Source organism: Abrus precatorius, unplaced genomic scaffold (genome assembly GCF_003935025.1).
Source record: "Abrus precatorius isolate BTA unplaced genomic scaffold, Abrus_2018 Scaffold6, whole genome shotgun sequence".
In the NCBI taxonomy this organism is placed as follows: Eukaryota; Viridiplantae; Streptophyta; class Magnoliopsida; order Fabales; family Fabaceae; genus Abrus; species Abrus precatorius.
The window spans coordinates 4,844,182-4,987,916 of NW_020874406.1; the positions used below are offsets into that span (position 1 = coordinate 4,844,182).

The 143,735-nt window shown below is 34.8% G+C and overlaps 8 protein-coding genes, 1 non-coding gene and 1 pseudogene across 9 annotated transcripts; 4 read left to right on the forward strand and 6 right to left on the reverse strand.

Moving 5' to 3' along the window:
• Positions 1 to 19,414: 19,414 nt before the first annotated feature.
• On the reverse strand, positions 19,415 to 27,543 carry LOC113869269. Its single transcript, XM_027505511.1, has 6 exons — positions 26,960 to 27,543; positions 26,702 to 26,800; positions 25,795 to 25,972; positions 21,107 to 21,204; positions 20,157 to 20,218; positions 19,415 to 19,849 (listed from the first exon to the last, which is right to left on the reverse strand). Exons 1-6 carry the CDS (start codon positions 27,413 to 27,415, stop codon positions 19,726 to 19,728), a joined length of 1,017 nt encoding a protein of 338 aa, XP_027361312.1. The 5' UTR covers positions 27,416 to 27,543; the 3' UTR covers positions 19,415 to 19,725.
• A 12,498-nt stretch (positions 27,544 to 40,041) lies between these two features.
• On the forward strand, positions 40,042 to 52,829 carry LOC113868397 (phytochrome-associated serine/threonine-protein phosphatase). Its single transcript, XM_027503914.1, has 10 exons — positions 40,042 to 40,253; positions 40,612 to 40,758; positions 40,854 to 40,921; positions 41,132 to 41,189; positions 44,281 to 44,391; positions 44,517 to 44,567; positions 46,291 to 46,434; positions 46,513 to 46,608; positions 47,150 to 47,221; positions 52,579 to 52,829. The coding sequence occupies exons 1-10, from the start codon at positions 40,173 to 40,175 to the stop codon at positions 52,660 to 52,662; spliced, it is 912 nt and encodes a 303-aa protein (XP_027359715.1). The 5' UTR covers positions 40,042 to 40,172; the 3' UTR covers positions 52,663 to 52,829.
• Positions 52,830 to 56,575: 3,746 nt separating this feature from the next.
• On the reverse strand, positions 56,576 to 61,673 carry LOC113869345 (probable uridine nucleosidase 2). The gene is made up of 9 exons (XM_027505631.1): positions 61,466 to 61,673; positions 61,176 to 61,291; positions 61,012 to 61,071; positions 60,299 to 60,484; positions 60,111 to 60,215; positions 59,912 to 60,008; positions 58,918 to 59,025; positions 58,705 to 58,840; positions 56,576 to 56,941 (listed from the first exon to the last, which is right to left on the reverse strand). Exons 1-9 carry the CDS (start codon positions 61,518 to 61,520, stop codon positions 56,833 to 56,835), a joined length of 972 nt encoding a protein of 323 aa, XP_027361432.1. The 5' UTR covers positions 61,521 to 61,673; the 3' UTR covers positions 56,576 to 56,832.
• A 6,801-nt stretch (positions 61,674 to 68,474) lies between these two features.
• On the forward strand, positions 68,475 to 69,001 carry LOC113870049 (uncharacterized mitochondrial protein AtMg00860-like). Its single transcript, XM_027506646.1, has 2 exons — positions 68,475 to 68,546; positions 68,636 to 69,001. The coding sequence occupies exons 1-2, from the start codon at positions 68,475 to 68,477 to the stop codon at positions 68,999 to 69,001; spliced, it is 438 nt and encodes a 145-aa protein (XP_027362447.1).
• A 6,843-nt stretch (positions 69,002 to 75,844) lies between these two features.
• LOC113870550 lies at positions 75,845 to 75,949 on the reverse strand. The gene has a single exon (XR_003505572.1). It is a non-coding gene; the product is annotated as a small nucleolar RNA R71 (small nucleolar RNA).
• An 18,670-nt stretch (positions 75,950 to 94,619) lies between these two features.
• Positions 94,620 to 96,175, reverse strand: LOC113869999 (annotated as a pseudogene).
• Positions 96,176 to 98,161: 1,986 nt separating this feature from the next.
• LOC113869050 (cellulose synthase-like protein D4) lies at positions 98,162 to 101,787 on the forward strand. Its single transcript, XM_027505166.1, has 4 exons — positions 98,162 to 98,616; positions 98,701 to 99,087; positions 99,158 to 99,962; positions 100,051 to 101,787. The coding sequence occupies exons 1-4, from the start codon at positions 98,162 to 98,164 to the stop codon at positions 101,785 to 101,787; spliced, it is 3,384 nt and encodes a 1,127-aa protein (XP_027360967.1).
• Positions 101,788 to 103,298: 1,511 nt separating this feature from the next.
• LOC113868608 lies at positions 103,299 to 105,334 on the forward strand. Its single transcript, XM_027504350.1, has one exon. The coding sequence runs from the start codon at positions 103,335 to 103,337 to the stop codon at positions 104,781 to 104,783; it is 1,449 nt and encodes a 482-aa protein (XP_027360151.1). The 5' UTR covers positions 103,299 to 103,334; the 3' UTR covers positions 104,784 to 105,334.
• Positions 105,335 to 112,723: 7,389 nt separating this feature from the next.
• LOC113868607 (pentatricopeptide repeat-containing protein At5g16860) lies at positions 112,724 to 116,038 on the reverse strand. The gene has a single exon (XM_027504349.1). It carries the CDS (start codon positions 115,896 to 115,898, stop codon positions 113,328 to 113,330), a length of 2,571 nt encoding a protein of 856 aa, XP_027360150.1. The 5' UTR covers positions 115,899 to 116,038; the 3' UTR covers positions 112,724 to 113,327.
• Positions 116,039 to 132,822: 16,784 nt separating this feature from the next.
• On the reverse strand, positions 132,823 to 136,614 carry LOC113869278 (protein ASPARTIC PROTEASE IN GUARD CELL 2-like). Its single transcript, XM_027505521.1, has one exon. The coding sequence runs from the start codon at positions 136,238 to 136,240 to the stop codon at positions 134,831 to 134,833; it is 1,410 nt and encodes a 469-aa protein (XP_027361322.1). The 5' UTR covers positions 136,241 to 136,614; the 3' UTR covers positions 132,823 to 134,830.
• Positions 136,615 to 143,735: the final 7,121 nt, after the last annotated feature.

Sequence of the window (143,735 nt, forward strand, 5' to 3'; positions counted from 1 at the left end):
TGCCGGGGAGTAATAAAAGGTTTTCAACTAAGTTTCTAAAATATCGTCCCACAAGGATTGTTTATCAATTACTAAGAGTTTTCCTAATTTAATTGTTTGAGCTTCAAGGATACGAAATTTATTTAAAACCAAGAATTTATAAAATCAAATGTAAAAACTAAGAGCAAGAAACACAAAGCACGTTTTGGTTAAACTTATCGGAGAAGAACCTAGGGCATATGGGTGTTCTCATTCAATCCTTTATGATATTCTTCTATTTAGATCTAAATCTGATTTCCTAGTGATTACTAATCATTCATACTAATACTATTAATACTCAATGGTCATGTAGTATTAATATTCTTTTCCCTAAGTTAATATCCCCAATGATCATGCAGGTTATTAATTTAGAAAAAGTATAAGGAGCCTATTAATTTGTTAATTTAATAACAATTAGAAGATGAAGATTGGTTTGGTCTACCTAATCTTTCCTCTCGTTTTATCCTATAGATCTTTAATTACCCGAGGTACGATCGCCTGACGATGTAATTAATTGGGATGAAGAATTAGAAATGATAAGACAAATCCTAATCACAAAATGGAAATCATATTTAGATTCAAATATCACAATCCCATAAAATCATAAACGATAATTCCCATAGCCCTAGCTATGAATTTAGCTACTCATGTAGAAAGAAAGAACTAAAACAATCAATAACATATCCATAATGAAGCAGTAAAACAAACTAGAATAAGAATTGAATCTTCAGTCTTCAAGTATGGTCACTTGAAGCTCTAAGTTCCGCCAAGTGTGTGCCAACGATCCTACGAGAAGGGTGGAAGTGATCCAAAATCGCGAAGAAAAAGTTCTGTGTTAATCTGAACTCTGCAAAAGGTCCTTTTCACGATGCTTCCTCCCCTCTATTTATAGAATTTTAACTCCTTCAAACTTGGGAAGTGTGGCAAACGCAAACAAGCATGGCCGTGCATATTATCGAAGCACCCCCGTGCTCCCCTAAGCGTGCTTGTTGCTGTGAGGCTTTAAAGCCCATTCATTTGGGCCCAAAATGTACCCAAAATCTACTCGTGGTTTCTTTATCTCAAACTGCGCAATTAACAACTAAATTAGTGTAAAATCCAATTCAAATAAATGTCAAATATGAATAAATAGACTATAAAAGAGGGCCTAATTACATACTTATCATCCATGCAGATCAGAAGACGGCCACAGAATGCTATGTTGCAAGTTTGTGCTTAAAATCCATCCCCGCACATAGACGAGATGTTAACATCGTATCTCCTAAGTTAGAAGTAGAGTTAGATGTAGAACTTGACCCAAGAATAGATGAAGGGCTTCAGGTTGAACCCAAAGAAGATAAGAAATCTTTTCAATTAGGGAAAAAATTCAAATAGGTCACGTACCTAGGAACAGGCTTGTCCTCAGACGAACAACTATCACTTCAAAAGGTGCTGATAAGCAATGCCAACTTGTTTGCATGGTCGGCCTCAGATATGCCAGGAATAGACCTCGATTTCCTATGTCATCATCTATCGATCTACAATGGGGCCAAACCGGTCACCCAAGAAAAGAGAAAGATATGAGTTGATTGAGTATGAGAAGTCCGAAAAGAGACTAGCAAGTTATTACAAGCCGACTTTATTCGAGAAGTATGATACTCCACCTGACTGGCTAATGTTGTTATGGTAAGAAAGGCAAATGGGAAGTGGAGGATTGATGTGACATATTTTAGGTTTATATTTATTGTGATAAGGCTGATCCCGTACAGTAAGTGAAAGAAAGAGAAAGATATCTATATTATTCATAACAACTTCTCTGGTCAATGTGACCCAAGGTTAGAACCGTACAATGTATACAACTCACTCCTAAGGACCCTAAATACTTTCCCAACCTAATTCCTAAAAGCCAACCTTCTCTCCGCTTTCTTTCCTCTTCCTTTTATATCCCTTATTCTATTAATGACTCATCCTAACTATATTCGTTAGTTCCATTTGTGTCCCCCAACTTCTTCTTATATTGTCTTGTATATACTTTATTTAATATTGGTATGCTATCATATTGTTTTATTTGGATTAATAAACACTTTTCATATGCTTTATTTTTAGAGTTTTTATTACTTTCTAGTTATTTGAATAAATTGGGCTTATTACAAACAAATGTTTTAATTTTGTATTTTCGGTTATTCTGACCTCTTACTACTCTTTTTGTCATAAATTTTTCTACAGATATCATTTTTGGCTTATTGCAGTTGCAATAAATTCTACATATCTAGGACTTCAAAATGCATATATGGATCGTTGGATTTGGAGTTATTTTTGATTTTTTATGATTTTTTGAAGTTGAGGTAAATTTATTGAATATTGTTGCGGGATTGCATTTGGACCCTTATTATTTAATAATTATATTTGGGCTTTTAAATATTATTGAAACCTTCATTTTGGCCACTTAATTTACCCTAATCAGAACCTATATACATACTAATAAGGTTCTGAATTGGGAAGTGATTAGACACTTTGAGCTTTTGAGACTTAGCCGAAATAAGAATCCTTATTTTTACTCTCTCGAACTCTCTCATTCTTTTCTCATCCTTGTGTGGGTTAAGTGCTTCGATGGAAGACTAAACGTCTCGTTCAATCCGTGAAATCCAAACGTTGTAATTCTGACTTGAGTTCTGCGCTAAATGGCTTCAAGTTTGTTCTCTTTTCTCTTCGCGAATCGACCTAGGCTTGACTCTATACTACAAAACCTTTAGAAAACTTAGTTGTTTTGATAGCGACTCGGCATCGTCTATCAAATTGATAATAAAATTTAAATAAATATTTTTAAAAAAAATTAAAAAACAATAAATTAAAATAATTTCAATTTCTATTTTTTATTGCATTTTCTATTGTAATTTATTTGGTTGATTTTTATTTTTATTTTTTTATTTGCACATTTTTATTATTTGATTTGTATAAGGTTTGTTTGTTCCCTCACACACCACTAATCATGCATAATATGAGTGAGGCCCTATACCCGGTCTGAGTAAACTTTAGGTTTAGAGGAGTTGTGCAGTGACAGCAACTTGGATGAACATCCTGTTTGTCTATCGCGAACTTCAGCTAGAGCTTATCTTATCTATATAAGTCCCTACATCTAGTAGACTACTTACTGATTGAGGATGACTTTATAGAATGAATTTTAGCTCTAGCGACCTTTTATCTTTAGGCTTACAAACTTTCTAAGGTAAGAATGCATGTCATAAATCATTAGGTTAGAATTCTAGGAACCATGATAGAACATTGTGGGAGCATATTCTTTTATTATCTCGCTATATTTTTTTATTATTATTTTGTGAGTTGCGAAAATCATTGATATTATATTATTCATTTTACGCGTGATGCTACTCAAAATTACAAATCCATCGTTTAGAATACTTTTCTAAATTTATTTTTTATTTTTTTCAATATTTTTAAATTTTTATTTTATTTTTGATTTAGGGCAAAAAAAATATTTTTTTTAAAAAATCTTAAAAGTAGAACATAAAGCAATTAGGTTGACTTTGACTTTGTTGATCCTATTGACTTCGACCGATCTGCTTCTTGGTGCATGACTAGAACAAATTCTGGTCAATTACTCGTGTTTGATCCTGAGATTGAACGCACTTTGAGTAGGTTGAATAAACTTAAATTGGAAGATAGTGTGCATAGTCATTGTAATGATACCCTTGATAATGTTGGTATACACTCTAATTGTGATCATTCTGATAGCATATCTGTGCATTCTGATATTATGGCTAATAATCAACACAAAAGGACTCTTAAAGAATTGGCTGCACCAAATGTCACATACCAACCCTTAGGCATCCAATATCCTGATGTAGATGCTCTATTTGAGTTAAAATCTAGTCTAATCCATTTGTCGCCTAAGGTTAATGGTAGTGCAAGTGAGAACCCTCATAAGCATCTTAAGGAGTTTCAAATAGTCTGCTCAACTATGAGACCTTAAGGAGTTCTAGAAGACCACATCAAGCTGAAGGTTTTTCCATTCTTCTTTGATGGTTTAGCGAAAGATTGGCTATATTACCTGCAGCCAAGGTCTATCACTTGCTGGATAGACACGAAGAGGATGTTTCTGGAGAAGTTCTTCCCTGCTTCCAGAGCAGCCACAAAAAGAAAAGAGATCAATGGCATCAAACAGTTCAACCAAGAAAGCCTCTATGAGTACTTGGAGAGATTCAAGAAGCTATGCAAAACCTGTCCACACTATCAGATCAGTGATCAACTGCTTATTCAATACTTCTATGAAGGCCTTGCTCCAATAGAGAAGAGTATGCTTGATGCAGCAAACGGTGGAGCTCTCATGGACAAGACACCATCTGCAGCCAGAGCACTAATTGACAACATGGTAGAAAACTCCCAACAGTTTAATACAAGAGTCATGGCACCAATGAGAGAGGTACATAATATGTAGCAACCAACCCATGGTAGCAAATTCTAGCAGACTTGAGAGCAAAATTGAGGAGCTCATTACTTTTGTGAGAAAGCTAGCTGTTGGCGCAACAAACTGTTCCACAAGGAAGGGTGACCAGAGACTGTCATATTTGTTCCTCCATAGAGCACATCTCGGATTGTTGTCCTTTGCTACGTGATGGTAGCCAACAAGCCTCTATCCACAAAGTTTTGAGTGGAAGACAAGACTAATACAGAGCTTCAAATTTCCAACAACCTCAGAGACAACAACAGCCGTACAGGTTTCAGTACCAATCTCATAATCCTGCCTTCAATGATCATCCAAATATGAGATATGGTACCTATGAGCTGCAGCAGCAGACTAGCCAAGCAAGTAATGACTATAGACCACCCCCTATGAGGCAACAACAAACACAACAAAATTCTGAGCCTTCGTTGGAGGATTTGGTCAAACAAATGGCCAAGAGTAATATGCAATTCCAATAGAATGTCAATACCTTTATTCAAGACCTGTCGACACCGATTGGCCAACTTGCTACCATTGTAAACCAGTTCAAGTCTCAAGGTTCTGGATAACTCCTTTCTCAACCAGAGGTTAATCACAGAAACGTAAGTGCCATAATATTAAGGAGTAGGAAGGAGCTGTCAGGCAACTAGAAAGATGAAGAGGTATAAGATGATGTGCAAGCAAGAGAAGCAGCAAAACACAGAGCAACAAACTTCCTCTAGCAGTTCATAAATTGTGCATAAACCACCCCTTCCCTTTCCGAACAGAGTGGCCAAGCCAAGGCCACCAACAAAGTAGAAGTGAACATTCCACTACTGGATGGGATAAAACAAATTTTAAAATATGCAAAGCTCCTTAAAGAGTTATGCACTAACAAGAAGAGACTGAAAAGGGATGAAAGAGTCAGCATGGGAAGGAACGTGTCAGCCCTTATACAGCCTAATATGCCGCATAAGTGCAAGGATCCTAACACTTTTACTGTCCATTGCACTATTGGAAGTTCCACCTTCAACAATGCATCACTTAATCTTGGTTCTTCCATAAACGTGATGCCTACATCAATCTACAGGTCTTTGAGCCTCAGGCCTCTAAAGCAAACTAATATAGCCATTCAATTGGCAAATAAAAGCACTACATTTTCTGCTGGAGTAGTAGAAGACGTCCTAGTAAGAGTGGATAAGCTAATATTCCCTGCAGATTTCTACATTCTGGACATGGCAGAAGAGTCCAGCATGCCTACACTGATCCTTGGTAGACTTTTCCTAAAAATAGCAAGGACAAAGATTGATGTGCACTCAGGAATTCTATCCATGGAGTTGGGAGATGACGTTGTGCAGTTCAACATATTTGAGGCCATGAAGCATTTATCAGAGCTGCATAGTGCATTTTATATAAATATTATTATATTTTAACTGAGGATTTTTGTACCGATTTTTCTTATATTTCTAGTTCTACATGCACTATAGGAGATTTGTGTAAAGTTTGTTGAAATAGATGCATATTTAACAGCTGATGATGTTTCATGTGATACAGTAGCAGGTTTGGGAAGCCCTAGCTTGATTACAGCAAGTACACATACCCCTGAACCTGTCCAGATACATGTTGCAGAATTAGACTTCTCCACCAGGACACTTCCCTTTATTATTCAGCCACCTACACTTGAACTGAAGCCTTTGCCCAAGCACTTGAAGTATTCATTTTTAGAGGCTGAAAACAAACTGTCAGTGATCATTTCAACATATTTGGATGCTGCACAAGAAGGAAAGTTGTTGCAAACTTTAGCAGCTCACAAGCAAGCAATTGGGTGAAATTTGGCAAACATTCCAAGAATTAGCCCATCCACTTGTATGCACAGAATTCTACTGGATGAAGATGCAAAACCTGTGAGACAGCCCTAAAGAAGGCTGAATCTCACTCTCTTAGAGGTGGTGAAGAAAGAAGTTGGTAAACTGTTAGCTGCTGGCATGATATACCCAATTTTTAATAGCAAGTGAGTGAATTTGATCCATGTTGTATCTAAGAAGACCGGCATAACAGTCACAAAGAACCAGTTTGATGAGCTGATTCTGACCAGAATTCAGAATGGGTGGCGAGTTTGTATTGATTATACAAGGACCACTTTGCCCTGCCTTTTATTGATCAGGTCTTGGAGCAGATAACAGGGAAATCCCATTACTGCTTTCTAGACTGATTTTCTAGTTACTTTCAAATACCCCCAGAGGATCAACACAAGACTACATTCACTTGTCCTTTTGGTACCTTTGTTTACAGATGGATGCCATTTGGACTGTATAATGCACCTGACACTTTTCAGAGGTGTGTGATGAGCATTTTACGGACTTCTTAGAGACCTCACTCGAAGTATTTATGGACAACTTTACTGTTTATGGGTCTTCATTTGATGCATGTTTAGATAGCTTGTCTAGAGTATTAGATAGGTGCATACAGTTCAATTTAGTTTTAAATTATGAGAAATGTCATTTTATGGTCACTAAAGGGATTGTATTAGAGCATGTAGTGTCAAGTAGGGGTATTAAGACTAATAGAGCCAAGATTGATTTAAGTAGTGTCTAGAGCATGATACTGATTTCATCTATGATCAGACCTGCAAGAACGCTTTTGATGAGCTGAAGAAGCGCCTCACTTCTACTCCAATCATTCAGCTTCGAGTTGGGAGATTCCGTTCAAGTTAATATGTGATGCTTCGAACTTTGTAGTTGGTACTATTCTTGGTCAAAAAGTGGAGAAGCAACCCTAAGTCATAGTCTATGCTTCTCGGACATTGGATAAAGCACAAACAAACTACACAACTACAGAAAAAGAACTTTTAGCCATTGTTTTTGCTTTAGATAAATTTCGTTCATATTTACTTGGCTCTAAAATAATTATTTTCTCTGATCATACAGCTCTGAGGTACTTACTTAAGAAGTTAGATTCTAAACTGAGACTAATTCCCTGAATGCTTTTTCTACAAGAGTTTGACATTGAGATCAGAGAAAGAAGTGGTGCAGAAAACTTAGTGGCAGACCATTTAAGCATAATTCAACAACCACTAAAGGATCTCCCTGTTAGAGATACCTTTCCAGATGAGTAGTTTTACCACATTAGAGCACTAATCCTTGATATGCAGACTTGATGAATTATTTGGCTCTCAAGAAGATTCCTACATACTTTTCCAAAGCTCAAGCTGTGAAGCTGAAAAGTGATTCCAAATACTACATTTGGGATGATCCATACTTATAGAAGATGTGCAGTAACGAGATTATCAGACGATGTGTGCCCGAATCTAAGTTCTAGTCTGTGCTTAGATTTTGTCATTCCTTAGCTTGTGATGGACACTTTAGACCTTAACGTACAGCTTGAAAGATTTTAGATTTTGGACTATATTGGCCTACCATGTTCCAAGATGCACACAACTTCTGTAAGACATATGAGCGATGCCAAAGGACTGGGAACTTCTTGCGCCGAAATGAGATGCCCCAACTACCTCTCTTTTCCTGTGAGGTGTTTGATGTATGGGGCATAGATTTTATGGGTCCCCTTCCTCTTTCATTTGGCTATACCTATATTTTGTTAGCAGTGGACTATGTCTCCAAGTAGGTGGAGGCAAAGGCCACTCGTACTAATGATGGTCATGTTGTTGTAGATTTTGTGAAGTCACATATTTTCTACAGGTTTGGATTTTCCAGAGCGTTAATCAGTGACTAGGGATCACACTTTTGCAATTGCACAATGGCTGCCTTACTTCAGAAGTTTGGAGTTATGCATAAAGTTTCCACACCATATCACCCTCAGACTAACAGACAAGCAGAGATCTCCAATCGGGAAATAAAGCCAATCTTGGAGAAGACTATCTAACCCAACAGAAAGGATTGGAGTCTACGCTTAGATGAAGCTCTGTGGGCTAACAGAACTACTTACAAAACACTCATAGGAATGTCTCCTTATTGAGTTGTTTTTGGCAAAGCATATCATCTACCAGTAGAAGTGGAGCATAAGGCATTTTGGGCAATCAAGCAATGTAATTTGGATATAGAGACAACTAGCTCACATAGGAAGCTTCAATTACAAGAGTTGGAGGAGATTCATAAAGAAGCATATGAGAACTCCAACATCTACAAGGAGTGCACCATGGCTTTCCATGATAAGCTAATAGGGCGTAAAAAGTTTCACATTGATAACAGTCCTTTTATATAATTTTAGACTTAAGTTGATGCCCAGTAAATTTAGATCTAGGTGCGATGGTCCCTTTCTTGTTATTAATGTTTTTTCTTATGGTGTTGTTGAACTTCAGGATATGGGATTGCAAAGGAGCTATAAGGTTAATGGGCATCAGCTTAAGGTTTTTCATAAGGGCTTGGGGGAACATGAATAAGAGGAGGCCACTTTTGAATTGGCCACCTAACTTGATTTATTGAGAGTTTTCTTACCTCTCTCTCACTTATTGGATTGTTTGAATTGTCCTTATACTTATTATGTTTTCCATTGAGGGGAATATTAATTTCAAGTGGGGGGAGTACTATGTTTTTTTTGTGTACTTAGTATAATTAAGTGACTATTTCATGGCTTGAATGGATTGATTAAATCATTCTTCGGTTTGATAGGTGGACTTTGATAGATATCTTGTGTGTTTGATTATTTGCAATAGAATATATACCTTGTGAGATTTTGTGCTATATAGATGACAATATCATGTCGTTTTACTTTCCTTCATTGTGTGATTGCAATCATAGTTGTATGACACTAGAACTTGCCTTAAGCTTTTTTTATACTATATTTCTGTATGCTTACATTTACATGATAGAGGCATCATTTTTTTCTTGCAAACTACTAACCAAAAAGCCAACTTTGCATTATTTCCATTGTTTAAGCCCCCTGAGCCTAATTGTCCTATTTCTTGTGATCTTAGCTCATTTCAAGCCAAAGGTGTAAAACAATAAAATGACTCAACCTTAGGGGATACAAGAACTTTAGAATTGTTTTGGGAATGATCATAGAAATAAGTGTGGGGGAGATTGCTTTAGAAAATGCAAGAGAAAAGAAAAATCAGCTTCTCAAAAAAAAAAAAAACAAAGAAAAAAAGAAAAAGAAAAAGAAGCAATAAAAAGGAAAAGGAGTATTGGATGGCTAGCAAAAGTAAAAAAAGGATTATTTTTGGATTGTATTACATTATATTTTTGTTTAGGGAATTTTCTGTCATGCTTACTTTCTTTGGATTCATTCCACATTGTTCTTATATCCTCTTTGGTTTTAGCTTGATTACCTTTGTAATTTTTTCACCTTCACTATGCCCCTTTATAACCTAGAAAAGTCCTCTTGATTTTTATGTGTATGTGTGAATTCTAGTGGAGAAGTAGGCAATGGGCAAGCTTATGAATGATCATGCTTCATGTTGTGCATTTTGAGTGACACACTTTACATTATACACTTGAGTGATTGAGAGTATATCATGTGAGGATTCTATCTCTTATGGTTCATTCACTTGATTTGATAAAGTTTATTTGTCAATTTGAAGTGTGAGGATTGATTTCCATTCTAGCCATGATATTTGAACTTGATGGGCTTTATATATAGCCTAATTTGTTTTAGGTCCCCTATAGTTTGATTTTGTGATTTGTCTCAAAGAGCAAAATCTTAAGTGTGGGAGAATTTGATGTGACATATTTTAGATTTATATTTATTGTTTTATTTTGATTAATAAACACTTTTCATATGCTTTATTTTTAGAGTTTTTGTCATTTTCTAGTTATTTGAATAAATTGGGCTTGTTACAAATAAATGCTTTAATTTTATATTTTTGGTTATTCTGACCTTAGACTACTCTTTTCACAAGAACATTTTTTTACATATATCAGTTTTGGCTTATTCTCGTTGCATTGGATTCTACACATCTAGGGCTTCAAAATGCATATATGGATCGTTGAATTTGGATTTGTTTTTTATTTTTTATGATTTTTTGAAGTTGAGGTAGATTTGTTGAATATTGTTGCGGGATTGCATTTGGACCCTTATTATTTAATAATTGTATTTGGGCTTTTAGATATTATTGAAGCCCTCATTTTGGCAATTTAATTTATCCTAATCAGAACCTATAAATAGACTAATAAGGTTCTAAATTAGGAAGTGATTAGACACTTGAGCTTTTGAGACTTGGCGAAATAAAAATCTTTGTTTTTACTTTCTCTCTAACTCTTTAGTTCTTTTCTCATCCTTGTGTGGGTTAAGTGTTTCGATGAAAGCATAAACCTCTCGTTCAATCTGTGGAATCCAAATATTATAATTCTGACTTAAGTTCTATGCTAAATCGCTCTGAATTTGTTCTCTTTTCTCTCTAATCTCATAATTATACATTACGATCGTGATTGACTTTTTTGTTGTTAGAATTCAAATTAAAACTCGATTGATGCTCTTATTTTATAATTAATAGGATTAGGTTAAATGATTATTTGATTTAATTCGTAACTATATTCAATTAGGATATTCGATTGAATTAATAATTGAATTGGGTGATTGCTCAAACGCAGATTTAAATCTTTAGATACTGTGATAGTCAGAGTTACACGCAATTTGTATTCTGTGGATTGATATTTCTTAATTCATTTTTACTCACTTTAATTTTGTTCGTAATTTAATTAAATTAATTTGCAATTTTTAAAACCCTCAAAAACCTTATTTGCATTCTTTAAAACAAAACCTAAAATTAAATTTGACTGAAAATGTGTCTTTATGAATCGAACTAGGTTTGGTTCTATACTACAAAACCTTTAGAAAACTTAGTTGTTTTGATAGCGACTTGGCATCGTTTATCAAGGATGTGCACCGATTTCACTTATCTAAATAAAGTATGTCTCAAGGATGCTTATCCCCTCCCTAATATCGATACCCTAGTCGATGGGGCTGCCGGCCACAAAGTACTCAATTTCTTAGACGCATACTCTAGATATAACCAGATCAGGATGTACCCCCCAGATGAAGAGAAGACGACCGTTATAACGGACTCGACAAATTTTTGTTATAAAGTTATATCCATGAGCCTTAAAAATGCAGGGGCGACATATCAAAGGTTGATGGATAAGATTTTTGCAAAACAAATAGGGAGGTGTATGGAAGTATACTTGATGATATGGTAGTTAAATCCATCTCTCTCAAAATTCATGTCATCCACTTAACTGAGGTATTCGCTGAAGCAAGATGGCATGGGATGTAGTTTAATCCTGAAAAATGCACATTCGGGGTAGCCGGTGAAAAATTCTTAGGATTTATGCTTTCAGAAAGAGGAATTCAGGCAAATCTAGATAAGTGCCAAGCTATTATTGATATGACTAGCCTTTATAATATGAAAGAAGTACAACAGCTAGCTGGCCAAATAGCTGCACTAGCTAGATTCTTGCCTACAATAGCGGAAAGATCTCGACCTTTCATTGATCTTCTCAAAAAATCACAGAAATTCACCTAGACAGACGAGTGTGAAACAGCCTTTGTCCAGTACAAGAACACGTTGGCAGCTCCTCCCATCCTAACAAAGCCGAAACCAGGGCAGGATATGATTATCTATTTAGCCATGTCAAACAAGGCTATCAGTTCGGTCTTATTACATGAAATACCTGAGCAAGCACCAATATTCTTTATTAGCTTAACGCTTCAAGATGCCAAAATCCAATACCAGTTAATGAAGAAAGTAGTGTTGGCACTGGTTCACATAGCCCAACGGATTAGGCATTACTTTCAAAATCATCGGGTGGTGGTATGTACCGACTACCCGATTGCCAAAAATTTTATGAAAACCGGAGCTAGCAGGTTGGTTAATGACATGGGCAGTCAAGTTATCCCAATTTAATATCTGCTTTGAGACCCGAAGACCCCTTAAGGCTCAGGTACTTCTAGATTTTGTCAACGAATTCACCACCTGGAAACAGACTGATACCAATATGTGGAAGCTGCATGTAGACGGGTCATTAACTCTTCGCGGTTGTGGAGCTGGAGTTATCTTAGAAGGGCCAAACGCGGTGGTACTTGAACAGTCTATATGATTCAGATTTAAGGCATTTAATAATCAGTTCGAGTATGAGGCACTGCTTGCCAGCCTTAGACTTGCAAAGTAAATCGGGGTTAGACAGATTACATGTTGGAGTGATTCCAAAGTTATGGCTGAACAAATTAATGGTATGTATCAATTAAAGGATTCGGTTATGATGCAATACTATCGTGAATTTAAGTAGATAAAAGGTGAGTTTGATGAAGTATGTGTTCGGTATACACCAAGAGCCCTGAATAAACAAGTTGATAGACTCGCTAAGTTGGCCAGTCAAAGGAAAACCAGGCAACTTCAGAGTATGATTCAACAAGAAATTAATATGCCCAGCATTCTCAGGCATGAGTGCATGGAAATTAAAGAAACATCTCAGAACTAGATGATGGAGATTATTCAATATCTCAGTATTTGTAAATTACCTAACAATCTGAAGCAAGCAAGACAACTCAGAAAACGAGTAGCAAAGTTTGCCCTCGTTTGTATAAACGAGGAATATCCACCCCTTGCTGAAATGCCTTAATGAAGAACAAGTCGATTATGTAATGAGAGAAATTCATGAAGGCATTTGTGGAACTCATTTAGAAAGGAGAATCATGGCAGCCAAAATATTAAGAGTAGGATATTACTGGCTGACCCTGACTAAAGATTGTGAGCTTTTCGTTAAGAAGTGTTTCCCATGTCAACAGCATGGACCGCTCATCCATCAAAATGTTGAGAACTTTCATCCCCGTTTACTCCCCTTGGCCCTTTGCCATATAGGGGATGGACTTGCTAGGCCCATTTGCCCTAACCAAAGGGCAATACAAGTACCTTCTCATTGTTGTTGATTATTTCACTAAATAGATAGAAGTTGAGCCTCTCACAACCATCACGGCCAACAAAGTTCAAAAGTTCACTTGAAAAAATATCATCACGCGCTTCACATACCCCATGCCTTAATCACTGACAACGACCTCTAGTTTACAGATCAGCGCTTTAACGATTTTTTAGAAAGGCTCAACATAAAGCACTGATTCACTTTAATAGAACATCCCCAGAGTAATGGCCAAGCTGAGGCTGTCAATAAAGTTATTCTTCATGAGTTTAAAAGGTGATTGGAATCGGCAAAAGGAGAATGGGCTGAAAAGTTATCAAAAATTCTTTAGGCATATCGGTGCACTCCCCAAACCACAACAAAAGAAACTCCCTTTCCATTAACATATGGAATCGAGGCCATGATTCCAGTTGAGATTGGTGAACCCTCATTTCACCAACAATACTTCGAAGAAGAAGCCAATTCTCTCTCCTTGACCACCAACTTGAATCTAGTAGATGAAATCAGGGACCAGACCACCATCATGATAGAAGCAAGTAAAAAGGTAATGGCACGAAAGTTTAACTCAAAGCTAAAACCAAGACAATTTCAAGTCAGGGACTTAGTATGGAGAGCCACAGGAGAAGCACACTGAGACCAACGAGGAGGAAAACTCGCGGCCAACTAGGATGGACTCTTTTGGGTAACAGCTTGCTTGAACAATGGATCTTACAAGCTAGAAACACTTGAGGGGAAGGTTATGTCGAGAACCTGAAATGTGTCACATCTAGAGCATTATTTTAGTTAACATATGTAATATGTAAAGTTTGTGCACTATTTTCCTCGCTTGAGTTTTATCCTCTTAAAAGAACGTCAAAAGAGGTTTTTCTGATAAGGTTTTTAATGAGGCACTTATCAATAAAATTTATTTCAGTTCTTACACGAGTTTCCTATCTTGAAATCATTCAATTCCCTCTCAAATACCCTTACTCGGAAAAGGTTGAAAAACATTCCCTCTTGAGCAACCCTACTCGGCTAAGGATGAAAAATGTTCCTACTCGGCTAAGGTTGAAAAACATCCCCTCCCAAGCATCCCTACTCGGCTAAGGATGAAAAATGTTCCTACTCGGCTAAGGCTGAAAAACATTTCCTCTCGAGCATCCCTACTCAACTAAGGATGAAAAACATTCCTACTCGGCTAAGGTTGAAAAAAAAATAAAAAAATTTCCCTCCCGAGCATCCCTACTCGGCTAAGGTTGAAAAACATTCCCTCCCACGTACCCCTACCCGGCTAAGGTTGAATCAAACTACCGCAAGCATGCTTACTCGAATAAAAGTGAAATTAATTCCCTCCCGAATACGCCTTCTAAAGTTGAAATTATTCAATTCACCTCCGATTACACTTACTCGGTTGAAGTTGGAAAAAATTTAAATTCTCTCGGTTAAAGTCGAATTACTCTCCCGAGCACTCCACTCAGATATTACTTAACTGAGTTAAACACACCAATCATGGTTTATTTCACAACTATCAAAATGAGTAAATGAATATGAAGTGTGTTTTATACGAGTATTAATCATAATAAATTAGTTACTTTAAAAATAGCCGAACACGACTGAAGAAATCGAATTCATATTAATAGACGGCACAAAAAGGCCAAAAAGCATTACAGAAAGTATTAGGTGCTACCAGCCTTTGCTTTACAAAATAAAAATTGTCTATTGATTCCCCCCTCAGCACCATCCTGTGTAGGGGCATCTTTGACAATGATTCCATGAACTTGCCAAGGAGCCTCGGCATCAGGTTCCACCTCTTCATCCACTTCATCATAAGATAAGAACTTCCCACCAAAGAAGTCCTTCATTAGATCAAAGTGGAAGTCAACAGAGACCTAGCAAAATTCGATTCTCTGTTGCATGACATGATGAAATTCGGCTTCATGCTCAGCAACTATCTTGTCATTGTACTCAGCAGCAAATGCTTTCATGTCAGCATCGACTTTATCTTTATTTTGCCTCTCCCTCGCCAAGGCTTCATTCAACTCCAAGGTTTTGACCCTTAGGGCTTCTTCAGTGGCACATAGCTGATCCTTAATAATGTTGAAGTGCCTTTTAATTTGAGCCACTTCAACTTCCAACGCTTTGTTTGTATCGGCCAAGTTCATCCAAACCTCTTCACTTTCTTCCAAAGCTCTTCACTCAAATCCAAGCTACGCGTCATTACCATAGCTCGGGTTTGTAGTTCACAGAACCATTGCCATCAGGACCTGTTATCTTGTTTATTTACAATAGCCCTCCCAGTCTCCTATAACAAGTCTGAGGATACAAGTTTATAAGCCTGAACCCCCTTAGCAAACAAAGAATCTGAAAAGACAACAAGAAGGATGACGGTATATATAGAAGAGCTGCTTGGACCAGTCAACCCTGCAGCTCGAGCATGTTTCCCGCTTTCTCTCCTTATCGGATTCCTTCTCCTTACCGTTATCTTTTTTTTTTCTTTTGATGACCTTCGGCAAGGGGTTGATCCCGGGGAGGAGGATGGGCCTCAGGCAAGTCTGGAACATGGTCCATACGAGGATGTCAGTGTTCTTCAATCATTGTACCTTCATGAGCTTGTTGTTTCAAACCATGACGATAACCCACATCGAGTCCTCTTTATGACATTATACCTACAATAAAAACAAGAAGTCAAATCAATATAATTCGGTGTCCAAATTATGAACTAAAGAGACAAAGCATATCGTCCATATCCAAGCGAGGCTTGGGGGACTTCAACAAAAGGATGAGAGCTTGGGCAGGCAGTTCATGGGGGAGAGATTTTATATACTCTAGTGCCGACAACTCTACTGGCGATAGCATCTCTTCCAGATATACGTTATATCGACGAGGGACTCTAGTCCAATGAAAAGGAAAGAGAGGTCTATCCTCAATATCAAAAAAGTACTTTTTTCCGATAGGGTGGACGGTTACTTTAAAGTAGCTAGTTTTAAAACCCTTAAACGAAGAGGTATAAGATTTAAAAAAGGGCAGTTTAGCCTACCTTATTAGTGATACCAACATTTCCTTGTCTGAAGGACAGGTACAGAAAAAATGAAGAAACAAACCTACGCTAGACTCTATACAATGAAATTTACACAAGATTCTGAAAGTATGCATTGCCGCCTACCTATTCGGGTGAAGTTGTGTCGACGCAACATTAAAAACCCTCAACACACCCATTTGAAAATCATCAAAGGGAAGTTTTATACCTAATTTCCTAAACATACATTCATATACAAAGAAGGTGTCGAGCATCTCAGCACCATCACCTAAAAATACTAGTTCAAGATTCCCTGAGCCATTCCCTCAACAAACATTGATAGTTATCGGATAAGGGTCCAAAGCCTCCCAAGTGATATGTCACAATGATCTACAAAGGCTTGTAGTCGCTTATTTTGTTGAAAGCATGAGTAGTATACAGCTACTTCACCGTCCACCCATTCGTAGCCAAGAATCGTACAAGGCGAAAACTTAGGCCTTTCTGTAAGGGGACTAGCGTTTGATAGCGAATCGCCAGAATCGGGGCCTTCCTCATGGCCGTTAGACGATTAAGCTTCATCTCTAGAATCCCTAATAGTCGTATCCGGATCATTTATAATACCGATTGGTCAAGAAGAAATCCCCTTAAACCTTTCGGTCTTACTCAAATCCCCAACCACATCAGAAACAATATTTGGCCTTGCCTGGTCTGACAATGAGTCCTCCCATTCAATTGAATAGGCCATAAGAGAATAAGAGGAGAAGAAAATAATAAAGCAAGACAAACGTACCTTAAAGTCTAGAAGGGACAAAACTTCCAACAAATTAAGCAGAATATACCCCTCGATGCAGAGTAGAAAGCATACATGATGCCTGGATCACCACTTATTTATAAAACATAATGTTTCGGGGCAGATGAAGGGTCACACCCCGTCTTTTACCGTTAGATCTCTTCCAAATCAATGGATATGAATGAATAACCTTTTGTTTCAAAGTGCGACCTACGAGGAAACCCTAATTTACTAAAACCCTAAAATGCCAACATATTATAAAGCTTGGAAAGGCAAAAATATGCAAGATAATTTGATCTTTCTTCAATTGGAATCCGAATACCCCTTTGCTAACACTAACAGATTTTAAAATGGAGCACTCTATCGGTCACACCGGTCATAACCTTTTATGACTTGCATAAAAGAAAACCATAGTACCAAGTTTTGTAGACTTAAATCAGCCCTTATGTCATACTTTCTCGGGCTTTGGGGACTAGTGTACTGGATAAGATATTTTACTCGGTCACTATGACGAAAGAAGGGATCTAAATACTCCTTCGGCCTAGGAGGACGAACACCCATCCAGTAAAGATTAAGATAACTTAGAAACGATTAAACAAGATTAAAGCAGATAACCATTAATTTAATTAAACAGAAGGTTTAAGACAGGGCTGAGTCATGAAACCCATTAGCCCAAAATATTGTCTATAAAAGGAAAATAAGAAGTACAGGTAAAGGGTTGACTTTTAAAATAATAAATAGTATTTATTGCCTAAACTGATGTCTAACTTTATCATCGAAGTGTCTTTTGTAGATACCATCCCCACGTCATATAGAGAAGGGTATGACATACTTACAAGAACATCACAAAGTAAGACAGAAGAAGAGATTATCGAAGACCGTTGTATCCTGTACAAGAACAATTAATTTTCTTAATTTAATTGAAAATAACAAAATATCAAAGTAAGTTTTTTTAAAATTCATTTCTTTTACCCAAAAACAAAAAAGAAAATATTTCTTGCACACCATTTATTCCTTTGATTCACATTTAAAATTTTAAAAAATGTCTTCTTCCTAAAATTGTGTTTTTTAATTTTAAAAAATAAAAAATAAATTTCTTTAAAAATTATGTCTTCTTTCAAATAAAAAATAAAAATATATTTTTTATAATTAATTAGAATAATGAAAATATGAATTATTATTTTTTGGAGTAAAATAAATATTTCTAAAGTTAGAATAATTTTTTACAATTAATTAAAAAGTAATTACTTTATTTAACATATGTCATAAAGTACTGTTACCTTTTCTTGTAGATTAACAACTCTTAAACTCAAATTTAATTTTGAAGTTTTTTTAATTATAACTTTTTTTTTATAAACTTTAATTATGACTTTGTCATCATTTTTTTTTAACTAATTAAAATTATTTTTTACCTTTCCTTTTTCTCTACGTGACTATGTGGTCTCATCTCACTTTGATCCAATTGCAACACTTTCTTTTTGCTTTTGTTATATTTTGACCTTTTACATCTATTAGAGTTAGATTTATCTTAGATATGTATCAGATGTTTTAGTATTGATATTTTAAGATTCTTGAATTATATCGGATGTGGTTAAATTATAGACTAAGGCTCATACTTAGTATTGACATAATTAAGTAGTAAAATGGAACAAATTATTTCTATAAATTATTAACTTATACTTTTTTATTTTTTTAAAAATTCTCTCACTTACCATCTCCATAACTTAAGGAATATAGGTTGCTTTTAACTAATAAAAGATGCTTTATTTAAATTTTATATTAATTTTTTCTCCGATAAGAACTTATCTAAAATTTTTCCCAAATTAAACTTAATTCTAATAGGTTATTAATTTTTGAGATGATGAAGTTACAAATAAAAAAATTGTGCCAAAATTTTAACAAATGTCAGATTGCTTAATAAAAAAAAAAATTCATATACTTATTTATAAATAGACTTAACAGATTAAGCAATGTTTTCAAGTTTAATTTTGCCTGTGCACCGGTTACGGGCTTAACGTTCCTTTTCTCTGTATGCTCTTCCAAATGCACCCTTTAAGTGAACAAATACAAAATATATAAATAAATAATTTACGCTAACGCTTCAAAATATAGTTCATCAACGTTTATATACTCCTTAATTCAAGAAAGGCTGTGGAGACATTGTTCAACAATACAAAAACAAACAAAAAATGATTAAGGATTAATGTTAGTAAATATTTTAGTTTGAAGCGTATTTCAATAATATATTTTACCTTCGGCGTTCTCATATTATCTCACCACTAGGGGTGTCTGGTATACACTCTGTTGAAGACTTGAAGCGCGGTACCAAATGAACATATTTGATTCTATATCTATACCCGAATGTATCTTATAATAATTTTGTTAGTTCAATTTTTACACTCTAAATATCAATGCCGCTAAAAGTGACCTGAAGATAGTTATGACAAAAATATCAAGCATGCATGAGGGATTTTGAAAGTAAGTAACAAGTTGCACCGAAAAGAGCAAGTAAAAGGTTATGAAAATCACTGCCCTTCCTCGGAAATTTTGTCTTTTGGATGGAAGACGATGATGGTGTTTTCAGCATCATGTCATTCTTTAATCTCCTCCTATGCTAAATACTGAAATATGACTTGCTTTAAGAGGCCTCGGATGAAGCCTCACTTGCATCTTCTGAATCTGAATCATCAACCATCTTCTCAAGTGCATCTAGATTGCCAGCTTCAGAGACGGTGTGGATTCTGAGTTTGTCAGCATCTTCACTGAGAAAGAAAGTCAAGAAATAGTTTATCTTAGCATGTACGACAGTGTTTTTAATCCTGTTTTGTCATTCTGAAAGCAAAGAGTTTTTTTTATATCAAAGAAAAAGATATCAAATGGACTTCTTAGCATGATGCTAAACATTCGTAGCATCTGGCATCTTTAATGTGAGAGCTATATTCAAACTCCTAAGCAACGAAAGAATAGTAAGTAAAAAAAAATGTATGAGCATGGGTTCTCATTTTTTATTCAACCATTTTACCAGTGTGAACCAAAACAACACAGTAAAAGCAAGCAGATTGTGCATACTCTGTAACCCCGAAGATTTCCTTGACAACTAAGGAGCTATCTCTTGAACAGAACTCTGGCAGCTGGAATCAGAATAATAGGAGAAAAATTTAATCAAGTCATACATTAAACTCATAACAGAACAATTACAAGTATGTCATTAAATGCCAATGCACAAGACTCCAAGTTTGAACGACCTCAAAGTCACAAGGCAACAACCTTACCATTGATTGCGCCAAGGCCCACCCTCCCAAGAGCCTTTTTACATTAAAAAATTGAAAAGATAAAGTATTAGGAAACTATGAAGTAGCAAACAATTACATAAATAAAACCCAAGAGTTAAATACCATATTTCTTCCGACGACCATAAATAAAACCATTCCTTCCCAAAATTAACCAGGTGCAACCTTTTGAGTGTTTCCCGGGGTTGTTTGAAAGGGGACTTTTTTAAGGAAAAGGGAGGGGAGGATGATTTTTTTTTATTTTTAAATTAAGAGAATTATATGTAATTTGTGATAATAAATAAATGATAAATACATTAATTTTATACTAATATATCATTTTGTTATTTTTTATTTTGAAAAACTATCAAATTAAAATATGTTTATTTAAAATAGAAATTTTGGCCTCCTCTGCCTTTCCCCACAAAACCCCTTTCTCAAACAACCACAAAAAAAATTTTAAAACTGAAAAAAAAAAAAATACAGAAACAATTTCTCCTGTAATATTGCAACACTTAATTTCAGTATTACAGAACCAAAAAAGGTTATTGTACCAAAGGAACTTAAAAGCAATTAGTTTGTTTGCATAAGCTTTTTTTAATAATTATTTTTAAAAGCTCTCACAACACTGAAAAAAAATAAGCAATTATTTTCTCAAAATAAGCCAAATCAGACATGCACTTAATGTATTTTACATACTGAAAGAGATGAACAGAATTTGTATCAAATTGACTGCTTATGTTCACTTACCTCGGACAGATAGAAGACCTTTCCAAAAAGGGTCTGCACAGCCAGTTTTCTCTTGAAACCCTTTTCAGAATAACCTGCTTTGTCCATCACAACAGGGCCTAAAAATCATTTAAATGTAATACAGTTAGGGAATAGAAATGATACGGTCCTCACTTAAAAAGCATCATTAATTAAATTTGCAAAAAATGTTTTCACACATTGAATGAGAAAAAGAAGTTAGAGGAAAGGGGAGAGACCAGTTCTCTCTCACATCGTTAATACCTGCCCTTCCTGACTTTCAAGTTGCTATTATTTAAAAGCATGTCAGTTTCAAAATAGCTTTAATAGTATCAACAAACAAATTCAGAAGACAGGGTCATATAGCCCCTCAAGGATGCTTCTACTGAGAAAAAGCACTCTCAATATGACAGCATTACAACTTCACATTAAGAAATAATTCAAATTGGAAATTCAAACCATGCTTCTAGGACTAGACAGCAAAGATACACCAAAGATGTAAAACATGATGCTAAAGCAACTAAAAAAAATTACCACAAACATATACATTAAAGCAAGCTAATTGATGAGAAAGAATCATGGCATGTAATCAATTGTGATATTTCTTGTCATACTCAAGATGTGTCATAAAGCAGATGCACAAATGGAGAATAGGGATAAGGGAAATAGACAGCCTGATAGAGAACCAAGTTCAGAACATAGCCCAAAGTATGAAGCGGTGGATCAACTATTGGACCTTGGGCCAAAGATCAAATTCTGGAAAGTATATTCCAGGTGGAAGCCACCAGGGGTAAACCACATCAGTGGTGCTGATGTGGATTAGTTAGTTAGAAGGAGATTATTAAGGGAGAGGTAGGGGAAAGGTTTGAGGTAGGCCAGTACATATGAAGTGTTTGAAGCGTTGTCTTTGTTTTCTGATTTAATAATACTAAAAACTATTGCAGGATTCTATCATGTGGTCTAACCTTCCAGATCCAACATCAGGCTGCCAAAACCAACTAATAAATGGAGGGAATGGAAGCCCATCTTGCTAATATCAAACCCCGTCTAGAGTCCTCAATTGAGGGGTTGCAAAATTCTCTGTGCATCCCTAGACAAGTTAACAGCCCCAAGACTAGCAAGCAATGCAGCAACTTTTCTTATGGGAATTGAGTAAAATTAGTGGCAAACAGGGGGCAATGAAGAACATCAACACCGCTGCTCAATCCCATGAAGAAAAGTATGGATGAATTTTGCTTATTAGTGAAGAAGGTTAATTTACCAAGGTTTTCTTGTATAGATCCAGTGGGATGGATTTCACAAGAAGAAATGTATTTTGAAAATCACAACACTAATGATGCAATGAGGATTAAATTAACTCGATTGTGTATGGAGCATAGTAGTCAATCACGGATAGCGGTGCAGAACAACCCCAAAAACGCTATAGCAGGATAGCAGATAGCGGAATGACTACTATTTTAGATATTTTAAATATACCTAGTATAAATTAAGCTACACACGTATATATGCTGAGAAGGAAATCAAAAAACAAAGAAGGAAAATAGAGCAAATCACCAGAGCAATAGAATCAAATTAGAGAGGAAAAAGAACAGAGAAGGAAAATAGAACAAAGAGAATGTTTAGTCACCGGAAAATGTGTAGGTTCGTTGGTAAGTCCGGAGATGTATAAGATGACTAGAAAATGTCTGGGTGATGTCGGAAGGTTCACTGGACTTGAAAGAAATGACTGAAAACAGTTTGGGTCACGTCAGAGGCTTCACCGGAGATGAAGATGACCAGAAATGCTTTGTCACATCAAAAGTCTCGTCAGAGAGGAAGAAAGACATTAGGAGCAGTGGAATTGCAAAGAATAGAGATAAAAAAACAGAATGAAGGAGAACTGAAAGATGAGAATGAAAAGCTTAGGGCTCGCAAGGGAGGGAGGGATAAGATATCAAAAACTAAGAGAGGGACGAAATCCCAAGATTGCCCCCTTAAAAGTCGCCAACATTAAGAAATAGAGGGACAAATCAGGAATTTCAGTGCAAATGGAATAGCAGCTGCAACGGCTGCGATTTCCCCTGTTTTTTGCCACAATTTGTGGCACAATGACCACTCCTTTGAAACACGACTGAGTCTCCATAGCAAACACCTGCCACTCTACTCCACCGCGATAGAGGCTGCTATTGACTATTATGGTATGGAGGATTATATACACAATCTAGCGGGATGGATTTCACAAGCACAAATGTATTTTGAACAGATTTTATGTGCCTTGAGAACTGTACCTCAACTAACTGTTTGAACTTTGAACTGTTGAAAGTTGAAACACCTTGAGTGCCTCAGATTTTTGTTTAAGCAGATAGATCCACTAATATTGTGTACATGTATTAACAAATGTTATATAATAGGTGTATCCTCTAGCCAATAAAACAGGGGTTGGGCCCCATATGTCACTGAAATTGAGTTACAAAGGTTCATCGTAAGTTGCACTAGAACAAATAGAAGGTAAGCAATGAATCTTGCCCATACAACATGCAGTACAAAAATTCAATGGCTCTTTATTCATAATTGATGTATTACAGAGTTGAAGAATTGACTTAAGTGCTTAGGATGAAATTAAAAGTATCATTATTATTGAGTGATACATCATTTTAGTCCTTGACATTATAGGTATCCATCAATTTAGTCCTTAAAATTATGAAAAAGAATTTTTAATCCTTGAAATTATAAGAAATCAATCATTTTAGTTCCTAAAATTATGTGTGTGTGTGTGTCAATTTAGTCCTTAAAATTATGGAAAAGAATTCATATATGTGTGTGCATGTGAACTAAAATGATTGATTTCATAATTTCAAGGACTAATTGTTTGATACTTATAATTTTAGGGACATTACTCCATTATTATCTCTAGCAAACTGGATCATATTGACTAAATTTTTTATGATAGAGGAAACAAGGAAAAGATTATGAAGAATAACATTGTGTTTGGTTGCAGTGGTGACTTGAACTAAGAATTGCCAAGAGTAACAATAGTAAAACCTTGTCCATTGGCGATTTGGACTTAATCTTTTCCCTGAAATGGAACACTATTTTGAAGATTTGCTGGATTGGAGTGACATGATGTGTGGCACTAGAATAAAAATACCAACCCTGAATTACTGTCTCTATTGGTGCAGCTAGAAAGGCATGGGGACAACAAGATGAACCAGGAGGCAAGGATGCTGGTCCAATAGAAATGTGAGGTAAGTAGAAAGGATGCAACTGGTGTGAAGAGGAATATGTAGACATAGGAGTGCTAGGCCTTGGAAAGTTGATCTATGGATAGGCTCAAAATTGAGGTGTTGTGTAGGTATGCGTATGATCCAATTGATGATAGCATGAGAATGCATCGTGACCAAATTTGTGACAAACTGACTTTGTATCAAGCCTTGAGAAAAGCATCCACACCCTCTACCTGTATGCTGTCCAAACCTCTGCCACTGCAATCATATCTATGAGGAACTTGTCAAGGACAGGATCAAACACACCTTGCTGTGAAGATTGAGAGGGTTCCAAGGGCAAAATATTGCTCTAGGAATTGTGAACTGGATTATATATAGATCCATGATTATCAATAGCAGGCTATAGTGGCACTATAGCAGAGCGGAGCAGCCATATAAAATTTGAATAGCAGAGCGGTTTTGAATAGCGGCTGTAGAGGCCACAATAGTGGCCAAAATAGCAGCCATAGTGCTGCCACTGCATTGCTAGAGTGAAACTTTTCAAAAAAAAAATTATTTTTGCCCTAAAAAATCACTGGTTTGGGGATTTTTTTTACTTTTATTGTTATTTACTTGTATGTTTTGCCTAAGAACTATGACTTCTTATTTTTAATTATGAATATGTCATGGATTTTGATTTTTCTTTTATAAATCTTTTAGCATATATATATATAGTATAAATTATTTAATTCATATATAAAATTTCTAAATAGCAGTCATTCCGCTATGCACTATCCCACTATAACATTTTTGGCATTGGCTGCTACACACCGCTATCCAAGATTGATAACTATGCATAGATCCTAGGTCTGCAGTTTGTGCTATATTGATCAAGAAAGTATCAAAAACCAAAGCTTGGCAATTCTTCTCTAGTTGAGTTTCATTCATGAACTAGCAGAAAAGCTTCAAGCTCATTTGTAGTATGTAGTTCTAATCTACTTGTGACAGTGATTACTGGTTACATATACATCATAATCATTGAGAAGGCCATCAAGTATAGCATCAACTTGGATTCAAGGAAGCACAAGATCACCAATAGCAATTAAGGAATCAATCATGTTTTGATTCCCAGAAGGTACTCAGAGATTGAACAAGTGCCTTTCTTGGTATTACACAGTTCTAACCGTGTCTGTGTCTGTGTTTGTGTTTGTGTTTGTGTCTATGTCAAAGTCCATGCTCCATCTCTACTTGCACAATATAAGAATTTTCTTCAACAACAAATTTATACTTAAATTCATTGCCAAATATGTCAAAGAAAAATCAAATAATCAAATTAATCTTCTGCAGTTATTTCATGGTCAAGTCACCTATATATTAGACTGCTTACAAGTAACATCAATTATAGCAAGCAGCCGGGAAGGAAACGAAAACAATTAAGAATAGCTTTTGTTTTGAATGTATGCAGCAGTGCTCAAATAAATATATTGTCCAATGTTAAAATTACATTACCTTTGTCCCGCACAATTCGTCGTGAAATTTCATTCAGAATCGCAGCAACTTGTGAATCAGTCAACATAGAAGCTTTCCTTAGCTGAATTAAATCAGCTACTAAGTCAGGGTTGAATGGTTTCTCATTCAGGGCATACCGGATATACTTGCGCAAAATTCCTTCCAAATCAAAACCTGTCTGGATATGAATTTGCGGTTGTTACTATGAATCTTATTGCACATATTCCCAAGCACACAAAGGTATAGGAATTAAAACATGATATCAACTGTAATGAAGCATGGATTCCAGGCAGTTGATAAGCATGGCACTGATACAGAAACAAACCAAAATCTAGAACAAATAGTAGCAAAAACAATCATAACAGAGATATTTATACATTAATATGTGAGAGAAAACACAATGGTTCTATTGCAATTCATAAGCAATTCCACATGTGCAAAGCACAAATAAAAGAGAAGGATAATGTCTTGATTATTTAAAAATCCACACAAGTTATCCTCATGCAGAATGGCAGTATCACAAAATTTGGCGTCAATTAATCGTTGATTCTGAAAATGAAATTTACCATAGGCATAATTCCCGTGATAATCTAGTATTTTACTGAATCGTGTTTTTTTCTCTTTCGTGCTTGTGTTCTGTTTTTTATACCACCTTAGATTTATGTTTAAATATGTTTGTTGTACATTACTGGTTACTAACTGTTTATGAGATAAAGACTTAATTTTTGTTTGCTGTGATTACTACTGCAATCAGCTTCTCTTGAAAATTCTTTCACGGTAGAAACCAACATACTCGGGAAACAATCATGATTCTCAACAGTTATCAGAGGAAAATTCGATTCAACAACTATCAATGACCATATGACTTAGTGTTTAATGGAAATGTGTGTAGGATCATGCACCTCACCTTATTCTCAATTTCCTTGAGAGCATCAAACTTAACTTCATCACTTCCTTTTCGAAGTAAATCATCCAACGACTTCAATAGCGTGGCATTTTTACTGACCTGGAAAACGTTATATATATATGTATATATATAATTACCTTAATCCAACTCAACAAAGATTTGCAAAAGACCCTAAGGCCTAATAACGCGAACGAATTACAGTAAAAGATGGAGCAAAGAAAATGTTGGATTTGTGTGAATAACGAACAAGGGACAGACCAGTCTGCGGCGTTTTGCTTTGGGAGAAGTGAATTTTTTGACGGTCTTGACAAAGGCAATGACGAAAGTGAGGCCAGCGTATGCAAGAGGAATGGCGAGAATCCAAGGCAAGGGGGTGGGACCCACTCTAGGTCCGGGAATGGCTTGGGTAACCGAGCCAGTGAACTCGACCAGGTCCAAAGCCTTTTCCTGAATCCATGGCAGCTCCTCTTCCACTTCCACCTCCATTTCCTTATCTTTTGAAGAAACAGGGTTCTTCTTGGAATTGCTAGTGTCGTTTGAGCTCGACGCTGCAGCGAAGCACGTTGTCGTTGAAGAAAATAACAGTGGCTGTTTTTGAATCAGAACAGCAGGAAACGGCGACGTTCTGCAATTAGTTGTTGAATGAAAAGGGATTGCAGAAACCTTTCTGAGTGGCAGAATCTGACAGGCAAGAGAACACGAAGAAACAGCCATTTGATGGATTTGAGGGAATCAAAGGGACAATGCCTCTTCCTCCACCCTCTAATCCCAATCCTCTTCTTGCACCCGCTATTAGGTTCCCCTGTTTGCTTGTGCTTTTTTCTGTTGCCTTTTTTAAAATCATTTCAATTATTAAGTGTAGGAACGTAAATCAACTCAGTTACACCTAAATTTATTTATTTAATTAATGTTTAAATATTATTTGACACAAAATTTATTTTTCTATTTGATTTCTATAAAAAAAAATTATGAATTCTTAAATAAAAATATTTTATAAAATAGTCTTTGTTTGTATAATTTTATTATTCTATATTTAAACCTATTATTTAATTATAATTTTTGTATATAACACATTCTTTGTTCTGCTACTTATATAAAATAATAATAAATTATACAAATAATATATATATATATATATATATATATATAAATGTGTTACATGTAGAGACAATAATAAAAAATGTATTATATATAAAAAATAAAAATAAAATATATTATATATAAAGATAAAAATAAAACTTGCCATCAAGTAAATTAAAAGAAAATATTATGATTTTTACAACATATAATAAAAGATGAGTAGTTTATTAACTTTAAATAATATAATTATAAATTAACATGAAAATTAAAATATTTTGCGTCATACTATTAGGAATTATTAAAAATATTATTTAAAAATAAAATTTATATATAATATATTAAATATTTTTATATTTTTTAATTAAACTTAGAGACTATTGTTTAAAAGATTATATTTAAAATTTTTATAAAATAAATAATTCATCGTAATTATATTTAAAAGTAGAAATGTAAATGAGTTGAATTAAATTAAAATACATAAAGTTAAAAAAATTCAAGTTTTGTGTGATTTAATTAAATTTTTTAAAATATAGACTTAATTCGATAATTATAATTATATATATATATATATATATATATTTTGTAAGTCTTGAATAATTTTTTCATCAATTTGATATTTAATAAATATTTTTATATTAAAATTTAAAATATAATAATAAAATTCAATTTATCAACATTAAGATAAGATAAGTGTTTTAGAAAATAATTATAAAAATAGTATATTTCTTTAAAAATTATATTCATTTATTTAAAATACAACTTTTGAGAAGTAAAATATACACATAATAATAATAATAATAATTATTATTATTATTATTATTATTTTAAATAAATATAATAAATCAAATTATAATAATTAAAGTATGTAAATATGTGTTTGCATGCAAGTTATTAATGTCAAGTTTGCAAAGTTTAAGTTTGATTCATTTAAATATTTGAGTTTAATTTTAAGCTTTAGTTTATTTGTTTAATTAAATAATCAAACTTAACTAAGTATTTGATAATTCAAGTTCAAATAGTTCATGAATAACTCAACTCACTTACATTCTTTCTAAAATGTATGAAAAAATTTAATTATAAATATTAATCTACAAGATTAAAGAACAAAACTAAAAAAAAGTTGATAATGCTCTCTCAAGTTAAAAAAAAAAAATAACATTTAAATATTAGTTCATACTTCATCCTTATAATATGAATAAAATGAATAAAAGTAAAATATTTTTTATTAGAATCTCAAATTGACAGAAAATAAAATAAAAACTTTTCACAAATTTTTAAAGTCAAACTCTTTCAATTTTAAAATAAATAAACAAATCAATTCACATCTTGATAAGAAGCTTCAAAATAGCTTTCCAAAAATCAAATATTTCTTTTTTTATGTTAAAAAAGTTGAAACTTTAATTAAGTAGGACATAAATTCATTTATTTAATCATGAGAACATATCAAACACATATTCAAGCACTCAATGACAATCTTAATCACATACAAACACACATTTCTAAGTCTTAGACATAAATTTGCCATAAACTTAAAAGAGAGTGAAAAGTTCTTATAAATTTTCAATTAAACACAACACATGCAACTTGAAGTTAATATATCATTATCTAGTTTTTTTCAATATTTAACTTTGAGATATGTGAAAGTCTTCCACCTCACCTTAGAGAGTGACTTAGGTGAGGAAGAAGACAACTCTTTGTTCAATCTAATCTAAGTCATACTTCTGATTTTTTTTGACAAAATTTGCAAAAATTTTAACAATTTCAGCAACTCATCTAGTGAATCTTTCACACACATAGAGTGCTATTATCAAATAATTAAAGACAAAAAAGAGATACTTAATGCTTCACTTTTTAAATAATAAACTCTCATTTATAATATAGAAGTTGATTAATACTTAATATATTTAAATAATATTAAAATACTTTTAGTGAAAATATTTTACTTAAACAACAATTATAATGGTTTTCATTCAATTGAATTAGAATAAATAAATTTTAATATCATTTTTTAAATAAAAAATATATTAAGTTAGAAAGATTACTATGTGTAGATATATTAGAAATCAAGAGACAACAGCAGAAAATCTTAATAGAAATTTGAATACTCATGAATAATACGAGTATTGAACACTTTTTCCTTCATATATATTAAAAAATATCTTACTTGAGAAATCAATTAATATCTTGGGTACATATTTTTTAGTATAATAACTTTATAACTATATATATTAGTTCAAAAATAAAATCTCGTTAAGTAATTTACATATAAAATCATATCAATTATTTAAATTAAATAAAGTAGGATAATATAACTATTTTTTAAAATAAAATCTTAAATAGATGTAGATTAAGTTTATGAATATATTAGAACAAATATTTTTAGGAGCATAAATATTTTTCTCTCATAAAAATTAATTATACTCAACTATTATGATAAAAAGAGTTTATTATAATATTTTCATAAATATTAATTAAATAGACACTAATTATATAAATATAATATTTCAATAAGAATTTTTAAGTTAATAAATATCTATTATTTTAATATTGAATATACATATATTTTTTCTATTATTATAAATTAGTTTATTAGATATAATCATTTTAAGAAAATGATATTTATTCTTATTTGGTCCAATTCTAGTAATTACTAAGTGTCTTACCCAAGTAAATACAGAAAGTGGTCCAAATCATGATATTTTAGGAAGTGCTCCAATACTAACAAGAAGAGGGCTAGCAAAATATAATGCTTTATATTTCTTTTCTCAATATATAATAAATTTTCATAAAAATTTAAATAGAAAAGTAAATTTTCTTTCAAAAACACTTTAATGAGAAAGAAATAATAAAATGATATAAGATTTACAGAGTAAAATTTCATTATTTCATAAGTACTTTAGAAAAACAAAATTTCTAAAATTTTCATCAGCAACAAAAAGAAACAGTAGTTTTACAACTGTTTCAAAAAAATGTTATAAAACTGAAAATATTCATTACATAACTCAAAATAACTAAGTTCTATAGCAGTTCACATCCATCCATGCACTGTGAGCCTAGTACTATTCGTCCTAGTTTCCTAAAAATGTTGTGTAAAGGTGAGTCTCTACCCTACCACTCATACATAACACATATTCATCATAAAACACATCTTATCACGATTAAAGAAAACATTATGGTATTACATATCACAATGACTTATAAAGCAAGTTCTCATCTCAATACATAAACATATATTATATTCCACAGATTCACAATTTCTTTTCCTTTTTACCCACGCTTACCGCGCGCTATGGCCACAGTTACCTGATGCCTCTATCCTGAGGTCTTACACATCCATGTAAATAGTCGCTGAATGGCCCAATGCAATATAGATACAACACATGCAATAGACAGCCCCTTAGCAAAGGTAATAGTCAAGAGTCAAGTCGAAAAATGAGTGTGCGGCCATGTGGTGCATTCATACATAATATTCCATGCACAATCCTGAATGTCACTCACCATCCTGCATTTTCGTAAGATATCCTATATTGTCTCCATCTTCCACTCCCCCAGTGTATCTCTGTAACTATTTACATCATATCATTTTTCATCTCATACTTTTCAAGTATATTCACATGTTCACATATGCCATTTCTCATGTTCACATATATTTTTCATTATATTTTCACATACTTTTCATTATATATATCAAATCATGACATATTCACAATACACATATTTTTTACATGTAACACAATATATTCAAACATGAAACATTCATCTCCTTGTATATTTCATATCACAAAATCATAAAATCATATCAACCATCCTCAATATACCTTAACACAATATCACATTTTCACCATGTATTCATCATAAAATCACATAAACAACCAATTATTCTCACTTTTCATCAATTATTTTTCATAAAATAAGGATTATTCCACATATAATCACATACATGACAAGATCTATGAGAATACAAGTAATAAACATAACAAAATGATAAAGTAGAGCCCCTTACCTCAGAACAGAACTTTTACAAAGATTTAACCGAAGATTTAACTTTAGAACTTAGTTTTTCTTGAAATCCTTTAGAACGGACATAAAATACATATCTGAAGAGAAATATAAGTTTAAGAGGGTTTAGTATGAGAGAAAATGGTGAAATATAGCCTTAGAACTTTTGAGAACCTTGGATAGGAGTGAAGAAATGAAAATTTCATGTGAAACCCCTTTTTTATAGAAAATTTTCAAAATTTACTGTTTACCGTCTTACTGTTTATGCTGAAAATACTGTTCGCAATCACTGTTCACAATTTTATTTATTTATTTATTTATTTATTTTATTTTACAAATTCTATCCAAATATATTCCAATTATACTTTAATAAACCTCATTTTATTTAAATCAAAGTGTAGAATGTTACAATTCTCCCTTCTTTTAAGGAATTTCATCCCCGAAATTCGCTAAGTTAAAAAAGATCAGGATATAATTCTCTCATTTATTCTCAGTTTCCTACGTGGCATCTCCCTCAGCACTAGTATTCCATATTACTTTAACTAGTGAAATATCCTTACCCCTTAATTTCTTAATACAACGATCAACAAATTTCACCAGTTGTATATCATATGACAAATTCTCTCTCACTTGAACAAGATGAAGTTCTATCACATGAGTAGAGTCAAGAATATACTTTCTAAGCTGAGATACATAAAATACAGGATGCAAATTTGAGAGATTTAGAGGCAAAGCAATCTCATAGACAACAGGACCAACTTTACTTAACATTTCAAATAGCCCAATAAACTTAGGAGATAACTTCCTGGATTTTAGAGCTCTTCCAATTCCAGTCACAGGTAAAACTTTCAAAAACACATGATCACTCACCTAAAACTCTAAAGGTTTTCTCCTCTTATCATAGTAACTCATTTGCCTATCTTGTGCTATTTTCATATTTTCTCTGATCAATTTGATTTGGTCGTGTTGCTTCTGAACCATATCTGGCGCATATAGGATTGCCTTTCCAGTTTCATACCAACACAAAGGTGTTCTATTTTTCCTTCCATACAGAGCCTCAAATGGAGCCATTCCAATGCTTGCATGATAACTGTTATTATACGTAAAGACATTCCTCCCAAGTTCGTTGTTGTTCCATCACACAAGCTCTCAACAAATCCTCCAATGACTGTATTGTTCTTTCAGTCTAACCATCAGTTTGTGGATGATAAGCTGAATTAAATTTTAACTTAGTACCTAAGGCTTTCTGCAGACTCTCTCAAAATCTTAATGTAAACCTTGGATCTCTGTCTGACACAACACTAGTTGGCGCTTCATGCAATCTAACTATCTCTCTCACATACATATCTGCTAGCTTCTCCAACTTGTACTTCATATTAATGGAAAGAAAATGAGCTGTTTTAGTCAATCTATCTACTATCACCCAAATTGTATCATGATTACTCTTGGTTCTTGGTATACCAGACACAAAATCCATAGAAATACTTTCGATTTTGATAAGTTAAACACTTTGCTACATACTCAGCCACATTCTTCTTCATTCTATTCCATCAAAAAATTTTACGAAGGTCTTGATACATTTTTTTCACACCAGGATGAAAACTCATTCTACTTTTATGAACTTCCTCAAGTATCATCTGCTTAGCTCATTATTGGAAGGAATACACACACAATTTTTGATCTTAATCAATCCATTTGCATCACAATGGAACTCCAAATCCTTTCCTTCACCCCTCTGCCTCATCATTTCCTAAAGAACACATCTTCTTGTTGGGCATCACGAACCATAACCAAGAAATCATTGTTGATTGTCAAAGTTTCAAGATACAGACTCTGAGATCGCACCTCCACTGCCAAGTTCATATCCCAGAACCTCTCAATCAACTATAATTCTTTCACCATCATACTTGCCATATGCAAGGATTTCCTACTTAAAGCATAAGCAACCACATTTGCCTTTCCAGGATGGTAAGACAATGTAAAATCATAATCCTTCAGAAATTTCATCTATCTTCTCTGCCTCATATTTAGCTCTTTCTAATCAAACAAGTACTTCAAACTCTTGTGATCACTAAACATCTCAAATTTCGCCCCGAATAGATAATGTCTCCATATCTTAAGAGTAAAAACCACTACGGCTAATTTTAGGTCATGAGTAGGATAATTAACTTCATGAAGACGAAACTGCCTCGAAGCATAAGCAACTATCCTTCCATCCTGCATCAAGACACAACCAAGCCCTTGGCCAGACGCATCAGAATACACATCAAACTTCTGTTTTGGATTCGGCAAAATTAAGACAAGGGTAGATGTTAACTTTTCTTTCAGCTTTTGGAAACTAGATTCACACTCTTCACTCCACACAAACTCCTTTCCTTTTCTTGTCAACTTCGTCAAAGGAAAAGCTATTTTAGAAATTCCTTCAATGAATTTCCTATAATAGCCAGCTATTCCCAAAAAACTACAAATTTTTGTTGGATTAGTAGGCCTTGGCCATTGAGTCACTGCCTCCACCTTTACTGGATCCACCATAATGCCATCTTTTGATACCACATGTCCTAAAAATTGGATTTGTGGTAGCCAACATTCACACTTAGAAAATTTTGCATACAACTGTCTTTCTCTTAGTATCTGCAAAATAATTCTCAAGTGTTCTGCATGTTCTTCATGAGTTTTGGAGTAAATCAGAATATCATTTATAAATAATACAACAAATTTATCCAAAAACTCATGAAAAATTCTATTCATGTAGTCCATGAATACTGCAAGAGCATTAGTCACACTAAATGGCATAATTAGATACTCATAGTGGCCATAGTGGGTTCTAAACGTTGTCTTGGGAATATCCTCATTCTTGACTTGATCTGATAATAACCAGATCGCAAATCAATCTTCGAAAATATGGAAGCTCCTCATAACTGATCCATCAAGTCATCAATTCGAGAAATAGGATATTTGTTCTTTATTGTTACTTTATTCAACTGCCTATAATTAACACATATTCTCATGCTCCCATCTTTCTTTTTCACCAAAAGAACAGGTACTCCCTAAGGTGACACACTTGGCCTTACAAACCTTTTTTGCAATAATTCTTTTACTTGTTTCTTTACCTCAGCCAACTCCATTGGTGACATCCTATATGGTGCAATATATATAGGATTTGCTCCCAGAATGAGATCAATAGTAAACTCAATCTCTTTTTCCTGTGACAATTCAGTAACATTATCAGGGAAAACTTCTAAAAAATCTCTCACGATTGGGATATACTCAGGCTTCATTTCCTTTTCAGTCTCAATTGAAAATAGAAACATGAAAGCCTTAGCACTCATTACATTTTCCAACGAATCTGAACTTAAGAGTCTAGCACTTTCTGATACTTTAGTGCCAAAAATTAAAACTTTCTCTTTGCAGTCCAATAGAATATGGTTGGATGACAACCAATCCATTCCCAAAATTACATCAAGTTGGGAAAGAGGTAAACAAATCAAATCTATACTAAAACTCCTACCATATACCCTAACAGGACAACATAAACATACAAAAGAAGTTGCTAGGGGCTTACCCGTAGAAGTAGATACAATGACATCACAAGACAATTCAAATACAAGTAATTCTAGACATCTCATACAATTCACAGAAATAAAGAATAAGTAGCATCAGAATCAAACAACACATCTAAAAGTCGGTCTTTTATGATACATTTACCTCTGATAAGCTCCTCTGATTTTGAAGTCTTAGCTCTATTCATAGCAAAAACTTTGCCTTTCACATTTGGCTTTGTTCCAGTGCTTGCTCTAGATTCAAGTCTTTGTACCACACTCATGTTTCTGCTCTTTTGTGGAACAGACCAATAAATACTTGCAAAGTGTCTCATTTTCCCACAAATGTCACATGTTGGTGGAGTTGTTGAGGACAATTCTTTTTAATATGAGGTCCACCACACTTGAAACATTTTAGTGGTCTTCTGAAAGAACCAGAACCACCATTACTATCTTCTTGAGATACAGTCCTCTAGAAAATCTTGAAGGCCTTCGGTCTTGCCTCACAGGACCACCAATTATGGTATCCACCGTCTTACCTTTAGTATTGGCTTTAAATATTCTGCATTTACTCACTAGAGTAAGTAAATCTATCAGCTGAAATGCACTAATGGTAGTTCGAATATTTGGCCTCAGCCCATGCTCAAATTGAGCACATAAATCTTCCTCTCCATCATTATGTTGATAGTGAGGCCATTATTTCATCAATTCATAAAATTTAGCAGCATATTCACCTACAGACATGTTTCCTTATTTCAACTTAAGGAACTCTCTAGCCTTCTGTTTCCTTAAATTTCTAGGAAAATAATTTCTCAGGAAGCTTGCCTTGAATGTCTCCCAAGGAATATAACCATCTTCTTGCAATAGAGTTTGACTAGCAAATCTCCACTAGTCCTCAGCTTCTCCACTCAGCATATAAGTAGCATAAGTTACCTTATGCTCCTCTCTACATTTCATGGCATGGAAAATCTTCTCCATATCTGCTATCCACCTCAGAGCTCCCTTAGGATCAAACTTTCCCTCAAATTTCGGAGGGTTATGCCTAGTAAAAGAAGAAAGTCCTATATACTCGGCTGGTTCAGCCTCCTAGTTATGTGCCAAAGTCTCTAAGACTTGGGTCATGCGCTCCAAGAGTTCATTTGTAGCACCAGCATGTCTACCTCTACCAGCCATAGCTCTAATCTCGCAATAAACTCAAATCACTTATTAAATCTATCATTCATATACACATAGATACATCTAGTTTAGGTAATTCACATCTAACAAGTCATATTAGCAAATAATCATTTCATATTCCAGTATATCTATTACACAACACAGACATGTTAGTCTCATACCCTAATCTGGTCTGGATGAACTGCTTTGATATCAAAATTGTAACGCCTTATATTTCTTTTCTCAATATATCATAAATTTTCATAAAAATTTAAATGGAAAAGTAAATTTTCTTTCAAAAACACTCTAATGAGAAAGAAACAATAAAATGATATAAGATTCATAGAGTAAAATTTCATTATTTCATAAGTACTTTAGAAAAATAAAATTTCTAAAATTTTCATCAGCAACAAAAAGAAACAGTAGTTTTACAACTATTTCAAAAGAATGTTATAAAACTGAAAATATTCATTACATAACTCAAAATAACTAAGTTCTATAGCAGTTCTCATCCATCAATGCACTGTGAGCCTGATACTATTCGTCCTGGTTTCCTAAAAATGTTGTGTAAGGGTGAGTCTCTACCCTACCACTTATACATAACACATATTCATCATAAAACACATCTTATCACGATTAAAGAAAACATTATGGTATTACATATCACAGTGTCTTATAAAAGAAGTTCTTATCTTAATACATAAACACATATTATATTCCACAGATTCATAATTTCTTTTCCTTTTTACCCGCGCTTACCGCGCCCTATGGCCATAATTACCTGATGCCTCTATCCCGAGGTCTTACATATCCATGTAAATAGTCGCTGAATGACCCAATGCAATATAGATACAACGCATGCAATAGACAGCCCCTTAGCAAATGTAATGGTCAAGAGTCAAGTCGGGAAACAAGAGTGCGGTCATGTGGTGCATTCGTACATAATATTCCGTGCACAATCCTGAATGTCACTCACTACCCTGCATTTTTGCAAGATATCCTATATCGTCTCCATCTTCCACTCCCCCAGTGTATCTCTGTAACTATTTACATCATATCTTTTTTCAAGTATATTCACATGTTCACATATGCCATTTCTCATGTTCACACATATTTTTCATTATATTTCCACATACTTTTCATCATATACATCAAACCATGACATATTCACAATACACATCTTTTTTACATGTAACACAATATATTCAAACATGAAACATTCATCTCCTTGTATATTTCATATCACAAAATCATAAAATCATATCAACCATCTTCAATATACCTTATCATGCACTATTTAAACATAATATCACATTTTCACCATGTATTCATCATAAAATCACATAAACAACCATTTATTTTCACTTTTCATCAATTATTTTTCATAAAACAATGATTATTTCACATATAATCACATACATTACAAGATCTATGAGAATACAAGTAATAAACATAACAAAATAATAAAGTAGAGCCCCCTTACCTCAAAACAGAGCTTTTACAAAGATTTAACTGAAGATTTAACTTTAGAACGAAGTTTTTCTTGAAATTCTTTAGAATGGACGTAAAATTATATATCTGAAGAAAAATATAAGTTCAGGAGGGTTTAGTATGAGAGAAAATAGTGAGATATATCCTTAGAATCTTTGAGAATCTTGGATAGGAGTGAAAAAATGAAAATTTCATGTGAAACTCCTTTTTTTATTGAAATTTTTTGAAATTTACTGTTTATACTAGAAACACTGTTCACGGTCATTGTTCACATTTATTTATTTTACAAATTCTATCCAAATCTATTCCAATTATATTTTAATAAATCTCATTTTCTTTAAATCAAAGTGCAAGATGTTACACAAAAGATGTTTGTTATATTAGAAACATACTGATTGATTAACTAAAATTATAAATTTTTTGAGTTTCATTTTTTTTATTTGTTTCTCTTACATATTTTTATAATTTTAATTTATTTTAACTAATAAATAAGAGTATGATAAAAAAATATATTATTATTATTATTTCTCTTTTTAATCAAAGAAGAAAATTGAAAGCAATTTTTTAAGTTAGTAAATAAAGTTCCTTTATAATAATAAAAAAAGCTACACTAAGTTAATTTTTAAAAAAAAAGATAATTTATATATAAAAAAAACCATGTTCACAAAATAATCTTGTTAATCATTAAGAGTTACATCCGATCCTTGTGACTAATATAGGACTTTAACTATGTAAAAGGTTACAAATCCGGTTAGAAAATTACTAGTATTCTTTACACAAACTTCTTCAACTGCTAAAAATTCAAATATTCATTAACAAACTACTTCTAACTTCACCTAAAAGAAATCTAGAAGACATTAACAAACTTTAAATGCTATCACGAAATATACAATAAAGAACTATGATAGCTAACGAATGCTTTCTCAAATGTGAACAAAGTGTTCGACTAAAACTAACACAATAATAGAAAAATAAATGAAAAATAATAAGACAAAATTTGTGCATAGTTTTATATATTTAATAAAATGTTATATAGTTTTATCTATGTATTAAAATTGTGTTAGCGTTAAAATTTTGGGTATAAAAAAAAATATAAAAGTTCTTAGTTTTAGTAATTTTGGCTTCATAATCAAATTCCAAAATGAAAATATAATATTAATATTAAACTTGAAATATTTTGGAGTTGGAATGACATTTTGGTATGTTTTTATATTCTTGTATGCATACTTTGTTTTCTTAACTCTTCATTTACTTTCAATTCTACTTGTTTTGCAGTTTTGGAAAGCATATTAAAGACCATGCAAAAGAAAGTATATTAAATAACAAATTAGAGTACATTACAATCATTATATCAGTATCACCTGATAACAAGTTGACTAATACATACATTAGCTTATTCATATTGATTGCTTACATTAATAACAAATCACCTAACTTGACAACAACTACATATAGTAGATAGAATGATAATTCCAAAACTTAAAAAGTCAAGTTCACATAGATACTACTATTTGATTTGGGCATTGTAAGAACATCTTTGTTGAATTTTCACCTATTTGTGAGATAAATTTCACTAGTTGTTTCTTGCAATCTTTTGTCCAACCTTGCTTTCAAACTTGACAAAGCAAATACTATTAACATTATTGTCCTACCGATAAAATCGTATTACATAAACATGAAAGTTAAGTGTTGGAAGTTTGGAGTTAAGGTTAATGGCACATCATCATCATCTATGTCATCTCTAAGGCATATTTATAAGAACTAACTTGTGTGCCACATAAGTAATAGAGAGGTACGTTAGCAAATTGTTATAGAGATTAAATGAGAATGAAGAAAGTTTTTGGAGAACTTGATTAAAAAGTATAAAAAATATAAACCCAAATGAGAAAATCACAAATAAAAAAAGCATAAATTTTATTTAATTTTTTAAATATATAATTACTTAATGTTGTCTTTTTTCTTAAAAAAGAAATAAGTAATAATTTTTAAAATATAATTCCTAAAGGTTCTTAGTTTTGTTTCTAAGTGAAATTCACTTTAGATAATAATAATAATAGGTAACATTGGTGATGGGTCAGAGTTATTTCATTTCGTTATGGAAATAGAAAGAAAACAATAATAAGATCCTAAAAATTGGTTTATTGTTGACTGGGGGGAACCTAACTAGGAGTAGTGTTTGGCAGCGCGGAGGGCAGAGAAAGTGAGAGATGGATTTGGACCAGTGGATCGCAAAGGTGAAGGATGGCCAACATCTTCTCGAAGACGAGCTTCAACTTCTTTGCGAATATGTACGCTTTCTGTTCGCTTTTCGCTTTCTCCATTTAGGGTTTCAGTTTCAATTTCTATTTCGGCTTACGCTAAGTCTTTCAAGTGTTCAAACGAACCACATCAATCACTTGCTTGTTTTCGTTAGTTGCGCAGCTTTTCGTATCGGAAGAGCCGATGTGCATCAGAAACAAACTTTAGGGCTTTGTTTGTCATTGATGGATATGCTGTGTGCATTTGTTTTTTTGGTCATTGCTGTGTTTTATCTGCAGTACTATTACTGTTCTTTTTGTAATTCTGGCGCTAGGGATAACTTGTGCCATGTTGCAGGTTTTACATTTCAGCTTAAAATTTAAATTGAACCGACGATTAATATTTCAGGTTAAAGAGATCCTTATTGAGGAGTCAAATGTGCAGCCTGTGAATAGTCCAGTGACTGTTTGTGGTGATATTCATGGTCAATTTCATGATCTAATGAAACTTTTCCAGACCGGGGGTCACGTGCCGGAGACAAATTACATTTTTATGGTACATACTACACTTCTCTTTTGGAACTCGAGGGTGTCATCATGCATTTTTACAGCATCTCGTTTCTTGAGTGCTATATCTTCCTAATGTGGCAGGGAGACTTTGTTGATCGGGGTTACAATAGTCTGGAAGTATTCACCATCCTCTTGCTTCTAAAAGCTAGGTGTGTAATGTGTTGTTTCCATGTATGCTTGCATCTGCGTTAACTTGTTCATGTGACTTCGAGTAATGCTATTTTTTTAGCTTCCTTGTGGTTCTGATTTATTGATCGTGTTTGGATCTCAAATGTTAGAAACTAGAATTATAATTATTGTGATTTCATAATTACTTTTTTTTTTATTGATGCATCCTTTATTTTTTATTAATTTCATAGATACCCAGCTAATATTACCCTTTTACGTGGAAACCATGAAAGTAGACAATTAACACAGGTATGCTTTTATTCTATCATGTACATGGCAATTCTACCCGGCATGAATTTTTCTAGACTAATAGGATTTAATTTTTAGTAAACAACTTATGCAAAAGAGGAAACTTCATTGAAGGTTTCTACCTGACATGTCTCATTGATTGTTTGTTTGCTTCATGGATGTCATTTTAACATATGCCAATTCTAATCTTAGATAGTGTTTGTGATGTTGTGATTATATGCATGACTTCATTCATTGCATGTCCTCTTACTATGTTGTTTTCCACGTTGCTTGAGCTGTTGAAATCACTGAGACATAGTTAGTTTCAAATTTCAATAAATGTCAAGATTAAAAGAAGAATTTGAATTAAGCCTTTAGTAATCTTAAATTTGGTCCTTTTGAAATTTATTAACATGAATAGGTAATATAGAAGGTTTAGAGACTGCAATGAAGGTTTAGAGATGGTTGTATAAGTTTTAAAATGACCTTGATAACTAATGTAGTTCAGGCTGCAAACAGAATCTCATGGTTCATAGATTGAGGTTTGGCAATATGTGAAATGGAAACCTGGTTGCTGCAATACATAATGTGAACTATGTTAGTTAGCCTTGGTGGGGTTTTATTCGTGGGTTACCTGACTTGGTTCTTGACCTGTGCATCACTACTGGAAACTTGAAATTTTTAGACTTAGTGGAAGCTTGAAAATTTCCTTTGATATTGCTGGGTAACTTGTTTTGTCTTCTCTTTTGAATAGCAACGGTGCATGTCTGGATTAGGCCATATTCTAAAGCTAACAGCATGTTATGTCATGGGTCCTGGTGTAAAAAGTAGGGGCCTTGATGTAGTGTATGTGATGCAGACCTGTAATCAGAAATTAGAAAAAAACAAGAAATGGCAGGCAAAAAAAACGCTAGAGCAAAGAACAAGTATGTGTGTTATGAGATTGAAAAGGAAAATTATAGAGGAGAAATGTGTTCTTCCACTACCCAGAGCTACAGCTCGTATAGAGAACTCAGTGGCTGTCCATCCTAACAGAAAGATAATACCCAAAAAGATACCCTCTTCATTCTCTGCCCCCACTATGTAACCACCCGCACACTCCTTACCCCAACTAATTCTGTGCCAACTCAGCACCCATCATCTTTTTGTTTCTCTTACGAAAATATACTTTCCATGACTTAGGTCCAGCAACTTCATCTTGGACTAAAGCTTCCCTTGGCCCATCTTCATCTTGGGCCCTATCAGTACGTCTGAATATATGTTGAAATTTCATAAACACACGTCCAATCACCAGAAGCTACGCTGTGGTGTCTTGATGAAGTGTATGTCTGCATATATATTAAAATTTCATAAACACACGTCCAATCACCAGAAGCGACACTCTGGTGTTAAGAAAAATGTATGTTTAATGCATTTAGATGCGTATGTTTCATCTGGATTTCATTATGCTTGGAACAACAGAAAATAGTTCATCTGACTTTTTAGCTTGGCAGAGAAATATACGGTGTTGCAAAATCTAATATAACTATAGTTGATGTGATTTTAATAATGCTGTGAACGGAGCTCAGTTTTTGAGCCAAATCAAATGATAACTCATCATGTTTACATGCATGCAAGTCCATATCTGCGTGTCTCTAGTATGACATGTGATAAGCTTTTACTTTTTATTTGAATATTATCATAGTTTTTTTTTTTAAATATTTTTACATAAGCTTTTACAAGTCAAGCCTACGAGTGAAGTTTATTGTAGCTTCATCAGTGAGTATTGAGTTTGACAACCTTGACTTTTAAATTACCTATAGCTAACCGGAGTTGCATGGGATCTAAAATTGGTTTTACTCTTAAAATTTTTTTGCCTTAATTGCACTTCTAATCCTTGTGCTTTGGCCTATGTGCTTTGATCACCCTTAGTTTTAATTACTACCATTTAGTTGTCATAGTTTACCAATTGTTCAAATTAAATCTCATGCCAAAATTTTATCCAATGACTATTAGAATTTTAGAACTGTAACAGAGGTGTGATATAACATTGATTTGTGTAGATTCACAAAGGAAAAAAAATAAAAAATAAAAGGGCAAATTACACTCATATCCCTTGAGGTTTAATAAAATTTCATCCAATACCTTTTTCCTTCACCCTATATGAACCTCCCTTAATTTATTTAACAACATAACACTGCATACCCTTCTCAATTACACAAGCCATCCCTATGCAGTTATGTGAGTCAGGGGAGGTTGAAGTAATGTAAAAAAAAGGAGTGGTATCGAGTGAAATTTGGTTAAACCTCAGGGGGTGTGAATGTAATTTGTCTTATATAAAACCATTAAATAAAAATAAAAAAAAGGTGCCTTCCACTACATTTTATGCATTTTTTTTTATTTAAATATTTATACATATTTTCTTTTGGTAATTTATATATATGAATGATATGGTAAACCTTTTGGTAAACCTTTGGATGGAATTTTGAGGTGAGGGACTTAACTTGAACAATTGGAAAGTTATGAGAGAACTAAATGTAAGCAATTGAAACTTTGGGGACTAAAATTGCACATAGGCTAAAAAGTATGGGGACCAAACCTACAAATAGGCCTTTTTATTCCTTTATTATAGTCACACATTATGTTAGACTTGAAACAAGGAATCATAATGGTTCATTTGGTACTTCAGATTATCTTACTTTTCAAAGACTTATACACAGATAGGAAACATTAAAAGCAAGTGAAGCACATCTTAAAACAAAAGCACAAGGCAGGAGCATCCTGCACTAGGTTGCCCTTTTTATATATCTATGGATCTACCTTCTGTAATCAGGCTCCATTGTTTGACTGGATTAGCAAATATGATGAAGTTATGATATTTTGTTGTTAAAAGATTAGGATTTCTTTGATTATTTAACTTATTGAGCTGTTTAGGGACTTGTGATCTATCATTTTTGTTTTGCTTGTTTTTTTCTTCTGTTGTAAAATGTCAAAATTTATGAATTTGTATTGCTAGACCATATAGATAAGATGTGAATTGTGAAAATGCTAAGATAAGAAATTGTACTGTGTTTTGTACTATCTTTTTGTTTCTGCAATTTTATGTTGATTTTGTATTTTTATGTTTTGCTAGGTCTATGGGTTTTACGATGAATGCCAGAGAAAGTATGGAAATGCTAATGCTTGGCGATATTGTACAGATGTTTTTGACTATCTTACACTGTCCGCAATTATAGATGGAACTGTAAATCTTTTTTTACTCCCCAGTCCTTCTTCTATTCCTTATGTGCATGTGGGCAGTGCAGTGCATGAGATTTTTTATTGAGTTCTGTTAAAAATTAAGTCTTGTTTTTGCTCTGATTGATCCAGGTGCTTTGTGTTCATGGTGGCCTTTCTCCAGACATTCGAACAATTGATCAGGTTCTCTATTCAGTTGCTGGTTAAACTCAATGTTGTTTAAGACTGCATGGATTTGAATGGCTTGGTTAGAATAAAAAAGACAGAATTTTATCTTAAATATTGTTTTTTGGTTAAAAATAAAGAAAAACCAAATTTGTGCTACATCAACTTGCAAATGTATTTTGGCCTGATGTGGTTTATATCTTTTCAAATAAAGTTTTTGGAATTTTCCACATTAACTTTGTCTTTGTGAATATGTCTAGCCTTGTGCTTTTTCTGTTTTTTGATACTTTATGTGTGGGGCTGATGCATATCATGATGTGCTTATATTTGTTACATCTTAGCTTGTTACATGATGTGAGGTGTTTATTTAAATTAGCTTGCTGGTTCTTTCTTCTGCCCCATACATCCCTGCCTATTAAGAGAATAAAATATCACTATTTGGACAAATTGATAATTTGGCAAAGAGTTGGATTCATTTGTCGTATTTACTTTTCAATTTGAATTAATAATATTTTTGTTACTTGTGAATTAATAATGTTATCTGTTTTTACTTTTTGTTTGACTTTAGAAATTGTTTGCTGTTTCATTTTAATGAATTTGTTGAATTTAGTTTTTATAAGTAACAAAATCTAAGTCTTGAATAAAAATTGTCTATATTCTTCAAGTTGCTTTTTCAACACTGCAACTAAAGCACTTAATAGGTTGTTGGGTTCTTTTACAGTTATTTTTGCAAGGTTGTCAAACTCAAGGGTCTACATAAACTAGTAGAGCCTCTTTAGACTAGACTTCTAAACTCAGAAAGCGTTACCTAATGCCAAAGTAATTTTTAAAACACCTATAATAGTATCCAAGCAGAATTTAATGCAACATGCAGAATAAATAATCAACATTCCAACTTCATAATATAGCAAACCACATGGCAAAGTATTACAGGACAGATTAAAATCATACATAAATGATCATATCATAAGTTCATATGGGCAAGCAATTTACCCAAACACTACAATCAACAAATCAACCACAGTATTACACTGAACCTGAAAATCAATGAAAAAAGCAGTACCATACAATTAATCAATCAACAAAGTGCACTGTACCGCAAAATTAACCAATCCATGAAAGGAAAACAACAGAAACAGCAAGGAGGAGCAACAGAACCAAAATAAGGACAACCTTTGACTAACAGAGCCAGCCAGAACAGAATGAGAGAGGCTGCAACTTTGGTTGAGCAACGCAACCAGACACTTTAATTGTGAAATGCATAATGCATGAGCTACCTGAGCTCTGACACTGGTGGCAATGAATAGGCAACTTGAGCTTTATCAGTGACGGGAATGAATCAATGGATATGTGGATCAGTTTGCATTTTGGTCAAGCTATGATGCTAAATGTTGAAAAAGGTGAGGCATAAATGAACTGTTTTGCGTTATGCAAAACTTTAGCTGACTTAGGAATACAAAAAGCTGCTGCATTTTAGGCAAAAATAACATGACCCAGTGGACTCTCTGACTTGCCCTTGATTAATGAGTTTATGTGGGTATCTACCCAGATCCATCCATGTCTACTCACTGAGGAGTTTTCATGCACCTAGACTCTGTTTTCCTTGGGTTGAAGCTTTTACCTGTTTCAGTCCGAGTTGACTCATGAGTTTGACAACCATTACTTGTATAACTGAAATATTGGTTTTTAAAGGTGAACTGTGAATAATATAGGTATTGGTTTAAATATTGTCATATGCCAGATAAGGGTTATTGAAAGGAACTGTGAAATTCCTCATGAGGGGCCATTTTGTGATCTGATGTGGAGTGATCCTGAAGATATTGAAACATGGGCAGTCAGTCCTCGTGGAGCAGGTTGGCTTTTTGGATCCCGGGTCACTTCTGAGGTAAAGTATTTTAATTGTCTATTGCTTATTGAATTGAAAATTACGTCTGGATTTTACAAGTGCATTGATTTCATGCAGTTCAATCACATAAACAATCTTGATCTTGTTTGTCGGGCTCACCAACTTGTTCAAGAAGGTCTTAAGTACATGTTCCAAGATAAAGGCCTTGTAACTGTATGTATCTGTTTCTTTTGAAAATTTATGATTTTCATGTTTTTTCATTCTTTTAATTAGCATGTTTTTTTGAGGTGGTTTGTCAAGTGAGAAGACTGATTGAAGCTCTAGCAAGAAATAGTCCAATTAAAATGGGTAGAGGAAACCCTGGAGAGGTGGCTCAAGTTGTAAGCAAGCTTGATTTTAACATTTGAGGGGTCTCTACAATGTATAAGGTTCCAACTTGTGGAATAGCACTTATTGGGAAAGGCAGTTCCAAACAATGCCTTGAGCGAGGATTTGTAGGAGATGGGGAAATTTATTAGTAAGACCAAAAAATGTGGATAGGAGACGACCTGAGAAAACTAGGTAGAAATTATTTAAGAAGACTTTGCTCTAAATGGTTTACTAATGACTTGGTTTCTGACAGGGTAAATGCATTTAGGCAATTGTGCCTTCTGGGATAAAGCTTAATTGCTGTTGTGTTTAACTTTTGAAAAATTTAAGTTATCGTCTCATTTGAAAATTGAGGTCAATGCAATAATTCTATTGAATTTTGCAGGTGTGGTCTGCACCTAATTACTGTTACCGTTGTGGAAATGTAGCTTCTATTCTTAGTTTCAATGAAAATATGGTGAGTCACCTGAAGCTTGTTTTATTTTTAAATATGTTTTCAGGATTATATTGGTTGGTTATTGGATCATTCAGTCTCGCAATGTTTGTGTCTTTGTGATGCCTTTCTTTTTTTGCATGTCTTGTATCTGTGTGATATAAATCATGGCCTCTTTCCTTGATGCATCAAACATTATTCATTCTTGAATGACCTTCATATTAGAGAAATTGAGAGATGGAGAAGAATACATGTTTTCCTACCCCTACAGATGTTGGAAGTGGGGACATTTTTTCTCTATATTTGAATATTGCTACAAAATGAGTTATTGAGGGATAGATGGTGAGTCAAATACAGTTTGAATACTGACATGCATACTATGTGGTCAGTCACCTTTTGTGTATCAAAGAAACTAATGTTTATTGACTGTTACGAGGTTTTTATCAAGTACTGGTAGAATCAGAGTTCTGCACTCTGCTGATTATTTCTTCTGGATTCAAAATGATCAGTTTCATGATCGCTAGATTTTTTTAATTTATAATTGGGTTCTGAGAGAGCAATCTTTGAGGAAGAAAAGAAGATGGGGGAGTGTGGTGATTGCATTGTCTCCAAGCTGCTGCTTGCTAAGTCTGAAATGTGAATACATGATGAGGTGGTAGCTAAAAGGTGTTTCTTTAGGCAGGATTATTGCTTCTCCTGATTATGGATTGTGGTTTATTGTTTGTTTTTTTAGTGGCCTTAACATACCTGGATTTTTATATGGATTAAATAACCAGGTTGTACATGGGTTTAAACTTCGAACAAACTAAAATCCTGTAAAATATTTATAAAGAAACATTATAAAAGTATTGATAAAGTTATGTATGAAGTTACATATATGTTCTTGTAGAGTTGAAATTACAAGGCACAGATGAAAAATGGTAAAAGGGAGATGTAGGGAATGTATGAAATATTTCTCTAGACTACTTACTGAGGCTTTGATGAATTGTGATACATTACTATCATATAAAACGATGACTAGTTTATTGATGATGAATTGTGATACATTACTATCATATAAAACGATGACTAGTTTATTGATGCTAAAAACATGACTTATGTAGAAATTACAGAGGGATTGGATGGAATAGCTTGGGTGGAATGACACTCAGATTCATACACATATTGACAACCAAACCCTTTATTTTGGTTGAACTACAAGTAAATGCTTACTTAACTAAAAGCATTCCTATTTCTCAACACACCCACTCAAGCTGAAGTAACTCTGCTTGTTACATATAAACAACTTAACATAGGAATTGTCAAATTTAAACTAGGAAAATTTGTAAATTAGAGAGCTTTACTAATCACCACCTGTATTAGGCTTTGTGAACTATGGCTTGCAAACATTTTTTAGGCTTCTCAAAGCAATGAAAGAAATGGGGGAAGTGAAATGTTTAAGGCAGGAGAGGAAGGAGATAGTGAACAAAATAAACTAGAATGATTCCAACATAAAAAAGAGTGAAATTGTGGGAAGTAAACTCCGTTCCAAATTTTTGAAATTGCTGTGGAAACTCAGCATTAGGTCACAATGCTACTGTTACCATGTTGAAATTTTCCTTTTGGTGAAGAATGGAAGATTATACAGGGACAATGTGAAGACATATTTCATTTGAGACCGAATATTTGTGATAGAAAATACTAATGCCTTTATTTATTTATTTACACTAGAGATTTTGGATAGATAACTATTGCAATGTAAGTACTTACTCAGTTACTTGACTATAACATAACATTGTTACAAATTGGTTTGTAGTTAGAGTGTTGACCTATATAAATTACTTGCAGTTGCTGTATGGGTTTGGTGCTTTGACTTTTATCGTTTGAATTTCTCTATGAATAAAGATTCATATGACAAAAATGGATCCTTTCATGTTAAATTTTCACATGACCCTGTCATGTGAAAACTCTCTCCAGAAATATTCGTAACTATTGATATTATGATCCCGCCAATTTAATGTCTATGAAGAGAGAGATAGAGATAAATTTTTACGCAACAAGGTTACAAGAAAATTTAAAAAGAGAGGATCCATTCCCTTCACATATGTTTTACTTCTTCCAAAAGTTTACATAAATTGCCCCAACATCTTTCTATATTTTTCTTTCTAATCTTTTAGTGACTTTATAACATTAACAACAACCAAATCTTATCCCTTCAATGATATTTTGTCACCTTTTTCATTATAAGTGCTACTCCAATATTCTTGCATATACAAACATTTCTTATTCTATCTTTTCTCATGTGACCATCCATCCACTTTAATATTCTTATTTTAGTCACTTTCACTTTTTTTTTTGTGTTCTTTTAAGGTCTAACATTTACTATCATATACAATAACTAGTCACATTACAATACAATAAGACTTTTTTTTCAGTTTGATAGATAATTTATGATCACAAATAATAGTCGATGATTTTCTCTACTTTAATCACCCAACTTGTACAATAAATAACATCTTTGTTAATTTCATACCCCAACTATCTGAACTTAGAGACTTGTGGTATAATATGATCTTCAATTTTAACTTTCAAAGCATAGTCATTTTTTTTGTGCTAAAATTATAATGTATATACTCTGTCTTACTTCTGCTTGAGTGAAACTTTTATATTCTAAAGTCTCCATCCATAACTTAAGTTGAGTATTAACTTCTTTTGGTTTCTCAACCAGCACTCTTATTTGCAAAGAGTATGCACTTGAAATAATTTTTTGTATGTCACTTGTACGTATATTTAAGATTAGGTTAAATATGTAAAGGTTTAAGGTGGAGCTTTGATGTAAACTTATTCATATAAGAAAGTCTTTAGACATGCCTTCAAGAATTCTCACACATGTAGTTATCCTTTCATACATGTTTTGTATAGCTCGAATATATATATTAGTATATTACATGAACTCATTTTCTTTCTTAAACCTTCTGCAACACTTTTTTCGTACATAATCATATGCTGTTTTTAAGTTAATAAAAACCATACATAAATCTTTTTCCAAAATTGTGCAAAGTATAGAGGAATTAAATTTGAGTCACACTTCAAAGTTGTGGAAAAAGATGATTGAACATAGAATATAAGAGAAACTAAGATTTTAGAAAATTAATTTGGTTTTATACCAAGAAGGTCTACAACAAAAGATATATATCTTTTATTAAAAATGATAAAAGAATATCGCTACAAAGAATATGACTTATATGATTTTTATTGACTTGGAAAAAACATATGATTGAATACCTAGAGAAATGTTATAGAAGACTTTAGAAAAGAAAAAGGTCTGTATAACATATATTTAGGCTATACAAGACATATGTGAAGGTAATTATCTGTGTGATAATTTCTGGAGGTGTATCTAAGAACTTTTCAATAAGAATAGGTTTATATTAAGGCTTTTCTTTGAGTCTTTATTTGTTTAATCTAATCTTAGATGTTCTTATAAGTGACATATAAAAGATTATTCTAAAGTGTATGCTTTTAGCGGATGACAGTGTTGGTTGAGGATTCAAAAGAAGTTAATGCTAAACTTGAGTTATGGAAAAAGACTTTAAAATCTAAGGATATTCGCTTTAGTAGAGTAAGACAAAATATATGCATTGTAAATTTAGAGAAAAACAAGATGGGGATGGTGTGTTAAAAGTTAAAATTGGAGATAATATTATAGTACAAGTTTCTAGGATCAAGTACTTGGGATTGATTATACAATATGATGGAGAAATTAATGAAGGTGTTGCTCTTAGAACACAGGTTGGATGGTTAAAGTGAAGGAAAACATCTAGTTATTTGTGATCGTATAGTAACTATTAAGCTAAAATGAAAGTTTTACTGAACTGCAATACGATAAGCTATCGTATATGGTAGTGAATGTTGGGCTTTAAAGGAGTGGTAGAAATGAGAATGTTAAGGTTGATGGGTTGTTGTATAAGAAAGGATAGAAGAAATGATAGTATACGTGAGAATATTGAAATAACACGCATAATGAAAAAGATGACTCAATCGCATAAGGTGATTTGGTCACTGTGTAGAACAGATCTTTGGAGGCACCAGTTAGGAGAGTGACTTGCATGACTTTTAGTTCAGTAAAAAAGGGTTGAGAGAGACCTAAAAGAAGCTTTAATGAAGTTATTAAAAAGGTCTTTTTTGATTAACCAAATTTCTTAAACTTGGTTTTTGATCGAGTTCAATGGTATTGTATGATTCATATAGTTGACTTCATTGAGTGGGATAAGGCTTAGTTGTTGCAGTTATAGCAATACTTTTTTATCGACTTTTGTAAAATATATATAGCTTTTGTCGTAGATCTTTTTAGCATAAAATCAAATCTTTTAGTGACTTTAATAGTGGAAAATCTTTTCAAATGGTGTTCTGAATTTTTTGTCTTTTCATTTTTGTATATTAATAAGCATACATCATGCTCACCTGTTGTTTAGTATAAATCCTCCCAAGGGGTATCTATCCTTGTCAAGTTGCACTAGGGCTTTTTGAGCTAGGCGACATGTTGGGTCAAGCAGTCTAGCATTACTAAATAAAGCCACTTTGGAAAATTGTACAGAGAAGCAATACGTGTCTTATGGGGACTAAATAACAAAAATATGTACTTTTCTTGTACTCGTTAATATTTGTGAGTTTTGGTTCCTATATGGTAGGGAATGCTGGGCCTTAAAGGAACATGAGAAAAAAGTGGAATTGAGAGTGGCAGAAATGAGAATACTAAGGTGGATGAATGGACACTCAAGAAAAGATAAGATATAAAATAATATTATTCGAGAGAATATTGGAGTAGCACCTATAATTAAAAAAATGACTAAAAATCGTCTAAGGTCGTTTGGTCATGTGCAGAGAAAACCTTTGGAGGTGCCAGTAAGGAGAGTGAATTGTATGATTCTTAGTTCGGTAAAGAGGGTCGAGGGAGACCTAAAAGAACTTTATACAAAGTTATTAAAGAGATCTTTTGATTAATCAGATTTTTGCAAATTTGGTTTTTGATCAAGCGCAATGGCGTTGTGTGATCTATGTAACCGATCTCACCTAGTAAGATAAAGTTTTATTGTTGTTGTTGGTGTTGGTGGTAGTTGAGCGGCTGCTGTTACTTGCCATTAAGGTGATGATGATGTTGGATTTGTCTGGGATAGTAGAATCTGCTATCTTACATCCTGTATCCCAACTATTTATTTGCTAATAAAATTGTTATTGTACAGAATGTGTCAGGCATAATAAAAATTATAAACTTGTAGCGTGGATGATACTTGGATGTTGCAATGGTTGTAAAATTATGATGCTTGGATTTTCATGGCTGTGATCATGCTTTAGAAGTTACTAGCATTTTATGTGTTCACTTACATTTTTTATTGTAATAGGAGAGAGAAGTTAAATTTTTCACTGAAACAGAGGAGAACAACCAGATGAGGGGACCGAGGACAGGCGTTCCATATTTCTTATAACTTGATGATGTTTTGCTTGAATTTATTGTAAAATTATATAGTAAATGACTTACGATTATGGTTGGACGATGATAGTCTTGTATCCTGGAGTTTCAAATGCATTGCCTTTTTAAAGGTGGATTCTATTTTTGCCACAAGCTTTTGCAATCTAAATCGTATTTAGCACCGTATGTGATCTCTGTTTTTCGGTGCTCGTTGGGGGTAGCTAGCATTCGTCAAATTGGAGCTATTCTAGGCTCCCTCACGAGATACGTAAATACTATGGACCTTGAATTACTCTACCTAGGGTGTTCGTAGACCTACCTGTACGACCGTACAATTTGGTGTATATTGCTTTCACGAGTTTTACTGCACCAAAACCCAAATGGCGAGTTTTGAACGACGAGGGAACGATCTAGGTGTTTTAATGTCAACTTTAGTTTAAATTGATATTTCTTCTCCTAAATCGGTAAATACTCATTTTGGCTTCTCAAATTATAATTCATTATTTTAATTCTTGACTTTTATAAAAATTTTATTGTGGTTAATTTTTTGAAAAACACTCATTTCAGTTTTTTCTTTTTTACTTTGTTTTCTATTGTTGTTTTATATAATTTAAGGTGATTGTTACTTTCTATTTGAGGAATTAAAATAGGTATTTCCTCTCTTCTTAAAATACTCCAAGGGTTTTTTTTTTCTTTTCTTTTTTTTATGTTCAAACAGTAAAGTTTTAGTCACCAGTCTCTACTCTTGTTGCCTAGCGGCGTTTCCTTGTGTTGTCATATACTATAGGTATGGCTTGTTAAACCACTACACGTTATCATGACAGCAGTGTTAACAAAGATAAATACCATGTTTTGGTAAAATGAGTTGAAAGTTGGAGTTTCTAGCTTTTATTAAAGTTACTTGAAAGTTGTGAATTTGTAGTTGAAAATTTATAGTTGTATAAGTAACTAATAAAATTAAAATTTATTTGGTAAAATAGTTGTACAATTAACTGATGTGTTAAATGATTTAAAGGAGATCTAATATTAAATTAATATAATATTAAAATTAGAATCACTTATTTTGTTTATTTACCATCCATTAATTAATTAAATAATTATATATAAAAAATAATTTTTCTTTACATATGTTTGAATATGAAATATTCTAAGTCATTTTATTAAATATAAAATACATTTGGATAGAAGAAATAAGAGGATAAATGAAAAAAATGGAGGGAAAAAAAAAGGATCAAAACTATTGGAAGCGTGAAAAGAACAAAATGAAAATAAGATTAACGTATGTATATAAGATTTTAATTGTGAGATAATAAGTTGTCTTTTTTAAAAAAAAAATAAAAAATGTAATATAAAAAATATAATAAAAATATTAGTAGGAGCTTTTGAAAGCTACACACTTCTTCAAATAGCTTTAGAAAAGTTAACTTTTAAAAATTACAATCCTTTCTCATTTTTTATTTATCAAATAACTCTATAAACTTATTGATGAAGTCAATAAATTACTTGTTACTAAATAAGTTACAAGCTACTTCTATTAAATATAGTCAAAATTAGTTCTTTAAGCGTAGGAATAGTGGTATCCATCCAACATGGACCGTGGTTTAACGCCACAAAAAGGAAACTATAGCATAATTATCTTATTCTTACATAATACAAGAGGTTGTGACAACATCTTTAGGGTCTCTCCTTGTGCGGGGCTCTATCCCATCATGTGGGGTTTTTCTTTTTTCGTTTTCTTGTGATGTTTTTCTCTTCTTTTGCGAAGTTTCATACTCGTGTTCTAGATTTTTGTACTGGTTGGATTTGTTTTGAGGAAAGTGAGAGATTTGTTTTTAATTATATTGTGTTTAGTGTTTAAGGATTGTTAAGTTGTATTTGGTATTAAGTATGGATGCCTGATCTTTTACTGCGTATTTATTGTGCATTGTCGTAAAGCTCTTATACTTAGTATCCTTTGATTGTAATTGCTGTTAGGTTTTTTTAATCTATGAATATTTGAAAAAAAAAAAAAAAAGAAGCCTGGGATGACAGCCAATTCAAAACAAGAATAGAAGAAACATAGGAGATAACTGGGTGAGTTTGATTTATATTGATAGTAGCTGCAATATAATAGTGTAGAATCAAGTAGTAATCCAAGGATGAAGCGGTTTTCAGGGAGTGCAGAATAATCGAGTAGTTGCAATACAGTAGAAGATACTCAAGTAGCTGCAAGACAATAGTGTAGAATCAAGTGGTAGCAGAAGGATGAAGCAGTTTTCAAAGAGAGAAAGAAAAGCTAGGAAGAGATAATACATGCATCATTCCGTATCTCAACTCATTCCTAAAGCATATATATTCCATTTTTTTTGCTAATGCGCATATCTCTCAAGTAGGTGGTTGCCTATCTTTTTTGTATGCTTCTTCTAAATCCCCCTCCCTTAAAAATAAAAGTAGAGGCTTAAAGAAGAAGATGGATTCACCTTTGTCATGTCTCGAGACAAAATCATGGGCACGATTGGATAGAGTGTATTGAATATGATCAACAGAGACATGCATTAAACCTATGTTCCTCAAAAACAAAAATAAAACTTGGGATAAAACCAGAAGATCTATTTATCCTCCTTTGTTATGACTAATCCACTAGTCTTCCAATAGACATCTTGTGAAATTCTTAAGTTTTGCATTTCCTTAAGAAAATATTCTATCAGATATTGTTATGTTCATTCCTCGTGACTCAGAAGACCACTAAAAATTGTAGAATTGTGGTAATGGCTTATATTTAAACTTGGTTCCTACAAAAAAAAAAAAAGTACGAAAAAAGTGGTTCTTAAAGTATGTTCTTGTATTGGAATTTGTGAAAATGCCGTTTGTATGATAAAACAAACAGAGCTTAAACAGTAAAACACCATGTTTAGACTTCGGCCTTCATCACATCATTGCTTGCCAAAGCGTAGTTTCAATTATGAGCCACAAACCAAAGCCAATGTGCAACAACTAGATTGATTGCCAAAACTGAATCCAAACTGTATTCAAAATTCAAGTCGCACCATTTCTTTGCCATCTTTGCATAATAACAAGGTGTTCTAATGAACCCATCAACCCACCCTTCACCACAAGGAAAATAAAAACTTCAAGATCAAACTGGAATAACTTCTGCTCTGTATCCTCAACCCTAAACTCTACATAGATAAGCCATTAGCTAACCCTTGACTAACATCCCCTTTCTGAAAAACTTTCCATTAATAATCTTCTCAACACGGATCTCTTCACACCTCAAGATACCTTCATTAACATTGCCTTCCCCTATGACTACTACGATCTCGTCATAAATTGAACTCCCACTCTCTTTAATGCATCTCATCCTCAACCTCGAAACTAAAAAAATCATATAAAGGACTGACAAAAGCTGCATACAGATGAAAGGCTTGACATAGCAAACTCTAACAGAGCCTAGCGTAGAGAAAAGAGGGAGGCCTTTTTACTTCCATCAATTTGAGATTTATATTTGCGGTCTTTATTTCATTTATAGTATTAATACGTACTCATTTGTTACAATGCACTCACCTATCAAGCAATTGAATTATCAAGATGGGTCATTTTGGATAAACTCAGAGATAAATAATCTTAGAAGAAGAAAATAAAGAGTTAAAATAAATTAAACTTTTCTTGTAAGTTAAAATCAACTTTTGCACCTTTCTTGCATAATATATTTTTTAATTGGAAGAAATTTGATTTATATTAAGTCTTTATTTTTTCTCTTATAAGTATTTATTGAAAAGTTTATCTACACTAGACCAACTAAGACTAGTAAATTTAACAACAGTTTCCATTTTCTCTTCTGTTTTCCGTTTCAAACAAAATATTACAAGAGTGTTAATATATGATAGAAGAATGTTAGCAACACACTCTTTAGCATACTTTTTATCTCTTATACTTTTATAGTTTTCAATAAATTCTAGTCAATAATTAAGGGTGTTAAAACAGTGTTAGTTACATTCCTTGTATGATATTTGGAATAAGAATGAAAATTTAATTAGTGAAGGAAAATGAAGCAACATAGTTTTTTCTCTCTCATTGAAGTTGAAATGAAATGCAGCTCAAGAGCATTTTAAAACAGAAATTTAACGAAACAGCTTTTTTAGTGCTATTTCAATGTACATAGACGAGACTAATAATGGTGCCATTTGAACACTTCATAGTAGCTACTTCAAGAGTCCATAAGACGATCCATGACCAATTTGACAACTCTTGGAGCATCAACTGTAACAGCTACCTTTACTGTTGGCTTATTGGACCATTCATTGATTTCACCAAACCTGGCTTATCATAAACAGCAAAGGTATACAAGTGAGAATACATACAGAGAATGTACTGCAGATGCTGACAATGGGTTTGTAACACAAGGTGAAGAAAAGAAATTATCACAAAAGAGGTTTGTGTAACTCCATTTCATTTAATCGTCCCTTACATTGTACCTTTTCACAGTTGAAAACCATTACAGAAAGAGACCCTTTACTTGGTCCTCCAAACATTAGTATCCCACTGCAGTATTTCTTCATAGATTTTGTCATTAAAGTGGTCCTTTAAAATTCTGAAACATCACAGTATTTGTCTTTATGGAGGAGAATAAAGAGTGACAGAGACCAATTTTGTATATTTTTCATCTTTCAGGGATTGATTTGGTGACAAAAATCTTATCCTGACTAATATGGTAACACCATAATCTTTGGAGGATCAAGTAAAGGGTTAATTAATATTTAGAAAATTGGATGATTCATAAGGAAAAGGTAAAGTAGACTGTATTTAATAACAATTTGTTTCTACACCTAATGTTCTACACCTTTTAAGGAAAAAAGGGAGAGCGAAGAGAAAAAGTGAATCCTCAACATATGCAAATTTCCCAAGAATACTGAACAAAAGGAGCTTTTGGAAGAACATAGCTTTCATATGTTATTTTCAGCTTATCTAATAAGCTTTTCATTATAGCTTATCAAAATAAGGACTTTTTATTCCAAGAAGTTTTATGGTCAAATTTATGATACAAGCTTTCATGTAAACAGAGCTTATTGAATAATCGCTTAGTTAAAGCTGTGTTTCTAAATGCACCTAAAGTCTATGTTCTGCATGAAATGAATAGGCAAACTAGAGTTTATAGGAAAAAGGGAACCTAGATTTGATGATACTTTGGATGAGGTTTACACCATCTGGGACCACTAATTTTTACTGGCTTAAGATACTTGCCGCAAGTTCTCTTGACATTATTTCATCATTGTAGCATATTTTTTTTGACATGTAAAGCATAATATCAAGTGCGTAATGCAACAAATCAGAAACAATAATGGAAATGGTAATATTGTAAGTCCAAAACTCAGCGAGTTAAAAGGTTTTATATTATGTTTTGATGATTAACAAATCATATTGAAATGAAAATGTTATTATATTACTGAATTCCACAATGAATGCTTTGATTGTCTTTTGTGTTTGTGTTAAGCTTTGATGTGCAGATCTGTGGATTGAAATGAGAAGGATCAAGACATGGCTAGGTGGGCTCTACAAAGGATAAGAAGTTTAAATATCAATGCAGAATAGTTGATCAAGTGGACTAGCACTTGTCTTGAGGGTAGCAATATAATTATGAAAGGGTTTAAGTTCTTACAAAGACAAGAGTGGAGGATAATATATGAGCAAATTGATTAGTACCAAATAATAAGTATCCAAACAAAAGGTTGGGACAAAGGCTTACAACACAAGAAGACTTATATAGAAAAGTAAGAATAGAAGCTCAAAAGGAAATGTTACAAGTTCTAAAGAATCTTGGTGCTTGATAAGAAGAGAACTCAAACGGATTAGAAGAGCAAGGCTTCAACATAACAAAGAAATTCATTTCTACAGTCTTTCGTTCTTGAGAAAAAGTTTCAGGACAAATGCAATCTGATACCATCTTAACACAATATTTTGTATAATTTGAAAAGAATTAGAACTAGGTACGAAGTGAGCAATGACATGCATACAAATATAGATAAATTATATATTAGCCTTAGTCCTCTTGGGACTTGTATCATCTGCTATTGCTTTCTACCTTTTCTGTTTATTGTAGAGCATTGTGAGTCCCCTTGTAATGCCACTTGTTTGGACTCTAACAATACCCTCCATGCAAGTTACAAGTGAAGGATCAATAGCAACAAGAAGTGTTGCTGGGTCATGAAGGTAAACCCCTGGATACAAAATAACTATAATTAGTAATTCAGATTATTAGGTCCTACCAATTTTTTAAAGCACTACGAAGACAAACCTTTGGTGTTGTATGCCTCATGATGGTAAGAAAAATACACATCTAAGATTTTGGTCAAGTATTGAGCAAATTTTCCATTTGAACTAGCCAACTTTTCTCGATCAGAACCTAGTCATTATTTTAGATGAATAAACCATAGCATGGGTGAGTCTGGTGCCAGAAGAAAATAAATGACATGAACCATAATTAAAACAGTAGTATGGTAATGCTGTTTCACTGGTGTGAAGTTTTCTCATTAATACTGAAAGAGTGTGAATATGAGACAGAAACATTACAGCAAAAAGGGGGGTTTGCAGTTTGTGAACCGTGTCTTTATCAATCCAAAATATGGAGATACTTAGCTGCCATTGGCAAGAACAAAGAGTTGCTAATGGTAATACCATGAAAAAATGAATGCATTCTCTCTAACCCCAATGAATAATTATAAAATCAAGAATCCTGTACAATATGTGCAAATTAATTGATTGTTACACACATTACATTAGAAAATTATTATAGATAGATTCAAGATGAACACACCATGTTTAAATAGAAAAAATTTGCATATGCACTTGTTCCATTTTGCTCTACAAAATATGTTGGGGTGTAGACAATACAACAACCAAGCCATCTCTTACTAGGTGAGGTCGGCTATATGGATTACAGGATACCATTGACTTCAGTCAAAAACCAAATCTTTAGAAGTAGACAGTAAATGAAACTATTTTAGTAATCTATTTCACTATTTATCCAACAATACTTCTATGGGTTCGGTTGAGCTGAAAACTTTATATAATGGAAATTATTAAATAAAAAAAGTAAAAATATTCCTATAAAATGTTGCTAGTAAAAGAAGCATATATCCTGAAAGAAAAATAAAATAAAATTACACCGTTCAAGAAACAGAGGAGTAAAAAGCTGTAAACCACAAAGGAAAATAATCCATTTAAGCAAGACAAAATGAATGCGAATTTTATAGCAGAAAAAGATGCATAGGAATTTGACAAAGTGGTACTTGTCAAAACAACTTGGTGTGTAACATTTATCCCGACTGCAAGTACATCTGCCCCACTTGTGAATACAATGTCTGCAGCATCTGGATCACCAAATATCTGAGAACCAAATCCAACCAGAGTTAGAGAGATTGAGCTGAATTATATAATATTTTTATGGAAGTTATATTAATGTTTTAAATACAGAATGGGAACACTTACGTTGGCTTCAGATGCTGGATTCACATTGCCATTTACTGCAAAAGCACCACCAAGTAGGACAATCTGCTCAATGTTCTTAGTGAATTCCGGATCCATCTGTATAGCCTGCAAAAATACAAACATTGTCATGAACACAGTATGAAGAGTAACATGAAAATGCCATATTTGAAATTGTACATATATCAGACCAAAGCAATATTTGTAAGTGGGCCCAATGCCACGACGGTGACTTTGCCAGGGTTAGCTTTTGCTTGATTAACCAAAAAAGTAGCAGCTGATTCTTCAAGGGGCTTCCCCTTTGGTGGAGGGAAATTTTGGTTGCCAAGTCCATCTGCACCATGGACAAAATCTGCAATACGAAGTTTTGCTCCTTTCTGCTCAGAGACAAGGGTTACAATAATTAGTTACGTCAAATGCAAACATACACTGCAGAAGCAGAACTCCTAATTTCATACCACAAATACTGTGTACCATTTTCAGTGAGATGATCAATTACAATGCAAATGAAAGAAATATGATCTAAATGAACAGTAAATATCGATTAATTTTCTTGAGTGTAAAAAAGGGTTAAATCTTATTTTGTGATCATTCAGGTATAAATGAAGAAAAGAATATCATGTTGACTGCATCAGATTATCATGCATTTGTGCCTCATTGAAAATTTCAAGTGTTCTGACCATCTAATACAAATAGTGTAAAGTATCCAAATTATATGATTATCGCATATTCATTCAATTAAAGAACAAATATACTTATTACTTCTAAATAAACATTCATATCAATTACCAAAATGAAAATGGGGAAGTGGGGGGAAATAAAATGGACATGAAACAGATGGCAGTAGGTTGTTGAAAACGATGCGATCTTAAAATCAAAGAAGTGATAGAGATGACAGACTTACAGTTAATGTCACATGAGATCCTTCAGCCACTGGTATATCAGTTCTCCCTGCAACCTCCAACTGCATATGCAAGTAGGTGACTTTTTTAATTTGAAGTCAAGTGTCAACAACTTGATTAACCATAGAAAACAAACTCTTCTGGGAAACACTTCCAATATCTTTACCAAATGCAAGGCATTCCTCGTTGCCAGAGTGGTGTATACATTGCCATAGATAGTTGTGAGTCCAATAACTTGTATCTCAGGTGAACGTAGAGCAAGGAATATTGCCATAGCATCATCTGCATAAACCAATTGGGATTTTCTCAGAGAAACAAGGAATTGGAAAAATAAATCAGACAAAGTGTGTAATTGAAAACAAATTTCAGTTTTGAGAGAAAAAGCAAAGAAACGGAAACTTGTAATTGATTAAAATGCAATGAAACAACAAATTGAAACCCAGATAAGCATGTTACCGATTCCAGGGTCGGTATCGATTATGATCTTCTTTGGTTCGGTATCGGTTGCCATATTTACAAAAAGAGAAGAGATGAGTTTATGTCTTCACTTCTTTGTGATCTGAAATGAGAGGAGTTGATTTTGTTATGTTAATGGAACATACACTAAGAAGACAGCTAAATTGGCCTTGTTCTTTACTCCCTCTATTCATTCTAATTCGTTTATTTTATTATTTACAATGCGTTCCGCATTCGGTGACTCAGCATTGTTGTGTTGTGCTATGCTCAGCAATCCACACGATATATAAAATTAAGACCAATTAACCCTTTCGTAATATGATAGGCGTCTTTAGACTCGTCGTGAAACTTAAGCGATGTTCATAAAATTTTGGCTTAATCTGTTTGGTCTTTTTAATTTTGATTTCTTTATTTTTAATTAATTAAGTTCTTTTATTTTAAAATTTGTGCATATTTAGTCATATATTAATTTTATTTTTAATTAAAACTCCTATTTTTTTTTTTAATTCAAACAAAATAAGGATTGGAATTTTATCTATGATAGACTGCTATTCTCAACATTCTAGTGTCTCAGGATGCTATTTGATTGGGAATTTTTGCCTGTTCCAACACGGATATTGTTGTTGGTAGGTCATTATTGATTAAAAGTCAAGGATGGCCGGAGCTCTTGATACAGGGTGGTACGAAGTGCGGTTATGGTAACTTATAATGGTCTAGTGATCTTCAAAAGGTGGTGTTTCTATAGGACGCACTATAACGCCCAAAGTGGAAATTTGGCTAGAGAAAAAGTATAGGATTGTGAGATAATATATCTAAGAGTGATCGGGGGTCGGTTTTGGGTGGGTTGGAGTAAAAAATTAACTAATTGTACTTAACTGAAATGTTAAAAAAAATATCCAATGTTATTTAATTTTTTTTCGAATAATTTAGATTCAGATACGTCAGATAGCTTAATAAGTCGATTAATTAATTCGATTAAATCTTATGCTAATGAAGATCACAGGACCTGGGGCTCACTTAATTATGGTCTACCTTCTTGTGTGCCACGTGTTTCGCTTCTTTTATTACAGCTGTTAATCACCACCAATGACGTGCACTTCATGTGGCTAATTGATTTTGTCTTTACCATGTTATGTTGGATTATTGGGTCTTAAGCTCTGTTGGATTCCAGACACACGTACTCTTGTACATCTATATAGGGATGAAATCAATACCTACCTAGTACGAATGAACATCCACCGATAGCAATATATTTATTTACACATTTAAAAAGTAACACTCAACTTTACTATTTATTTACACATTTTACGTATATAATCGGTCGGTTTTGGATACCAATAGTATCATAATTTTATATCTGTCACAGACCTTATTTAACTATTTTAATCCGAAAATATTATTCTATTCATCCAAAATTTATTAATACCCGTTTTTACTCAAGTGGATTGTTCAAATTCATACGAATTGAAATGAATTGATCGGATCTGCTCACCTCTAAATATATTGGACTAAAAAGTTCCTTTATATGCATAGGTGATGTTAGTTGAGGTAGGTTTATCGTTATGCGCACCTAGTACTATAATCGTTTAGGCATAGAAGTACATGTAACATATGTAGAGTATAAATAACATATTCAACAAAATTGACAATGTGCAAAAATTGTCCGAGTTGTTAAGTAGTGGAAAGATGTTTGTGTAATGTGTAACGCTCTGAAATTGTAATAATGATATTTTGATTTATTAAAATAAATATATGTGGATTGTCATATGTTGATGTGTTGATTTACATGATGGTGATGTGGATATGTGTATGTGACTTTGTTGTGCTGTGAATATATGTGTAGAAATACGTATATGTTGGCTTTTGGTTGGAATTGGACTGAGGAATAGAAGGCCTTGGATGTAGGACATGAATCTGTCGCGATCTCATTGTAGCAAGAGTATTATGGGCGAAGGGGGTGCAACTGTAGCATTCTAGCTATAGCGAGAGGCTCCTCGATGTAGTGAGAAGGCAATAGAGAGGGGTGCATTCTGGGTTGTAGCCTCGCTATAGTGAGAGTGACTCGTTATAGCGAGATTCTACAGAAATCAGAGCGCAGTTTTCTCTGAGATTTGAAGTGTCTAGGGTTCGGGAAATGCATTTCCACTCTTCTCTCTTCATTTCCCTTTCAATTCTCTCAACTAAAAACCCATTCTTACATATTAAATTGCCTCCAAAGCCATTCGGAAGCTAGATTGAAGGTTGGAGTCACATTTGGAGCATTTGGAGGTAAGTTTTGATGGTTAAGATTTTGGTTTTTTGTTCCACTTCTTGATCTCTTGGGTTCTCATGGAGTTTTCCATGTGTTTTAGGGATGAAATTTGAGTGGGGACCGTTTTCTACCATTATATTGTGTTAGATCTTAGATTTAGGTAAAAGGGAACTCTACCCTATCTCGTTTTACTTAGAATTCGTTTCTTGTGTTGGGTATTGTAATGTGATTAGAATAAAATGTGGGATGATGTGTATTTGATGAGAATGGTTTGGTTATGACTGAATTTTAATGGAAATTTGATGTATGACATAATGTGATTGATATTGAGAAATGTGTGTGATGAATAGTAAATGTTGTGTATGATTGAATGACTTAATTGTAATAGAGTTGTGATGAACATATGATGTGGTTGAGTGTAATATGACAGAATAGGTGTGGACATGTCATTGTTGATAATGAATGGTATGAAATGGTCGAATGTGTGTGAAAATGGCATGTTGATATTGATTGTGATTGTATTTGAATATGTTGGAAAACTATGAATGGTTCAGCGATACACTGGGGGTGTGGAAGATGAGGACATAGAAATACTTTGGGGAAGAGAGGGTAGTGGTGACACCAACAGTGAGCGTGGGTGCACCACAGGCCATACACTCTCCTCCTATCTCGGCCTCTGACTAACACCTTTACTAAGGGGCTTGTGATCGCACATGTTGTATCTGTGAGGTAGGAGCTATCCGGTGACCATCCATGGTGTGAAACTGAGTAAGTCCTTGAGGTTGAGGGCATAATGAATCTGTGGTCATAATGCCACAGTGAGCGTGGCTAACGTGCAGTGAGCGCACGTGCACATGTGCAATAATTGATGGTACAATGAGTGCACCTATGTGTGTGAATGAGAATTAAATATTGGAATTATTGTTTTATGCCTGTTGATGCATGACTGAGTTGTGGCAATAAATTTGTGGAATGTGCAAGGTGAGTCTTTGTGCTTATGTGTGTTATTGTAGAGTACTCACCCTTACATTTATTTTTTAGGTGACCAAGACGATCAACACTGAGCTTAGTGAAAGGATGGATGAAACTGCTATAGGATTTAGGAATTTATTTTTAAAATTTGATGTATTAATTAAGTTCTGTATCAATTCTTGATTCAAATTATAATTCATCCTTATTTTGAAATACTTTATTAAACTATGCTTGGAAACCATTTGAATGAAAATTTTATTATTCCCAATTTTGCAAAATTTATTTATTTAGAAAATTAAATCAAGGTTACAATTTTGGTATCAGTGCAATTCATTCAAACCGGACTAGGGTAACGAGCTGAGGCGTCTAAGCTGTGTGTTGAAATGTTTTGATTACCTAATTTATGAATGTTGTTGTTGATCTAATGGCTTAAAGTGTGGTTTGTTGAATTTATTTGCTAAGCTAGATTAGAATGGCCGGTAAAGGCAGAGGAACTGGAGTTACTAATGACCTCTTAGAGCGAATGACCCAAATTTTGGAGGCCTTGGTGCACAATCAAGATGCAGAACCGGCTGAGTACCGAAGGTTGTCTGCCTTCACTAGTCACAATCGTCCTAAGTTTAAAGGAGGGTTTGACTCCGAGGGGCCTATAGGTGGTTGGTTGACGTGGAGAAGATCTTCCATGTGATGGGGTGTAGGGAAGAACATAAGGTGAACTACGCCATATATATGCTATGTGGGGAGGTTGAAGACTGGTGAAGGTTTACCAGTTAGATGTTGCCATAAGAGGGTGGCTATGTTCAATGAGAGGCGTTCAAGGTGAGCTTCTTGGGAAACTACTTTCCCTGAGATCTGAAGAAGTAGAAGGCCCGTGAGTTCCTTGAGCTGAAGCAAGGAAGTATGACCGTGGGAGAGTATGCAGCAAAGTTCTAAGAGTTGATGAAGTACTGGCCTCACTGCCAGTATAAGGATGGAGAGGAAGACTTGTGTTCTCAGTTGGAGCATGGGTTGAGCCCAAAGATTAGAGCTACTGTCAGCATGTTTCAGTTGACTGACTTGTCCACTTTGGTAAGCAAGTGTCGGATATTTGAAGTTAATTTGAAGGGCAAGACTGTGGACATTAGGGGGAGTGATCTAATAAGGAAAGATAAAAGACCCTTTAGGTTTTCAAAGTGGCCATACTCAAGCTCCAGTCATTCTCAGTCTAGAAGGAATTCATCTCAAGAAAAGAGTAGTTGGAGTGGCTCAGGTTCAGGTTCCTTCAGGGGACCAATCAAGTGCTTCAGGTGTGGAGGGCCACACATACTAAGAGATTGCCCACAACTATGGATAAATTGCAGTAATTATGGGAAGTTGCGGCACACTGCTAATGTGTACTGGACTGCTGATGAAACGATATTTAGCTACTCGTCATGCAAAAGATTGTCGTTAATCCTCATCAAATATGCAAAGAAATGAATGCAGTACTAGGGTGTTATCCTAGGTCGTCTCCAAGGAATTTTTGGTTGGGAACATACATCGAATAAGTGTAAACATGTATTTTAAAGCAAGTAAATTGGGGGGAGGTTTGTCAATTTCCGGATTTTAATCAAGAACGAAATGTAAATTTAATGAAATTCAATCAATTAAAATGAGTAATCCCTAGTCAAGCAATGAGTTCCATCATTATTCTTTCAAATGATTCAATAATCCCCTTTCTTCCCCTTGAATTAAGTTAATCTAACAAGCGAAGACTAACTTTAACATCCCAATTAAAATTAAGCATCTTAATGGGCTCCAATCTCTATCCCTAAGATTAAGCACCCTCAAGGATTAATCAAAATTAAGCAATTTTGATTTAGAATTTCGTTAGGTAAATTAGGGTTCATTAAGCAATGTTCCCTTCATGCAAATTTCATTTCATTAAGAGATTGGGGTTAATAAATTCAAGGAAAGAAAGATTTATATTGCAATTAATCCCAAGAATTCAAGATTCATGTGCATTGACTAGGAATTACAAGAAAGTTTAGCCCTCCATATGGATGGGCTTCACAAATGAGAGAAAGAAATGCAAGAACGTAAACATCATTAATGTAATTTCAACAAAAATCAAAAGAGAAATTGGAAATTAAAACCTATAGAGGACCCTTGGCTGTCACCCAAGACTCCAATGTCGTAAGAAATTATCCCAATTTGGCAAAGGAAAATTGTGTAAAGTGTCAAAAGTCCCGTACCCTAATTCCTAAAATCTATTTATAGTGGATGACATGTCACCAAAGTGTCCACTTTTGCCTTTGAAAGTGTCCACTTTGGGCCTTGAAAGTGTCCACGCGCAAAATGAAAGGGTTGCCACTTCTCTGGAGTTGCCACTATTTGTGCTGAAAGTGGCTACTTTGGTGCGCGTGGCTACTATGAGAGCCAATAGTGGCCACGCGCAGGATTGCTTCAAAATCAGTGTCCTGGAGCTTCTGGAGTTGCCACTTTTGGGCTTGATAGTAGCTACTTTGGTGCTTTTAATGCCCAGACTTGCTGTAGTTGCCACTTTTGCTCCTAAAAGTGGCTACTTTGGGGGCAACTTTCATCCAAGGACCAAGATTTCTTAGAATTAACTTGGGGATTCTGCAAAATTATCAAGATAATTAAAATTGCAATCTATATCTATGTAATTAAATGCAAATTAACTAAAAATTAATAAACCTATGATTTTTACTCAAAATGTAATTTCTATATTATTTTCACTATCTAAGTCTATTTTTTCTATCAAAGAGCACCAAAAAGGCAAGTAAAAATATAATAAAAGGTGGATTCATTAACTGCTAAGAGGAGTGATAGTATGAGTATAGCCTAGAGGCTTGAATAAAGAGGAAGCACAGGGTCGAAGCCAAGCATTCCTAGGAGAGTATTTGCAATGAGTTGGGCAAAGGTGTCCTTATCTGAGGAGTTGGTTCGAGGTAAATGCATTATTAAGGGCCGATTGCTTAATGTATTGTTTGACTCGAGTGCTAGGCATTCCTTTGTTTCTGTGGAATGTGTGGAGAGTCTGGGTCTGTATGTGACTGAATTGCCATGTAATGTTGTGGTGACTACCCTTACGGGTAAACCGATTGTGACATTGTGGGTGTGCTTGGGATGTTTAATAATGGTGCATGGTAGGGACTTTGGGGTAGACTTGATTTGTTTGCCTCTTTCCAAGCTAGATGTGATTTTGGAGATGGATTGGCTAGCTGCCAACCATGTGCTACTAGATTGCAGAGAAAAGGCTTTGATTTTCAGTGCGTCAATGATAGAGATTCTGAGACTTTTGATTCAAGGTGCTTCGGAGAATATGGTGAATGCTAAGGCCTTTATGGTCATGTTCTTAATAGAAGCTGAAAGTGTGGTGGAGCCGAAGTATATCCCGGTCGTAAGAGACTTCTTGGAAGCTTTTCCTGAAAACATTTATGAATTACCACCTGAGAAGGAGATCGAGTTCGCTATTGACCTCATTTCGGGAGCAAGGTCAATTTCTGTAGCACCATATAAGATGTCACTGGTGGAGTTGGTAGAGGTCAAGAAGCAAGTGGAGGACTTGTTGCAGAAACAATTTGTAAGGCTAAGTGTATCACCATGGAGAGTGCCAGTGCTATTGGTGAAGAAGAAGGATGAGAGTATGAGGATGTGTGTGGATTATCGACAGTTGAACAAGGTGATGATCAAGAATAAGTATCCACTTCCGAGGATTGATGATTTGATGGACCAGTTGAGAGGAGCTGCCGTGTTCTCGAAGATTGACTTGAGATCAGGGTGAAGGATGAGAATGTACCCAATATGGTGTTTAAGACGCGGTATGGTCACTATGAGTATTTGGTGATACTGTTTGGAGTGACCAATGCGCCTGTTGTGATCATGGACTACATAAACCAAATCTTTCATGAGTTTTTGGATAAATTTGTGGTGGTGTTCATTGACCACATTCTGATTATTCAAAGACTCAAGAAGAGCATGCCGAGCACTTGAGGATTGTATTGCAAATTCTTAAGGAGAGACAACTGTATGCTAAATTTTCTAAGTGTGAGTTTTGGCTGTCTCATATTCAGCTTTTGGGACATGTAATGTCGAAGGAAGGAATTATGGTAGACCCTACAAAGGTGGAAGTTGTAGCTGGATTGCTGAGGCCAAAGAGTGTGATGGAGATCTGCAGTTTTCTAGGACTAGCAGACTATTATAGAAAATTCATTGAAAGATTTTTTAAGATAGCTTTACCCTTAACGAAGTTGACCCGCAAGGGAAAGGAGTTTAAATGGACCAAAGGGCGTGAAACTAGTTTCCTGGAGTTTAAAGTAAAGTTGACCTGAGCACCTGTGTTAGTCTGCCCGACCCGAAACAGAAGTTTGATGTGTATTGTGATGTTTTCGGGCATGGACTTGGGTGTGTTCTGATACAAGACGGGCAAGTGGTTGCCTATGTCTCGAGGCAGTTGCGTTCGCATGAAGTCAACTACCCGACTTACGATTTGAAGTTAGCCGCGGTATTTTTGCCCTTAAGGTGTGGAGACACTACCTGTATGGAGCAAGATTTGAGGTGTTTAGTGACCACAAGAGTTTGAAGTACTTGTTTGATCAGAGAGAGTTGAACATGAGGCAGAGAAGATGGATGGAATTTCTCAAGGACTATGAATTCACATTGTCTTACCATCCTTTCAAGTGAAATGTGGTAGTCAATGCGTTAAGCCAGAAACTATTGCACGTAGCAGCAATTATGGTGAAAGAAATGAAGTTGATTGGGTTTCGAGACATGAATCTATCTATGGAGGTAAGGCCAAAGAGTTTATATCTCGGAGCAACGACAATTCATAAGGACTTCTTAGTGTATGTCTGAGATGCGCACACCAAGACATAATTAAGGTCACATTTCAAGTACCATTAAACCCAAATAATAATTTTTTTCTTCTATTAACAAGTTTCCTTTGTTTTATCTATAGGAACCATCAAATCTTGCAATTAATGAAGGGAACATTTATTGGTTCAATCAAGAACACTATAGTTGGATCACAAACATCATAAGTGACTACAACTCATAACCTAATTATGGGTAATCTAACTGGATGATGACCTAATAATGTAATTGAAAATGACCTAATAATGTAATTGAAAATCTCTTTGTTGGTAACCTAACTGTAAGCCAATTTGATACTAATAGCTTAATTTAGTTTTATTAGGTTCCTCTTAATTTTTATGTACTTATGCTATATATACTTGATGTCACATGTAAATTTTATGACTTAGTTATTTGATTTTAAAAAAAAATCATAATTCCTTTTTCAATGTAAAACTAACTTCTTTTTAGATTTAATTATAATACAATATTTATAATTATATAATTAAACTGTCTATTGTGCGTTGTTTATTTGAGTAGTAATAGTTATGTTGTTATTTAAGTTGATATTACACAATATAAGGTCTTTTATTATACATGTTCTTTTTTTATTTTTAAATGATCAAAGTATGGTTTTTTAAGAAAAATGCATGAATATGTTTTTTTTAATAAAATTGCCAATGACTTTTTTAATATAAAAAAAAATTTACAATAAAAAGTCCTTAGCGGTGAATTTAAAATATTAAAATATTTTTTAATTTAAAAGTAGTCATTAATAAGATTTAAAAAATATGATGACATCAAAAATTGTCATCGGAGATTTTTTTTTTTAAAAAAATTAACACTAAATATAGTTGTTGGCATCTTTTCAGTCTTTAAGTATTTTAAAAAAATTGTCTAATCTAGCATAAAATTGCCATTGACATTTTTTTAAAAGAAAAATTGTCATTCGCAGTTTATGATTGCTAATTCTCATTCATAGTAGATTATAAGTGAAGGTTTCATATCATTCTTCAGTTTCATTCCTTTGTGTCATAAGAAAAAATGAGTGCAAATATACTTAGTATACTTTAATGATAATATTTTCATGAACATAGTGAAGATATAACATTTAGATGCGAGAATCCATCGTGTATATATTTTATAAAATATATTATTTGGAGAACCGAAGTATTGCCTTAGTAAATATATTATGTTGAGACTCTAAAAATAGTAGAGTATTACCTATAGATATGCAATCTTGATATTTGGCAATTTCATGCATATCAAGCAATTCTAATAAGCATTGATTTTCAACAAATGTTTTGAACATATCCTCAGTGTCATCCCCCAAATCTTATTTGCCATTGAATTGTATGTTGTTTTCAAAGAAGTTTTAGTTGAAATTTATCAAGAAGATAATGAGGGGGAAGAAGCATATACGAGCATCGTGCCAGATAGAGAGGTAAAATAAGAATAACAATATTGAAAGTGATGACAACAACTTTGAAGTAGAATATGGAAGCAATGAGCCCAGGGAAGAGCTCTATTTATCCAACACATTGGTTAGGCAACATTCTTTTGAAGAGTCACCCTTCATGCGTGCTTTATATCTTGATACTATGCATGCATCTGAGTTTTCAGAGTATGCAAACTTGGGTATCCAAGTTTAGATGTTAATCTTTCTGTTATGGAAAATTGTACATTGGAATACAATTTAATGACAAAGAAGTTGTTATACGAATAATTAAGTATTATAATATATCAAAAGAAGTGGACTACAAGTATTTCAAGAAGAAGTTGTAAGTGCATTAGATATGACAGAGATTGTGGATGACTTGTTCAAGCTAATTTTAGGAAGAACGAGTATTTTTGGGAAATAAAAAAGTGTAATAGCCGCACAATTATACTGGGTAAGGATATGGTAGGATCCAAAAATGTTGGATGCAAGGATGTAATTAAGAGAGTTTGGTGTAAAATGTCACAACCCTTTTTTAGGAAGGATGCGTGACATACCATCCAATTAAAACCTGTATGAATTTTTAGCATTTAAAAAGAACTAAATTTAGGTGTTAGGTTCTTCACTTTCAAAGCTCATCCATCACTCGTGGTTTGTGATACTCTCTAGAATATGATTTCTAATGACTATGAGTCACTTTCAGCATTCTTTGGATAAACTCAACTTACTCTGTAGTTCTTTGAAGCATCTCAGGTCCAACCATCAGATAAACTCCATTTTGGAACCAACAAACAAGGGTCTGACATCTCTTGCCATACAAGGCCTCAAAAGGAGCCATGCCTATACTCGAATGTTATTTGTTATTATAAGTGAATTCTACCAAAGGAAACATATCCTCCTAATTACCTTTCTGATCAATAACACAAGCTTGTAGCAAATCTTCTAAGGTCTGAATGGTTCACTTTGATTGGCCATCCGTTTGAGGGTAGTATGCTAAACTCGGCCTCAATTAGGTACCTATGGCTTCCTGGAAGCTCTGCTAGAGCTGATAAGTGAAATGAAGGTCCCTATCAGAGATTATACTAGTAGGTACTCTGTATAGGCTGACAATCTCTCTGACATATAGTCTAGCAAGCTTTTCTAAGGTATAAGTCATGTTGATTAACAGGAAAAGTGCACACTTTGTTAGTCTATCAACTATGACCTAGATAATGTCATAACTCCTAACAATCTTTGACAGATAGGATACTAAGTCCATGGTTATACTGTCCCATTTTTACTCAAAAATCTCCATGGTTTGCAATTCTCCAGGTGGATTCTGACACTCTAGCTTGCCTTTTGACAAGTCAAACAATTACAACACATATTAAAAGGGATATATCATAGATAAAAGATAGGCTTGACATAAATGAGTTTTTAAGACTAAGTGTGACTTTCATGACAATATCAAACGTTACAAGGTCTGACTTGTTGCCTAAAGTTTTACTTAAAATGATATCATTGACTATACAAAAATATTTTCACTAGTTTCTAAGAAAAATTCTTGTAGAAGTATCATGGCGTTAGGAGCTTATTATGATATTGAGTTACATTAAATAGATGTTAAAGCTGCCTTTCTGAATAGGAATTTAGAAGAGGACGTTTATATGGATCTACTAGTGAGGTTCATTGACAAAGGAAATAAGCACATGGTGTGTGAACTTAAGAAATCAATATATGGACTTAACCAAGCTTCTTGACAATGGTATCTCAAGTTTAATGATATTATTATGTCCTTTAGGTTTAAGGAAAACATTATCGATTGGTGTATAAATCTAAAAGTTAGTGGGACCAAGTTTATATTTCTGATTCTATATATTGATGACATTTTGCTTCCAACTAATAATCTTGGTCTATTAAGTGAGACTAAGAAGTTTTTCTCTAACAACTTTGAAATGAAAGTTATGGGTGAGGTAAGCTGTGTGATAGAAATAGAAATATTTTGTGATATATCGCAAGGACTATTACACTTGTCTCATGAAACATATATCAATAAAGTTTTAGAGAAATTCACAATGGATAAATGTTCATCATTTCTCGTTCTAATACAAAAAGGAGACAAATTTAGTCTCAAGCAATGTCTAAAGAATGATTTAAAACTTAAAAAGATGAAAAATTTTCTTTATGCATCTTTTGTTGGGAGTTTGATGTATACTCAAACATGTATGAGGCTAGATATTAGTTTTGCAGTTGATATGCTTGGTAGATACTAAAGTTATCCAGGACTGGATCATTGGAAAGCTGCAAAAAAAAAGTCTTAAGGGATAAAGAATCACATGCTTACTTATTGGAGATCTGGTCATCTTTAAGTGATTGGATAAACGCATTCAAACTTTGTTGATTGTATATATACAAGAAAGTCTACATTTGGTTATGTGTATCTTTTACTTGGAAGAGCGACATCATGCAAGAGTGCGAATCAGTTACTCATTGTTGCATCTACCATAGAGATTGGATTTATGGCATGCTTTAAGGCTACAATTGAGGTTAATTGGTTGCAAAATGCTTGATTGATTATTGATTGATTTATTAGTTATGTCTTTTATTTATTAAGCAATTGGTATTGCCTTGTGATATAATTTATGGATGATTATACTCATATTTTCTTTGTTTTGTGTCTTCTAACCATGTAATGGATGCAAAACGAATTACAAAGCTATATATATCATCCCTAACAAGAACATGTCATTTAGTATGGGGGTTGGCAAGTGGAGATTCCCTTTCTCTTTTACTGTATAACAATCCTCCTTTAGAACATGTCATTTTGTTGGTATGAGTATTGGAAGAGGTTCAATAGACTTTGTGCAACCTGTCCAAATCACCAAATCAATGAGTAGCTGTTGATTCAGTATTTTTATAAAGGTTTACTTCCTATGCAGATGAGCATGATTGATGCGGCTAGTGGAGGAGCCTTGATGGACAAGACCCCTGTAGCTGCAAGGTATTTGATTTCTAATATGGCAAAGAACTCACAATAGTTCAGTTCTAGGCGTGTCACGAGGCCTGTCCATGAAGCAACAACAAGCACTGTGGCTGCAGTTGACAATTAGAGGCTGAAAAATAAGCTTACGAAGTTAACTTCATTGGTGAGGCAACTAGCAATGAGATAGGCAGTGCCACAAACACCACAAACATATGGTATATGCTTAGGTGATCATACACAGATGCTGGTCCTGAGCTGCAAGAGACATCCAATGCACCTTCTTATGTGGTGGCAGGTATACATCCTCCATACCAGTAGCACAATTAGCAGAAGTATAATCCATTTTTGCCCATATATAACCCAGGGTGGAGGAATCATCCTAATCTGCGATATGGTCTAGGTCCAACACAGCATCAGCAGAGATATAATTAACAGCAGCCTCAGCCTGTGCAACATCTCGCCCACCACCAGCCAGCACAGCAACAATAGCCAAAATACACTCCTCCTCCTCTCAGACAGCAAGCTCCATAGCAGCTACCCTTGCAACAACCCAATTATGGCCCTTCTCTAGAAGAATTGATGAACCAGATGGCTACACAAAGTCTGCAGTTCCAGTAGAATGTTTCAGCCACCACACAAGATTTGTAGACTCAAATTGGGCAACTAAATACCTCAGTGAATAATCTGCAGCAGCAAGGATCTGGAACATTAATCCTAAAGGTAATGTGAGTACTATCACTTTGAGAAGTGGCAAGGAGCTATAATCCTCCGTACCAGTAGCACCATTAGTAGTAGTATAATCCATTTTCGCCCATATATAACCCAGGGTGGAGGAATCATCTTAATCTGCGATATGGTCCAGGCCCAACACAGCATCAGCAGAGATATAATTAACAGCAGCCTTAGCCTGTGCAACATCTCGCCCACCACCAGCCAGCACAGCAACAACAGCCAAAATACACTTCTCCTCCTCTCAGACAGCAAGCTCAACAGCAGCCACCCTTGCAGCAACCCAATTCTGGCCCTTCTCTAAAAGAATTAATGAACCAGATGGCTACACAAAGTCTGCAGTTCCAGTAGAATGTTTCACCCACCATACAAGATTTGCAGACCCAAATTGGGCAATGATGAATCCACATTTTACTAAATTTTTATACATCATTTTATTACTTTTTATAGAAAAGAATAGACTTAGATAGTGTAAATAAGATGAATATTCCAATTAGGTTAAATAATTTAGAATTCTTAGTTTTTGGTTAATTTACATTGATTTACTGCACTTAGATGTTAGTTTTTCTGCATAATTGTCATCTGAATTTTTCTGTATTTTTACTGTTTCATTAGTTTACTTCTTTTCAATTTCCATAGCTAATTCCTAATGAATGACCAGATCAAATCTGGGAGATTTATATCCTCCAGATATTGAAATTGATATGACATTATGTAGGAATCTTAGGAACCTTAATAGACAAAATTCTACACATACTCAAGAATCATCTTCTCCATCTTCCATATATTCTTCTCTGCATTCTTTAAATTTTGAACCTTTAGAAATGGCAGAAATGACCTGACACTTAAGGAGCTTGCCGTGCCAAATGTGACTTACCAGACTTTGTGTATCCAATACCCGGATGTGGATGCCCCTTTTGTTCTTAAAACTAGCCTAATCCATCTTTTGCCTAAATTTCATGGTCTTGCAGGTGAAGATCCACATAAACACCTCAAGGAATTTTATATTGTTTGCTCTACAATGAGACCACAAGGTGTGCCTGAAGAGCATGTGAAATTGAAGACTTTTCTGTTCTCTCTTATAGATTTGGCTAAAGATTGGCTGTATTATCTTCTACCTGGCTCTACTACAAGTTAGGACACCCTCAAGAGATTGTTCCAGGAAAAATTTTTCCCTGCCTCAAAGGCTGCCTCAATAAGAAAGGAAATATGTGGTATTAGGCAGCTGAAGAGGGAAAGTTTGTATGAATATTGAGAGCATTTCAAGAGACTTTGTGCTAGCTGCCCCCATTATCAGATGAGTGACCAGCTCCTATTCCAATACTTCTATGAGGACTTATACCCAATGGATAGGAGCATGATTGACGTAGCTAGCGGAGGAGCTCTAGTTGATAAAACTCCCGTAGCCGCTAGAAACCTCATTGAGAATATGGCAGCTAACTCTCAACAGTTTACTACAAGGAAAAATCCCATCATATCCAGGAGTGTCAATGAAATTCAAACTTCAGATTCACACAAGCTGGAGCATAAGCTAGATGAGTTGGCTTCTATGGTAAAACAATTGGCATCCATCCAAAGGAATTCTACTACATATACACCTCCACCTCAATCCATTCCAGCCATGCTTTGTGGGATCTGTTCATCTACGGATCACTTCACTGATAGTTGCCCCACATTGCAAGAAACTGAATCTTCGGAAGGTAATCCTCAAGCTTATGCTGCTAATATTTTTGCTAATAAATTTCCTTTTCAGCAGCCGCAACAACAACAAAGTTGGGATTTATCTTCTAATAGATATAATCCCGATTGGAGGAACCATCCTAACTTAAGGTGGGGAGGAAATACACAGCATCAAAGCTCTAGCCAACCAGCCAACAACCATTTCCAACCACATCAAGCTGGACAAAACAAGCCATATTCAGCCCAGCAACATCACCATCTATCATCTTCTTCTCAACAACACCATCAAGCATCCTCTTCACTGGCTCCTGCACCTCAAAAGAGTGAGTCATCCTTGGAAGACCTTATGAAGCAACTTACTATGAGTAATCTCAATTTCCAGCAACATAGTCACGCTTTCCAACAACAGACTAAAGCAAATATCAAGACCTTAGAGAATCAAATGGATCAACTTGCTTCATCCCTGAATCAACTTCAATCTCAAGGTTCAGAAAATCTCCCTGCACAAACTGTAACAAACCCAAAGAATATGAGTGCCATTACCTTGAGATCTGGTATGGTGATGCAAGAATCGGAGATACCTAAAGAGAAGAATCCTAGTTGCATTCTAGCTGCAGAAAATGAAGGAGGAGAGATTAAAAGCCAAGAGCAGCCTGCACCTATGGCGACACCATGTCAACCAAAAGTGGTAGACAAAGAAGATAGGTCCATTCCTATTCCTTTCCCTCAAAGAACTGCTTAGCCTAGCAAGAAGCAAGAAGAGGTTGACAAAGAAATTCTGGATACCTTCAGAAAGGTTGAAGTCAATATCCCTTTGTTAGATGCTATCAAGCAAATCCCAAAGTATGCCAAATTTCTTAAGGACTTATGCACTCATAGAAGGCGGCTAAAGGGTAATGAAATAGTGAACATGGGGAGGAATGTATCAGCCCTCTTTGAGAGGCAAAAAACTTCCATGCCTGAGAAATGCAAAGATCCATGGACATTTACTATTCCCTGTATTATAGGCAATAATAAGATAGATAATGCCATGCTTGATTTAGGTGTATCTATTAATGTTATGCCTTTATCTATCTTCACATATTTGTCTCTTAGACCATTGCAGCCCACAGGTGTTATCATCCAGCTAGCAAATAGGAGCACCACTAATCCAGCCGACCTTGTGGAGGATGTTCTAGTGAGAGTGAATGACTTGATCTTTCCTGCTGACTTTTACATCTTGGACATGCAAGAAGAAGAGCCAATAAAAGGAGCTGCACCTATTATCTTGGGAGGGCCATTCTTGAAGACAGCCAGGACCAAAATTGATGTGCATGCTGGAGCTCTCACTATGGAATTTGGAGAGAGTGTGGTTCGCTTCAACATACTGGATGTTATGAAGTACTCACCTGAGGAGCATTCAGTTTTCCACATTGATGCTTTTGATAGATGATATTTTTGTTGAATTTTTAGGAGACTTTTTCTTTGATTTTTCTAATTGTGTAGATACCATAGATACTAAAATTTGTGAATATTGTATTAATTCATCTTTGTGTGATATTTGTATTACTAATTTTCTGAATTTAAATTCTGCAACTTCTGACATTAATGACATTGAAAAGTCAAAAGGGATAGAATGTGGATCATTGAGTACAGCAAGTATAATTGAATCTAACTCTTATGGTTTAAATGTTGCAGAGATCATTTCAAATGAAAGTGCTAAACCACTACCTTTAGTTGAGCAGCCTCCCACCTTGGAGCTTAAACCTCTGCCAGAGCATTTAAAATACGCTAACTTGGAAGCAGGTGAGAAGCTCCTTGTGATCATATCCACTGAGCTTGATGAGGACCAAAAGGAGCAGTTGCTCAATGTGATTTGGAAGCATAAAAAGGCTATTGGATGGACCTTGGCTGACAGCCCTGGAATTAGCCCATCCCTGTGCATGCACCGGATTTTGTTGAAAGAGGGATCCAAGCCAGTGAGACAGCCCCAAAGGAGGGTAAATCTGATCATATTGGAGGTGGTGAAGAAGAAGATCACCAAACTACTCCAGGCAGGTATCATCTACCTGATATCAGATAGCACATGGGTGAATCTAGTGCAAGTGGTCCCCAAAAAGTCAGGGATTACAGTGGTGAAGACTGAGAAGGATGAGCTCTTGTCTACTAGAGTGTAGAACAGCTGGAGAGTCTGCATTGATTATAGGAGGCTCAACTAGGCGACCAGGAAAGACCATTTTCCTCTACCTTTCATTGATCAGATGCTGGAGTGCCTGGCAGGTAAGTCTCACTACTGTTTCCTAGATAGATTCTCTGGTTATTTTCAAATATGCATAGCTCTTGAGGATCAGGAGAAGACCACTTTTACATGCCCGTTCGGTACATTTGCATATAGGAGAATGCCATTCGGGCTTTGCAATGCTCCCGGTACATTTCAAAGATGCATGTTGAGCATATTTTTTGATTTGGTTGAGCATTGTATTGAAGTCTTAATAGATGACTTCACTATTTATGGGTCATCATTTTCTGCATGCTTATGAAACTTGGATAGAGTTTTACAAAGATGTATAGAGACTAACCTTTTTCTGAACTTTGAGAAATGCCATTTTATAGTTAGGCAGGGGGTAGTCTTAGGACATATAATATCTGGGAAGGGAATTGAGGTAGATCCTCCTAAGCTTAATGTCATTTCATAGCTTTCTTACCCCTCTTGTGTGCGAGAGGTGTGTGCATTTCTTGCCCATGCAGGTTTCTACAGGCGCTTTATCAAGGATTTTTCCAAGATAGCCCTTCCTTTTTCCAAATTACTACAAAAAGATATTGATTTTGAGTTTGGAGCCAAGTGCAAGGAGGCGTTTGATCGCCTAAACACAGCCTTGACCACAAATCCCATCATTCAGCCACCAAACTGGACACTTGCATTTGAACTCATGTGTGACGCATCTAATTTTGCTGTGGGTGCTGTCTTAGCACAACGCTTTGGTAAGGATCCACATGTCATTTATTATGCATCTAGGACTTTGGATCTTGCACAGTGTAACTATACCACAATTGAAAAGGAACTATTGGCCATAGTATTTGCTTTAGATAAATTTAGATCATACTTGCTAGGGTCAAAAGTTGTGGTGTTTACTGATCATTCTACTCTTAAGTTCCTTTTGAGAAAGACAAATTTGAAGCCAAGGCTAATAAGGTGGATGCTTCTACTTTAAGAATTTAATGTGGAGATAAAGGATAGAAGTGGAGCACAAAATTTGGTGGCAGATCATTTGAGTAAGATAGAGGTAGTCCCTGAACTCACTCCTCTAAAAGATAATTTCCCTGATGAGCAACTATTAGAGTTGTGTACTTCAAAGTTGCCTTGGTTTGCTGACATTGTAAACTTTTTAGTTGCAGGAGTTTTTCCAGCAGATGCACCAAGGAGTAAAAGGGAAAAGATCAAGAATGATGCCAAGCATTACCTTTGGGATGACCCCTATTTGTGGAAGTTTTGTAGTGATCAAGTGATTAGAAGGTGCATTCCTCAGGAAGAAACTGCATCAATTTTGCATTTCTGCCATGCATCCACTGTAGGAGGCCACCTTGGGTCCCAAATGACTACAAGGAAAGTATTGGATGTAGGTTTTTATTGTCTTACAATCTTTAAGGACTCTTGGCAAGTGTGTTCTACATGTGAGAGATGCCAAAGAACTGGAGGGGTGATCACCTTGAAGCATGAAATGCCTTAACAATCCATTTTATACTGTGATGTATTCGATGTTCGGGATATAGACTTCATGGGTCCTTTCCCTCCTTCCTTTGGTTTCTTATATATTTTGCTTGCTATGGACTATGTCTCTAAATAGGTAGAGGCTAAGTTCACAAGAACTAATGATTCAAGAGTGGTTGCAGATTTTGTGCATACTCATTTGTTTTGTAGGTTTGGAGTAGCTCAAGCTTTGATTAGTGACTAGGGTACCCACTTCTGCAATAGAACCATTGAAACTCTACTGAGAAAGTATGAAGTAGTGCACAAAGTATCCACACCTTATCACCCCAGACTAATGGGCAGGCTGAGCTCTCTAACAGAGAAATTAAGAAGATTTTGGAAAGGATTGTTCAGCTAAATAGGAAAGACTGGAGCAAGCGTCTTGATGATACTTTTTGGGCTCATAGAACAACATACAAAGCTCCTTTGGAAATGTCACCTTACAGAATTGTCTATGGAAAAGCCTGCCACCTCCTAGTAGAAGTAGAACATCGTGCTTATTGGGCAGTGCGAGCCTGCAATATGAACCTAGACAAAGCTGGTGAACAAAGGAAATTGCACTTGCAAGAATTAGAAGAACTTCACCTTGAAGCATATGAAAACTCCAAAATTTATAAGGAGAGAACAAAGACCTTTCATGATAAAAGGATAGCGAGGAAGGGGTTTTTCATAGGTTAAAAGGTTTTGCTGTTCAATTCCTGTTTGAACCTCATGCCTAGAAAACTCAGATCTAAGTGGATCGGACCTTTCATTGTGACTTCCATTTCTCCCTATGGAGCAGTGGAGGTAAAAAGTGAATCCACAAACAAGGTTTTTAAAGTGAATGACCATCGCCTAAAGCCTTTCCATGGGAATCCTACACTTGAGACTAATGTGGAGGAAGTTTTCCTGGAACAACCTCCAGCTGTTCTTGATTCTTTGGTTATTTTGGAGTGAGAGCTCCATAAAACGTCAAGCTAGTGACGTTAAAGAAGTGCTTTGTGAGAGGCAACTCACAGTTTTTATAGCACTTTCTAGTTCTCCTTTGATTTCAATAAGCATTCTTTCATTTGAGCTGTGTTACTAGTCATGTTTCTTAGTTCATGTTGCACAAACACTTTGTTCAACACTTGACTCATTATTTGATTGATGATTTGTTCATAATTTTTGTAGAGGAAAAATTGCTTTATTTGGACTCAATTTATGCATATATTCATGGAAGTCCAAGTACAGAGGGAGGAATAATCATTTCCATGGTACCAAGCATTCACTTTAGAAAGAATTTTGAAGTTTGCCATGAAGGTAATCACTTTCCCAAGCCATAGTGGTCACTTTCCACCAAGGTATGTGACTTTACTATCTGTAGTTCTCACTTTCAATTTTCATAGTGACCACTTTGAAGGCTTTAAATTCATTGGTCTGCGCGTAACTACTATGAAAGTTCATAGTAGCAATGCGCAACACTCTAGGAAAATACACATGAAGGGCGCCTCTGTAGTGGTCACTTTGAACTTTCATAGTAACCACTACAGAAACCATTTTTGAACATTTGACACGCGTAGTTACTATAAAAGTTCATAGTAACCACGCACAACGTCTTTTGAAATAACTGAGAAAGGCGCCTCTAGAGTGATTACTATGAAAGTTCATAGTACCACGCGCACCCCATTTTTGCAAAACCCCTTGCGCGTGTCTACTATGATTCTTGAGAGTAACCACGCCCAATATTTTCATATAAATAGGGCCCCTCTCACGTTCACTCTCACTCTTCATTTCTGAGAAATTTTCACTCTCTTTCAAATTTCCTGAGCACCCACTCCCTCGAATTCAATTCCTTACATTTAAACGTCACTTTCCTGCACTTGATTTGGACTCCAATCCAGGTAATTTCCTCTTTCTCACTCTCTGCGTTAGGATTGGAGATTTTTTATTAGAACCAATGTTAGTTGAAATTACTGGTTAGAATCAGTTTCTGCAGGGATAATTACATGATTTTAAGTTAGTAGGGTGATTAATTGGATTATGGGTGTGCAAATTGACATGATGGAACCCTAGGGTAGCTACTTTCATAATTCGTAGTGATTACTTTGTATGTAATGCTTAAATTTTGCTTCCCCTAGGTTTGTTTTAGCCCTGACTGTGATTTCTAGGCATTGAAATTCCCATTCCCATGATTAGAAATCAATTTGCATTTTTCCTTTTTGAATTTGAAGTGTTTTTGCTCTGGAGTAGTCACTATCAACATTCATAGTAACCACTCTCTGTGAATATATTGTGTTCTGCTCACTTCCTACACTCATTGCTGATCTGATTCAGTTGCACTACCATGTAATCACATTTTCACTCACTCCTTGTTCTGAATTCTAGAAATGTGATTTGAAATTGGACCCATATTGCTGCACATGCTTTTTACCTTAGCTGATCTAGTTGAATTCATCCTATGCATAGCTGTTTTTTGCATATTACATGTCACAGATTGATTCAGAAGTTAGGAATTAGTTTGTTGGATCCAAATGCACTCTGTGTTTAAATTTTACAGACCATCCAATGAACCTCTTTTGCAGACCATGATTCACTATATGACATGTTCTTTTCTGCATTTTAAACCCATGAATTATGGATTTCATTTTGAAACTATTTTTGCTGTCATAGTAGTTACCTGCTAACACATAGTGATCACTTTACTAGACCTAATTTGTTGCTTGAATTTGCAAGTGTTATGTGTCTATATGTTATTTTCATGCTGCTAAGCTTCACTAAAAGTGTCCACTTTCATAGTGGCCACTTTTATCATTTCAATATTGCAAAAAATGGCATAATTCACTTCATAGTGACCACTCTGCATGTGCCTAACTGTCTGTTCTTTCCTATCAAAGTAGTTACTATCAACTAGCTAGTAGTTACTTTTGTATGCAGAACTACTCTGATTTACCTCAATTTTCTCTGATTCATGCACATTTGCTATGAAATTATGCCCACATATTACCTCTACATTCTGTCATGCTTTATTGCCAAAGTAACTACTTTCATTCATCATAGTAGCTACTTTCTTTTGCAACAGCACTGTAAATTGCTTGCATTTTCTCTCTTTCATTTCCAAATGGTGTGAAATTCTTGCTACTTGGTTAATTCTACCCTATCACTCATTTATCCCTTTTTCTATGTGCAGGTTAATGGCAAACACTCCTAGAAAGAACGCACCCAGGGCCAAGAGGGCCAAGACAGTTGCTGCTTCTTCCGCCTCAGCCTGCCCATGATCCTAGATTTAGGTCCTTGGCTCACGAGAATTTCTTCAAAGTAAATATTCTCAGGCGACACATTGTGCAGGACAGGAATTTTGACCTGCAAAAAGGGACCTACCCTCAATTTGATCAGGAAATACAAAAACGGGGGTGAGATTTGTTCACCACATATGCTTGGCATGGGTGGAAGGACATCACCTAGGAGTTTTATGCCAATGCCTTCAGGGTTAAGGGAGATGATTTCCCCTACAGGCACTCCATGGTAAAAGGCAAAGTGATAGACTTCAACCTTGCAAACATCGAGAGGGTCCTCAACATTCATCTTCCTGAAAAGAGGCCTGGATAGCTGGATTACACTACTTTCAGCTATTTGGAGGAGAAGGACTACAAGCTAATCCTTCAAGCAATATACAAGGCTGGAGAGAACTGGGAATTTGACATGAAACTTCAGCCCAAGAATCTGACTACAAAGCACCTCCTTCCACCTGCCAAAGTCTGGAGCATCTTCATCCTGAGCTCCTTCATGCCAGTCATGCATTCATCTACCCTGGCAGTGAAGAAAGAACAACTAGTTTATGCTATCATGACAGGAATGGCTATCCATGTTGGCGATGTTATTAGCAATGCCATCATGGAGATCCTAGCTAGGAAGAAAGATTCTATGGGTTTTCCCTCCATCATCACTATGCTCTGCCAGGATGCTGAAGTTGACTTTGGGGAATATCAACATTAAATCAAAGCAGCTCCCTGCATCACCACAGTTATGGTGAAGGAGCTGTTTAAAGCTAAGAAGAGCTCAGCCCTAGAGATGCCTCCCCAAGCTACAGGAAAGAAAGGCTTCCCCTCCAACATGAAGGACCAGCTAAAGGAAATAGCTCTGCGACAAGATGTTATACATGCTGGTCAGAAGGTTGCTCTGACCCTCACAGAGACTGTGTTGCTCAACATAGGGAAGAAGGTGGGGATGACTGCTGAATAGATCTACTATGCCCCACTTTCTCAGCCCCTTATCTTAGAGCAGCTGTTCAGAATGATCTTTCACCTTTCACATCTACAGCAGAAGAGGAGGAGGAAGAGGAAGATAGCAGCTCAGAGGGGAAGCAAGTACCAGATCCAGTTGCAGCAGCAGAGGAGCAGGATGATGAAGACACAGACACTGACGCAGCTGATGATGACCTCTCCTCCAGCTCTGATGAGGATGCAATTTAGTTTAAAATTTCTATTTATGTTATTTATTTACCCTTCCATTTCATTGTACATATTTTTTCTGCTAATTTCCTAGTAATTAGTATACTTTTCCATTTATTTTCCCTGCCTTTAATTTCCCTTTATTGCTTCTACTCTGAACAACAACTTAACTCTTTTATGCTATATATATATTATCTGAGTTTGAGTTATTTTGCTTCTTCTGGTGCTGAATTTATTGTCTCTTTGTGCAGAGAATGCCCTCAGTTCCATCAAGTGGAGCATCATTTTTTTTGCCCATGAGTTGAGGCACTATTATTCATAAAAGGGGGGTGAAGTTCTTTGCCTCTATTTCATATACTCTTAACCTCATTTTTCTGCACAATTATACATCAAAATACAAAAATAATTCTCTGTTCTTTCTCTTTTTCACTGAATCTAATTTTGTAATTCCAATTTTAGATTCTTACTGCAATTTTCATTCAATTCATGAACATACTCTACTTTTGTAAATAATTCTCTATCCATGCCATGCTGAATATTTTTTCTTGCAAGGTGAATTATCCTCACATGATGTTAAGTAGTTATCACCATTTTTACCATGGTAGAGAATTGAGCCCCTAATTTCCTTTCTGTGTGTGTATATTCCATGTAATTTTGCATCTATCCTCTAGAATTTGCCCTGTTTCTTAGTTGAATTTGCATTATGCAATTTTTATCTAGATTATTGAGGCCTCCTTTACACACACACACTCACCATTCCACCCGTGCACCTTATTGTATTACATCCCCGTCTTTTGCCAAACTTAGTTTGCCAAAACATTCTTTTTTTCTTCTATCCAGAACGTATTTCTTTTTAGTAACATCAATAGTGAATGCAAATACTAAGTTTGGGGTGTTGATTTTGACGGTATTTGCTTAAGGACAAGCAACTCTCAAGTTTGGGGTGGTGGACATCATACATGTTACTAATACATGTCAAAAAAAATTTGCTTAAATTTGAAGAAAAAGAATGATTGTCAAAGTCCAAGAAATCATAAAAGAAAGAATGAAAAAGGAAAGAAAATAAATGAAGCAAGGTCTAAGAGATTGAAGAGATCTTCACATAATGAAAATTGATGAAAAATAAGGTGAAAGAATGCTTGAACCTCTTAGGCTACCTCATTTGATGCATTTCATTCTAATTGTTGTATTCACCCACTCAAAAGGATTCCCGTATATTGAAAACCCACTTGAGCTTTTGACCCTTCTTAATCAAATTGAACCTTACTTATCCCTATTTGTGACCAACCAAGTCCTTTTGATAGGTAAATCATTGTATTAAGGTAATGGAGATTGAGAATATGGGCAAACATATGGTAGGGTAGAGCAATTTGCATGTATTGAGGGAAAATACCTAGCCTGAAACACTAACAAGTGAAGAGTGAAACACCACCTTGTGAGCTAGATAATTTCTTTGCATTGTGTGAAGTATGATGAACCTTATTGAATTTTTGTTTCACTTGTATGGGACATTGCATAAAATTAATTGATATGAGTGTGCTTTCTTTGTTAAATGACTCCATGATTTTGAAATGGAGGAAGTGTATATTAGAGTTGAAAGATTGGAACAGAAAAATTTTAAAATTTTTTTTGGATAAGTCCAACCCTTGTTACTTATGTCCTCGAATTTTGGTTTGCTTGAGGACAAGAAAAAGTTTAAGTTTGGAGTTGTGATGAATCCACATTTTACTAAATTTTTATACATTATTTATTACTTTTTACAAAAAAGAATAGACTTAGATAGTGTAAATAAGATGAATATTCCAATTAGGCTAAATAATATAGAATTCTTAGTTTTTGGTTAATTTACATTGATTTAGATAGTTCATTTTACATGTTTTGATCATTTGAATAATGTGGCAGGAATTCCCAAGCTTATTTTGAAGAATTATTGGATTTTGAGGTGAAAGTAACTACTTTCAAGATTGATAGTGACAACTACAGTAAGCTACTTTCAGCAAAAGGACCAAAGTGATCACTTTCAAAGTTAAAAGTGACAACTATAACAGCCCAGAATCCACTAAGTCTGCGCGTGGTTACTATGAAAGTTCATAGTAATCACTCCAGAGCATGCAGAATTGAAGGTGCTGCACGTAGTTACTATCAAAGTTCATAGTGACAACTCCAGAGAGTCCAAAATGTCCCAATGCTGCGCGTGGTTAGACACTACAGAAAGGCAAAACCCAACTGATGTTGCGCGTGTTTACTATAAAAGAATGAAAGTAATTACTTTGGAGGGCGCCAACTTTAGTATAAATAGATTTTTGCCAAATTAGGGTGGAGACTTCTTACATTTTTCATACCTTTTTTCTTCCTTACTAAATTAGGACGATTTTTCAGAGCTTAGGGCAACCTTGGGTGACAGCCAAGGGTCCAACCTAGGGTTTGGTTTCTCATTTCTCTTGCTTTTACATTAATGCCAATGAATTTTCTGCATTTTCCAATTGTGTTTTTGACCCTTATTTCCATGGGGGGCTAATTTTGTGTAATCCTTAGTGAGTTCATATGGATTCTTGAGTTCCTTGATTTTAATGATAACATAATTCTTTTCTTCTCATAAATTACTTCTTCCTTGTCTCTTGAATTGAATTAGTGGTGAATGAGGGGGTATTGCTTAATTAATCCTAATTCAATTTAAGAAGATTCTAAACTAGGGATTGCTTAATCCTAGGTTTAATTCTAAGGTTACGTAACTTTGGGATGAGGGATTAGAGCCTAGCAAATTGTGTAATTTCGTTAGGACCATAAGGTTGATTCTCGCTTGTTAAATTAACCTAAATCATGGGAGAGAGGATGAATGTTAAATCTTGAGTGGAATGAGGATAGAATCTTTGTAGATGAACTAAGAATTGCTGCTTTCTATTGTTTGAATTAATTAAACTTGTTTGCTTGTTACTCTTTATATTAATTTGAAACCACAAAACCCCCCATTTTAATTACTTGTTCAATTAGTGCCTTCAACATGTTTAGTGAAGATTAATAGGCAATGTTCACGGGAGACAATCTAGGGTAACCATAGTATTGCATTAATTTGTTTAAATTTTGTTGAGGATTTGTGACAAATCTTTTAAACACAACATGAGAAAGTTCGTTCATCAGGCAACTAGCTACCTCAATGAATAATCTGCAGCAGCAAGGATCTGGAACATTAATCCTAAAGGTAATGTGAGTGCTATCACTTTGAGAAGTGGCAAGGAGCTATAATCCTCCATACCAGTAGCACCATTAGCAACGATATAATCCATTTTCGCCCATATATAACCCAGGGTGGAGGAATCATCCTAATCTGTGATATGGTCCAGGCCCAACACAACATCAGCAGAGATATAATTAACAGTAGGCTCAGCCTGTGCAACATCTCGCCTACCACCAGCCAGCACAGCAACAACATCCAAAATACACTCCTCCTCCTCCTCTCAGACAGCAAGCTCCACAACATTCACCCTTGCAGCAACCCAATTCTAGCCCTTCTCTAGAAGAATTGATGAACCAGATGGTTACACAAAGTCTGCAGTTCCAGCAGAATGTTTTAGCTACCATACAAGATTTGTAGACCCAGATTGGGCAACTAGCTACCTCAGTGAATAATCTGCAGCAGCAAGGATCTGGAACATTAATCCTAAAGGTAATGTGAGTGCTATCATTTTGAGAAGTGGCAAGGAGCTAGACAGCAGCCTAGTACAGGCCAAACCGGCCTAGTCTAGAGTAGATGCCACAAAGAAGTCTGTACAGCAGCAGATCCCCTTTCCATTTCCATCTAGAGTTTCTACGTTAAAGATAGTGTAGTCCAATCAAGAGCTGCTGGATACTTTCAAAAAGGTGGAGATAAATATACTGTTGTTAGATGCCATTAAACAGATTCCCATGTATGCAAAATTTCTGAACGAGCTGTGTACATACAAGAGGAATTTAAAGAAGAGGGCAGTCCAAACAGTCTCATCCCCTTCTTAGTCTATCCTTCCACAGAAATGTGATGATCCAGGCACATTGTCCATACTCTACACTATTGGAGAAGCAACATTTACTAATGTCTTGTTGGACTTGGGAGGTTCCATTAATGTCATGCCATCAGCTGTGTATAAAATGCTACAATTAGAAGACTTGAAGCCAACCAGTGTGATCATTCAATTGGCAAACCTCAACACAGCTCAACCTTTATGAGTGCTTGAAGATGTGTAGGTAAAAGTCAACCAATTAATTTTTCTAGCTAACTTCTATATTCTTGATATACAGAATGAGAATTCTACATTGATTCTGGGGAGACCATTTTTAATGACTGCAAAGACTAAGATTGATGTTCATACAGGTATATTGTTTATGGAGTTTGGAGAGGACATAGTTCAATTCAACATTTTTGAAGCCATGAGACACCAAGCTGAAAGCCATTTCATGATTGTTGATCATTCTATTTTTCTTATTGATGTAGCAAAAAATAATAAAAATATTGATATGTGTACAGAGTTAGATGTAAGAGTAGGAGTAGATTTAGACATAGACTTTGAATTGTCATAGTTTTTACAGTTTTCTGATTTAGGCATTGATGCATTTTTTAGCTACACCTGTGACAGTGGCGTGTGTGCCATCTGTGCTAAGATTGATACTATTATATCCTCTATTTCACCTTCCTTTACAGGTGCAGATTCTGGTATTCCCATAGCTGCTGAAGTTTCACAGTTTCCTTCATCATCACACAGCACCAGTCACCACTAGAGCTGAACCCTTTGCCAAACCATCTCAAGTATGCCTATTTGGATACAGAGTAGAGACTTCTAATAATCATTTCTAGCAGCATTCATAAGGACCAGAAGGAGAAGCTGCTGAATGTTCTGAGAGTGCACAAGAAAGCCATTGACTGGACTTTGGCTGTGCAAGTGGTGCCTAAGAAGTCTGAGATAATTGTTGTGTAGAACCAAGAGAACAAGTTAGTTTCCACCAGAGTTGCCAACAAATGAAGAGTATGCATTGATTATAGGTGACTCAATCAGGCTACAAGGAAGCACCACTTCCCTCTCCTATTCATTGATTAGGTCATAGAGAGGTTGGCAGGAAAATCTTACTACTGTTTTTTGGATGGCTTTTCTGGTTATATGCAAATACACATTGCTCCTGAGGACCAACATAAAACCACATTCACCTACCCTTTTGGCACTTTTGTATATAAAAGAATGCCTTTTGGTTTGTGCAATACACCTGCTACTTTTCAACAGTGTATGTTGAGTATGTTTTCTAATTTGATTGAAAATTCCATGGTGGTGTTTATGCATGATTTTACAGTTTATGATTCCTCATTTGATTCGTGCTTGCATAGTTTAACTAGAGTTTTAGACAAGTGTGTTGAGAATAACCTTGTGCTTAATTATGAAAAATGCCATTTTATGGTAACAGAGGGTGTAGTCTTAGGACATCTTGTTTCTGAGAGAGGAATACAGGTTAATAAAGCTAAAATTGATGTTATTACCTTTCTATCTTACCTTGCGTCTGTGCAGAAGATGCATACTTTTCTTGGACATGCAGGTTTTTACAAGAGATTTATCAGAAATTTCAGCAAGATTGCCCTACTAGTGTCCAGTCTTCTGCAGAAGGATGTGTCATTCATATTTTCTAATTCATGTAAGGAGGTATTTGAGGAGTTGAAGAGGAGACTCACCACATCCCCATCATGTAGCTACCAGATTGAGAGTTTCCCTTCGAGTTAATGTGTGATGCCTCAGATTATGCACTTGAAGCTATATTGTCACAGAAAGTAGGTAAATTTCCACATGTCATAGCTTGTGCCTCTAGAACTCTTGATGTAGCTTAGGTAAATTATACCACCATTGAAAAAGAGCTTTTAGCCATTGTGTTCGCTTTAGATAAATTTCGTTCCTATCTACTTGGCTCCAAAATAAATGTCTTTATAAATCATGCTGCTTTGAAATTTTACTAAAGAAGTCAGATGCTAAACCCAGATTACTCAGGTGGAAGCTTCTCCTATAGGAGTTTGATATTGATATAAAAGATAGAAGTGGTATGTTGAATTAGATTGCTGATCACCTTAGTCGTATTAAAAGGATAGTAAATCCCTTACCCATTCGTGATCACTTTCCTGATAATTATCTATTTGCTCTGTACTCTATAGATTATGTACCTTGGTTTGCAGATATTGTGAATTATTTAGTTACTTTTGTTGTACCTCCTCATGCATCTAGATCTTAGGTTGATAAGCTTAAAAGTGATACTAAATATTATGTCTAAGATGATCCATATCTATGGAAATTTTATAGTGACCAGGTTATCCGTAGGTGTGTTCTTGACCATGAGTTTCAAGATATTCTGCACTTCTGTCATAACACATCCATAGAAGGCCATCTTGGGCCACAGAGAACAGCTAGGAGGGTATTAGACAGCGGATTTTATTGGCCCACCATCTTCAAGGACGCAACCAGGTTTTCTAAGAGCTGTGAGATATGTCAGAAAGCAAGAGGGACCATCACCCGGACGAATGAGATGCCTCAACAGCCTATCATCTTCTGTGAGATTTTTTATGTTTGGGGTATGGATTTCATGGGCCTTTTTCCTGTTTCTTCTGGATATTCTTACATTTTACTTGCTGTTGATTATGTTTCCAGATGGGTGGAGGCAAAGGCCACCAGAACTAACGATTCTAGGGTTGTTTCAGATTTTCTCTGGACTAACATATTTTGCAAGTTTGGTGTGCCTAAGGTTGTTATAAGTGATCAGGGAAGCCTGATGAATCCACATTTTACTAAATTTTTATACATCATTTATTACTTTTTATATAAAAGAATAGACTTAGATAGTGTAAATAAGATGAACATTCCAATTAGGCTAAATAATATAGGTTTCTTAGTTTTTGGTTAATTTACATTGATTTAGATAGTTTATTTTACATGTTTTAATCATTTGAATAATGTGGCAGGAATCCCCAAGCCTATTTTGAAGAATTATTAGATTTTGAGGAATTTGAGGTGAAAGTAACTACTTTCAAGATTGATAATGACAACTACAGCAAGCTACTTTCAGCAAAGGGACCAAAGTGATCACTTTCAAAGATAAAAGTAATCACTCCAGAGAGCCTAGAATCCACTAAGCTGCATGTAATCACTTTCAAAGTTGAAAGTGATCACTCTAGAGAGTGCAAAATTTCAGAGCTGCGCGTAAACACTTTCTAAGTTGAAAGTGATCACTCCAGAGGGTGCAAAATGCGTGTGTTCACTATGAATTCATAGTGAACACTCCAGAGAGCCCAAAATTCATTGATGTTGCGCGTGTTTACTCTGAAGATTCATAGTGATAACTTTGGAGGGCGCCTACCTTAGTATAAATAGATTTTTTTTACCAAATTAGGGCAAGACTTCTTACATTTTTTTGTACCTTTTCTCTTCCTTACTTAATTAGGATGATTTTCCAGAGCTTAGGGCAACCTTTCGTACCTAGGGTTTGGTTTCTCATTTCCCTTGCTTTTATATTAATGCCAATGAGTTTTCTGCATTTCCAACTTGCGTTTTTGAACCCCATTTCTATGGAGGGCTAAATTTTGTGTAATCCTTGGTAAGTTCATATGGATTTTTGAGTTCCTTGATTTTAATGATGATATAATTCCTTACTTAATTAGGACGATTTTCCAGAGCTTAGGGCAACCTTTCGTACCTAGGGTTTGGTTTCTCATTTCTCTTGCTTTTATATTAATGCCAATGAGTTTTCTGCATTTCCAACTTGCGTTTTTGAACCCCATTTCTATGGAGGGCTAAATTTTGTGTAATCCTTGGTAAGTTAACATGGATTTTTGAGTTCTTTGATTTTAATGATAATATAATTCCTTTCTTCTCATGAATTACTTCTTCCTTGTCTCCTGAATTGAATTAATGGTGAATAAGGGGGATATTGCTTAATTAAACCTAATTCATTTTAAGGAGATTCTAAACTAGGGATTGCTTAATCCTAGGTTTAATTCTAAGGTTGCGTAACTTTGGGATGAGGGATTAGAGCCTAGCAAATTATGTAATTTCGTTAGGACCATAAGGTTGATTTTCGCTTGTTAAATTAACCTAAATCATGGGAGAGAGGATGAATGTTAAATCTTGAGTGGAATGAGGATAGAATCTTTGTAGATGAACTAAGGATTGCTGCTTTTTATTGTTTGAATTAATTAAACTTGTTTGCTTGCTGCTCTTTATATTGATTTGAAACCACAAAACCTCCCATTTTAATTGCTTGTTCAATTAATGCCTTCAACATGTTTAATGAAGATTAATAGCCAATGTTCACGGGAGACAATCTAGGGTAACCCTAGTACTACATTAATTTGTTTAAATTTTGATGAGGATTTGCGACAAATCTTTTAAACACAACATGAAGAAAAGTTCGTTCATCAAAGCCACTTTTGTAACAAGACCATAGCAACATTGTTCCAGAAGTATGGGGGTGATACACAGAATTGCTACACCATATCATCTCTAAACTAATGGGTAGGCTGAGGTATTTAACAGAGAAGTCAAGTATCTGTTGTAAAAGTTGGTTCACCCTAATAGGAAAGATTGGAGTAAGTTGTTGGATGACGCTCTTTGGGCTCAGAGAATAGCTTACTAGACACTACTAGGCATGTCTCCATTTCCTGTGGTGTTTGGTAAAGCATGCCACATTCCAGTGGAAATTGAGCATAGATCATATTGGGCAATGAAGAGTAATAACATGACACTTAAGCAGGCCAAAAAAGAAAGAAAGCTTCAACTTTAGGAGCTTGATGAGCTATGCTTGCAAGCCTATGAGAACTCTAGGATGTATAAAGAAAACGTCAAAAAATTCTATCATACAAAAATTCTAAGGAAAGAGTTCTCTATGGGATAGAAAGTGTTATTGTTTAATTCTCGTTTAAAACTGATTGCAGGTAAGCTTCGATCTAGATGGGATGGACCTTTTGTGATTACTAATATTTTTTCGCATGGTGCAGTTGAAATTAAGGATGAAGCCACTAACAGAGTTTTTAAAGTTAATGGTCACCAGCTGAAACTATTCCAGGAAAGCTAACCTATGGAGAAGGCTCAAAATATAGATGATGTATCTTTAGTGGAGCCTATTCTGATGGAGGAAGTGTCTACATAGGCACTTAGGGCATTCTTTTCTCATACCCTTATTTTTTTTTCATTATACTTTCCTTTAATTTATGATTCTGCTACGATATGTATACATTGAAACTTTTATGATCAAACTTTTGAAAGAGCAATTAGAATAAGTTTCATAATTATAAATCATTTATGCATTATTTATTTTTCTTTTTTATTACAGTTATCATTCTTTTTTTAATGTGTTTTGAATAAAAAAAATAAGCTTACATCCCCTTCTCCTCTTCTCTCTCTCTCTCTATATATATATATATATATATATTATATTATATTATATTATGTATGCAAATTTGATTTTATTAATTGATATTCCAAAGATCCTAATCAAAAGATTGATAAATAGAAAATATTAAATAAAAACCATACTAAATAGAAGAACATTGAAAATTATAATGAAAATATATTAAAAATACTTTTAATATTTTTTAATTTTTTGACTAGAGTTCAAAGATACTAATTAGTACTTCTCAAAACTATAATCCGTAACTTACTATAATATTCTCTTATATAGTATGTATTTTATTATTTTTAAAAAATAGATTTATCATCTTTAAAAAAATAGACCTTATATATAATTTTAAAAAAATATCTTATAATTTGATTTAGGCCTCCATGTTGCACCAACCTGTTTAATTGTCGCATAATTATTTTAAAATTTCACATGACTGATCAAGATCCATTTTCTTCTTACACTCACGTTAAAAATAACTTTTATTTAAATGAAATTGATTTATTATGTGAATTAAAGTAACAAATATTATTAACATGTTAAGATGGAAATTTTACATAAATTTTTTTAAGTACAGTAGAAACTCTTTAAATTAATAAACTCTCTAAAATAATAAATTTATCCGGTCCCGACTTGGGCTAATATAAAAAATTGAAAAACTTGATAAAATAATAAGATAATAATTTTTCGGGAGATCCCTTTATAATTTTCGGTCCCAAAGAAAATCATAAATTAATAATTCATAGAAACTGAAAAAAAAATATTACACTCTATTTAAATATGATTCAATAGTTGTCTGTTTTCCTTTAAAGTTCAAGTCTATTTGGAGCTCATCTCTAACTTTTCTTATTGCATCCAATAGCTCAGGTGTTGTATTTTTGTATTGTATCATAAAGTTGTGAAGAATGTTCGACGCCATAAGTGCTTCCTTTCGCGTAACAGGCTCCAAAGACACTGTATGTCATCCTCTGCATTGTTCTTAATGATAGTACCCACAATATCTTCTAAACTCTGAACCTCCGAATATGCTTCATTTTCACCTGGGTAGTTCATTAGATTGTCGATATCCATCTTATTACGATAGCCACATTGATTGATCATAGTCTCGAGATCTTAAGTTTCTTCATCAAAAGTGGATTCATCCAAATTTCTTGCAACGTCACTATCTGAACGAATTTTACAGTGTCGGAAGCAATTCGCTATTGTTTCTTTTCGAACATCTATCGTCCAAGCTGGGATTGCCAAATTGATAGCATCAAGGACATTTATCTTCCCTGGATCAGATTGTCTCACCTCATAACCTTCCAATATTTTGCGGTAAAACTTTCTACGGTAATGCATCTTGAAAGCTCTTATTATCCTAGCATCGCAAGGTTGAATCTTTGATGTCATGTTGGGTGGCAAGAAGAACAACTCAATGTTTCTTAGCCCTTCAATATTTCTTGGATGTGCTGGACAATTATCCACCACAAGTAGAACTCTTCTACCATGCATCATTTGGTCAAATGAACGAACATATTCATCAAAAAGCACACTAGTCATCAATGTTTTTTTGTTAGCTCGATACTGACAATTCAAGCTATTCATGTTGACATTCTTGAAGCAATGAGGCCTTGCATATTTCCCAATAATCCATAGAGGGATTTTTTCAGAGCAATCTTCATTTCAACAAATAACTACCGTCAGCCTTTTTTTATCTTGTTTTCTTCCTTCAAGTTGTTTTGTTGCCAGTGAATGATCAGCTTGTAGCCTATAAAACAACTCAGTTTCATCCATATTGAAAACATCTTTCATAGGGAACTGATCAATTTTCTCCCGAATCGATACCAATTTCTGCTCCATGTCTTGTATATCAACAGACCCACTCTCGCCAAAACGACGAAATGACTTTATGCCATGTCGATGCTTGAATTTCCCAAGCCATCCTATAGAGAAGTTAAAATCTGAATCATCATGAGGGTACACGAGTTTCATTGTATCTCTTGCCTTCTGCAAAATTAATTTTCCTGTGATATTCACACGTTCTTGATGCTGGAGAAACCACTCATAAACAACCTTCTCTATGTCAGGATATTTTGTTGGTTTGTGTCTTTTGATCTCTGCTCTTCCCTTTTCTATTTTAACAGAGAAATAGTCATCTGACCGCTTAGGTGTGTTTGATATTATTCTTTGACTAACTTTCAACTGAAATTTTCCCTCAAGCCATCTCTGCAAGTCTTTTTGTGTGCTTGCAGGATTATCTCTCTTATACTCACACAACTCCTTACGTATTTGATTTGACATAGTTAATTTTGCAACACCTTTTAGATGAGAAGCCATCTTGTGAGATATGGTTTGAATACTCTAACACATTCATGTAATTTATATATGCCAAACTTGCTTAAGAATACATTGAACACATTTGTTCCTCTTGTTTACATTTACTGTACTTCAAAAGTCATTATTGATTTCCAATGCATATGTAATATAGTTACTAATTTACTGTACGTTGAGTTCCAAGGTTTGCTGCAACGTAATTCTAAGAGGCATAGATTAATTTGCCTTTTTATTTGGTATGTACAGTATAATTACTTAAAAACTCTTTAAATTAATAATTATTAATTTATCGATAAATTAATAACTCTCTAAATTAATAAATTTCTCCGATCTTGACATTATTAATTTAAAGAGTTTCTACTGTATATGTGTGTGAGTATTTGATTTAAAGTGATTAGTTATATAAAAATTATTATAATTAATTTTATGATTTTATTACTATATTCTTCTAAAATATTATTATCCCATTGATAAATAAAGCTAATAATACTACTAGATATACCATTTTTTTGTTGTTGCTATAATAACATTATTCAATATAAATTTATATTAATTAATTTGTACTTAAATTACTATCATCATCGTCGCTATAAAATAATATGTTCTTATTTAAAGTTTTAAGAACTTCATGCAAGGAACATATATTATCAACTTATGATTCTCAACCTAAGTCGTAATAATATTAATTAATAATAATTCAGATAAAATTGTTTCATGAAGTATTTGAGTACATTTTCCTTTATTAATAAATAATTTGCGTTAAATATGAAATAGTTTGTAAATATTTTTCGTCGTACAACAACTATACATACATGCTTATCAATATCTAAAATATGAAAATATGTATTTATAATGAATTATCATTTAAGCATTTAACAAACCCATGTGAGGCATGGGTCAATAAACATTTGATTTTATGTTAAATTGAATTATTTTATTAAGTGTTTATTTACACTTACCTTCATCAAGAAATAATTTTTAGGTTAAATATGTTTAGCTCTTAAAGTATGGTATATATCTTCTATTAAATGTTACACAGGGAATAAAAACTTACATGAAAGTTTATCAATATTTAATTACGGGGATGAATACTCATATCATGTAAGAATGAAATTTTTGTCTAAAATTATATTAATATATAACTTGTACAATACAATTATACAAAAAAAAGATATTATAAATGAATTAATAATAACTCGTTTTTAATAAATTAAATTTATATGTACTTTCGTTACAAAAAAATATTTAATAAAATTATGTAGATTAAAAAAATTAAAACTTTTTGAAGCATTCATTCAGAAGAATACAAAATTAATATTGTTATGTCAGAAGCGACACAATGTACGGGTGAAAACATGAGTAGTTTATATAATATAAAGAGACACTAAGCCTTCATCATTAAAGACACTGCCATAAAATTGGCAACAAGATCCTAAGAATAGCATATCGTAGAATGGACTTGGTCTGCCACCGTAAACCTATCTTCTTCTCCACCAACTTTTTGTTCCTTGACAAATCTCTCATTTTCATTCAAAACTCTAGCTTTTCTCTAACCCTTTTCTTCTGCTACCATCAATAATTATAAAAATAAAAATCTAACAAAATAAAAGCTTAAATCACAGTGTGTATGTGTGCGCGCGAATGTAAATATATGGAGAGAGAGAGAGAGAGTCAAGACACAACCCATCACAAACACAGTACTATAAAATCGGAAATGAGACCCCTTAAAATAGTATCGTAGGATGGACTTGGTCTCACACCATAAATCTATCTTCTCCGCCAACATTCTATACTTTGAGAAATATCCAATCGTCAACAGAAATTATTTTCTTCTACCATGAATAATATGAACTTTCATTCTCTTGATGCATTCTAGTTCTAGCTTCTAATAGATGTTGCCTAAGGTAAATGAAAATGGTATACAGAAAATGTAGGTATGTTAATTGAAAGAAGAACAATTCACAGGTGTAGGTGTAGGAATTAGAAATAATGGCGTCCTTAACGAACCAACCATCGAAGAAGGCTTTGCGTAATCCCGGAGGATCAGGTAGTTCTCAAGGAGTAAATAGCTCTGGTGGGCCAAGTGTGAAGTTTGCGAGAAGAACTTCAAGTGGGAGATATGTGAGTCTTTCGAGAGATGATATAGACACGTCTTCAGACTTATCTGGGGACTATATGAACTACACTGTTCATATTCCCCCTACCCCAGACAATCAACCCATGGACACGTCCGTTGCAATGAAAGCTGAAGAACAATACGTTTCCAATTCTTTATTTACCGGTGGATTCAACAGCGTTACCAGAGCCCATCTAATGGATAAGGTCATTGATTCTGAAGTCACTCATCCTCAAATGGCCGGTGCCAAAGGCTCTGCATGTTCCATTTGTGATGGCAAGGTCATGAGGGATGAAAGAGGACGTGATGTGACTCCATGTGAGTGTAGGTGAGTATACATGCATGTATTTGTATGTGCGTACATATAGATGCACAAATTCATGGTACTGAGTTATAACATAATTGAATTTAGGTTCAAGATTTGTAGAGATTGCTTTATAGATGCACAGAAGGAAAATGGTCTGTGCCCCGGTTGCAAGGAGCCATACAGGGTAGGGGAATATGAGGATGACACCCAAGATTATCCTAACAACGGGGCATTGCCATTACCAGCACCAAATGGTAAAGGGAATTCAAACATGTCAGTTATGAAGAGAAATCAAAATGGAGAATTTGACCATAACAAGTGGTTGTTCGAGACACAAGGTACCTACGGTGTTGGTAATGCGTATTGGCCCCAAGATGAGATGTTCGGTGATGATGATGATGCCCTACACGGAGCATTGTTAGATTCGGAGAAGCCGTGGAAGCCTTTAAGCCGAGTAACGCCAATTCCATCGGGCATCATGAGTCCTTACAGGTCCATAGTTTAGTTTGTGATTACAACAATTAATTACATTACATGATTAACTCTACACGTCAATTTGCAGGTTGCTTATTTTTGTTCGACTAGTAGTGTTGGCCTTCTTTTTACACTGGAGAGTAACAAATCCCAATGCAGATGCAATATGGTTGTGGCTTATGTCTATTATTTGTGAGATATGGTTTGCATTCTCATGGATTCTTGATCAAATGCCCAAGCTTTGCCCTGTGAATCGTTCAACTGACCTTGCAGTCCTTTATGAAAAATTTGATGGTGCATCCCCATCAAATCCAACAGGGAGATCTGATCTGCCCAGCGTGGACATGTTTGTGTCCACTGCCGATCCTGAGAAGGAACCACCTCTGGTCACTGCTAATACCATTCTTTCCATATTAGCAGCTGATTACCCTGTGGAGAAGCTTTCATGTTACATTTCGGATGATGGAGGTGCTCTCCTAACTTTTGAAGCCATGGCTGAGGCTGCAAGTTTTGCTGATTTATGGGTTCCCTTCTGTCGTAAACACAACATTGAACCCAGAAATCCAGAGTCATACTTCAGCTTAAAAGTTGATCCCACCAAGAACAAAAGTAGAACGGATTTTGTTAAGGATAGAAGGAAGGTGAAGAGGGAGTACGACGAGTTCAAGGTACGCATAAATGGCCTTCCAGATTCCATCAGGAGAAGATCTGATGCATTTAATGCGAGAGAGGAAATGAAGATGATGAAGCATATGAAGGAGAGCGGTGCTGACGCTTCTGAGACTGTCAAAGTTTTGAAGGCCACATGGATGGCTGATGGCACCCACTGGCCTGGTACTTGGGCTTCACCTTCTAGCGAACACTCTCGAGGTGATCATGCTGGAATCCTTCAGGTACCCCATTCATCATATTCATAATTCAATTTCATTTGAGTAACTAGCTAGTTATATCTATAACTCAAATTGAGGTGATACTGAATAGGTGATGCTAAAGCCGCCTAGTCCCGATCCGTTAATGGGAAATGCAGATGAGAAGATAATAGACTTAACAGAGGTGGATACGCGGTTGCCAATGTTTGTATACGTTTCTCGAGAGAAGCGGCCAGGTTATGACCACAACAAGAAAGCCGGTGCCATGAATGCATTAGTTCGAGCATCAGCAATTTTGTCGAATGGCCCATTCATTCTCAACCTTGACTGTGATCACTATATCTACAATTGCAAGGCAATAAAGGAAGGGATGTGCTTCATGATGGACAGAGGTGGCGAGGACATATGCTATATTCAGTTCCCACAAAGATTCGAAGGTATTGATCCATCAGATCGCTACGCCAATCACAACACTGTATTCTTTGATGGAAACATGCGAGCCCTTGATGGTGTTCAAGGTCCAATGTACGTGGGAACTGGATGCATGTTTAGGAGGTTTGCTCTATATGGATTCGACCCACCCTTGGTGGAAAAGGACAAGGACAAGAAAAATCCTGAAAAGAGTAGCGACGGCGAAGAAGGGTCTAAAACCCCAGCCATGAATGCCAGCGAGTTTGATCCAAATCTTGACATAAACTTGATGCCAAAGCGCTTTGGTAATTCAACGATGCTAGCTGAGAGCATACCCATTGCTGAGTTCCAAGGGCGCCCCTTAGCGGATCATCCTGCAGTCAAGTATGGACGTCCAGCTGGTGCTCTTAGGGTCCCTCGTGAGCCACTTGATGCGAGTACCGTTGCTGAAGCAGTATCTGTGATTTCTTGTTGGTACGAAGACAAGACAGAATGGGGAGACAGAGTGGGGTGGATTTACGGCTCTGTGACAGAAGATGTGGTTACAGGGTACCGCATGCACAACCGTGGATGGCGTTCAGTGTATTGCATAACCAAGCGAGATGCATTTCGTGGATCAGCACCAATCAACCTCACCGATCGACTGCACCAGGTGCTGAGATGGGCCACTGGTTCTGTGGAAATATTCTTCTCCAAGAACAACGCATTCCTTGCCAGTAGGCGCCTCAAACATCTTCAACGTCTCTCTTACCTCAATGTTGGCATCTACCCCTTCACCTCAATTTTCCTTGTTGTATACTGCTTCCTCCCTGCACTCTCCTTATTCTCTGGATATTTTATTGTCCAAACTCTAAGCATTGCCTTTTTGATCTACTTGCTCACCATCACCATATGCCTAGTCTTGCTGGCCATTTTGGAGGTTAAATGGTCTGGCGTAGAGTTAGAGCAATGGTGGAGGAACGAACAATTTTGGCTTATTTCTGGAACCAGTGCTCACTTGGCTGCAGTCGTGCAAGGACTCCTTAAGGTGATAGCAGGTATTGAGATTTCTTTTACTTTAACGTCCAAATCAGCAGGGGAAGACGAAGATGACATATATGCCGAATTGTATATAGTCAAGTGGAGCTCGTTGATGATTCCACCCATTGTTATTGCCATGGTGAACGTTATCGCCATTGTAGTGGCATTTGCTAGAACCATTTATAGTGCATCCCCACAGTGGAGTAAGTTCATCGGAGGAGGATTCTTCAGTTTTTGGGTGCTTGCCCATTTGTACCCATTTGCAAAAGGGTTGATGGGGAGGAGAGGGAAGACACCTACAATTGTTTTTGTTTGGTCAGGTCTCATTGCAATTACGCTTTCTTTGCTTTGGGTCGCTGTTAGCCCACCCAAGGGCGCCGAAGGACAAGGGATAGGAGGAGATTTTCAATTTCCATGAAATGCTAATGCATGGGTCGGTGCTTTTATTTTGTCTTATGCTATGTAATAATAATGTATCTTCATATACCCACATGCCTTGGGTACATATTCAGGAAAGCAAAATTAGTTCTAGAGCTCTTTGAAAAAGGTTACACTGATTAAAACAAAAAAAATACTGTGAATTAAGTTTTGCATAACTTATGTTCATACCATGAATAAGAAGTTATTGTGAGGTATATTCACACCATGTTGTCTAGGATAAGGAAAATTTTCTAAGTTAAAAATCATCTTGAGGGAAACTACGTTTCAATAAGTTTTGAGAGTTAAGAAAGAGACAAAAAATAAGCCTGAACATAAGAGAATATTGAAAGATTATCTAAGACTTTTAGTTTTAATTAAAAAGGACACATTTCGAACTATTTTAGGAGATTTTTGTCATATTGTTGATTTTCTCTAAAGCTGCTTGAAAGACAAGAAAATATTTTAAGTCCACCTAAATGAAATTGAGGAGTTTTTGAGAAAGTTTCAAAGTCCCTGACACTCAAAATTGATCGAAAAGCAGGACTAACAAGAAAATATTCTAAGTCCACAAAACTAAAGGCTTTCTCGAAAAGTTTTGAGGAGTTTTCAAGTCACTAAACCCAAAACTGCTCAAAAAATAGGACTGACAAGAAAATATTCTAAGTCTACAAAAAACTGATAGTCTTTTCGCGGAGTTTCCAAGTCCCTGATACTCCAGAAATTGCTCGAAAAGAGAATTCAAGAAGAAACTATTCTAAGGCCATAATACTAAATAAGTCTCTTAGGTTTCTCCCAGAAATACTCAAAAGATAGAAAAACAAGAATCTTGATAGGTCAAGTTATTACAAAATCCAAAAGCGGTTACTAGAAGTTATCAACATTCACCACTACGCAAAAGAGATCGTGAGCGATAGCGGTTACGAAAGAAGCCCTAACCAACAACACGATCACAAGTAATCGTGGATAATGGGCATCAACAGTTGAAGGTAGTTACTAAGAAGTGTCTGCAAAAGGAGAAGAACGGTGGTGATCTTCATATCTATAAAAACTCTAAAGCGCCATTTTACAGAGGATGACTTTTTGCACCCAGACACCGCACATAAAATTCTCTGCACGCTGAAACCCTACACCGCGCCTTACATCAGCTACAAGGAGACTCACGGTGGCCGCGGTCTGCTGTTGTGAGGAATCGTACATTTACATTCACGCACCTTTACATTCCTGCACATTTACTTTTCTGCATTTTAATTCCAGCTGGTTGCTTATTTCGTTTCTGCAATTTGTTTTCTATTTCACACTTTTCTGTAAAGAACTTCTACGTTTGATTCAATTCTTCACGTTTACTATTCCCTATTATTGCTTAATACTCTTTTTACGCTGATAATTTAAGTATCACGTTAACAACACACTTAAAAAAATTCAAAGAAGACCTAATTTAGTTCCCAAATTGTTTTTGGATTATTTGTTTATAAAACTATCATGTTTTTCACACACTGGATGTGTGGTGCATATACCTAGTAAGAAATAGGAAGAAAACAGATAAACATGAAGTATATTGAAAACAATTGCGTGGCACAACATAACAGTATTAGACGAATCATTCGGTGGGCCTTTTATATAAGTGCATCAAATGCACCGATTCTGAACCACAGGAAACTCACTCTAGTATATTTTGTATTATCGGTTGGACGAACCGTGTGTGTGATGAGGCAACGCAACGTTGTCTCTGCTCAGAAGAAAATGGCGTCTTCTTGGATGGAGAGGCTCCTAGAACGTGCTCGTCCCTTCCTTAGGGGTGAGTTTGAGTCGATTGACAAGAATTTACCGTCTCTGGTTGGCGTATTGCAGTCTGTGGGTGCGGGTGAGTGCTGGCACAAACATGGAAGCTTCCTTCATCACCTTATTGACGTTTATCGCATTCTCAACCTCTGGAAAGCCCCTCCCTCTGTCTCCCTCTGTGGCCTCTTCCACTCTGCTTACTCCAACTCTTATGTTAACCTCGCTATCTTCGACCCTTCAACTGGTCGTGAAGTCGTTCGCAAACACGTTGGTGACGAAGCTGAGGCTTTGATTCACTTGTTCTGCATCGTTCCCAGGCAGCCCCTGATTCACGAGGACCTTCTCTTTCACTACTCTGATGAGGAACTTGTCCAACACCTCGCTCAATCTCAGATATCTCTCGCCAACGCAAAGGAGAAGGGACTCTTCAACGGAGAAGAACCCTGGAGAAAGAAACTGCAGGCTCTTCTTCCCGCCGAGGGGATTCAAGTTAAGCACATTCGTACGGGTGAAGAGGTGCACGTTTCTAGAAGGATTGTGGGTATTTTTCTGATGATGACAATGGCGGATTTCTGCGACCAGTTGTTTGGTTTTCAGGATATGCTGTTCGATAACGTGAATGGCCGGCTTGAGTTTTCCGGGAACAGTTTTGGGGCTCTTTGGCCGGGAGATGGTAAGCCAGGACTGTGGTTGAGTTCGATTTCTAGGATGGGAGCATTGTACAGTTTGATTGTGAGAGAGGAAGAGATTTTCATTGAAGAGAAGAAGAGAGCGGGAAATGGTGAGTGTGATTGTGAGAGAAATGAAGATATTGAGTTGGTGTTGCCACCAGTGTTCAATAACTGCACAAAGGTTTTGGACGCAGGGGATCAAATAGTGGCAAGGGATTTGTACTGGGAAGCTGTTTGTGATGCTCCAGGGCTGGGAATGGAAAGGGCTGAAGAGTTACTCATAGGGTGTATCAACAAAAACCCATTTGTTGGAGAGCCATATGTTGTACTGAGTCAGGTTTACTTGACTAATGGGAGATTTGAGGAGGCTGAGAAGGAGGCAGAGAGAGGACTGACCCTTCTTCTGGAATGGGGATGTCCCTGGGACAAGAGGACTTCTTGGGAAGGGTGGATTGCATGGGCCAGGGTGTTGTTAATGAAAGCAAAGGAAAAATCATGGCCTCACACTTCGTGGGGCATCCTCAGTTTGGGTCTTGTACGGTAACTCTGCTTCATGCCTTGTCATCTTTACACTCGTATGGCAGCATCCCCAGATCATATAATCTTCCACCAAATAAGTCATACGCCTAAATCAGATATTATGGTCTTGTACTGTGCTTTTAGGAATATCAGAATCATACCATGTTTGATGCCGTTTCAAGTTTTTATACGTGGTTTGTATTCGTCTCATCATGTTCCATACATCTGTACTCAAAATAATTTTGTTTTTCAAGCTCTCCGACGCAATATTTTAATATACTTCTAACAAACACAATTTTTTCAACCTAATCTGAGTTTTACATGAAATCAATGATAGAAATCTCACATCGGTGGGTACTCATACTTTTGGACCCACTTTGGCTTATAAAAGGCCTAGGGGCTCTCCCTTAACATCATCCTATAATCCCAAATTTTTTCTCCCTCTCACTTTTATATTACAATGAGATTAAGATTTGGTAGTAATAGTTTCTTATATTGAGGAGTAAATTTTAGAGTGAGGAGTAGTGTAATTTTTCTTCTAAAAAATATTTTTATATTATTTTTATTTTTTTTTATAGCTCTTATTTTTATCTCTTATTTTAGTTGTGTTATTATACTAGTACTTTGGTTCTAACAGTGGTATCAGAGCTTCTAGGTTGTTTATATTATTTCGCTGTAGTGTACATTGGTATAGTGCTAGAGGAAATTCTTAGTATGCTCTGTGGTTGCAGTATTGTCTGATCTGTCACATCAGAAAAGAATTATTCTTGTTACTGGCATACAATTTGGTGGCATACAATTTGGTAGTAGTATAAAAGTGCATATTTAGTGTGTACTTATTTATAGTTTATCATTATTGTTTCAGTAGGTAGTACTATTCACAGTGAAAGTTACATAAGTCGATATAATTAAGAGAGAAATTATGGTAACAAAATATGAGATAGAGAAATTTTATTAGAGTAATTTCTCCTTGTGGAAATTAAAGATAAGAGCAATTCTGAAGAAAGACAATTGTCTTGATGCAATTGAAGGCAAACCTGCAGATATTTCAGAAGAAAAATGGAGAGAAATGGATAACAATGTTGTTGCCAATTTGCACTTAGCATTGGCTGATTCAGTGTTTCCAGTGTTGCAAAGAAGAAGACTGCAAAGGAGATTTGGGACACACTAATCAAGTTGTACGAGGTCAAGTCACTTCACACTAGAATATTCTTGAAGAGAAAACTCTACACTCTTCGAATGAGTGAGTACACATCAGTAACAGACCACATCAACAATCTGAATATGCTGTTTGCTCAGCTTACAGCCGAAGATTTCAACATAGTAGAAAATGAACGAGCGGAGCTTCTACTCCAAAGTTTACTAGATTCATACGATTAACTCATCATCAATATAACAAACAACAACATTATCGATCGTCTATCCTTTGATGATGTTGTTAGAGCAGTTCTTGAAGAAGAATTCAGGCGGAAGAATAAGGAAGATAGACTGGAAAATTCTAAACAAGCAGAAGCATTGACGATGATGAGAGGAAGATCAATGGAACGGGGTTCCAGTGGGAGTCAGAATCATGGTAGATCAAAATCTCAAAGAAGGAAGAATATCAAATGCTACAACTGTGACAAGAGAGGGCACGTGAAGAAAGATTGTTGGAACAAGAAGAGTGGAGGAGGGAAGAATACTGAAGCATCAACCTCTCAGGGTTGTGTTGCAAGTACCTCAAATGATGGTGAAATCTTATATAGTGAAGCAGTAATAAATTCTAGAGGTGGAAGACAACTCCATGAATGTTGGATATTGGATTCAGGTGCAACCTGACACATGACTCCATGTCAAGATTGGTTTTACAATTATGAACCTATCTCGGGAGGATCTGTGTTCATGGGAAATAATCATGCCTTAGAAATTGCTGGGATCGGTACTGTCAAATTGAAAATGCATGATGGTATTGTTCGTACAATTCAAGGAGTACGACATGTGAAGGGCTTGAAAAAGAATCTATTGTCTGTTGGACAATTGGATGACCTCAATTGTAAGATCCACATTGAATGTGGAATCTTGAAAGTGGTTAAAGGCAACTTGGTGGTGATGAAAGCAGAAAAAATCGCAACCAATTTATACATGCTTTTGAGAGATACGTTGCAAGAAGCAGATGTATCAGTTGCAATTAGTCAAGAAGAAGAAACAATGATGTGGCACTGTAGACTTGGTCATATGTCAGAACGAGGCTTGAAAATTCTAGCTGAACGTAATCTCTTGCCAGGGCTCAAAACAGTAACCTTACCATTTTGTGAGCACTGCGTGACAAGTAAGCAGCATGATTGAAGTTTGCCAAAGTGACTACAAGAAGTAGACACATACTGGACTTGATTCATTCTGATGTATGGGAATCACCGAAAGTATCTATTGGAGGAGCAAAATATTTTGTATCATTCATTGACGATCACTCAAGGAGATTGTGGGTGTACCCAATCAAGAAGAAGTCAGATGTGTTTCCAGTGTTCAAGGAATTTAAAACACTAATAGAACTTGAAATTGGGAAAAGAATTAAATGCTTAAGGACAGACAATAGAGGAGAATATGTAGATGGTGATTTTTTGGCATTCTACAAGCAAGAGGGTATTTCAAGGCAATTCACAGTGCCTTATACACCTCAGTAGTATTGTGTAGCAGAGCGGATGAACAAAACTCTTCTAGAAAGAACAAGGGCTATGCTAAGAATAACAGGAGTGGCTAAATCTTTTTGGGCAGAAACAGTGAAAACTGTCTGTTATGTGATAAACCGATCACCATCAACAACAATTGGTTTGAAGACACCAATGGAGGTATGGAATGGAAAGCCACCTAATTATTCTTCATTACATGTGTTTGGATGTCCTATGTACGTGATGTATAATTCCTAAGAAAGAACAAAACTGGATCCAAAATCCAGGAAATGTATATTCTTGGGTTATGCTGACAATGTTAAGGGGTATCGCTTGTGGGATCCCACTGCCTGCAAGGTTGTTATTAGCAGAGATGTAGTCTTTACAGAAAATGAACTGCAAAAGGAGCAGAAAAATGACAGTACTACCAAAGACACTACTTCAGTAGTGATAGAAAGGAAGTCTGAAAAAGATGACACCTCTGAAGCAGAACAAGAGCATGGAGAACAAGAACCAAATGATGCCAATAATGGAGAAACTCAACAAACAAGACGTGAGATAAAGAGACAATCTTGGCACTTAGACTATGTTATGACAAGCCATGATGCATATTGTCTTCTAAATGAAGAGGGTGAATCGTCAACCTTTTATGAGACTTTGAGGAGTTCAGATGCTTTATTATGGATGACAGCAATGTAGGAAGAAATTGAGGCCTTACATAAAAACAAGACATGGGAACTTGTTGAACTTCCAAAAGATCGAAAAGCCATTGGTTGCAAATGGGTCTACAAAATCAAACGAGATAGTAATGATCAAGTGGAGCGGGATCATGCAAGATTAGTGGTTAAAGGATATGCTCAGAAAGAAGGCATTGATTTCAACGAGATATTCTCTCCAGTAGTCCAATTAACCACAATTAGAATTGTTCTGGCAATGTGTGCTGCATTTGATTTACATCTTGAGCAACTTGATGTAAAAACTGCTTTTCTCCATGGAGAACTTGAAGAGAAAATATATATGCTCCAACCAGAAGGTTTTAAAGAACAAGGAAAAGAGAACTTAGTTTGCAGGTTGACCAAATCTCTTTACGGTCTAAAACAGACGCCGAGATGTTGGTACAAGAGATTTGATTCTTTCATTATTAGCCTTGGTTACAACAGACTAAAGGCAGACCATTGTACGTATTACAATAGGTTTGATAAAAATGATTTCATCAGTTTGTTGTTGTATGTGGATGACATGTTGGTGGTAGGCCCTAATAAAGATCAGATCCAAGAATTAAAGGCACAATTGGCTAGGGAGTTTGATATGAAAGATTTGGGATCAGCAAACAAGATTTTAGGGATGCAAATTCACCGAGACATAAAAGATAGGAAGATTTGGCTTTCTCAGAATAATTATTTACTGAAAGTCTTGCGGCGCTTTAACATGCAAGATTGTAAGCCAATTTCTACCCCACTTCCTGTCAATTACAAATTTTTCTCAAGTATGAAGCCTAGCAATGAAGCAGAGAGGATGGAAATGTCTCGAGTGCCGTATGCATCAGTAGTGGGAAGTCTTATGTATGCCATGATTTGTACTAGACCAGACATTGCATAAACAGTGGGAGCAGTCAGTAGGTTTATGGCAGATCCTGGTAGAGAGCATTGGAATATTGCAAAGAGGATCCTTAGATACATAAAAGGAACCTCTAATGTTGTATTATGTTTTGAAGGATCAGAATTTATTGTGAAAGGCTATGTTGATTCAGATTTTGTAGGAGATCTGGATAAAAAGAAATCTACTACTAGTTATGTGTTTACATTTGCTGAAGGGGCAGTAAGCTGGTTATCTAAGTTGCAGACTGTTGTGGCTTTGTCTACTACAGAAGTTGAATACATGGCAGCTATTGAGGCATGCAAGGAAGCAATCTGGATTCAAAGGCTATTGGAGAAATTTGGGCATAAACAGCAGATTACTACTGTGTATTGTGACAGTCAAAGTACTTTGCATATTGCAAAGAATCCAGCTTTTAATTCCAGAACAAAGCACATAGGTATATAATACCACTTTGTTCGTGAAGTAGTAGAGGAAGGTAGAGTGGATATGCAAAAGATTCATACCAAAAACAACATAGCAGACATAATGACAAAGCCAGTGAATAATGACAAGTTTACATGGTGTCGATCCTTGTATGGCCTATTAGGAATATAAGCAACATATAATTATAATGTATTAGGAATATGTGAAGATATGATTAACTTAATCATAATCTTCAAGTAGGAGAATGATAGAAGTCCTACATCGGTGGGTACTCATACTTTTGGACCCACTTTGGCTTATAAAAGGCCTAGGGGGCTCTCCCTTAACATCATCCCAAAATCCCAAATCTTCTCTCCCTCTCACTTTTGTATTACACTGAGATTTTGTACTTGGTAGTAATAGTCTCTTATATTGAAGAGTAAATTTTAGAGTGAAGAATGGTGTAATTTTTCTTCTAAAAAATATTTTTTTTATATTATTTTTATTATCTCCTTTTTATAGCTCTTATTTTTCATCTCTTATTTTAGTTGTATGTTATTATTCTGGTACTCTGGTCCTAACAATCAAGTTGATTCAAAACTAATTTTACATTCCCCTAACCAAACACATACTATGTCTTTATATGGTGATCCTAACAATCAAGTTGACTCAAAACCAATTTTACATGTACCTAACCAAACATATACTATGTCTTTATATGGTGGTTGATATTTTTATATAATGTATCCCGTGAAAAATAGTTTCATTGTTGTTGTTTCTTTAGTTATCTTTGTTTTCGGGTATATAGGATGGGCTACAGCCTTGGGGTTATTCAATAAGCACAAGATGATGAATTCAATTTAAAAAAAAAAAAAGTGCAACTTAAAAAGAATTTGGAATTAATGTGATTCAAAGGTAAATTCTCCGAGGATTATGATTCGTTTTATGAAAATGTTTAATTTTTTCTTGTAATTATAATTAAAGGTTAAAATAATATTTTTGTTCTTATATTTAATTTATATTTTTATATTACTTTTTACATGCAAAAAAATTATACATCAGTGTTTATATATGTATATTTATTTTTTATTTAATTTTTCTCATTATATTTAAACTAAATAATGTTAAATAAATTTGATTTAAATTATATTTTTTTCTCTTTACTTAGACTCGTATTTATAAATTGATCTTTACATGTTAAAAATTTATAAATACATATATTTATTTTTTTATTTAGTCTCTATTCTAAAAATACAATAACTAATGTTTCCATTACCAAGAATGCCTCTTATGTCATCATTGAAATCAAGTTAGAAAATTGTCATGAATTGCCTTGCAAAAGCCCAACTCTATTTTTTGAGCAACTCTCATCTTCATTATTTGAGTTACACTCTCCTAAATCTCATGGAACAATTTTTAGCAATTTTGGCATTTGAAACAGCAACTTCCGTGAGTACACATACATCATGTAATGAAATAATAAGCATGACATAAATTGTCATTGTCCAATGATAATTAATCAAAACCTTAGTTCTCTTATAAATTTGTATTTGTTGATTTTTTTCATGCTAAATCTAACTAGGAGCGAGTGGCATAAGACGACTCAAGCATCTACATAAGCAACAACTATGTGCTTAAAGATATAAGTGTAAGGGCGAGTGGCATAAAATGACTCAATGTCTTATAATAATTTCTAAAATATTTAAATAGTATTTTTATTCTTTATATCTAAGAAATTCATAAATTAATTTCTATATGTACATTTATTTTTTATTTAATTATTTTCTTATTTAATGTCGTTTAATTTAAATATAATAGTGGAGACTAAATCAAAAATAAATGTATATATAAGAATTTATTTATAAATTGTTAGTATAGAGACTAACTTACAGTTGTGAGTTTTAAATATAAGAGTAAAAATATCATTTAAATCTAAATTAAATTTAAGGTTTAGTAGTCTTGCATTTAAATTTTTTACAAAATTATGACTAATCTAAGTCATATTTCTCTAATATTTTTACCTTGTTTATTTCATTATTTCTTCTTATTTATTTATATGAAAGAAAATAATACCCCAATGCAGGAGTAGGATTTTCTATACTTTTTTTTTTTCTTAACTATCTTATAATTGTTTGCCTGTTCAGTTAAAAAAAAAATACTTTTAGATGCAAATTTTAAAAGTAGGGGAAGAAAAAATATGATCCTTTAATTTTTAACTTCATAAATCTTTTCAATTTTATTAAGACTTTATTTTAATATTTATTTTATGTAAAGATATATTACGATTTTGAACATGAAACCTAAGCTAGTTGTGTTGCTTCACACTCAGGAAAATTTTTGCAATTCCAATTGATTTACCTCTTAGAAGGTCTCAAAATCATTCTATTCATTTAATACATGGTGCTAGCCCTATTAAAGTGAGACAGATAACTCTATAATCAAAAGCAACAAATTAAGGTTATGATCCAAGATACGTTGAATGAAGGAATCATTGTCCCTAATACTTGTTCATTTTAAAATTAAGACTTGTTTCACAAAGCAAATAAGTTTAAGCAATAATAACATAGAATAATAATTAAAATATATCATTATAATTATTATCTACTTATAACGATAGAGAACCACTAATTACTTGTCAAAATTATTTGAAAATTGCAAAATAGCTAATGATCAACAAATCTGAACATTATCAATATCTAACAAAGTTTTAGGAAATTATTTGAGTTTAAATTTATACTTAGTTAAACTATACATTTCCTACAAAAAATATATGACAAGAAAAAATGGAAAGAATATTTCTGGAATCACAGAGAATGAGCTAAAGTATAAAAAAAAATGGACGACGAAAAAACAAAGAAAACGAAGAAAAAACAAAGAAAAAAAGTAGTGAGACGCAGCCTAAAATGGAAAAGTGATGATGCAAAGCGAGGATGCTTGGGTATGCTAGGGCGTAGGCTAAAGACATAATTGAGCATGTTCTCTGCTGACTTCTTGACAACAGCAGGCTTTTCCACAATATAAGATTCGGAAAACAAACTGAACAATAAAATTAAAAAAGATATATATGGCCATGCAATTGACAAATGACAGATAGTATAAACACGTTTAGATAATAATACCATAAATTAAATATGATACCCCATTCATTTTAATTTTTGCTTGATAGACTGCATCTGTGCATATTGATGAGCGCCACCGTAACCTTTTCTGCTGGTTTGTGACTTTTTCTGCATAATTCTGTAGTTCGAATATGCTATCTTGACTGTTGTATATTTCTGCTGGTTTGTGAATTTTTTTATTTTATTTTTTTCATAATTCGCTTAAACGATTCGGTTTTTACTTGAGGTTACCCTGCTTAAATAATTTGAACATTCGCCTAGGCAAATTGAATTTCACTTAAGCTAAACATAGGATTCTCAACCATTAATCTGTCTCAATTTTACTTAAGATTAATAATACTGTTTGAACTCACTAAGCAATAGCTTATGGCATTTTCGTCTCACATAGGCGAGCTTCAAATTCCGTCATGGGAATTCATGCTTAAATGCACTTAAGCGAATATTGACTGGATTGTTATGTTCATACCAAAACGGAAGAGAATCCGAATTCCTTTTAGATGCGTAACAATAGCTAACTTGGTCTGAGTCTTCTAACAAAAAGCCCACATAAAATAAGGGCGAAAAGAAATGGATTATAAGAGAAAGGAATATAAAGCATGATGTATAACCCAATAATAATTATAAATATGAAGTAGAAGGTATGAAGGAATTAGTCACCTGATTATAATTTTTTAATATCTTAAAACAAGGTTCCAATTATAAGGATAACTTTAAACTTCTAATATAGTAGTAAAATAAGATAGTTACCTTACCTCTCTCATATAAAAAATGTCATAAATTAAATGGAATCTGTTGATTCCATTGTCACCAGTACCCTTGGCATGAGCAGGATCCGTTTTTGAAATGATGGAAGCGACTTGAATCTCTTAGTATGATCTCATGCTCAATAATCTTAGATATGAAGGTAATGGCACTGTGGCAATCACCACAGATGCGTAAATTCTTGGTTATTCGAATAGGTGCTCCTGGAGATAATGTTAGGATGCCATAGGCAAGAGCCAACTTCTCACTATGTTCAGAGAGCATGTCACCTTTTTCTTCATCATCTACATCATGAAGAGCAAAACTTGTCTGAGGAACATACCCAATAGCTTTAATGCGTTGAATCAAGTCCGCAAGTTTGTCATATATTTGCGGAGATAGTGAGTGAGATCTATCTCCCACAAAGAAGGTTACAACGCCTTTCCTTCCTTGGATCCAGCTGCAACCGGGTCTTTTCTTGATTCCAGTATGTTTCATCAAATATCTAATCTTTGCCACATCTTTCCAGCGTTTGGCATTAGCATATATGTTTGAAAGCAATGTATATGACCCATCATTCCCGGACTCCAATTTGGTCAAGCGGTTCGCAGCAAATTCCCCAAGTTCCACATTCGAATGTGTCCGACAAGCACTAAGCAACGCCACCCACACTACTGGGGTCGGTTCCACGGGCATTCCATTAATAAGCTTCATAGCTTCATCTAAACGACCAGCACGACCCAAAAGATCAACCATGCAAGCATAATGCTCTGCTCCAGGATCCACCCCAAAATCCTTGCTCATTCTATAAAAGAAATCAATTCCATGATCCACCATTCCGGCATGACTACAAGCATAAAGCACAACAAGAAAGGTTATGCCATCAGGCACTAGAGGCACTTTCCTCATCTCATCAAAAACCCGGAGAGCATCTTCACCACGGCCATGCATGCCATAGCCTGTCATTAAAGACGTCCAAGAGACAGCATTTCTCTCTGGCATGTTGTCAAAAACAATTTGAGCTGTATCTACATCTCCAGATTTGGAATACATGTCTATGAGACAATTAGCCACAAATCGAACAATAGAATCATAATGATTGCGCAACACATAAGCATGAATTTGCCTACCAAACCTCAATGCTGCCAAACGAGCACAAGCCATAAGGGCACACGATATGGTAAAATCATTAGGCTTTATAGAGTTATCCATTTTGAACATTTCGGAGAAAAGTTGTAGGGCATGGTTGGCATCACCATGCTGGGCATATCCGCCAATCATTACAGTCCAGGTAACCACGTCCCTTTCTTTTGGAGATACTGAATCAAACATCATGCGAGCCACTTCTGTGCTTTGGCACTTAGCATACATGTCAATTAGACCATTAATCACCATCAGATCGTCATCCCCCGGATAGTGTCCATCTAAGTTGAGAATAAATTTGATGGCATGACAATGAGTTTCTTTCCCATGAAGCAAGGCTCCAACAGATGCACATGCTGAAAGTACAGAGATGAGAGTGACTACATTCGGGCGAGAACCACAGTTGCACATCTGCCTAAACACATCCAGAGCTTCACAACCTTGCCCTCTCTGCGCATACCCCGCTATAACAGCAGTCCATGTCACAACATCTAACTTAATGATTCCCTCCTGCATCTTCTCAATCAAAGAAAGAGCAAGTCCCAATCTGCCAGCTTGAGAATAGCCAGCGACCATGGCATTCCAAGAAACAACATCCTTAAACTTCATCCTCTGAAAAACCTTATTTGCTTCCTCCATCTTTCCACACTTAGCATACATATCCACCATAGCATTCCCCACGAAAACATCATCCACTAACCCACTTCTAATGGCAAAACCATGAACCTGCTTGCCATGCAATGAGGCAGAAAGGGAAGCACAAGCTGGAAGAATATTAACGAGGCTGACAACGTCTGGGGATATCCAATGCACGTTAGTCATTTTACGAAACAACGCAAGAGCAGTAGTGGCATCGGAAGCCCACATAGTAGCAGACACAACAGAATTCCAAGAAACCAAGTCCTGAATGCCTCTGCGACACAATTCATCAAACATGTTGTGTGCGTGAGGGAGAGCACCGCACTTCCCATACATGGCAACAACGGCATTACAAACGAATACATTGGAAGCAAACCCAGATCGAGAAATGGCAGCATGGAGGGAAGCACCGAGAGATAAAGAGGGAAGATCAGCACAAGCTTTGAAAACAAAAGGGAAGGTGTAATGGTCAGGGGTCCACCCAAGTGCTTTCATTCGACGGTAGAGAGTAAACACATCATGAGGGATTCCCAGATGAACGGCGCGCCTTATCAGTTGATTCCACCAGAAAACAGACGATTCGGATGGGGGAATCCGCTCTAGAAGCAAAATTGCAGTTGCAGTACAATTGCATGCTATGTATGTGCCTATGAGGTTGGTCATAAACTGGATAAGACCTTGCACGATGCTTTGCTGATGCAACACTTTTGCATGGGCTAAGGAATTGCATTCTTTCAAAATTGTAGGTGTGATTGTGATTGTGTCTGTGGCAGAAGCACTGGTACTAGACAAGAGGCGAGTATTGGTGTGCAGCAACAGCTTCGAGTTTATTGGAAGGTGGCGTAAGAGCATGCTAATTCTAATCTTGATCACACCACCACTGTCACGCAGCAGCTGGAGCCCATATACTTACACAACTTACTCCACCCACACCAGGTCATCTTCCACTTCTATCTTCTCAAGCTTCACTGTTCCATCTGAAAATAATAATAATAATGCAACTAATCAATATCTTTAATTGAATAAATGTATTTGATTTCTTAAAATAGATAAGACCGTTTTAATTTTTTTATAAGAATAGAAGAAAAATTACTAAATATAGTGTTTTAAAAATTTATAAAAATATAAAAAAAATATTTTTGAAAAATTATCAAAATTTTGACTTTTTAAATTTTTTTATATAGCTTTTAAATATTGTTATTAACAAATTTCTAGACTATTTAACTTTTCATTGTTCTATCTTTAAATTTATACTCTTGCATAAAAATTATCATATTTTTGTAATTTAAAAAAACCTAAAATTTACTGGAATTAATACTTTTGAAAAATTATAATATATAAACTAATTAATACTTTTAAAAAGTATCAATTACTCTTTGTGAATATCAACGAAACTACGAAACAATTTTTTGCTAGTAAAACTACGAATCAATTTTAGCTGAACATCGTGTGTGAACTTTTATAACAGACAAAAAAAATGAATTGTTTTTTATATAACATTTTAAAAATATATATGTCGTATTTATATTAAGAGAATAATTTTTTGTCATGATCAAAAAACTAAGTATGTAATTATCGATTAGCACATAAGCTAAATTACTTAAAACTAACGCTTAATCTTATAAGTGTATTTAAAAACTAACACATTAAACAACTTTTTTAAATAGATAATATGATGATTTTGCCAAAATTTTGTTAAAATTTTTTACAGTAATTTTGTCATTTCAAAATATAAAAACATATTTAAATGAATTTATAATTCAACCACAATAAATAGAATTCAATATTTTTATAATATTAATACTAAAATATCAATTACATAAGTAATATAATACCTAATTTTTTTAATGGTAACAAAAAGTTCAAATTATAACAAAAGTAAAAAGAAATAAAGCTATCTAACATTAGAGATCCATTAATGAATATTCTACTGTAATGAATTAAAGTTTCTAGAAATATGTAATTTTGTTATTTGATTATTAAAATAATAAACTAACATAAAGATGAATTGCATAGATTCAATATACTCAATGAAAGCAAAATAATCATAATAAACAAGAAAGTAAATAAATAATACATAAATAGTTTATAATTATAGAACTTAATATTAAAACATCATTTTTTAAAAATTATTCTAAATACTCTTTTAAAACTTTAGTCGATTACAAGTTATTAAATTTACATTAATAAATAAAAATATCATTTTAATCATAAGTACCATAATAAATTGTATATATAAAAATTAAATAAAAATAATTTCTTCAAACATTGTAAAAGTAAATGTCAATATAATATTATAATCATCACTTGGGAGAGAATCAAAGTCCAAGATAACTCTATTTTATGAATAATCTTATTTTTTTAAAGGTAATTTCTTTTTTAAGGATAACTTTATTTATTAAATCGTCGTTTTCTTACGTACATTATATCGAGATTAATCTTAACGGAGCAACTCCACCTTATCAATAACCTTTTTTATGCATTGTTAGCTCCACTTAATGAATAGTTTTCTAATCTTAGAGTATAGTTAAACATATCATAGTTACATAGTTCTAATATAGCTTCTCTCAAAAGTATTTATGTTATAGAAAGTCATTCTCATGCACATACTAAATTTATTTTCAACAATAAAAATCTCGATGTATACATCTTGTAATTAAATATCATTAAATAGAACTAAAATAGTTACTTCACACTTTACAAATTACATATCACAATAATTTTTTATATGATCAAGAAATAATTTTAAGACTTCTTTTCTCAAATAAATAATTTGTAAACAATAATACGTGATAAATAATATAAATTATAATTATAAAAATATATCTATTAGAATATATAAATCATTCTTTATTTAGCACATGTATTTTTTATGAATATATTTTGGTGATTTGATAAACGATCTTTTAGCCTAAATTATAGCGTGATTTCTTTGTATATGTGATACATCATATGGAATGAGAATGTCACAAACCAATTCTTTCATGGTATCAGCAGCTTTAGGTTTGGAACCCTCTTCCTCCTCTCACCCTAGTTGCTACTTTTTCCCATATTTGTTCCATCGTCGTGTCTTTAGACCCACCCAAATCTCCCCCTTCTTCTCTTCCCTATCCCGCTCTTGTGGTATCCAACATCAACAGTTTCATCCCACAAAATCCATCCTAGGGCTTACCAAGTCCTCGACCACATCTTCCTTCATCCCACAAAAAGGAAAAAGTGGTTTCCTCTCTCAAAACAACCGATCTAGAATTATGGTCTCGTGTCGACGCCGTGGTCTTGCAATGGATGGCACAATATATAAAGATTTGCTTCACACCATTCTTGAATGGATTCAACTACCACCTCTGCCTGAAATCGGTTGATCGACATCTTCTCTGACAATAAGAATTCTAGGGCTTTTTAATTAGAGCAAGATTTTTCCAATGTTAATATGGTACATTTTGATTATGTATCCTCCTATTGTCAATATCTCAAATCCCTTGTTGATCAATTATCTAATATCGGCTCGCCCGTTTCCAATGATTGGTTAGTTCTTCAACTTGTTGTCAATTTAACTAAAGCTTATGCTTTAGTTGGTTCTCAAATCCTTCCTCCCTTCTACAAAGCCCGTTCTATGCTTTTTTTTGGAGGAAATGGCAAGGGAAAAAAAGATTGTTAATCCCCCAGAAACTTTTGCCTTCATAGTTACTAACGCAAAAAATACAAGTGGTACCATTCATCATTGCCAAACCTCCGCAAAAAACAATAGTTGTGGTGGCAAGGGTGGTGGTGGCAGTAATCACCGTGGCAAAGGAAAAGGAAAGGGAGGTGGTCATACTGGTAGTGGTAGTTCACATCACTAACAACAGTAGCACATATGGCAAAGAGCACCTCCACCATATTTCCCACAATAGTCGTGGCTTTACTCTCCTCCTTGGGTTGGACCATTGCAACCATGGGCCACTCCCCCATGTCTATACCCCACCACAAGTCATTGGCAAAGGCAGAGTACTTCTACCCGGCCACCTAGCTTCCTTGGGCCTCGACCTCAGCAAGCCCACATGGCTTTGGCACCTTTTGCTGTTCCAAGTAATATTAATCCTACAATGCATACCTTATCTCTTACTCCACCGGATGACCAATGGTATATGGATATCGGGGCCGCATCGCATATGACCACCAACAAAGGTAATCTCGCGTCTTATTTAAATATGAGCACAAATCATAATATTATTGTTGGTAGTGGCCATACTATTCCAATTCTTGGTTGTGGACATGCATTGTTACCCTTCCCCATCCTTCGTTATCTTTAAATAATGTTTTACATGCACCCCAAGCTTATTAAAAATCTTCTCTCTGTGAGAAAATTTACTGTTGACAATGATGTCTTTGTTGAATTTGACCCCTTTGAGTTTTCTGTGAAGGATTTTCAAACTGGGATGCATTTAATAAGATGTAATAGTCTAAGTGACCTATATCCACTTACCACAAGGTCCACCATTGGCACATCCAGTACCCCATCCACTTTTGCAATTTTATCTCCTGAATTATAGTAGAGTTGCTTAAGACATTCGGGAGCTAATGTTTTAAGCTTTCTTCGTCAAAACAATTTTATTGATTGCAATAAGTTTTGGGATGATTTTTTTGTCCATCTTGTCCTCTTGAAAAGCAAGTTAAATTACCTTTTTATGATTTTGTGTCATACACTACTTTGCCATTTGACATTGTGCATAGTGATCTTTGGTCTTCACCTACTCTTAGCTCTGGTGGGCATCACTTTTATGTTTCGTTTCTTGATGATTATACGAATTTTTTATGGACTTTTACTATTGCCACAGAATCTTAAGTCTATTCCATTTTCTTATTGATAAATCCATATTTTACTAGTATTTTAGCTTAGTTTTTAGTAGTTAATAAGTAGTAAAGTGATTAATAAAACTGAAAATCTCATAAAAAAATTTCATTTATGTTTAAAGTCTTTTAAATAGTTTAATGTTTTAGATTTGATCTCAATTTTAATATAAGTCTGCTAAATAGATTGAATTTGTGTAGAAAATCTGAACCGGAAGTTATGAGGTTGAGAATTAAATGAAGAAAGTGGAAGAATTGGACTTAAAAGAGTGAAGAATCAATTAATGTAGTTTGAAAGTTATCACTCTAGGCATATAAAGTGACATCTCTGGAGTGTTTTTAGCAACAATGTAGTGCAAGTGAACACTTCAGAGATGAAAATTCAAGAAGACCTTGCGCATTAACACTTTGAGTGTTCAAAGTGAACACTCCAACAACAAAAATACAAGGAAGTTGCGCGTTAACACTTCAAGTGCTCAGAGTTATCACGCACAAGCTTAATTCTTCATAAAGGTATGTGCATTAACACTTCAAACGCTCAAAGTTAATATGCACACCATAAACAGCTGAACGTTACCACTTTCAGCATTCGAAGTGTTCACTTCAGAGAGTATAACACCTTAATTTAATTTTTCAAATAAATAAATTTTACAAAAGTTGGGAATAATAAAAAAATTTATTCAAACAGTTCCTAATACATGGTTCACTAAAGTGTTACAAAAAAAGAATGGATTACAATTTATATCAAGTCATTACTATAAGACTAGTTCAATTACATCAGAGTTTTCAAAGAAAATAATTTTCTAAGCCCTATAGCAGTTTCATCCATCCTTTCACTAAGTTTGGTGCTGATTGTCTTGGTCACCTGAAAAATAAATGTAAGGATAAGTACTCTACACTATCACACACATAAACAAGTATAAAGTCTCACCTTGCCCATTCCACACACTTTCTCACATATTTTAAATCATGCATCAACAAGTACAAGGCATTAATTCCATCATTTCATTCTCAATCACAAACAGGTGCGCTCACTGCACCATCAAACATTCATCATACGGCACCCACGTGTGCTAACTGCACGCTAGACACGCTCACTGTGGCACTGTAATCACAGATTCTTGATGCCCTTAACCTCAGGGACTTACTCAGTTAACACCATGAATAGTCGCTGGATAACTCCTACCTCACAGATACAACGTGCGCGGTCATGGGCTCCTTAGTAAAGGTGTTAGTCAGAGGTCAAGTCAAGAGGAGAGTGTGTGGTTAGTGGTGCACCCACGCTCACTGTTAGTGTCACCACCACCCTCTCTTCCCCAAGGTATTTCTACCGCCCCCATCTTTCACACCCCAGTGTATTGTTGAACCATTCATAGTTTTCCAACACATTCAAACACAATCATATTCAACATCAACATGTCATTCCCACACACTTTCAACCATTCAATATTATCTATCATTAATTAATGGCACGTCAATAAACACATTCACTCATAATCTTAGTCACATCACAATATTTCACTTTTACACACGGCACGTATGCCCATATTCAATGTTGAAGCTGAGTGCTATGGCGTCGCTAACGTCGTATCTGAGTCTTGTTGGATTCAGAACTTACTCTTGGAGCTCCATTGTCCCTTTGTAAAAGATACTTTGGTTCATTGCAACAATGTCAATGTAATATATCTTTCAGGCAACCCAGTTCAATATCAATGCACAAAACATATTGAAATGGATATACATTTTGTACGTGAAATAGTCTCTTGTGGACAGGTTGTGTTCTTCATATCCCTCACATTATCAGATTGCTAATATATTCACTAAGGGACTTTCGCTGCTACTATTTGATGATTTTTGAGATAGCCTCAACGTTTGTTTGCCACCCGTTTCGACTACAGGGGTGTATTAGAATATGTGAATCATTCTTTATTTAGCAGATGTATTTTTTATGTATATCTTTTGGTGATTTAATCAACGAACTTGTAGCCTAAATTATAGCATGATTTCTTTGTATATACGATACACCATTTAGAATGAGAAGGTCAACGAACCAATTCTTTCAATATCGTTACAATCATTATATATTTATAACAACATAGAACTACTAAATTATCTTCCAAAATTATTTCAAAAATACAAGATAGCTAGTAATCAACAAGCCTACATATCATCAAAATTCAACAAGCTTTAGAAAATTATTTAGACATATATTTTATTAAAAATTCTAAAATAATCTTGAACACTTAAAAATTGATGTGAAACACTGAAACCTCTAAAATGCAAACCATTCTCGAGTATTAAGAGCATGTTTGTTTCCTATTTTTAAAAGAGTTTTCTCTTTTTCAAAAAGTAAAAATATACACATATTTTTAGTTTTTAGAAAAAGAAAACTCTTTTAAAAATAGGAAATAAACATACCCTTAATAATTTTTTTTTCTTGAGTGCATAAATTTCATCAATCGATAACAATAGATTATAGATTATAAGTCCAACTCATTTAAATTATTCTACGTGATTTTAATTAAAAAATAATTAACAAGTTAAAATAAAAGGAAAAACTGACAAAAATAGTTTTTGTTTCTCTCTTCAAATTGAATGTATCCAAATTCAATGTGTCCCAGCCACTTGGCCTTTGTTAGATCTCAGAATTGGGAAAGAGTTTAGAGAAAGAAGAATATAGAGAAGGAATAGGGAAAGTTAGAGAGAAAAAGTATAAGTGGTGATTCTCTTCACATTCCATAGAAAAGCCCAAATACATATATAGTTTGATAACAACAAAAATAACAAATGTGCGGGAATTGAAAATAGCATATCTAATAATATCAGATGCTAAAAAATAGACTCTAGTGTCTTCCACCATTCCTTTTATGTCTCTCTTTAGTGACTGCATAGTCTTTCATCCACTTGGGCTGACCACACATTCTTTTGGGCCTTGCTGGGTGGTGTAAACTATGATAGTGGTCTTCCATCTCAACAGCAGGGGTTCCAAGTCCTCTACCTCTTGCTCTAGGTCTTCATTCCCTTGTTGGATCATATCATTCCCTTTCCGATGGACAAACACCTTGTCCTCAAAGTGCAGTTCAGGAAATTCTTGTAGCAAGTTGTCTAAGAGTTTCCAACTGGAATCTTTAGGGAATAATCCATGCCATTACACTAAAACCCACTCTTGAGGAGGATCACCCCGTGTTTTAATAGCCACAATAGCCATTGGAAGAACTTTAGGCTGATTGTCAATTGCAGTAGAAGGTGGCAAAATCAATTCCTTATGTGCAAAATCTCCATGGAAAGGTTTGAGTTTGAAAACATGAAATACAGGATGAATTTTGGACTCCTTAGGTAAGTCCAACTCAAAAGCAACATCATCGATACCCTTAACTATTGAAAAAGGTCCATAGAACCTTTTGGCAAGCTTTTGATGACGTCTCCCAGCAGCAGAAACTTGTCTATACGGTCATAGGCAAACCAAAACTTGATCTCCAACCTTAAAAGGATGAGAAGTACGGTGCTAGTCAACATAATGCTTCATAGTATCTTGGGCCTTAAGCAAATTGCTCTGGAGCTTAGCCAAGATATTTTCTCGAATAGTCAATTTAGATTCCACAGCTTCTAATTGACTGTTACCTGTAATATATTGAGGAATTAAGGGAGGCAATTTACCATAGACAGCTTGGTACGGGGCTTATTCCAGTAGAAGTCTGAAATGTTGAGTTATAATGCCACTCTGCCCAATGTAAATACTTGCCCCAAGCTGCAGGTTAGTGGTGAACAAAGGACCGTAAATATTGTTGAAGAATTCGGGTCACTAACTTAGTTTTCCTGTCACCTTGAGGGTGATGCGGTTGTCATACGCAACTTGGTTCCACTAAGCTTGAACAACTCACTTTAAAAATGGCTCATGAAAATTGGGTCATGATCCGAGAGTATACTCTTGGGCATGCCATGTAATTTGCACACCATGACAACAAACAATTGAGCTACTTGTGTAGCAGTAAAGGATGAACGCAATATACCAAAATGTGCCGCCTTCAAAAATTGGTCTACGACCACTAAAATCACTGTGTGATTTTGGAATGAAAGAAGTCTTATGATGAAATTCGTGGAGACATCTTCTAAAACTTCAAATGAAATTAGTAGTGGTTGCAAAAACCCATAAGGTGAATGAGTGGGTACTTTGATCTGTTGACAAGTCAAACATTTGAAAATAAAGGTAGTAACATTTGCTTTCATACCGACCCAATAAAAATTTTCAAATGTCCTCCCATAAGTCTTTAAGACCCCCAGCATGTCCTCTAATCAGTGTAGCATGAAATTCCTCAAGTAAAAGCTGCTTGAACTCTAAGCTAGAAGAAAAATTTTACCTCAGTAAAGTAATATACCATGTACCTGTTAGTAATCAGAATAATCCTCAGGCTTACTTTGAACTTGTTGAAGTAATTGAATGAGTTTTGGATCAGTTTTGTATAATTCCTGGATTTTTTTAAAAGATTTCCAAGTGAGGTATTGTCATACCAAAGAACTAAACTCCAGAATCGAATACACGTGATAACGCATTTGCTGCTCTGTTTGCTATTCCTAATTTGTAGATGATCTCGTAACGATACCCCAATAGTTTGGAAAGGTAATACTGCTGCTTCGGAGTTTGAATAACCTGAATCATGAGTTCTCTTAAACTCCTTTGATTCGTATAGATTAAAAACTTGCAGCCAAGAAGGTAGGAACCCCCGGAGTTGCTTGATGGTAGTAGGTATCAGCCATTTTGTCATAGCCTTGATCTTTTTAGGATCCAGCCCAACTCCCTTTCTAGACACGATGTGACCAAGGTACTCTATAGAACTTGCGCAATTGTACACTTGAATTTTTTTAAGTAAAATTGATTAGCCAACAAGTACTAAAATACAGTTTTAAATGTTGCACATAATCATCTAAGGTCCTGCTATAAACGAGGATATCGTAAAAAAAACAAAGACAAACCGACACAAAAAGGGTTGAAACAACATATTCATAGTGGCTTGAAATGTAGCAAGAGCGTTAGTCAAGTTGAAAGGCATTACCAAGAACTCATAATGCCCTTCATGTGTTCTAAATGCCATTTTGTGAACATCCTCGTCCTTCATTCATATCTAGTGATAACCAGAATACAAATCCAGCTTGCTAAACCACTTAGTACCATGCAATTCATTAATTAACTCATCAATGGAATGAATTGGAAATATGTCTCTATTGGTGATGGTGTTCAATGCCCAGCAATCATCAAAAATCTCCAACTCGCGTCTTTTTTATAGACAAGTAAAACGGAAAAAAATGCACTACAACTGCATTGGATAAGACCTGAATCCATCATCTCTTTAATTAAATTCTCTATCTCTTTCTTCTGAAAATGGGGATACCGATAAGGCCGGACATTCACAGCGTTAAATCCTTGGAAGAGATTCAAACTAATCTAGGAGGGCAGCTATGGTTTTATGGTGGGCTTGTTGTTCGGGTTGGATAGCCGATGAGGATAGGAGAACTTGTAAATAAAAAATTTCAGCTATTGCATTAGTTGCGACTAAGCGTTTAAATTGAGCTACAGTGGCTTCAGCGTTTTTGGGCTTAGCTTGGCCTTTTAACTGCACCACCTTTCTATTCTTAATGAATTTCATGGTTAAAGCTTCATAATTAGTCAAAATAGGTCCCAGAGATTTAAGCCAATGAATTCCTAAAACTAAATCGGCACTACTCAGGAGTATGACAAAGAGATCTACCTAGAACAGATGAAAATCAATTTTGAGGCCCACATTTGGACAAAGAGTCTGGCAGTGTAGTTCCTTCCCATTTCCCACCAATACTAAGAAGGGTTAGGTCCACTGTAGTGGCAAGCCCAAAAACTTGGCAACTTTATCTTGAACAAAGTTGTAGGTGCTCCCACTATCAACCAAAATGTTGACCCGTGACTTCTCATTCAACCCTTAGATCCGCAACATTGTAGGGTGGTGTGGCCTGTTAAAGAGTGGATACTGATCTGGGCTTCTGGTGGGTCTGAGTCAAGAGTTGGGTTAGTTTCCGGATCCTTGCTCGTATGTATCCAACAAACAATTGAGTTTGTCATCAGGAGATAGAATTTTTGGAGCTGACAAAAGAAGATGGAATTGTCTTACATCGATGCCCTCGTACATAATGCTTGTCAAAATAGCAACAGAATCCTTTTTCCCTTCTAGCTTGTAGATCCGCTGAGGTAAACTTACGAATCTGGTTTGTATTTAGAAAATTTTGTGGTTTATTAGAGGTTAGCAGAAGAGGTTTGGTGTTTGTCGGTGTGGGTAGAAGGGCCACTGTGGTCACCATCGTCGACGAGGTTAGCAGACTTTGGGGGGCAGCCACAGTGGTAATAGAAGACACACCTGATCTGGTTTTGCCCACTAAGACCTTTTCTTCTTGCAATTTGGTAAGACTGATTGCTACAGCTAGAGAGTCCAGCTTGAATGGAACCACCTCTCTTCTGATTTTTGGCTTAAGCTAGAGAGCAAGCAACTTAAGTAGAATGGCGCTGATAGACCATGAACCCTATTGGCAAAGGTTTTGAGTTGTGCCTAGTAATCACGAACTGTTTCGTCTGAATCAACTTGAACAAAGCACCTTAGGGATCCTCGAAGTCTGGTGGCACAAATTGGAGTTCTAAATCTCATAAAAATTCTGGCCATGTTGTGAGTTGATCATTAATGTGTAGCCACTGATACCAACTCAACGCTTCACCTTCCATGTAGAAGGAGGCTATCCGTAGGCGTTGTTTATATGACGTTCGGTGGAAATCGAAGAATTGATTCACTTTGAACCACCACCCCAACAAGTCGTTTCCATCAAAGCAAGGAATGTCCAGTTTAATGGTTGTGGGTAAGCGCAATGAGTAGTTAGAATCATCGATATGTAGATTGGAATTATGCTTAGGTTCGGAGACCTTGATCTCTAATGCATCAAGCTTGGTGGTGAGAGCTTTAATGGCGGAAACAAGCATCTCCATGGTAGTCGTATCTTCAGAGCGAGATGGTTGATGATTGCTTTTTCCTTGAGGTGTTTAAAAGATTTGTCGCAAATCATCATCAAAATTTAAACAAATTAATGTAGTACTAGGGTTACCCTAGATTGTCTCCCCTGAACATTGGCTATTAATCTTCATTAAACATGTTGAAGGCATTAATTGAACAAGCAATTAAAATGGGGGGTTTTGTGGTTTCAAAACAATATAAGGAGCAGCAAGCAAACAAGTTTAATTAATTCAAACAATAGAAAGCAGCAATCCTTAGTTCACCCACATAGATTCTATCCTCATTCCACTCAATATTTAACACTCATCCTCTTTCCCATGAATTAGGTTAATTTAACAAGCGAAAATCAACCTTATGGTCCCAACAAAATTACGCAACTTGTTAGGCTCTAATCCCTCATCCCAAGATTACGCAACCTTAGAATTAAACCTAGGATTAAGCAATCTCTAGTTTAGAATCTCCTTAAAACAAATTAGGGTTAATTAAGCAATGTCTCCCTTATTCACCATTAATTCAATTCAAGAGGTAAGGAAGAAGTAATTCATGAAAAGAAAGGAGTTATATTATCATTAAAATCAAGAAACTCAAGAATCTATGTGAACTCACTAAGGATTACACAAAAATTTAGCCCTCCATGGAAATAGGGGTAAAAAACACAGTTTGAAAATGCAGAAAACTCATTTGCATTAATGTAAAAGTAAGAGAAATGAGAAACCAAACCCTAGGTTGGACCCTTGGCTGTCACCCAAGGTTGCCCTAAGCTCTGGAAAATGTCCTAAATTTAGTAAAGAAGAGAAAAAGGTACGAAAAGTGTAAGAGCTCTCTACCCTAATTTGTCAAAAATCTATTTATACTAAGGCTAGCGCCCTCCAAAGTAATTACTTTCATTCTTTCATAGTTGACACGCGCAGCATTAGTTGGTTTTTGCCTTTCTGTAGTATCCACTATCAACTTTGATAGTAGACACGCGCAACACTGGTACGTTTTGGGCTCTCTGGAGTGACTACTATGAACTTTGATAGTAGCTACGTGCAGCATCTTCAATTCTGCATGCTCTGGAGTGACTACTATGAACTTTCATAGTAGCCACGCGCAGGCTTAGTGGATTCTGGGCTGCTGTAGTCGTCACTTTTAGCTTTGAAAGTAATCACTTTGGTCCCTTTGCTGGAAGTAGCTTGTTGTAGTGGTTACTATTAATCTTGAAAGTAGTTAACTTTACCTCAAATTCTCAAAATCCAATAATTCTTCAAAATAAGCTTGGGGATTCCTGCCACATTATTCAAATGATCAAAACATGTAAAATAAACTATCTAAATTAATTTAAATTAACCAAAAATTAAGAAACCTATATTGTTTAGCCTAATTGGAATATTCATCTTATTTACACTATCTAAGTCTATTCTTTTCTATAAAAAGTAATAAATGATGTATAAAAATTTAGTAAAATGTGGATTCATCAATGGTCCTCCCATCTCTCAATGAAAGCACCAAATATTAGATCTCAGAATTGGGAAAGAGTTAAGAGAAAGAAGAATTCAGAGAAGGAATAGGGAAAGTTGGAGAGAAAAGGTAGGAGTGGTCATTCTCTTCACATTCCACAAAAAAGTCTAAATACATATATAGTTTGATAACAATAAAAATAACAAACATGCAGGAATTGAAAATAGCATATCTAATAATAGAAGAGGCTAACAAACAGACTCTAGTATCTTCCACCATTCCTTTTACGTCCCTCTTTAGTGACTGCATAGTCTTTTGTTATAGACCATAATTGGATTGAGGAGGAATTAAAGCCAAATATGTTTCAAGAGCCCAACCCAAGTGATTTGGAGGATACAATTGGAAAAGCCAAGCCAAAGCTGAGAAGAAATCCTCCTAGAAATTGTCAAGCCCTTCTGAAATTCAAGGAATACAAGATGAATTGATTCTGTTGGGATTTACTTGATTTTCCTAATTTTTCTCTGCTCAAGTAATCATGTTGTTGTTTTAGGATTTACTCTATTTTTTGTTTCATTCCTCTATGTATTTATATCATCTTCATCATCAATAAAAAATAGAGAATATTTTGTGAGAACCCTTGTGGTTGTGGAGGTTTTCTCCTTCCCTCGAAGTAAGGTGGATTTCACTTTTAAATTCCATAGAAGTCTTAACATTGGTGCTTTCATTGAGAGAAAACTATGTCGTCTTCTTTTGTTTCTTCCAATAATCCTTAGATTTTTAAGCTGATTGAGAACCATTTTACCTTGCAACGCAAGCACTTGCGTTTGGAGGACAAATTTGCACTCTTGGAAAGCAAGCTAGAAAATTTGCCCTCTCCTGGTTCCCCTTCTTCTACGCATAGATCCAAGCACTATATGAAACTGGAGATACCTTGTTTTGATGGCAACAAACCCTTGGGGTGGATCTTCAAGATCACTCAGTATTTTGAGTACCACGAAACACCAACAGCTGAAAGAACACGCATTACTAGCTTTTACATGGAGGGGGAAGCTCTTAGCTGGTATCAATGGATGGTGGCGAATGATCAGATCAAGGATTGGGATGCTCTGCTCAAGGCGATTCAATCTCGCTTTGCCTCGTCATGATTTGAGGATCCTGCTGGTGCGTTGATTAAACTCACCTAAACTTTTTTGATTCGTGAGTACCAGCAACAGTTTGAGGCTCTTGCTAATCGGGTCACTGATCTTCTTGCGAGTTTCTACCTTAGCTACTTCATCTCGAGGCTTCAACCTGAGTTGCAGCGTGAGGTACGCTCTCGTCAACCGACCACACTTATTGATGCTATTGATTTGGCCAAGATTTACGAGGACAAATTCGAAGACACTTAACCGAAAACCAAACCCCTAACACAGTCCAAGCCTTACAAATCCTACACCTCGGCCTCCATCCTTAACACACCACAGAAAACCACCTCAAACCAAAACACAAACCCTTCCTCCCAATCTCACTCAACCAGCTTTGCTACTTCCAACCACTCTTCGATCCTCAAGACCATGACTACCAAAGAACTCCAGGCCAGACGTGAAAAGGGCTTGTGCTATTACTGCGATCATAAGTATGTCTGGGGTCATCACTGCAAACGTCAGTATATGGTACTCCTAGCTCCAGAACCTCCATCAATGGCCAATGATGAGTTTCAAGAGTTATTATCTGACTTGAATCCACCCATACTCGAACCGAAAAACCAACCCGATTCCTCCCCAGCCCAGATTAGCCTCCACGCCCTCATGGGCCATTTGGTTCCCCAAACTCTGCGTGTATTGGGCCAGATTGGCAAAGCCCAAATGTCCATTTTGATAGATAGTGAGAGTACACATAATTTTTTGCAAGAATGATTGGTGAAGTTTTTAAATCTCAACACTACCCCAACCCAAAGTTTCTCTGTTCAAGTTGGTAATAGGGAGGAGTTACAATGCTCTAAGTGGTGTAAAGAGGTGCAAATCCACATTGGGCCTCACTTGTTCAATGAAGACCTCTTTGTCTTGCCCATAATCGATGCGGATTTGGTTTTGGGGGTGTAGTGGCTGAGAAGTCTAGGCCCAGTACTTACTGATTTTGATAAGTTAATTATGAGGTTCAAAAAAGAGGGCCTGGTAGTGCAACTCCAAGGAATTCCAAGACCCAAAGCCCATGAAATTTCACCTCAACAACTTAAACGGCTTCAAGCCACTGATTCAATCAGTGAATACTATCACATTCAGGCCCAACCTTCATCTTTTGAGGATGGCAAAATCGAATCTCCTCTCCTAGAAATTAAGGCCCTCGTTCATCGTTATTTCACTATTTTTGATGTACCAGAGAAGCTTCCTCCCCCACGACCCACCAATTACAAAATTCCTCTGTTGGAAGGAACTAATCCTGTCAATGTGCGACCGTATCACTACCCTCAGTTTCAGAAGTAGGAGATTGAGAAGCAGGTCGAAGAAATGTTACATTCTGGTGTCATCCAGAAGAGTTTGAGCCCTTTCTCTTTCCCAGCACTGCTTATGCGCAAAAAAGACGGGACATGGCGATTTTGTGTGGATTATCGCGCGTTTAATGCAGTCACGAGCAAGGACCGCTTCCCAATCCCTACAGTGGACGAACTTCTTAATGAATTGTTTGGTGCTAAGTGGTTTTCTAAGCTAGATCTTCGCTCCGGTTATCACCAGATCCGGATGTATCCAGGTGAGTCTTACAAGATTGCCTTTCGTACTCATGAAGGCCACTATGAATTTACTATAATGCCATTTGGTTTATGCAATGCTCTTTCGACTTTTCAGAGCACTATGAATGAGTTGTTTTACCCTTATCTTCGTAAGTTTCTTATTGTTTTCTTTGATGATATCTTAGTTTACAGCAAGATTTAACAGGAACATGTGGGCCATTTACGACTTGTTTTTCAATGTTTATTGGATAACCAATTCTTTCTGAAAAGATCCAAGTGCGTTTTTGCACAAACTAGTGTTGCCTGTCTAGGTCATATCATTACAGAACAGGGTGTTGAACCAGAGAATGACAAGATTGCGGCAATGCAAGAGTGGCCAGTTCCTCGCAGTGTGAAACAATTGCGTGGGTTCCTTGGTTTGACGAGGTACTACCGTCGTTTTATAAAAAGATATGTTGCCATTGCTTCACCTCTGACTGATTTGTTGAAGAAGGATGCCTTTCGTTGGACTATGGTGGAGTAACAAGCATTTGAGGACTTGAAGAAAGCCATGAATGAAGCCCCTGTTCTTGCCCTGCCTAACTTTGAAATTCCTTTTCAATTAGAAACTGATGCGTCTGGAAAGGGCATAGGTGTTGTACTTCTTCAGCAGGGCCACCCAATTTATTTTCACAGCAAGAGATTTTGTGATAGGATGCGTAATGCTTCTACTTACGTTCGTGAATTACACGTCATTATTGAAGCTGTTAAAAAATGGTGACATTATTTATTGGGGGCGCAAGTTTATCATCTTTACAAATCAAAAAAGCTTAAAAGAGCTTATGACACAGGTGATCCAAACTCTGGAGCAGCAACATTAATTGTGCAAACTATTGGGGTTTGATTATGAGATTAAATACAAACCTGGTTCCTCTAATTGTACTACTGATGCTTTGTCTCATTAATTTGATGAAGGTTCCTTTGCCGCCCTTACTGTCCTTCATTACGAGTTTATTCACAAGCTCAAGGCTTCTTATGATTATGATGACTAATTGAAGCAATTATACTCTGACGTTTTTGCTGATCCCACTTCTTATGAAGGGTTCTCCATTGTAGATGGCTTGCTCTTATATAAAGGGAAAATATATATTGGTGACGACACTACATTTAAGTCTCTATTGCTTGAAGAGTATCATAGCAGCCCTTTGGGAGGTCACTTTGGATTTCATAAAACATTTCAGCGGCTCCATGAGAATTTTCATTGGCCTGGAATTAAAAAGAAGGTCTCTGCTTATGTGAAATCTTGCATTACTTGTCAAGAGATGAAGGCTTCAAATCATGCACCTTATGGTCTTTTGCAACCCATTCCCATTCCTACTGCCGTATGGGAAGACATTGCTCTTGATTTTATTGTTGGGCTGCCACCTTACAAGGGTCATACTACTATTCTAGTGGTTGTTGATAGGTTCTCCAAAGCGGGGCATTTTGGTATGCTTCCTTCCAGCTATACCGCTTTCATGGTCGCTAACTTATTTGCCAATATAGTTTGTAAGTTGCATGGAATGCTGAAAAGCATTATCTCAGATAGAGATTCCATTTTCATGAGTGGTTTTTGGCAAGAATTGTTTCGTCTTAGTGGCACTAAGCTAAAGATGTCCATGACTTACCATCCTCAAAGTGATGGCCAAACTGAAATCCTCAATAAAGTCTTTCAACAATATCTACAGTCCTTTGCTCATTGCAAATCAACCTCGTGGGGCAAGTTTCTCTTATGGGTAGAATAGTGTTATAACACCTCTATGCATTCATCCATCGGGCTTTCTCCTTTTGAAGTTATGTATGGCAAACCTCCCCCTACCGTTCCTAGCTACTGTGTGGGAAACTCAAAGCTCAAAGTTGTTGATGCTAAATTGACTTGTCGTAATAAAATTCTGAACAAGTTACGAGCGAAGTTGCTGAAGGCCCAGGAGGCGATGAAGCATGCTGCTGACAAGAAGCAAGTTCCTGCCCCGTTCAAGCTTGGTGATCACGTCACGTTATGGTCAAACTTCGCCCTTACCGTCAGCATTCTTTGTCAGGACCACGAGTTCAGAAACTTTTTAAGCGTTATTATGGGCCTTTTGAAATTATAGAGTGCATTGGAGATGTAGCATTTCGCCTGGCTCTACCACCTCAGGCTAAACTTCACCCTATTTTTCATGCTTCTTTGTTGAAGCCTTTCACTGGCACAACTTCTTTTTCGTTACCTCCTTCCACCACTACTTCTCAGCCTATTATTTGGCCCTTGGCCATCTTGGTAGTGGATAATCATTCTCCACAACGTGTGTTAGTGCAATGGGATAGTCTATTTTCAGAGGATGCCACATGGGAAGATTTCAAGGAGCTTCAATCTGCTTATCCTAAATTACACCTTGAGGACAAGGTGTTTGTGAGGGGGGAAGAAGATGTTATGGACCATAATTAGGTTGAGGAGAAATTAGAGTCAAATATGTTTCAAGAGCCCAACCCAAGTGATTTGGAGGATACAATTGGAAAAGCCAAGCCAAAGCTGAGAAGAAATTCTCCTAGAAACCGTCAAGCCCCTCTGAAATTCAAGGAATACGAGATGAATTGATTATGTTAGGATTTATTTAATTTTCCTAATTTTTCTCTGCTCCAGTGATCATGTTGCTGTTTTAGGATTTACTCTATTTTTTGTATCTTTCCTCTATGTATTTATATCATTTTTATCATCAATAAAAAATGGAGAATATTTTGTAAGAACCCTTGTGGTTGTGGAAGTTTTCCTCTTCCCTCGAAGTAAGGTGAATTTCACTTTTAAATTTCACAGAACTCTTAACATCCTTCATCCACTTAAGCTAACCACACATTCTTTTGAGCTTTGCTGGGTGATGTAAACTATAATAATGGTCTTCCATCTCAACAGCAGAGGTTCTAAGTTCTTTACCTCTTACTCTATGTCTTCATTCCCTTATTGGATCATATCAAGCTCTGTCGCGTTGCTTTTGTGTTTCTAGTTTCCGATACAAGGATATATTATCTCTTCTGTATGAATTTAATAGTAGTACCACGCAAGATTGGAACATTGCAAGTTTGTCACAGTACTTGAGAAGATGAAGTGTTGTGGCAAAACATTATCCAAACCAAATTTGGAAGTAGCACAAAAAGTTTGAAGCATATACGAAGAGTTTGGAGAGAAATGTAGAAATCATCTCAAATTAATTTCTTTTCTTTTCTTAACTTGCTAGTTATTATTATTTAACTGAATTGGACTTTTAATTAACATTAATTGTTATCAAAGTTCATATTTCGTGGTAGCTGATAAAGTAATAATTAACCGGAAAGTAACAAAAGTGCTTTTCTCAATCTCAAAAGAGGAGAAAGCAAGGGTTGCTTTTGTCCAACCTAGGTATCAACAAGGGTAGACCAGAAACCCCAGTGATGGTTTCCCATGTCCACAAAGGTGGTGGTTCCCTTTCCTTCATGATGCAACAGCGTTAGCAGCGCCTTATTCATAGTGGGAGAGGAATCTTTACAAGAACAAATTGAACATCTTACTGCATTCAAAGTGGGGCTCATAATTAGATGCACCTTTGCATGGACAAGTAATATTATAAATTAAACAAGTGTGGGCAAAATTGCTTTTAGCAGCTAACGGAAAGGGAGCTCATAAAGAACTAGGATAATTACCTTACCGGTCACATTCACGAGACTAGTTATTTTCTGGGGCATATGTAAATATAACAGGTGATATTATTGGGAGTCTAAGACTAGCAAAATTAAGATTGTGGGTGTACATTGATTACTTAACAAACATTAGGTCCAAATCCGACAAAACCATTGGCTCCATCAACCGAAATCTGAATCCCTTCTTGCTGAATATTCCCCATGATGGAAAGGCCTGAAGGAGAAGGAGCAAATGCGAAACAGAAAGTTCCGACGTCATCTGCCGGAATTAAAAAGTTTCTGGCGGGGAGGGTCAGGATCTGCCCACCGGAAAAATAAAAGGATACGGTGGGGACCCGAACCGTAACGAACCCGTTTAAATCATAGCAAGTGTCGAAAATGGATACTCCGGATGCCAGGGGAAGGTTTGTGGTCTGAGCGATAAAAGCATCACGAAGAGCATTGTAAGCCAGCGTGGGAACCCTAGTAACTGCAGTGCCGGTGTCCATAACAACTCCTCCGTCGCCTAAATCGGTGACTCGGAAAACATCTTCGGATATGTTCAGGCGCGAGCCTCCGACTCCAAGACCCGAAAGGGCAACGTAGTAGAAACTGGGAAAGAAGGAGTTGCGAATGAGTGGGACCCATGCAGCTCCGAGGGGCATTGCTTGGCGTCCGAATTGGAGGGAACCGGACGATCCGGTGCCTCGAGTGAGTAAACAGTACCCGAAGGCACCACCGGTTTGGCCCCCTAGCTGGCCCACGAAGGACATGGGCCCAGCTCCGAGGCCCAACAGGCCAGCCGCTCCAACAAACATCCCCTGATTCCAATGGCCGCACCCTATGGCGGTGTTCCGTATAACCGTTGGGCCCAACGTGAGGGTTTCGAGTGCAAGTGTCCCTTTGGTGTAGGAGCCGTCGCCGTAGGAGACCTGGTAGGCGCAGCTTCCTTGGCGGCAGGCGGCGTCGTCGAGTTGGTCGCAGACGGTGGAGGAGCAAGAAAGGGCGGCGTAAGAAGCGGAGTGAGCCGGGTTGAATATCGGGTCGGATTGGTTGTAACATTGGGTACAGGGTTGGCATTGGACCCATACAATGTCACTCCCTGAGTCAATAACCATGTACTGATACGTTGGAGGGCTACCCACTCCTATTCTCACGAAATACTCTCCACTCCCTTGCTCCGTACCCGACACCACATCCGACCCGAAACCCGCTTCTTTGTATTCGTAGCTGTAACCGTTATTTAGGCGGCGAAGGAGTGAGGCTACCCTTTTCACATCCCGTTTCATTCTTGCGTTGAAACGCGTTCGATGATCCTTGTCAGGGGCCTTGCTTATCTTGTCTCTGTGAACCAGCTTCACCTTCCATTTTCCCTCTTCCTCTTCCTCTTCCAGTTCCAAATCATCTCCTCCTTTCGGATTCAGCTTCGTTCCTACGATTGCTTCCTCCACGTTCAGCTCTTGAAAGTGAGAAGGCCAGGTTGAAGCTGCAGAGCAGGTGGAAGTTGTTAGAATTAGAAGGATCAGCAGCAGCAGTGCTACATTGTCCATTGTTGCAGCCGCTCCCGAGGACTAAGGTGTGACTCTACACTGAACTCAGGATTATATTATTATTATTATTTGGTTGGACAGGATGCAGCTAGAGAGAGAGAGAGAGAGAGAGAGAGAGAGAGCTGAGAGAGAACTGTTACATGATGAAAATGATTGAATTTTGGAATGACTTTTTGTACTGAAATGCATCCATCAGGAACAGGAAAGGACGTGGTTGTGGTGATTTCCAGCCAGATGCCACATACAAACAAATTGAATCACACTCGTATCGTAAATCATGCTACTTTTTTATTTTTCATTTAGGTAACGACTCTTTTTCCACTCTTTTGACTTGCACACCCTTTATAATACTTGTATAAACCAGTTAATTCGTAAAGTGCTGAAAAAAATATTAAGTTCCCACTAGTCCTATATAAAACAGTCTGTATTACCCTCTTAGGAAAAAAAGAGAGTTAATTATCCTTAAAATTTTCTACAATAGGGCTGTAAAAGCATGTAACCTTTTACCAATATTTAAATTGAAGCTGTATACCCTTCTAGCTGATCCTACCTCAGCTTAGTCTTAAATGGATTTCGTGAATAAACTTATGAGTGTAACTTCATTGAAATATCTGTGACAATCTCGCCATTTCTAATACAAATTGTCTATAGCTATTAATTTGATTAATTGACAATATGAGGTAACAAGGATGAATACGATAGATAGGAATGGAGATTTTGGCTTAGATGTAATATTCAAGTATACTAATATATGTTTGCTCTTAACATATTGATAAAGATCTCTCCTTTGTTGAGGTTGTACTTTGGAGTTTCGGTGGAGATGTTTTAATATATGAGAGAAAAAATAGGAATTTGTTGTTTGGAATACAGAGTAAAGGTGTCCATCAATCATTTCATAAAGCTAAGACAAAGTGCGGATTTCGTGCATGCGTTGTTGGATATGATGCCCTCGTGCAACAACATCACTATTCTTCTCCCTTGATTGTTTGTATTTCCTTTTTATAGTTATTACTAGAGTCTAAGGGAAAATGGGAAGAACTTTGACTAGGATATGCATCAACTTTACGGGTTTGCCTCCTTCCCAGAATAAAGAATCTGATATAAGAAAACTTTTAATGTTTTTAATGTGTGATTTTATTATGAATTAGGCTATTTTTTTGTTTTTGTTTTTTGGGCCAAAGATGAATTTACCTAAGAAGGCAAAACCAGCGCTTAACTTGATATTTTGTTTTTAGGGATCACAAGATCCGTGTCACGTTAGAATTTATCTTTTAAGATGTTTGGGGTCCCAGCTGTGACTCTAATTTAGTCTCAAATCAAGTATGAATGAATATATTTCATATATCTATTTTTCTAACACTAACACGTGCAATTAGTGCCAAGCAAAAAGATTTCAGTTATACAAGTTTATACTGATCTTGAAAAATTGAGGACATGTTAAACTGTTTTTTTAGTCCATATATATTTTTTAATCAGATTAGTATTTTAAGTCCACTTTTCAAAATTGAATTTTTCCTTATTTATTTAAATCTATGTTGTGCATGAAAGTTTTACTTGAGACTTATTAGACCTATATCTAGTCTCTAGAGACTAGAGGTTACTCACCCTGAGTAAAAAATGCAATGGAGCAAGATAGACTTTGAAATTAATTTTATAACTGGTGCATTTATAGTATAAAGATAATACGTCATATCATTGACAAAGTTTCTCTGTGGCTATCTTTTATGATTAATATTTTTTTATTAAGATTAAATATTTAAAAATAATACTTTTTAAATATAATTATTATATTAAAGATGCAAAAATATAACAAATATTTTTAAATTAATTATTATTTTTATATTTAAATTTATTTATTTAATTTTGAAAAATATTATAACATAATATTTTTATTAATATTTAATATTATTAATATTTATTTTTATGAATTTTAATTTAAACTTTCATCATCAATTCTATTTATTAAAAATAAGTTAAAAATAATAATAAATAGTTAATAAAATCTACTATAAAGTATAATACAATTACTAAAAATTTCTAAATTTTTCAAAACACACTAATTTAATACAAAGGTACAATACAATAACTTAGTTTTACCTTAAAACTTAAATTTATAAATATATTTAAAATGCATCCTCATCCTCTCTCTTTAACATAAATGTATTGAAAATTGATTTTGCATTAAAAATTGGATTTAAAACTATACGTAAAATTGGATTTAAAATTAATTTAACAAAAACATTGGATTTAAGATCAGATTAAATTAACAAAAATATTAAATTTAAAATCAGTTTCAACCTAAACTAAATTTAAAACTGTCAATTTTAAATAATCTAAATTTTAAAATTAGTTTTAAATTAATTTTGAAAAATATAAAATAAATTAATTTCAAATTCAATCGGTATAATTAAATTCAAAATAAATTTTGATTGGTTGTGTTAATCCAATGGGTGCATACCTCTACATGTAGAAAAATAAAAAGTTGTATATTATAAGTTTTAATAAAAATATTGTAACACTTACTATAACGATGTATTTTATTGCATTAAATTCAATAATTTTCAATAAAAATACACATAAAGTTGCATAGATAAAAAAAAAATTATTTCACATATTATAGGTAAAATAGTATTTTTATCTTTCAACTTAAAGATTAAATTTGATTTCATCCTTCAACTTTATTTTGATTTATTTTGTTTCTTTAACTTGTAAAAATATTTCTAATAAGTCTTTTTCAATTAAAAACATTAAATCTATTAATATTTTTAAAAAAAAAATTTGGCCACGTGCATCGTTTATCGTCTCCTTCCTCGTCCTTTGTGCATCCTTCATCATCATCTTCTTCAAAGCTCTAGATTCCAACTTTCCCTTCCATATCATTCTCAAGCAATTCATCACAAACCAATGCCTAGTCAAGTTTTTATTACTTTTTCATCAATGACAAAGGTAATTACACAAAGCCATTTACTTCCTTTGACTTTAGAAAATATCAAATTTTATAGTCGCTAGCTTGCTTGAATCTTAGATAAGATACACAACAATCATTCTTTAATTTTAAATTTACTCAAGTCACGTGGTAATTTTCTCCCATTCTAAAAATACTTTTGGAAGTCCATTCTAAAATTATGGTTTTCTCCAACATATTGAAGGACACTCAGAATCATATATTTACTGAATCATATGAACAAGTTATTCAACAAGTTCAGGTGACTGCTTTTGCGTGCATTTTACTATTGGACATTGGTTTAAGATGAATTGCTTTAGAATGATCTAAAGGAAAAAGTTGAAATTAAAGCTCAAGCAAAGAAAACAATGAATGGTGTACAAAGGCTAAAGGAAGAAGATGATAAATAATGCAAGAACAATACAAGTGGCAAAAAAAAAATATTAACAAAGTTAACATTTTTAACATAAATGATTTATTTGTAACAATTTTAAAAGTTAAAAGATAGAAATGAATTAAGTCAAAGTTGAAGGACAAAATTGAATTTGACCTAAATTAAAAAATGAAAATACTAATTTTGCATATATTATATAACTTTTAAAATTAGTTAAAATATATTTATTTACAAATTAATCTTTACTTATAGTCAAGTAGTAATTTTCTCCTATTCATTTGAAAACACTTTTGTAAGTCCATTTTGTAAATCAAAAATCAATCTTTTTTAAACAAATATCAGATTATTTGGTCATAATATTCATCAAGGAACTATTATCTTTATGAGGAGATCTATTGAATTTGCTAACAAATTTTCAGATAGAATCCTTGATAATACTCAATTACAGATATTTTTAAGATATCTTAATTATGTAGGAGAATTTATTCCTCATCTCAATAATATTATTAAGTCTCTTCATGATAGGCTTAAGTAAAATCCTCTTGCAAGATCTGATATTCATACCAATGTAGTTAGGGATATCAAATCTAAAGTTAGAGAGATAAAATATCCTTATCTCCCTATCTCTCAAGCCTTCAAAATTGTTGAAATACATGTATCTGACATTAGTTATGGTGGTATTCTCAAATAGAGAATAAACAATTATGAGCATATCATTGCATATGCATTAAAACACTAAAATTCTACATAACAGAATTACTCAACATTAAAAAAAGAAGTTTTAGCAATTATTTTATGTGTTTCAAAATTTCAATCTGATTTATTAAATCAAAAGTTTCTTATTAGAGTATATTGCAAATCTGCTAAAAAAAATTTACAAAAAGATGTAAAAAATCTTATCTCTAAACAAATTTTTGCAAGATGACAAACAATTTTAAGTATTTTTTATTTTGAAATAGAATATCTCAAAGGAATTTCAAATTCTCTTCCTGATTACCTTGTGAATTTTTACAAGATAAGTAACATGCCTCAAAAGGCTTCAACCTCTTCAAGAGGAGGTACCACCAACAGAGGAAGAGTTGGGCTTGCTCTGACTTAAAGTCATCTACTCCGACTGGATCATCGACCCAGAAAGCTATCGAGGTTGTTGAGTCATCTACTTAGCAATCAGGAATTCCTAAAAAAGATTCATCCAACAAGGTTGATTCTTCCTTAACCCAATCCAAAACAATTAAACAGACCAAAGCTGATTATGCTTTACCTATTAGTACCCTTCTGGCTCTCCAATAAGGAAGTCTGAGCATTTTACCTAAAAAATCCTGGGCAAATATTGCTTCAGAAGATGAAATAGAATTAGACTTAACTAGCCTAAATACCATAATCTAATCTTTAACTCAAACACAAAAAATATATTAATGTCTTGGAAGAAACCAGTGAAGTTGTTACTCTCTAGAAAAACAAATTTCCAAAACCTTACAAAATTCATCCCATTATATAGCCAAGAGAAAATTTTTCTCGGTAATCCAGATGGAGCCAGAATTTTAGGACAAAAATTCTTACAAAGCAGTGTCTAAAATTTTCCCACAAGGATTTCATTTTAAACCTTTAGCCTTAAATAGAACCAGATAATTCTATGAATTTATCTTAGTGAATTTAGATTCTGTTTCCATTAAACATTATAAAGATAAAAAAGATCTATCCATTATTACTCACTCAACAATACAGATCCTCAAAGTTTTAACCCCTAAGGAGTTCGGGAAAGATCTGAATTCTTACAAAAAAAATTTCTCAACCTTTTGATCATATATGTTATAATTATTGGGATTATATCGATGCATGGACAAGAGTATTTTGGTTTCAAAATAAACTCAACTGACATTCTTGGTTAGTTTATTTTAAGAAGACCCAAGATTTTGGAAGACATTACAATTTTTCAAATTGGTTCCTTCAATGGTGTGACTTCTTTGGACTTATTGAAAATATCCTTCAATCTTTAGTAAAAGAAGGATATAATCACTTCAAGAGAAGGTATGCTTCTGAATCAAGAATTGGAGTTGATCTTAAATATTTTTCTGGCTTTGCACTTACCTGAGTATTCTCGTGGCAATATCGATACAACGAACCAGAAAATCAAGAGATTCTTCCTATATTACAAATATATTCTTTTGTTAAGTTGTGGAATCAATTTAATAGTGATCATGTAGGACCCTTAGGAGTTAACAACTTCTTTAGTATAAATCTTCAATACCTCAAGATTTTTGACCCAGATATTTCGAGATTTCTCAATCAGAAATCAAGAATTGCAGCATTCCTGACAAGTTGCAACTCAAAAGAAGACTTGAAGAGTAATTTAAAAGATGATCTTCTACTTCTTCAAAAAGATGAAGTAGAAACTTCTTCAAAGAAAGAATCAGATGATACTTACCAAAATAAAGATAACTGTTTTGGTATAAATATTCAAGAGTTATGACTTGTACTATAGCTAATAGTGTCTGTTAATCAACTGAATTTGTAGAAATAGTAGTTTTTAAAATTCTATATATATATATATATATATATATCAAATATCATTAAATTCATACATATTGATAGATTAGATTTTTATTGATTTGGTTAACAGATAGATCAATAAAAATAATATGTAATAAATACTGAGAAAAGTTTATATTTGGCAATTTATATTACAATTAGAAAATTAAATATACCTTGATAATTTATTTATGGACAGAAAATTGCTAATTTGTATCATAATATAAAGGTTAGAAATCCAATTATATAACAAAATTGATTCTCTAAGGTTTAAGTAGTGACATTATTTCATATTTCAAAGATAATAATTTTAAAAAAATATATATTTTTTTTGCTATTAAAATAAAAATATTTTTAAAAATTATATAGAAATTATATTATATAAGAAAGTAGATTACATATAAATTAAGATGATTATACATTCGAAAGTTATAATGAGAATATTAACGTTCGTTCTTTATTCATTCATTTGAAGATAAAGTAAAAGATAAAAATATAAAATAAGATTATTTATTAGGTAAGAATTAAATGTGGTGTCTTATATTATTTTCAAAATCTTTACAATACAAGTCTTTTTTTTTTTTAACTAAATTTGGTGTCGTGTATTTTTTTTAAAATTATAATTAGTTAAAATACAATTTTTTTCTTTTAGTTAACATTTTTACAAATTAATTTTTATTTAAAAAAATTATGTTTTGGTCCTTATAATTTTGTTACATTTTGATTATTTTCATTGTTAATAATAGATTAGATAAAATGAGTCTATTTGATAGACCAGCGTAATAAAATTGAAGGCTCGAATAAATTTGTATTTTTTCTGCCCATTTTGTTTAGGCTCAAATCAATTGTCTTATGAATCAAGATCCTCTTCAGTTTACATTGGAATAAGACTATTCAATTTCATTTTAATTTAAGCGAATTAATATTTTCTCAAGCGAATCATGAAATTAGATAGTCCTATTTCATTTTTATTTAAGTGAATCTTAATTTTTTCAAGAGAAAATAGTATTATAAGAGGAGGAGGAGAAGAAAGAGTGTAATGGAGAAGATGAACAAGAAGAAATTGAAATGGTGGAAATTATGAAACTATATCAAATCTTTTTGCTCACTTTTCCCATCTCCTTTTTCTTTAACCTAGTCTTAACAAGGAAACTTTAGCAACTTGGAGAAGTTATTTTAGGGCTTGAAATGCTTCTAGTGTAAAAGAGATGATAAAATACCTTATTTTATCAATTTTTAACTAAATTAAAAATATATTATTTTTAAAAAAAGTAACAATATGTAATTGGTCCATTTTTTAAAAAGACAAAAGACTTATCTCAAATGAATCATATTTTAAAAACTACTTCACCTTTTTTTAAAAAAATTAACTAATTACATATAAAAAAAAAAGTGTTGCTAATATTCCTCATTTTTATAATCAAATTAAATTATATTTTAGAAGTAAATTCAAAGTAAACCACAAACACCTCCAAAACAAGTGTAAGATGAGCCTCAAGGTACAATCCTGATCGAAATATTCTCTTTTCTCTCGTATTACATCAAATACGTCGTTGAATTAAGAATTTGACACCTGTGAGAAGATATACAAAATGAGAGTAACCATTTATTTACCTTTGATTTAAAAA

Bases quoted from the DNA above. Each gene is read 5' to 3' on its own strand.
- LOC113868607 (XM_027504349.1), bottom strand. From the start codon at position 115,898: ATGCTCTTACGCCACCTTCCAATAAACTCGAAGCTGTTGCTGCACACC.
- LOC113869345 (XM_027505631.1), bottom strand. From the start codon at position 61,520: ATGGCAACCGATACCGAACCAAAGAAGATCATAATCGATACCGACCCT. The intron at 60,485-61,011 runs GTAAGTCTGTCA...GTCTCTGAGCAG, and splicing joins GATCTCATGTGACATTAACT to AAAGGAGCAAAACTTCGTAT. The intron at 58,841-58,917 runs GTTTGTCTTCGT...TTTTGTATCCAG, and splicing joins TGAGGCATACAACACCAAAG to GGGTTTACCTTCATGACCCA.
- LOC113868608 (XM_027504350.1), top strand. From the start codon at position 103,335: ATGAAGTATATTGAAAACAATTGCGTGGCACAACATAACAGTATTAGA.
- LOC113868397 (XM_027503914.1), top strand. From the start codon at position 40,173: ATGGATTTGGACCAGTGGATCGCAAAGGTGAAGGATGGCCAACATCTT. The intron at 40,922-41,131 runs GTGTGTAATGTG...TTAATTTCATAG, and splicing joins CTCTTGCTTCTAAAAGCTAG to ATACCCAGCTAATATTACCC. The intron at 47,222-52,578 runs GTGAGTCACCTG...TTATTGTAATAG, and splicing joins TTAGTTTCAATGAAAATATG to GAGAGAGAAGTTAAATTTTT.
- LOC113869278 (XM_027505521.1), bottom strand. From the start codon at position 136,240: ATGGACAATGTAGCACTGCTGCTGCTGATCCTTCTAATTCTAACAACT.
- LOC113869269 (XM_027505511.1), bottom strand. From the start codon at position 27,415: ATGGCTGTTTCTTCGTGTTCTCTTGCCTGTCAGATTCTGCCACTCAGA. The intron at 25,973-26,701 runs GTGAGGTGCATG...ATTCATATCCAG, and splicing joins TCAAGGAAATTGAGAATAAG to ACAGGTTTTGATTTGGAAGG. The intron at 20,219-21,106 runs GTAAGTGAACAT...TTCTGATTCCAG, and splicing joins AGGTCTTCTATCTGTCCGAG to CTGCCAGAGTTCTGTTCAAG.
- LOC113870049 (XM_027506646.1), top strand. From the start codon at position 68,475: ATGGTGTTTAAGACGCGGTATGGTCACTATGAGTATTTGGTGATACTG. The intron at 68,547-68,635 runs GTGATCATGGAC...GATTATTCAAAG, and splicing joins GAGTGACCAATGCGCCTGTT to ACTCAAGAAGAGCATGCCGA.
- LOC113869050 (XM_027505166.1), top strand. From the start codon at position 98,162: ATGGCGTCCTTAACGAACCAACCATCGAAGAAGGCTTTGCGTAATCCC. The intron at 98,617-98,700 runs GTGAGTATACAT...AATTGAATTTAG, and splicing joins GTGACTCCATGTGAGTGTAG to GTTCAAGATTTGTAGAGATT. The intron at 99,088-99,157 runs GTCCATAGTTTA...GTCAATTTGCAG, and splicing joins GGCATCATGAGTCCTTACAG to GTTGCTTATTTTTGTTCGAC.